The sequence below is a fragment of the Camelus ferus genome, chromosome 33 (assembly GCF_009834535.1).
Source record: "Camelus ferus isolate YT-003-E chromosome 33, BCGSAC_Cfer_1.0, whole genome shotgun sequence".
Taxonomy (NCBI): domain Eukaryota; kingdom Metazoa; phylum Chordata; class Mammalia; order Artiodactyla; family Camelidae; genus Camelus; species Camelus ferus.
This window is the reverse complement of record NC_045728.1, coordinates 18,047,213-18,191,391: the sequence shown is the minus strand read 5'-3', so window position 1 is coordinate 18,191,391 and position 144,179 is coordinate 18,047,213. Positions and strand designations below refer to the sequence as shown.

Sequence of the window (144,179 nt, the reverse complement as noted above, 5' to 3'; positions counted from 1 at the left end):
ATTCACATTCCAGGGAGACAAGAGCAGACTGGCCTCGCTGGCATCGGTACCCAGTCCCCAGGGAGGAGAAAACGGGAGCTCAGATTAAAATCTTAATAGACAGACTCCATTGGGGAAGAGAAAATCAGGTGGGAAAGAAAGGACGGAAGGAAGAAAGGAAGGAGGGACGGTAGGGAAGGAGGAAGGGAATGCTGAACAACTAGATAACTTTAACTGTCTAATACCTTATGTCACGCTTCCCAGTTATTATTTGTGAACAAATTCAGTAAGATGGAGCTGACCTCTCTCTGCCCCTCTTAAAGCTGATCAGCCTTCAGTGGAGAAATCTTTTAGTACAGTTGGATCGGTTCTTTCAGAGAGGTACAGATAAATCAGAGTTTCTTTTAAGAGGGGACCAGGCTGATTAGAGAACCATTTTGATAAAACCATGTGACAAAACTCATATGAAGAAATGTTCAAGGAACTAGGAATATTAATCAAAAGAAAAAGGTCTCAGGAGAGAGAGGTCAGCTGCCATCACATGTTTGTCATGTGTTGATGATCTTAGAGTCACTATCTTCCCAAGGATTAGATTTGGAACCTCTGGGGTTCAGAACCAAGGAATGGATTCAGAATAAGTGAGAGGAGGCTGGGTCTGCCTTCACTAGGCGTCAAATGCTGAAGTAATTCTCCTTTGTATAGAAATGAAACAATAAGGGAAAAGTTACAGCTGGGATTAAGAAATATGTAAAAATTGAGCTTGAAATTGAGCTTAATAGAATGATATTAACAAAAATGGCTATTTTTTTTGACATTACTATATATGAGGCACTATGTTATACTCTTAACTGTCACTGTACCTCAAACTTTTGAACCCCAGAATCTTTAATGACAGAAAAAAGACAATGCTTACCTCCAGATCATGGGGGGCAAGGCAAAAAAATCCATGCCAGTGATAAGATTGTTGGGGCTTCTCAGCTTTTACGTTAAGAAATCATGAGACTCAGTGTTTAAGTTCAAAAAAATTGTTTTGACTATCAACAGCTTAATGTGAAACACTGTCCTGTATTTATCTTATGGCTTGTTTGGGGACCTCTTGAAACATTGTTGCATAACTCCGTGGGTATGCATACCCCAGGACCTGAAAGACGAATACTTGTACAATGGAATACTACTCAACAATAACAAAGAATAAAATAATGCCATTTGCAGCAACATGGATGGCCCTGGAGAATGTCATTCTAAGTGAAATAAGCCAGAAAGAGAAAGGAAAATACCATATGAGATCACTCATATGTGGAATCTAAAAAAAAAAAAGACAAATAAGCTTATTTATAAAACAGAAACAGATTCACAGACATAGAAAACAAATATGGTTACCAGGGGAATGGGGGTGGGAAGGGATAAATTGGGAGTTCGAGATTTGCAGATACTGACTGGTATATATAAGACAGATAAACAAGATTATACTGTACAGCACAGGGAACTATATTCTATATCTTGTAGTAGTTCACAGTGAAAAAGAATATGAAAACGATTATATGTGTATATTCATGTATGACTGAGGCATTGTGCTGTATACCAGAAATTGACACAACATTGTAAACTGATTATACTTCCATTTTTAAAGAGTAAAATATATATATATATGTATTTGGAACTGTCTGAGGATGGAATGCACTATCCAAGGAAGTTTGTACCGAGACAGGATGACCTCTAAGCCACCAAGGGTGAATTCAAAACCAACCTGATGAAGAAAAGCAGAGTCCTTCAATCCACTCCTTCAGTCCGTTCATCGGAAGCGCTCTCAACACTTATCCTTCAGAGTTATTCCAACACTGGAAACTCCAAGCACAGTGACCAGCAGAGAGGGAAGAGCAGCCAAAGGTCAAGGACCCGCAGATCATTATTCACAGATTAAATAAATCTGCATATTTAAAGAGGCTCAGTAATAGACAACTCAATGTATGGGGGGAATCACTGTTTCCTCCAGGTCCTATCTGTCCTATTCTTATGGTGAGTAATAGACTGAATGTTCTTTTGTCAGCGAGGCAGCCAAAATATTATTCTTATTAAATAATTCCAAGAGTTTAGAGCTGGAAAACCTCTTGAGATTAGTTTAGTCTAGACTTCCTACAATTAGAAAGCTGAATTTCTGTGAATTGAAGTGACTTGTCCAAGACCACACAGCTTTAGTGGCAGAATTGGGCCTTTTTATTCCCAATTGAATGCTCTTTTTACAATGGCAGGGTGTGATCTGATGGATGGAGAAGCTTTAAGATGGCACCCCCAGGCTCAGCCAGTTCCGAACCTGCGGCAACTTGGGCAAGTTGCTGATCTTTTCTGAGCAGCAGTTTTCTCTCTGAGAGGTGGGAATCACACCCATTTCGAAGGTTCTACCCAGGAGCTAAAGAGGGGATGCTCCCAAAGCAGTCAGCACAGTCCTCAGCGTAGGGAGGTTGCCTCCAGAAATACTTCTGTTCTCCAGTCTCTAGCCTCTCTTGTTTGGTTGTTTCCCAAGTCTTCTTGCTGATACTACTCCCATTAATTTCATAAGAAAAATGGACTTTCCTCTCCTTTGTCCAAGTCACATGACTGAGAGACACACACCCAGAGACAGAGCTGGGGCCAATGCTGTGAAATATTAACAGTTAAGGAATCTGGGTGAGGGAGATCTCGGAGTTCTCTGTACTGGACTTGCAAGTTTTCTGTTCAAGTTTGAAATCATTTCCAAATAAATTGTTTCAGTGGAAAGATAAGACCCATACCATCACATGTTGTGTTTCTTCCACTTCAAAGCTCTATTGCAGAGCAACAGGATGAAGGTTTTTAATTCTAGGTGCATCTTAAACTACATGTTAGTAGATGCGCCTTCCCATCCCCTCTTGAGAAAGGTGTTTGTGGTTCCTTTTTCATCTGTTGAGCACACAACACAAAGAGGAACTGTGCCCAGGCCCAGGACACAGGCTGGAACTCAAAAGTACCTTGGTTTGAATGATAAATATATGGTTCCCCCCATGTTAACCACCTGATTAAAAAGAGGTCATGTGCTAAACTGGGAAAGTCCTAACATAGAGGAAAGTAATTGAAAGTCTTTTGTATCCAAAATAGCGCAAATAGATTCCAGCTGAGAGAAAAAAAAAAAAAAAAACCCACTCTGTTTTCATTTCACAGTGATTTAATGCTGTGGTTTATATTTATTCGGAAGACATCTCCACCACCAGCTGAAGAGACATGCGTTCTTCTTCATCTAATAAAACACCAAGATCCTGGTCAACTATAGGTTTGACAAGCAGAGATGACCCCTACCTGTATTATTTTGTAACCTTATGAAAAGCCTTCCAATGTTTTGACATTTAAATAATCAGTGGACAATTTCTACAAGGGGAAGAGGAACAATCAAGACATTATCTCAGCAAGGACCTTTCAGGTTAGAATTAACATATGAGCTAGGAAGGAATGCTCGGATTAAGTCAAAGCAACTTCCTCTCCCTCAGACTGCAGCGGGGAATTCATTCTTTCACTCACTTATTTGATAAGTGTGTACTGAGTTCCTCTTAAATACCAGTTGTCATGATAGAAGCTCGGGGTACACGGGACCAAGCCCCTGCCCTGACTGAATTCACAGCCTGGAGGGGAAGACAAGCATGATCAAATGGTTATGGTAAATGTCATAACTTCTCTGGCAGGGTGCTGTGGGCACTCAGCTCAGGCGAGTTGAGGGGGTGGTCCCCGGGGGAGTTCCCGCTAAGCTGAGACCTGACATTCAAACCAGATGTTAGCAAAGGCAGTTGAATGGGATGTTTTCCAGGCAGAAGAAACAACCAAATACCTGGAGTGCAGAGTTTCAGGAAGGTTGGGAGAAGAAGGAAAAATGAGACTGAAAGGTATACTGGAAACACCAGATGTCCCGCAAACAGGAGCAACACACACGCACCACCCTCCAAGGGCTCACGCGAAGGGGAGAGGACCTTTGCCATATGGTCCACAGGGCTGCTTTCCTTGGGTTTTTTCTGATGCATGACCTTCCCTCTTGAGATAAGACTGCCTGGGTAAAGCTGGCTTTAGGCAAACCTCATTTGTAGGCATGCCTTTTCTTTGGGGTCTTCTCTGTTCGCTATTCAAACCAAACCATTTCTTTGATTCTGATATAACAGCAGAAATAAGAAACATTCATGAAATACCTCGTATGTGCCCAGCATTCTCACAAGTGCCTTACAGATCTGTTTAATCAATTCTCAAAAAAAAAAAAAAAAAACCAAAAAACAAAAAAACCCTAATAGGGATAATTATTATTATTCCTCTCAGAAATAAGGAAATTTGGGCTTACATATATTAGCTATCTAACTTTCCCAAGGTCACAATCACGTAAATGGCAAGAGTTGACATTAGAACCTGGTTCTACCTGAGTCCCACCTGATCGTCCTGGTAAGTTCTCAACCTCAAAGTGCCTGGTTTGACATACCATCCCCTGGAGAGCCTTTCTTTCCTGTATCTCTTACAAGATAACATTACCGGCCTGGCAGTGGGAGATATTCAAAATGCTAATGGTTAACTGAAAAGTTAACGGATAGAGATAGATCCATTAACTGTGATTTTATATAGCGAACTCTTTAAGATGATTGCAAATGCCCCCAATGAAACTGTTCTTGTAGAATGATTATTGGCATTGATATATGGAATGGTAACCATGGTACCCCCTTCAGTCACACCTTGGAAACCATTAACTCCCTTCCTGCTTGTTGCTCAACTGCTTCTCCCGGGTGATGCTTCTGAGGTCTTAACAGAAACCCACACCACCACCACTGCTTTCTTCCCCTACGTCTCATGTGTCAGGGTGGCTGACAGAGGGGCAGAGTCAGTCCCTTGGCCAAACGCAGCTCCAACAGTAGCTAAAGAGGTAGGAATTTCCAACCCGAGTCAGAAGGGAAATTTAGAATATTCTCATGCCTTAAGTGTTCTGCCTGCTCTGTAATCCATGGAGTTTGACTATTTTTTTTTTTGAAAAAACAAACATGACGGGTGGTGTGATCTTGGAAAAAAAATGCTTCACCTGTTGGAGCCTAACTTTCTTCTATTAGAAAAAAAAAGGCTCAACAAAAATGATCTCTAAAGATCCCTCCCTGTCAGCAACTCTAAGAAACACACTGCACCTGAGGCGTTTCTTAGAGGTCTCAGTACACGTGTCTAGGTACAGTTTCAGTTGAAAGGAACCTGGCGAAATCTCATCTGAGCCTGCTGGTCAGCCTCACTTGGGCTTTCTTTGTTCTGAGCGTGAAAAACACTCGAATGTTGGCCCCGATTGTGGTGCCTGTATTGTCTGTAATGAATCTCTGGCCCACAGCCTTTACCAAGGCACAGGCTTCATACCTCAAAGCCAGGAACCTCATTACTCCTGGGAGAACCTAATCTTATTTTCCAGGGGCCTGTGACTGCTATTGGCTTGCCTTTACACTGAGCCAAAATCCACTTCCTGCAATTGTACACACCAGAGAAACCACTCTGGGCCACAGGAGAGGTGGTCGGCAAAAGACAAAGCAACAGGGTGACAAGGGCACTTAAAAGTCTTCTTTGAGCCTCCTTTTTATCAGATACATAAAAATAACCTATGTGAGGAGACAAAAATACTGACCTTGTGAACAAAAGGAAATAGGGTTAACGTGAACCACGCCCTCCCTATAGGAGCCGGGAGAGTGTTCATGCCTCTTTGTAAATAAAGGCTGAGACGGGCCAAGGCCCAAACTGTAAATGATCCAAGGCTTCTTTGAGTAATGAGAGAATGTGAAAAAACTCAAATGAATCACTGCCTTGATTCAAGCTACAAGGCAGACATGACAGTGAAAAATGTGTCCCAGGAGGAAGGGTCGTGCCTATTAAGACAAGTGTGGAGTCATTCCAAACACAGTGTCCCTGCGAAAAGCCTTGCTGGTCATTCTTTCCAGGGAGCATCCCGTTCCCCGCCTACTGCCCTGGGAGAAGGCGAGGAGGCCACGTCTGAAAAGATGGGTTGTAATTTAAAGCGCAGTATAGCGTAGCCACCTGCCAAGGGTCGAGGCGTGGGCTTAGGGGCTTTATCTCATTGGCCCCTTTTTGTCCAGTGGGGACATAAAACATTTCTGATTATCCATAAGGGATGCAGTTTTGTGGAAGGAAGAGAGAGCTGCCTCATCTCTGACTGGCTGCAAACTTGAGCAAATCTCTTCACCTCCGTAGTTTAGTGTGCCTGTCTCCAACCCAAAACTGGGGCGATGGAACGCAGGCCTTCCAGGGGGGCTTGCATTCACTTGTATTGTTTTCTCTATCATGGATGCTGTGCTCTTAAACTTCTGAGAAGGGGATATGTAACCTTCCTTTCCCAAATCCTTTTCCCTAGCAAATGGCCTCGGTAATGGGCAACACTGTTGAGGAACACCTGGGAACCCCAATTTCTGTGGTTCTCCCTTAACTAAGGGTCTTCTATTTCTGAGCTAAAACCTGGTCCCAGAGCTACTGAGTCACCCAGGAGACCTCTTGCCATCGGTCTCTTCCAGGATCCTTGGGACTTCTTAAACTAGTCCAAAGCCACAGCCAATTTTCTCCATATTTTAGGGTGAACTTACCCAGAGTCTACACTGGACCTGACATGACTGCATAAAAAAAGTTCTCAGGGCCCTTGAAACCAGAGAGTAGCTCAGTGGCTCATGGGGTATAGAAGTGCCCACTGAACAAGCCACTTGGCTTCTTGGTGCCAGAGGATGGACAGATATTTTGCAGCTAACCATTGCTCAGGTCTAGTGTATTGTTAGCACTCCTTAAATAAATTTTTGTCATTATTTCTAAAATGTATTTGGACTTCTTGATATTAAAAACAGAGCATCAGTTAAAACATTTGTAGCAATACACTGCTCTTTGCTTTTTTTGTTTGTTTCGTTTGATTTGATTTATTGTGGTAAGAACACTTAACATAAGATGCATCTCCTTAACAACTCTTTGTGTACAATACAGCACCATTGACACAGGTACAATGCTACACATCAGATCTCTGGAACTTACTCGTCTTGCTTAACTGAAACCTTATGTCCATTCATTAGCAACCCCCTTCCCCTTCCCCTCCGCCCTTGGCAACCAGCATTCCACTCTTCGCGTCTAAGAATTTGACTGTTTTAGGTGCCTCGGGTAAGTGGAATCTTGCAGTATTTGTCTTTGTGTGATTGGTCTATTTCACTCAGTATAACATCTTCAAGGTTGATTCATTTTGTCATGTATTACAAAAATTTCCTTCTTTTTTAAGGCTGTATAGTTTCTCGTTGTTTATGTATACCACATTTTCTTTATCCATTCATCTGTCAATGGGCATTTAGGTTTTTTCCACATCTTGGCTACTGTGATAGTGCTGCAATGAATAAGACAGTGCTAATATCCCCTCAAGATCCTGATTTCAATGTTTTTGGATAAATACCTAGAAGTGGGAGTGCTCGGTCATATGGTAGTTCTTTTTTTTTTTTTTTGAGGAACTTCTATGTCATTTTCCATAGCCACTGCACAATTCTGCATTCCTATCACTAGCATACAAGAGTTCTAATTTCTCCTCATCCTCACCATCAATTGTCTTTTGTTTTTGTTTTTGTTTTGGTTTTTGTTTTTGTTTTTGTTTTGATGATAACCATCCAGACAAGTGTGAGTTGATATTTCACTGTGGTTTTGATTTCCCTGATCATTAGTGATGTTGAGCACTTTTTCACATACCTCTTGGCTATTTGTATGTCTTCTTTGGAGAAACATCTGTACAAGTCCTTAGCGCATTTTTTTCAATCGAGTTATTTCAGATCTCATATTTTTTGATACCGTTCTTAATTTCAATTGTGCCAGCAAGAGCCAAAATTAATATTTGAAAGAAACAAAACAACTAATTGGCTTGTGCTCAGTAATCCTGTCTCTTCCCCACCCTTCTTGGTGTGAATTACCCAGGAAACATCAAAAAGATTGGCCACTCCCACTAGTCCAGATGGGCCATGGATGGACCATGGGTGGACAGTCCATGGGACCTCGATCTTTCTGGATTGATGACTTTAGGGAGAATGGATACATGGGTGTTCAGCTGTCGCTAAAAACTGGCTGAGCTCCTAGTAATCATAGTAAAGATTACAGCGTCTATAGATCCATGTTGAACATTGTCAAATTTTCCCAACTATTTTAGGTCTTAGGATTTGCATTTGGAGCCAGAGGGAATGGGCAAACGTGCTCATAGGATAATTTCCAACATTATATCCTATCATTTTGTGAATGTGACTATGGTAAGTAAACATAATAGTCTTGCTGTAAAGCAGACGCCGTAGGGAGAAAAAACATCCTTTGCTTTCTGCGTTTTGTTATTCACGTTAGTTTTGGTCTCATTCCTAGTAGAAATATCTGTGATTACCCTATGTTAGTAAGTTGGTATTGTAGTAACTAAAGAAAACAGTTTCTTCCTTTTAACCTTCAATTTATGCATTATATAATTTTTCAGATTCTCCACATGAATTCAACCATGTGCTATAGCACTAAAGTTAATTAATAATGTATTATGTTAATTCCATTAAAGGCATTGTTGCACATCATTCTGGGCCAAGTATTCCAAAGGCCTTAAAGTGCTCCTAAGTATACCCTAAAAGGAGGTACTGTTTTTTCCAGTTTAGTACATAATTTTCCCATTAACCCACATTTCATCTATTTTTTCTAACTACTTTTACATTCATTCTCTCTTCTCCAATCCATGTTCCATATTGTGCTTTTCTGTTCTTTTTCCAATAATCTTATCCTCTCTTTGTTTCTGACAGTTTCATCTCCCTTCCATCCCTCAGCGTCTCCTTATTCTTTCTTACCCATCTCTGCTGCCACGGTTTCCTTTGGGTTCCCCAGCTTCCCTGCACCACTTCCTTTCCATTTTCCTCCCTTCCTCCCAGCGCCCCCCTTCCTGCAAGCCTCTTTGTCTTCTGTGCTGCTGATCAGATGCTCCACAGGCTGTGAGCAGACAGCATCCTGGCCACAGCTAAGGATCCAACAGCTCTTTAAGCTGCAGGCAACTTGTAACATGCAATCAAGAAAGAGAAACACAGAGAAAAACACCCTGCCACAAGCCTTTCAGTAATGTCAGCTTTCTAGAAACGTAAAAGGGGCTAACCCTACTTAGTGTTCAAACTGGGTCAACTCATTCAACAACGAGATCTTGTGTTCAGGCTCCCAGAGTGGACGCTGAAGGCCTTTTCCCTTCTAACGGAGTTTGGGGTGAATTTCTGTTGTGTTGCTTTGTTTCTGTTTGTTTGTTTGTTTTTTTGTTTACCAAGAACGCAATTGCACATTTTTGTGCTTTTCTTTGCCTGCCTGCCTTGCTAGGAGATTTTCTGATGCTTATTTAATCTTCCATAGTGGAGACGATGGTTTATCCCTGCCTGGAGGCACCATTCTGGAGGGAGGGTGCCAGGGGATATGGGGTCACAAACACAGCCGTGCCAAAGACCCGACACGGCACTTCTCATGCAAACTTGTCTCGTCGATCAGCGTGAACTTCTGAGCGCTTAATAGTTTTCTGCTGGATTTTGAAGATGCTGCAGGGATTTGCTAGACATGTGCACTGCCCAGCAGGAGGCAGCAGTGTAGATGGGGCAACAAGACTAAAGCAACACAAAGAGATAAAGTAACCAAGCAAGGCCCCACGTGACTGAAGGGCGACAGCCTGTAAGAGCAGCTGGGGTTGAGATAAAGGCCAAACCAGGATTGACTGCAAAAAACAGAGCCTCTGGCTTTGAACTGAGCCACAAAGAGGGTAGCATTAGATAAGGTGAGCCCAGGGGCTCAGGAGGATTCTAATCTCACTACATGTTCAGGCGTCCCAGGTACCCATCCTTGGATCTTTATTCTTTTTGATCTGTGTTCTTCCCCACACATTTAATGCCATCTAATCTAATAAGCTAATGACTCTCAAATTTATGGCTTAAGCCAGGGTCTTCCTCCTCTAGATTTGTTTTTGTCTTGTTTACTTGCTGTTTCCAGCTGGTTGTCTAATTGTTACCAAAGGCTAGTTTGTGTGCCCAATGCACCATGAGGCCAAACAAACTGACACATGCATTTGGAGCAGAGAAAGGTTTACTGCAGGGCTGAGCAAAAAGAACGGGGTGCCTCATGCCCAAGAAAACCCCGAACTCCCCAAAGGGTTTCAGCAAAACTTATTTAAAAGCCAGGTAAGGGAGGTGGGGGGTCACAGGGTAGGTGATCAGCTTGTGCACAGTTCTCTGATTGGTTGATGTCAAGGGAACAGGGTGGTCAACATTATCAACCCCGAGGCGCCAGAAGTTCTGGGGCCACATGCTCTCAATCACCAAGCAGTTCATTTCTTTCCTTTGGTGGTGGTTGTAAGCATCTGAAAAACTCAGGAAATGTACATGGGATACTGTTATCTGGGTGCTTCCGAGAGGAGCTAGCAGAGGATATGGGGGAGGGATCTGGCCCTGGAAGGCCCCCCAGGGTCCTGCTCGGTTACATAATAAACATTTCCAACTTAATATGACTACAGCATAATTCATTTTTCTTTTCCAAAATCCACTTACCCCCAAAATCTTTCCTATCTAATAAAATGTCATCACCAGTTACCAGATGCTTAAATGGAGAATCGGGGGTCATTCTTGATTCTTCTCCTTCCTTTACACCCATATCCCATTACTAAGTTCTGATGTTCAGCTCCAAAGCATACCAACCCTACCATCTTTGCTGCTGTAACCCTAATCCAAGCCGCCATCCTCTCTCCTAGACTATATCATAACCTCTCCCTGGTCAGCCTATCTCCACCATTGTTCCTATATGGACCATTACCCACACAGCAGTCAGAGTGATCTTTCTAAGGTGGCAATTGGGGCATGTGCTCTCTGCTGAAAGTCCTCCAATGGCTTTCCAACTCCTTATCCCAGCTCTGAGTGATCTGACCCCTGCCTCCTTCTCTGACCCCATCTCTCACCACTCAGCTCCTTTCACATTCAAAGCTCCCAAGCTGATTCTAGCCTCGGCCTTTGCACCAGCTGTTGCCCTCATCTGGAAAGCTCTTTCCTCCCATCTTTGTGGGACTCCCTTTGGTTGATTATATATATATATATTTTTTTTTTTTTTTAAATGGAGGGACTGGGGATTGAACCCAGGACCTCATGCATGCTAAGCACACGCTCTACCACTGAGCTACACCTCCACCCCCTTCAGTTGAAATGTCTCCTCAACAGCAACAAAAAAAGTCCCTGACCATCGTAGTTAAAGAAAACCCTTCCTGCCCTCTTCACTCTCCATCCAATTGCTGTGTTTTATTTTCTTTGCAGGACTTCTAAGAATTATACTGTTTATTTGCTTTTGAGTTGATCGCCTGCCAGCTCGACTAGGTGCAAGGTCCAGTGAGCACAAGCACTGAATGGGGGTTCACAAGTGTGGCCTGGGGACAGAACTCAGAGGCGAGGCGGAGGTCACAGGATGCGTCCTGCGCAGAGACCCTGAGATTGGATGTTGGACTTCAGAGAAGCCTCATAAGGGAAGAATCAGGTGAAAATGCACACACTGATGGCACAAGGCAGACTCCCACATGGCCAGTCTTTCTTTCCTCCAGTTCAAAAGGCAAGCAGAGCCCAAAGCAAAAGGACTGCCATTCATGGAGCCCCTACGATGCACAAGGTCTTTTCCTAAGCTCCTCGCACTCAGTTTGTCCTCACAATTATATTGTAATGTTGGTATTATGGTTCCCATTTGATAGTTGAGAAAAATCGGTGCTCAGAGAGCTTAAATGATGCCTAAGGTCACAGAGTTGCTAAGTGGCAGAGAAAGAATTCAAACACAGGACTGCCTGATGCGAAAGCCAGTCTGCCACACTTCCGTGGGAAGACACAGCCACGACAATGACTCAAGAGCTGGCTCCTGAGTGTCAGTGGAAGGCGATCTGGTTGCCGGGCCGTCAGAGTGGGGGGCACTCGGGCAGGAGTTGGCAGCTCTCCTCTCGGGCTCTGTTACCCTGGTGGGTGTGAAGGAGGAGGAGGAGGCCACGGGGCACTTGCCTGAGTCTATAAAACAAGCTTCCCACTCCTCTGTGAAGCCACCTTGAACTTGCCAAAGGACGTGGCAAAAATGAGGTCTGAGAGACACAGCCAGCAGGAAGAGTCAAGGAGCTAGGAGTTTCACCGTTACGTGTGTCACCCAGGACTGCAGGGTCCTGCCTCTTCATCTAGGTCTGGTCCCATTAGTCTCTCTCCTGTCACTGTGTTTATCTTTCCTTCATAGCACTTAGCACAGTTACAATTTCTGATTTTACAAGAAATTTTTCACAATTAAGGACATTATTTTATACTCATCATTATACAATCACGTAGTGCATCACATCAAAGGTACAGGCTGCCTGGTAGTTCTAAGGACAGTGATGCTAAATTTGATCACTGGGTTGAGGCTCTGACAGTCAGATCTCTCCATTGTAAGGCAGGCTTCTCCTTGTGTGATTAGCATAAATAGGGAGGGAGGGAGGTAGATAGGCAGGTAGGTAGACAGACAGACAGACAGACAGACAGAAAAAAATTAAATAAAAATCTGTGGAGTGATTTTTGGCGACAATGATCTGGCCTGCTCATCAGAAATCACCTGGGAGATTTTAAATATCTTGATGCCTAGAACCCATTCCAGACCAATTCCATCAGCATTTCTAGTGGCATCAACAGTGCTTAGAGCTCCTCAGTGATTCCAGTGAGCAGCAGACTTTGAGAACCACATCAAGCAGTTTTAGCTTGATGACCTTTCCCTGACTTTTGCCTCCATTTTTTCACTGGAGGTTAAAAATTGGTGACTTTCCAATTCTATCATCCCCTTTTTCTGTGTTTAAAAAAAAAAAAAGGTTCCCTCAGGAATACGGTTGTTGTCTATTCTAAAATACAGTTCTGCCGGGGGGAGGGGGAGGGTATAGCTCAGTGGTAGAGTGCATGCCTAGCATGCACAACGTCCCGAGTTCAATCCTTGGTACCTCCGTCAAAAGTAATAAATAAATAGATAAAGCTAATTACCTACCCCCCCAAAAATAAAATAAAATTCAACAGAAAAAGCAGAATACATGTTTGATTCTTTCCTATACTTTCTCATTCTTACTTTGGGAAACTCACATGGAAACTCACATTGCTTAGATGTCCAGGAGACGAATGTGAGGGGCACCTATTAACCCTCAGACCCTCATTCAAAGACTCATCATGTGCGGAATCATTGGCATCTCTGCTGTGTGAGGCTCTGCTGCCAATGGTTACCTTGGTCTCTGTATTAGTTTTCTATGGACAGTGCAACAAATTAACACAAACTGGGTGTCTTAAAAAAAAAAGAAAGAAATTTACTGGCTCATACTTCTGGAGGCCAGACGTCTGAAATTAGTTTCAATGGGTGGAAATCAAGGTGTCAGCAGGGCCGTGCTTCCTCCAGGCTCCAGATGACTCCATTCCTGGCCTTTCCAGTTTTTGGTGGCTGCTGGCACTCCTTGGCTCGCGGCCCCGTCATTCCAATCTCTGCCTCTGTGGTCACAGGGCCTGTTCTTCTTCTGTGTGTGTATGAAATCTCCCTCTGCCTCCTTCTCCTAAGGATACATGTGTTTTCATTTAGGGCAAATTCAGGGTAATCTAGGATAATTTCCTCATCTCAAGGTAATTATATCCATAGTCATATATATATATCTATTTATATAGATTATAGATATGGACTCAAAGGTGCACACTGGTCCTCAGTTCTGTTCTGTCCATCCAGAAATTGCCTATTAGAATAATGCCAGGGGGCCCATCTCACCACGGGTAATAGTAACTCAGTTTCCTCAGTCTCTCTCTTTCTGTCTCTCTGTCACTTTCTCTTTGTGTTCCAAATGAACTAAAAATGATCTTTGTTCCCACTGATTCTTCTTGTTGGCAAACTTCTATCTCTCTGACTATATATATATATATATGCTATCTTCAATTTCTCACCTTTATGATAGTTAAGACTTTTCCTATTCCTTTCTGCCCAGGAAATATTTGCTCCGGAGTTCATCTCAGAATGTGTCTCCTTCACAGTTGGCAGCCCTCCTTGACAAAGACAGACCATGCTAGACTTCAACAGAAAGAGGAATGTGATGCCCAGATAATGTCCCACTTTATTTTAGACCTGTGCTGTTTTCTGCAGGACAGCTTAACCTTGCCTTCCTGAAACTTGGCGCGGTTCATCAGATCTTAATGGCTTCCACACGCTTTTTCCTCTACGTGAGTTTTCAAATGGCTCTATTTAACATCAATATTTCTTTCTGTGATCATGGCGGGTGGCAATTCATCTGATAACGTTCTTTTGGCCTTGAAGGTCTTTCTCGGTATTCTTGCTGCTCTCAAAGGAAAGCACAGTGCAGTGCTGAGGCACCTAGCAGCATGCCAAAAGGCAATTACATTCTTATGCTGGGCATTCTTTCCAAGAAACTTCACACCGGGTGATTTAAAAAATCCTTTGCTTTCCAATTTCCTAGGGAAGTACTCGAGTGTCCTCACATTTTACAGAGGAACAAGATGGGATTTGATAATAACTGTAGCAATCAAGGCACTAAATTACAGGAAATTTTTTTTTTTTTTGCATTCTAGTCATTTGTAACAGCCAAAACCCTTCCTGTCATCTCAAATGAACCCTATTTTTTATTAACTCCTTATCAAACTAATACCAGTACTGTGTGATTCTCTGCTGTGGACCTCAATTATTTAGAAAAATGGGGTATGTAGATAATTCAATGTTCTGGCCAATTGAAATAAAATCATTTTTATTTCCAACATTTATTATTAAATATCTGTCTAAAATATAGTCCACTCTCCAGTCTCAGTAAGCATGGAACAGTGGTCATGACTTACTTTCTTTCTACATGACCAGGGACATTACAATATGGTGCGGTGTATATTCTGAGGAGTAATTCTAACTAATGCAAAGATTGTTAATCTGGGTTTCATAATTGAGCATCACAGGTAATGAACTCCCATAAATTATATACAAAATACTGCACAATTTCCCTGTGGGAAAATTGGCCGTAACTTTCATCAAATTTTCAAAGGAGCTGTGATGAAAATAGACCACGTCTTCAGAATATGCAGTGTGTGTGGAGCATGGTACTATTTATATAAAGTTTCTTAAACTGAAACAAAAAACCACACAGTTCTTGTTCACAGGTCCACACAGATGTAGTAAAAGTCTTGCTTTGGGTTGATAAACACCAAATTCAGAATAGGGCTCACCTCTATGTCTTAGTCTGCTCAGCTGCTATAACAAAATGCCATAAACGAGGGGACTTAAACAACAGAAATTCCTTCTCTCACAGTTCTGGATGCTGGGAAGTCCAAGATCAAGGCTCTGGTTGGTAAGGACCCTCTTCCTGGTTTTTAGATGGCCACCTCCTCATTGTGTCCTTACATGGCAGGAGAAGAGTTGCCTCCTTATGGCCCTTTCCTCAAATACAGTCACACTTGGAGTTAGGGCTTTAATGCAGGAATTTTGAGGGGACACGATTCAGTCCATAGTCATCTGAGGAGGGGAGGCTATCAGAGAGTTTTAAATCTATATGGAATGTTTTCCTGTAAAAATAAATAAATAAAACAAAACAAACAAACAAAAAAACTAACCCAGTGTGGCAAAATGTTGAGATCTAACAGAGTAAGGGAAATACGAGTTTTTGTTAATAATTCTTTATGCTTGAAGATTTTTTGAAAAGAAGAAGCAAGCAGACAAAAACTTGTTTAGATTTCTCTGGAATGTGAGCTCCCTGTGGGTAGGGATTTTGTTTACTTTGTTCCCTACTGTATCATCTCCATTACTTAGAACAGGGTCTGGTCCATCACTGGCATTCAATAAAAATCTGTTGCATTGAATGTAAGGGAATTACCTCACATCTTTACTGAGCCTAAAATAGTCAACAACCTTAAAAACCGTTGGTAATGTTGTGTTTATTTTCTAGAATTCCTTTACATAGATGAATATTATAAATCACATTAACATATAGTAAAAAAAAGATCGTAAGTGTCAAAATGATCACAATAATAAACGTGGATGTGAGACATATGATGTCTTACTTATAGAACTGATGAGGGTCAAAAGAGGTTTGGGGTTAAATGACTTTTTTAAATGATTCCTGCCAATTACACTCAGTTCTAAGGGACAATGACTTTCTATAGTCCTGCTAAGGGACAGCCGCCATGTTTTCCAACAAACCCTTATCACTCACAGACTGTAACTTACCATGTCAGGATGGGAGTTGATCTCAATGACCTCATCTATTAGCTGGCCAACAATCTGTACCTGGGTGAACTTTTTTCAAAAAGTTGAGCTGGGCCAATCAGATTCCTTTCAGGTAGAAGGAATTAAGTGGAAACTGACAGACTAAACAATTGACAGGAGAGGCAGAAATGGAAAATTAAGAACCATCAGAAAGTAGAGAGAGGTGAGATCTTCACAACGGACCAGATAAAGGTCAAAGTTCTAAGAAAATAGAGGCTCAGAGGACACAGAAGAAGACAAATGATAGAGAGGTGAGACTAGAACAGGTCTACAGGAAAAGAAAGGCTGAACAAGAAGGACAGAGAGAGGAACCCTGAGGACGTTTCTAAAGCCAAAAGGAGCCCAACTAAAACACATCTAATCAATCTCTATATTTTATTTTATTTTATTTTATTTTGTAAGTGAGTAAACTAACGAGTTTGGTAATTTGCCCAAAGTCAACAGTGATGAGGAAAGGGCACTTCCGTGCTTGCACCATCTTACAATGTAACGATCTAGTGGTAGAGGGGAATAAGCTACTCTCAGGTCTGAAGGCACAATCTAAAGCAGCTTATCCTTGGTGTGAAACTTCACTGGCTTAGGTTCACTCGAAGACTGCAGCCAATGTTGGAGTTGATCCCACAATGTCTCTGTATTAATACACATTGATATTTAAATTCATAATGTATGAAAGTGTGTCATATTCGATCCCCCACTGCCTGTCCGCCCAATTTGAGAAGAACACTCCACCTCAACACAGGACTCTCTTCATCCCCAGAGCACATCTGGCCATTTCAGATGGTGTTCTTTGAATGGTGAGCTTCCTGCCTCTGAGCGTGAATAAATAGCCATTCAGACGAGATCAGGGAGAGGGACTTTGGGAGGATCGCACTGGTATGTATCACCTGCACCGAGGAGTCTCTGAAGCCTCCAGATTGCTGGGATCAATCTTCCGAATAAACTCATTATTCCTTGCCCCAACCCCTCGTCTCCCAATTTATTGGCCTGTCCTGCAGCAAGCAGAAAATGTTCACACTCGGTAACACTTTTAGGGTTTTGAGCCAGGTAAGTGATATGATCTGATTTGGGTTTTTCAAAGGACTCTGCCTGAACAGGCTAGAAGAGTGTCCATGTTGGGAGAGCACAGGATGTCAGAGTCCAAGCAGGGAGACAGGTGTATCCCAGGCAGGGGTGGCCTGTGAGGGGAGTCAGAGCCATGAGCAGGAGAGCAGGGGGACTGTGGAGGAAGGGGTTTCCACAAAAAACCCAAAACAAAACAGGATTCCTTGGGAAAATGCCTGATTCCAAGGCTTGGACAAGGGAAATATAAGGTAAGCCTGGAATGTCTTATGCCAAAAAATAAGAAAATGTTCAAAGAATGATAGGAACATGGCAAAAGGATACAGAAGCCAGCTTGAAAGAGCTCCTAGTAACCTAATTAGGGACAATTTGAGCATCAAATTAGGTAATGATAGTAAAATGACAAAATAGGAATAAAATAGTAAAATGAATAAAATTGCATAAATTTAAGATAAGAATTAAACAAAATAGAAAACTGTGAATCCATGAAGGTTAAACATTTCAGAGATCAACTGTAGGATGAGAAAAGGGATATTTTCAAGTACCTCCATGCCAAACACTTATTAATTACAGAGGAGGAAATAGTAATTTGATGGTGGAGAAGACTGGTAGACACTAAGTGTGACCAAATTGAATAGAGCAAATTGATGTTGCGCACCTCCTGAAAGGTTACGAGAAAAACTCAACAAACTTCTGTCATCTTCCTGCCAAAGCAGCATGCTTTCAACCTATTTATGAGGAACCATGAGAGAGACCCCTATTGGGAAACATTTTACAAAAGGACTGGTCTGTTATCTTCAGAAATATCAACACCATGAAAGTCAAGGAAAGACTGAGGAATTGTTTTAAACTGAAACTATCTAATGAGACATGACAACTAAGTGTAACACAGGATACAGAACTGGATCCCTTTGCTATAAAAGGCATTAAATATTGGGACCACATTGGTGAAACTTGAATGTCATATGGGGACTGAGTAGTAGAGACGTATCATTGTTAATTTCCTGACTTTCGTGGTTGAGTTATTACATAGAACCATGTCCTCGTTCTAGGAAATACCTATTCAGGGGGAGGGGAGTGATAAGACATCAATCAGGTCAGCAATTTATGCTCATCTGGTTTAGGAAAAATAAGTTCTTTGTACTGAACCTGCAACTTTTCTGTAACTTTGTGGAGCACAGATGATTTTTTTCAGCAGTGAACCACTCTGTATGATACAATAATGGTGGATGCATTATTGTTGCCCAAACACAATCTCCTGCTTCCTGAATTGAGATTCGAGGACAGAGTTTTAGATGCAGTAGAAAAGTCTTTGAGGGAGGTGGGGTGTTTGCTTTCAAAAAGAAATCTTGTTGACTCTTCCTGCCTTCAGCCTGTCCTCTCCCGCTTTATTTCCTCAGCATCTCCACTCTGGCCAGTTTGTCTGGCGCTTGCCTGCCTGCCTGCCTTCTGCTCCTTTTTAGCTACCACAGTTTCCACACCATCCTTTGCCCACTCAGCCTTTCTGCATTGGTATGGAAGCAGACAAAGTAGAATTCAAGGTAAAATGCACTAATTCAGCATAACAAGACATTTCACACTGATGAAAGGAATAATCCAAACTATAAATTCCTCAGAAGGAAACATAGGGGGGAAGCTTAATGACATTAGATTTGACAGTTATTTCATGGATGTGACAAAAAGCATAGGCAACAAGAGAAAAAATAAATTGGATAAATTGGACTTTATCAAAATTAATAATTTTTGTGCATTAAAGGACACTGTCAGCAGAGTGAGAAGACAATTCATGGGATAGGAAAAAAATATTTGCAAGTCATATCTAATAAATGATTAATGTCCAGAATATATAAAGAACTCCTACAACTCAACAACAACAACAAAACGAACCTGATGCTAAAAACGGCAAAGGTCTGGAATAAACAATTCTCCAAAAGTTATACAAATAACAATAACCACCTGAAAAGATGTTTGGCTTTTCTAATCATTAGGGAACTAACTGCAGTCAAAGCCACAATGAAATACCACTTCATATCCACTAGGTGGCCAGTGTTAAAAACAAACAAACAAAAAAGTTTAACAAGTGTTGGCAAAGATGTGGAGAAATTGGAACCCTTGCATTTCTGGTGGGAATGTAAAATGTTATAGCTGCTGTGGAAAAACAGTATGGTAGTTCCTCAAAAAATTAAACATAAAATTATCATGTGATCCAGCAATCCCACTTCTGAGTGTATACCCAGAAGAACTGAAAACAGGGATTTTATGGAATAAATTTGTACACCATGTTCATAGCAGGATTATTTACAACAGTTAAAGGGTGGAAGCACCCCAAATGTCCATAGACAAGTGAATAAACAAAATATGGCATATACATTCAGTGGAATATTATTCAGCCTTAAAAAGGAATAACAGTCTGACACACACTACAACATGGATGAACCTTGAGGACATTAAGCTAAGTGCAATAAGCTGGTGGCAAAAAGACAAATACTGTAGGATTTCACTTATATGAGACACCTAGAGTAGTCAAGTTCATATTCATAGAGACAGAAAGTAGACTGGTGGTTGCCAAGAGTTTGGTAAGGGGTAGACTGAAGAGTTAGCATATAATGGATGCAGAGGTTCTGTCTGGGATGATGAAAGGGTTCTGGAGATGGATAGTGGTGATGGTTGCACAACAATGCAAACATACTTAATGCCAAAAAACTATACACTTAAAAATGAGTAACGTGATAAATCTTGTTGCGTACAATTAATCACAATTTTTAAAATGTATACTATAACTTGTAGACACAAAGGAAGACATAACAGTCATGCATTTTTATTAATCTCACAACATAAATTAAAATATCTAAAACAGAGTTACTAAAAATAGAAGGAGGAAACGTATTAAACAATGTAATAAAGTAAAACAGTAAAAGTCATTAGTATTGAAAATGAAGAGAGAAGCTGTTGTTATTTACAAACAGCATGATTGTAGTTAGAAAACCCCACTGAATCTACAGAAAACAAAGACCACTAGAATTCATAAGTGAAGTTAGCAGGATTAGACCATATAAAAAGTTAAGTTGTTGTCATAACTGCCCCCACCAAACAATTAGAAAATAAAAATTTTTTAAATAACATTTAAAACAGCATCAAAAAACATAAAATCCCTAGAAATATATCTCACAGCAAATAAGTGAGATCTCTCACTGAAAAACTACAAAACATTGCTAAAGAAAATTAACAGAGTTCTAAGTAAATGTTTATGGATTCATAGACAATGTTATTAACATGTTCATTATTTCAAAATTAACTCATAAATTTAATACCCCCTATTAAAATGCCCACCAGATTTTTATAGAAATTGACAAGGTTTATATGAAATTGAAAGGAATTGAATGGCCAAATTGAGAAATTACTTCCTGATTTAAAGATATACTACAAAGCTACAATAATCAAAACAGTGTGGTATGGGTATAAGAATAGACAAATAAATCAGAAGAACAGAATAGAAAGTTCAGAAATAAATCTTTATATATGCTCAACTGATTTTTGATCAAGGCACCAAGTGAATTCTGTGGGTTAAATATTTTATGGGAAAAAATAAATCAATCTCATCTCACTCTGCATGCAAAAATTAATACAATGTTTTTTGAAGAAAACAAGAAATTATACTGGTGACTTTAAGAATAAGTCAACATTTCTTGAAAGGGATAGTAAAAGCATTAATAGAATATAAATAAATCAGATTTCATCAACATGTAAACTTCCTGCTCTTCAGAAGTCAACATTAAAAAAAGATAGGTAAGCCACAGATGAGAGGAAAATATATTTACGGTATCAATATATGATAGAATATATTTGTATCCAAAATATAAAAATAGCCCCTAAAATCAATAAAAGACAACCAATTTTAAAATGGGCAAAAGATTTAAACAGTAACTTGATGAAAGAAGATGAGTGGGGGGAAAACCCATGAAAAGGTGTCCAGTGTCATCAAGGAAATGCTCATTGAACTAGAACGAGACAGCATTTCATTCACACTGGAACGGCTTAATCAGAGACCGACTACACCAAATATTGGACAGGACAAGGAGTAACTGGGCCCTCACACATGGCTGGTGGGTGTGTAAAATGGTGCGACCACTTTCGAGAACACTCTGGAAGATACTTATAAAGGCAAACAGATATTTACCTATGAACCAGTAATTCCACTCCTAGGTATTTACCAAAGAGAAGTAAAACGTATTTTCACACACACGAAAAAACTTTCATAAGAATACTTACAGAAACTTTATTTATAGTAGCCAAATACTGGAAACAATCTCAAATGCCCATGAGCAAAAAAATGGATAAACAAATTGTGGTATAGTCACACAATGGAATATTACTCAGAAAGAAAAATGAGCAATTACCATCACGAGCAACAACGTATGTCAATCTGAGGCAATATGCTGAGGGAAAGAAATCAGACACAACAGAATACATACTGAGTGTTTCCATTTAAATGAAGTCCAAGAACAGGCAAAACTAATCAATGGTGACAAAATCAGAAAGCAGCTACCTCTGGAAAGGAAAGAAATTGACTGACAAGGGGTATGAGGGAATTTCCGGAGGTCACAGTCATGTCTTATTTTGGGTGGTGGTTAAATGGGTAAATGCAATTGGCAAAACTCAATGAACTAAAAACTTAATATTTGTACATATTAGTATGTGTACATCATACAGCAGTTTTTAAATGTGATTTTCTTTTTAAAAAAGTTAGAAAACTAGGGTGAAACTGGAAGGAAACTTCCTCGACTTGATAAGAGTATCTTCCTGAAACACCCAGCAAATGTAAGTAATAGGGAAACATTAGAAGCATTACCATTAAATTCAGAGGTGAAACAAGATTCTTAACACCACTGCTATTCAACATGATCCTGGAAGTGCTTGTCAAATAATATTACAAGAAGAGAAATAAGAGGTACAAATATTGGAAAAGAAAAGACAAATTTCCCATTTACCAATGATTGTCTATCCAAAAAATTAAAGAGTCAACTGAAAACATCTTAGAACTCACAGGAATTTTAGTTAGATAATCAGACATAAGATCAATACATAAAAATCAATTTCATTTCTATTTCCTTAATTATTTCAAAGCACAATGGAAATCTATTCCATTCACAATAGAATCAAAACTATAAAATAATGAGCAAATATGTCAAAAAGAGTAAAAGAAAACAATGAAGAAAGCAATAATAGAAAATAAGGATTTTTTTTTAAAGACCAAACTAAATATAAAAATTGTAAAGTTTCTGGATGGAAAAACTCAAAATTGTAAAAATATCTTTTTTTCCCAATTAATTCATAAATACAATGTAATACTAGATAAACTTCAGCAAGAGTATAACGAACCCTTTGCTGATGCTGTTTCATATGATAATGAAAATATAAGTTAATAGTCAAGATTTTTCTAAAACAAGAATTATAAGAGGAAAGAGCTCTCCCAGATATTTTTAAAAAATACTCTAAAGCTATGGTACTTAAATTAAAGTGATATGAATATAGAAATATATAGATAAATAAAACAGAATAAAGTCCAGAGACACTCATATATTAAGTGGGACTTCAGTATATTCCATAAAAGTGGCATTATAATCAGTTAGGAAAGGACATCCTCACTGAACAAATAGTATTAAAATAAATATCTATTTGGAAAAAATAAAATGAAACCAGACCTTTACTTCAACTTACGTATATACACACAAAAAAAATGACAAATGTAATAGGGAACTAATGGTGAAAAACAGAATTGAAACCAGAATAAAAAAAAAATCAGTTTTGAAATCTTTTTTTTAACTTTTTTTTTTATTGAGTTATAGTCATTTTACAATGTTGTGTCAAATTCCAGTGTAGAGCACAATTTTTCAGTTATACATGAACATGCATACATTAATTGTCACATTCTCTTTTGCTGTGAGCCACCACAAGATCCTGTATATATTTCCCTGTGCTACACAGTACAATCTTGTTTATCTATTCTACATTTTGAAATCCCAGTCTGTCCCTTCCCACCCCTCATCCCCCTGGCAATCACAAGTTTGTGTTCTAAGTCTATGAGCCTGTTTCTGTTTTGTATTTATGGGTTTTTTTTTTTAGATTCTGCATGTGAGCGATCTCATATTGTATATTTCTTTCTCTTTCTGGCTTACTTCACTTAGAATGACATTCTCCAGGAACACCCATGTTGCTGCAAATGGCGTTATGTTGTCAGTTTTTAATGGTTGAATAGTATTCCATTGTATAAACATACCACATCTTCTTTATCCAGTCCTCTGTCGATGGACATTTAGGCTGTAATTTTGAAATCTGAAAGCTGAAAAGCTTTCTTAAATTATACAACTCCAGAATTAAAAATGGGAAAGATTGATTGATTCAATTAAATAAAACTAAAAACTTCTTAATGATGAGATTTACCACAAATAAAGTTAAAAGACAATACTAGTAAAACATGATAGAACACAAAAAATATAGAATTAATATTCAATCTACATACAAATCAAAGGTTGCAAAAACATAATTGACAGAAGAAATATAAATGACTCATAAAAACACATCAAAAGTTGTCTGGCCTCACTAGTAATCAAGGAAATGTATTTTAACATAATATTATATTTCTTCCATCAGATTAATAAGAATTTAAAAGATTTATAATGTCTAGTATAAGCAAGGATGTGGGAACACAGTCACTGCTGGTGGATAAATTGGTAAACTCTTTTTGGGAGGGAATTTGGCAGTACTTACTGTACTTACCATGTAATTTTAAATGCATATACCTCTTCTCCAGCCATTCTATTTCTAGGAATTTAATTTACAGGAATTATGTTCATGTGTACGAATGAATATGCATTAGGATCTTCCTTTAGTACTGTCCAAAACATTTAAAAAATATAGCTACATATTAAAAAGGGAATTAGTAAGCAAATAGTCAAATAAACTGTGAAACAATCTTATGAAATGTATTACTATTACTAGAATGAGGCAGACCAAATTTTATGACATGCAAAAATCTCATATGCATAGTGTAATTTGTAAAGCAATGCATATAGAATAAGCCCACTTACACATTTTTTTCTTTTTTTCTTTACCCTCATTCTTTTTTTTAACTTTTTTTTATTGAGTTATAGTCATTTTAAATATATATGTGTCAATATCATGTCAGTGTTCAGAAAGGCTGGAAGGATACACTTCAAAAAGTGATATGGACATAGAAATATACAGATAAAAAGGTTACTTCTGGGAAGGGAAGTGTGATAAGTCAGGACAAACAACTTCTAACATCTTGTTCTGTATATTTTCTATTGTTTGAATCTTTCATTAGGTTACACCTCTTTTATTAGATTGGACTATTTGAAATTGCTATTTGACCAGTATGACGTACAAAAATAGATAAACTTTATAAGAGTCAGCTTATTAGAGTAAGAATTTTTTGTGAATTGCTTTTGTAATTTAAATAAATGGATAGGGGCTGACTAGGAGTTGGGGCACCCTAAGTGACTGGCTAGGGGTGCACATTTGGCTTTCTCTGGTTGGTCCTCAGTTGGAAGCAGGGACAGAAACCAGGGAAACTGTTAGTTATTAATCAAGTTCTGGTCATTTTGGAGTGATTGTTACAAAAGTTATTGTTTAGCTTCCTGGATTGTCATGAGAGATAGCAAGCTGGCCTCCTGCAAGGCTGATTTATAGCAGGCTGGCTTTCTAGGCTGATTATTGGAGACAAGGGGGTTGGTTTCCTGGGCGGGTTGCTACAGGTTGTGGGCCAGAGTTCTACTTGTATATATGGTCTGGCCACTGTCTGTTTGTATATTGTCTCCCATATTGTACTATATTTACAGATAAGTATATGCATATGTACTGACAAATATATTTTATATTATATAATTTAATTTTACGTAAAATGGCCAATTTACAATTTATATAAAAATAAAGCTATTTAACTGTGAAATTTTTAACAAAAATAAAAAAAATTTTTAAGTAAAGTAAGCCAATGAATGGTGTAAAGGAAAAAGGCCTCCTCTTCTTAGCCTTCATATAGTGGTGGTTCCCAAACCCATTTGTACATATTATTGCACTATGAAAAACAGGACTTTATTAAACTGAAATGGGAAGGATGTTTCTATTTCTATAGGAATCTTTTTGAGCTAGAAGAGTTTCTAAATTCCATCTCGAGTCGCCTTCCTTGCTTCCTACTAAGATTGATAACCGCATCACCCTTGCTACAGGTGTTTGGTGAAGGCGGTTAGGCAGCAGGAATGAACCTGGCTTGGTTAGCAAGGTAAAAGGACAAGAGATGTTCTAAGCTGACCTCGAAGCCCCATGATCAACCATCCCAGTCACTTGCCCCAAGCCCTCTCACTGAAGAAATTCAACGTGAAAAACACTCAAGCTGAGGGAGATTGAGGCGAAGGAGTTAACAAATGATTGAGGCAAACACTACAGCTGAGCAGCTGATGGCTCTTTAATCCTAGAGTCACTGGAACATGTCTTTTCTTTGCAACCCAAAAGAGACAAGCAAACATGTAACCACACATGAAATAAATTAAATTTTAACTTTTGGAAATTATTTCATAAAATAACTGTAAAATATCAAGGTAGGACGCCCTATGCTTGGTTTGATTGATCAGTTATAAACTTTGTATGTCTCAGCTTCTTTGCTCTCAAACCGAACCTGATCCCTGGTCTTGCAATTCATCTGAGTACACCTCTTAAATTCTACTTTAGGTGACCACGTTTTGTCACAGAGCCATTTAGTTCCTTCACTGATTAGGTACCACTCTCATCTCATAAAGAAGTCAGAAAAGAAAGATATAAGACTGTGGAGTGATTGCCTGTTTGAGAGTAAGTTTGCATTGTTTCCCTTCTTGTTCTCCCTGAAAAAGGGACAGAGAGAGATTTAGTGCAGCCACCTTTGGGCCAGGGCATGCCTGTAGGGATTAACATCACAGCCTGGAAAGAAGGATGTTAGGATTTAGGGCGGCTATCTTTCCATAGGGTACATGGGTAGTTAGGATGGCCACCTTTAGAAAGGAGGGCAGAGCCCCACTGTCTGGGAAAGAGGGTGAGAGGGCCCAGAGGGGAGGTCAACGGGGAGGAGTAGAGGACAGGAGGGAAGAGTTGTGTCATAGAGAAGAAGAGGCACCTCGTTACTGCTCCTTACAATTGTCAGTGCCCTGTCAAGGCCCTTTCCTTGTGGAGGCAGGAAGCGCCTCTGGGCCAAGTTGCATGAGTTCAGTACATGCTCTGATTATTCACATTCACACAAAACAAGGGTAGCACAAGTCAGATGATAGCCTCCAATGGTAAGCGTTCTGGTCCCATCTCTCTTTTTTTGTTTGTTTTAATTGAAGTCTAGTCAGTGTACAACGTTGTGTCAATTTCTGCTGTACAGCGTCATGTTTCAGTCAGACATATACATACATACATTCATTTTCATTTTCTCTTTCATTATAGGTTACTACAAGGTATTGAATAGAGTTCCCTGTGCTACTTCTTTTTAATTTATATATTCAAAGCTTGAAACTACTTTAGATGGCCTGGAGGATGTCCCCTTCCATATATAATAAGAATACAAGTATCTTCCTACATGCAATCAATGAGATTTTATCATGAGCCAAGGATGGATTCATAAACAATTGGCCCTTGAGTCTATGGCCAGAGAGGTTCAGTATTAATTATGTGAAAGCTAAAAGCATTGTCTTTGATAGTCTCCAAAATTAAGCTCCAAAGCTTAACCGACAATAACCACTTACCATAAATTAATCTGATTCATTATCTAGAGATACATTTTGTTCTTCATTTATCTTGGAAAATATCCCAAGACAAAGCAACTGAAAAGCTCTAAAATCCATCTCTTCCTTATCAACCGTGCTCCTCTCTTGTTCTTATGTGTTTCTTGACTGGACAACTACGATCAAGTTCTAATGAGTGTCCTTGCTTTTGGTCTGTCTCATCCTGGCTATTTTCAAAGAACCATTCTGCCCATACAGAGGTGTGAAAATATGTAGCTGTGCTACACACGTGTGTGAAAACCGTCCTCACTGTCCCCATGCAGGTACTGGCTTCCATCCTTGGGGTTTACTCCGTCCACCACCTGTTCCATGAACTTCAGTCTGGTGCTCTTTGCTCTTGTCTTTTCTGTGTCTCTGGCCCAGCCTTGATGGTTCCCCTTGAGTTGGGTAGTTAGGTAAGTGGGGGCGCCGGGCAGATAGATGGAGAAGAGGGAGGATGGTCCAGAAGATGACATTATGCCCACCTCCAGCATAAAGGGGCTTCACTTCCCCTAAATGAGTGCCAGCAAGAAACCAGTTAGGACCCAACAGCCGCAGTAGCACAGTAGCGAAAAGGACCTAATGGAACATGACCCAGGTGCTCATTATAATATAATTAGCATTGTGGTTTAGGCCACCCGCCATGGGTTTTTCCGTGTGCATCATGGGTAAGGACATGGGGACAAATATGACTAAGCATTCCAGGGGCAAGGGCCATCAATCAAAAAACTACCTCTAAGCGAGGGCACATAAGAGAAGGGGCAAACAGAGACTGCTGCTTCTTCCTCCCTTAGATCAGCCCACCTCCCATTCTTGGAGATGTACTTACCCTTTGCTAATAAAGCTTTTAAAATCTTTCACTGCACAACACTGCATCTCCCATCTGAATTCTCATCTTTCGGGTATGAAAGAACTGGTGTCTATTTTTCTTCCCTATTGGGGTAATAATTAGACAATTCTACTTCAACTCACCCCCAGTATCTGTCTCAGACATAATTCTCATATTTACCTTCTAGCACTCTCCACCCAGCACTTAGGTAAGAGATACCTCTAAGTCTTTCACACCAGTATTTCAACACTTATGTCAAGGGAAATTGGGAAGTTTCTAGCCTTAATCGCTTTATAACCTAGCCTCTAAACTGAAGCCAGATTCATCTCTCCAAAATTAAACATTATAATATTTCTTCCCTGCTTAAAATTCTTCAACAGCTCCCTGTGGCCTGTCTTAAAGAGAAAGTTGAAACTCTCCATGATGAACACGGCAGACAAAGTCCTTTGCGATGTTGCTCCAACCACCCTTTCCAGCTTCCTTACTCCCAACTCCTCCATATCCACTTTTCATCTTAACTGTTATGATATATTTGCATTTCCCCCAATGTACCATCATTTCCTACCTCTGATATCCCATCTTTCTAGAATGCTCTTTCCTGCGCTGTTTACCAAGTTAATTCTAACTCAGTCTTTAAACATATAGTAAGAAAACTTTCCTTGATATCTCTAAGTAGAGTTTACTGTATCATTATTATAGGTCCTACAATGCTTTTTACTAACCTTATTTTATATCATTGTGAACATTTGCTTTTAATGCTTGTCTTCTCACTAAACTATCTTTGAACCCCTAGCTCCTTGCATAGTATCTGATCCATAACGATTGTTGAGTGAAGGAACTAATAAATGAATTAATGAATCTTCAAGCAGATCCAAAACACATAAGTAGAAAAAATTTAATGTTACTTTTGGATAGACAATTCTACCAGAGTTGGGTGATATCACTGATTTTTTTATAGTAAAAGAGAAGAAAAAAGCATGGATTCTCTAGTTTGAACCCAGTACTATGAGGGTTTTTCTGGGACCCTGGTGATTCCTGCCCATACTCCAGGAATTCTGAAATAAAAGAACTTGTGATGAGAAAGAAGGGAAAGAAATGAAGGAAATTTGAAAAGATAGCAGCTGATGGTTTTGTTAGGTTAAAAAAAAATAAAACTTTTTCTTTGATAACATCTTCAAATATATGAGTAACCAGGAAAAAAAAAAAACTCAACCAACCAATATTGTATACGTTAGGAAAAGGGAAATTTGCATCCAGTGATGTAAGTCTGTAAGTGACGCTATGAGGAAATGTCATGCTGGCAGGCAGGCAAGACATCCATCAGGAAGAGATGTCAGCACAGAGCTGTTATTACGAATCTAGTTATATCAAGGTTCATAACTTTGCTGTTGTTATTGTCTACCTTAATGAAGGAAAAATAAGATATTTTTGTGTGTCATCAGAAAATAGAGGATCTGCTTTACAACGTACAGAGCTGACTATATAGGCTTTTGATGGTTCTATTGAATTTTTAATTTATGTTTAATTCTGAAAAGTTGAGTGAGGAAAAAGAGGCTTCCCCTCCGTGTCTCAGACACTTATGATTCACTGGTCCGTTTCTGTGTGGAGGTAGAAATGGTCATCCAAGTGTATACTGAAGGAGCTTATGTATTAATCATAGGATGACAGTACGACCGCTACCGTTTTTATTTTCAAAGCACGAATCGATCTCAGCCAGCCGCAGAGACCACTGACATATCAGGCCCTGGACAGAGAAGGCAACTTCAGCATTATCTGTCTCCTACCCAGCTCCGATCAGGGGCCTCTCTGAGAGTGGTATTACTTAGACATTATCTTTTATGATATGCAATCCGTCTGTTCTTCTAGGTACTATGCTATGGCACTGAATCAAATCGAACTGTCAAATGAGATGTTTATCAACAAAACCAGCAAGAAATAGCCATATTAAGTCCTCTATTTGGTTTCCTATTAAAAAAAAAGTCATTGGGATCATTAATGTCCATCCCCAACAGAGTGTTTCATATGTAATATTCTTAAAATAAAAGAAAAAAAAACAGGGCTAGAAAAGTCTTAGCTACTCTGAGAGAAGTGCATGCTTTCTCCTTTCTAAGAAGGGAAGTCAACATTTCAGCCCAGTGGCTGACACCTCTGGGTCCTCCGAGCCCAATTCGCAGTAAAAGCTCTGTCTAGCCACTGTCAGGTGATATGGCCCATGTCAGCCCTCACTTGCTATCTTTTGAGTTTACAAGCCACCTCCTCCATTTCTTCCTGCTTGTCCTCTATTTTCTTTAGGCTTAAGCCTTCTGTAGTGGTAAATTCTCCGTCTTTTACTCATTCATTCAACAAATTGTATTGTGGTGTATTGAGAGGCCCCTATGTGCCAAATATTGGAGATTGTGGTTAACACGGAGGTTACCATCTAAGTTAGGAATCAACGCATGTTAAGCTGTCTTTGGCTCTTTTACAAACTCATGGTTTCTCTATCAAAAAGTACAGGCTCTTTGTGGTTCTTTCAGCCCCCAAACTGGCCTCTCTGAACCGGAGGTCGCTGCAAACACCACAAGACACACGCCCATCAAGAACCTGAGCCACAGGGCAATGCAATTCAAATGAAGGACTTTTACATTACTCATAACTGTTCTAACTGCAATTGGAGAGTATCTTCGTCCCATGTCCTCTTTACAATTTCCTGCTCCTTTATGCCTTAACGTCATTTGCTTGACAATTATCGACAAAGTGCCTGCTATGTGCCAACCAATGTGCTAGGCACATGGTGAACATAAGGCATTCCCAAGTCTCTAGAAAAGAGACAGACATGTAGAGCAGTTTACACAATCAAGTCCTGTGAGAGTCACATGGGGGTACCATATAAAAATGCCATGGGAAAACTTAAGGAGAGGCAACTGTGCACATTTTGGAGTCAGAGAAATAAAATCTGGCTGAAATTCAACTATTTACAATAGCCAAGACATGGAAACAATCTAAAGATCCATCAACAGATGGCTGGATTAAGAAGTTGTGGTTTATTTAGACAATGGAATACCACTCAGCCATAAAAAATGACAACATAATGCCGTTTGCAGCAACACGGAGGTCCCTGGAAAATGTCATTCTAAGTGAAGTAAGCCAGAAAGAGAAAGAAAAATACCATATGATATCGCTCATATGTGGAATCTAAACTTTAGAAAAAGAAGACAAATGAACGTATGTATAAAACAGAAACAGACTCACAGACATAGAATACAGACTTGTGGTTGCCAGGGGGAGGTGGGTGGGAAGGGCTAAACTGGTAGTTAGAGATTTGCAGATACTGACAGGTATATATAGAATAGATAAACAAGTTATACTGTACAGCACAGGGAAATATATTCAAGATCTTGTAGTAGCTCTTGGTGAAAAAGAATATGAAAATGAATATGTGCATGACTGAAGCATTGTGCTGTACACCAGAAATTGACACAACCTTGTAAACTGACTATAACTCAATAAAAAAGAAAATCTGGCTGAAATTCAGAAAGCTGGGTCTTTGGGAGGTGTACTTTTTACCCACTCAGTTAATAGTTGACCAGCCAGTTGTCCAGAGGCACCCCTGGCCCAGAGGCACCCTTCTCTTACTCTTAATGATAGGGTCTAGGGTATTCTGGAGAGCAGTACCCTGGGGTCTTGGGCAACCCTGGCTGCCTTGCAACATTACTCCCAAAAGGATATTCATCCCTTAGAAGGTGATACAGTTCAATGCAAATATGTTGTGAAAAACATGAGATGCCTGGACTGTATCATCTGGAGCCTCCCAGACTTCCTAGAATTCACTGCAGTAAATCTTCCTGTTTTAAACAACCACGTGTCTTTTCTTGGAAGGATCCAGGTTTTATCAAAACACTTGTTAAAATTATATATAAATTATTTTACTATGATCAGAAAGATCTTAATTCTTCTGTCATATAACCTTGCTCTACATACAAAACATTTTGGGACAATCTCTAAGTTCTTTTATTAATAAAGCATGCATTGGGGTACTATGATTATCATCACTACCCCAAGGGTATCTTGACTTCTTAAATTGTTCGTTTCCTGTCTCAATTACCACACACTCCATTTTCCCACACCTGTGGGTTTATTTACATAGTGAAGTCATTTGGGAGAAGGGCAAATACACTGAAGAATATACAAGTCAACAAAATCTCTCATCAGCAATTTAAATGGCTTCTGGCCATAGCTTGAGGGACTCCATTCTAGAACTTCCAATCTGTTTAGCAAGGGACCCTTCATTGTCTGAGCATTACCCAGGGAAGTTCTCTTTAACTCACACTTTTTCCTTTCCATGTGAAATGGCACTTTCCCCCTCCTATTACCAACAGAATATAATTCTAAATGTTGAATCTGAGTTCATTGGTAAAGGTTAAGAGCTGTAGATGCCAGGGAGAACTAGATTTGGATTCTGGCTCCAAATCATGAACTAGCTGTGTGACTTTGGATTAGTCACTCAACATCTCTGGACCTAGTTTTCTCATCTGAATAGAGTTGTTGTAAAGATTAAATGAAATAACATATTAAAAAGTTTAACTACACATAGTTCTCAGTTCTTTATATGTATTAACTCATTTCCCCCTTACAATGTGCCCATCCCATAGGGAGCTTGGGGATAAATGTCATGTCACCACTTCACAGCAAGTTCCACAAGCCCACATCTCTCCTACGTGCCATATTCTGAACCTCCTAGTCACAAAATAAAGGCAGATGTCTTGCCACGGCCAGCCTTGAGGTGTTACTAGCCCTAGGCGTCCAGCCCCTCAGCCCCTCTGAACAGAGCCTTCAACACGATCAGCGTGTCTGCTTGGCTCAGACAGACAGCCCTCAGCACTTTGCACTAGCTGCAAATGCATCTCTGCGTTTTTATCCAGCAGAGCTGGCTTTGCTGACATTGAGGACGTGGGGCACAGCACAGCTCTTTCGTTTCCAAATGAATGAAGCTGACACACTGAAAGAGAGACTGGCCACAGCATCAAGCTAGAAAACAATAATGAGTCACAGGAAAGACAAAGACTGAGTAAGCACCAACGACCAGCCACACAACCCTTCATCACAGCGCTTGGGAAAAGATGGTCTCACTGTGGACCAAGAACACATGGACAAAAATCTCTCAGGCTTCTGAGGATACTCTAATTCCCATCTAGCTGATAAATTGTGTAACTTCAAAATTAGCTACAATAGGGGTTGAAGGAAGATGTACAGGGACCATGGATATTAGAAATGTTTACATGTGGGATGCTTCTGCGTGATGACTGGCATTGCTAACCAACTGGGAAATGACTATTAGATTGCTCTGATAAGGGAGCTTGTTATTTACAAGTCTAGGTGTTGGACCACAAAAATATTCCACTGAAGACAAAAAGAGATTGAGGCTTCTTTATGTATGTATACTGTCAGAGGTCTGGGCTGAAATAAAAAAAAAAAATCTAAGAATATGTAAAATATTTAGCATTTTCCTCCTTCCCTAAGGATGATGGTGATAATGCAATGCTACCTAATCATGGCATATCTTAAGCAGGAAATTATCTTATTAATACATAAGTTTTTCTTTTAATCCATCTATTATTTTTATGGATGACTGTTTACTCAATATATTAACAGTTATCTTTGTGCAACAAAAAAACACATCTTCATTTTTTTATGCTAGTAAATGTTCAAGGTTTTGATATATATAATATCCCACAGGGGAAAAAAATTACTTTGGTAAAAGGGTCAAATGAATCAGTATTGCCTTCACTTCCTTTGGGATTTCTCAGGAGTTGCCAACAAGAACTGGGAGCTAAAAGGAAATATCTAGAAGATTGGGAGTGGTAGGCTAAAATAACTTGTTTAAATTAAATCAACGGTTTATTGACCAAAAGCAAGCATTCTTAGAAGACAAACCTTGTGTACATTTTTAATGTTTTTGGCTCCCCAGCCTCTAAACCTCTTTGCTAAGCATGAGAAACCTTATGAGGCAGAACCCACCTCCCACTACAGAAGCTCAAACTCCAGGTACTGGCTTGTCCAGCCTCCCTTGCAGCTAGACGGCTGGCACATGGTCTAGACCCCTCTGACTGGATGCACCCACCTCAGATTTTGAACCAGGAGCCAGTGATGAAAGTAGTAGAAAGCTCATAGAGGTCATTTTGACAAGAATAATAGCAGCAGGAGCAGAAGCTACATTCATTTCCCAAAGCACCACTGAGGCCAGCATCAGGCTGGAGGTAACACCACTTGTGGTGTCTGCACCTGTCAAGAGAAACATTGATAGCTTCCTGGGATATTTCTGTGGTGTGATGTTGAACACGGCTCCTGGGTCTATCACCTACAAGCCTGGTTTTCAAGTCCTTCTAGAGATGATGCCAAACACCACACATTTTCAAAATAAATCCCATTGTGTACGACCAGAATCCTATTTCATTGTATTTATTTAAAAATATTTTAAAATATTGGGCACAGTACTTCAGCTATATGTTGGTAGCTGGAGGGCAAGGGAAGGGCAGTTTTCTTCTAGGTTAAGAAGAGAAGAAAACATAGAAAACCACAAGGTGGTTGGCAGTCATTGCCAAAGCATTTGCCGTTAGTTTGGGGCATTTTCATTTTGAATTCCAGAATGTAGTTTCCAGTTAGCAATGACTGCGTGTTGACATGTGAGATGAGTCAGCATTTAAGTGTTCTCTCTTACCTGTCCCAGAGCCCTCACACAATACGTAGGCACCCAGACTGCTTGACTGGGAGTAATTTTCATTCCCAATCACCGAGAACAGCTTTGAAATCTTAAGTCAACCCTTTATTCCACTGGATTTCCCTCATTTTATTCATTGTCTTTCCACTTTCTTGTCAGAGTTCCTCAGTACAATGTTCTGCTTCTTCGAAGAGGATCTTGACTAGTTCTTCTATCCCATTTCATCTTAGGAGGAAAATTCATAGCAGTAAGTCACGCATGTGTAGACTGCCCTTGCTGGCGTTAAGCACATTATCTCTCATGAGCATCAAGGAACGTCTTCTTCCTGTATCTCTGAAAGATGAGGAAATCTTTTGTGGAAATTATATCTTGTCATATTCCCAGAGAGTAGTGCCACTTTAAGTAGAATCTTTACAAAATCTTCAGCAAATAACCATTCAATGAAAACCAGCTTTCCTTCTAAACAAAAAAGTTATTTAGGACCTGTATGGTTTAAGGTGGTTACAGTTCACAAAGCAAACACCTATGAAATTATGAGCATATTCACTTTGTTAAGGGAGAAGTCAGGCATTAGAGAAGTTTGCTAGCTTGCTCAAACACAGAGCCAATTCAATGTGGAATCGGAATGCTGGGACTCAAAATCCAGTCTTCCAACCCCCTACTTTTCCTCTACATAATTGTACCTCTCAATTGTAAGTGCCACTCTGGTGCCTGCCACTTCCAAGGGAAACTGCTCCATCTTGAGTCCCTGTTGACAGGGCAGCCCCAGCCTGCCATGGTGGCTTGGTCACACTCCTCTCTGGCCTCCACTGATTGAACAGGGTGGGGAGCTACCCCCAACGGAAGCCAATTCACAGACTGGTCAGCAGTCTATAAGGTGGCCTGACACAAAATTTGTGACTCATCAAAGGTGACCTGAGTCAACCAGATTCTAGTTGAGTCTTATTTCTTCTAACCAAGAGATCTAACTGACTGAGGCTTACTGTAGATAATTGTTGTATACCTTATTCTGATTAACGCATTGTGTGGAACAATCTTGCTCAACTGTCCATGTCACCACTCGTATGTCCTCACAGAACAGGACAGAACAAGTTGAACGTTCCCAATCTTCTAACCTCTGATAACTACCGTTCTTCCAGAAATTTTTGCTCTGTGAATTCCTTAGCCCCACATTATCTTACCCTCTCTCCACTTTTTGGCCTGTCCTTCGTCTACATGCTAGGCAGTATCCCAAGTGCTTTACATAAATTATCTTATTTAAGGCTCAATACAATCCCGTAAGGTGAACACTGTTAGTACTTGCATTTTAGAGATGAAGAAAGCGAGGTGCAGAGAGATGGTGGTGGTTTGCATCAGGGTGGTGGCAGAGGAGAAAAGAGGGCAGATTAACAGATATATTTTGAAAGTAGAACCAACAAGTTCTGGTGGCTAGACTGGATGTGGGAGTGAAAGTAATGGGGGGGGGAATCAAGGGTGATACTTTAGTGACAAGCCCCACATATCTTGGTCCTTGGTCCAAATTATGCAGCCATTTGTTCAGCCTATTTGTCATCTCTAATTGGATGCTCCAGAAGCCCTTCCAGAAGACAAAGTCAACATGCCTAAGACTGAATTTTATCAATAATTTTTTCCATAAAACCTGCTCCTCCTTTTAATACCTTTTTTCCCTAAGAGTGTCACCATCACTGTTATTAAGTGGCAAGTACTATAGAAAGGGATGCAAATGAGAGAAGCAGTTAAAACTGTAAAGATCCTTCTAGGTTTTCAAATTGTTTCTCCAACTTATTAACATATTTACTAGACTTTTATCTCCCGCATTGGACCATAAGCTTCTCAAGGGCAGAGATTGTGTCTGTAATTAGAGCTAACATTTACTGAGTATTTTCCAAAGGTCAGGGCTGTGTTAAGCATTTTCCATGTGTCAGCCCATGTAATTCTCCCATCAGCCTTATGAGGCAGGGACCAGAGCACAGTGGTTGAGTGTGGGCTAGACCGCCTGGGTTCAAATCCTGACTCTGTCACATTATTCGGGGAAAGCTACTCAACTTTTCCGTGCTTTGGTTATCACACGGGACTCTGGGACATCTAACCTGGAAAGACGAAATCAAAGAAGCCTTTCTAGAATGAGATGAGCTGCTGCGCTGAATCTTTGTTCATAAGGGGGACGGTGTTGCAGGCAGAAAGAGGAAACTATGTGGAGGCCCAGAGGTCAACAAAAGCATGGAAGTTTGCTTTTAAACTGCCAGTGCAGTTTCCCAAGAGCAAGAAGGGTCACAAACTCAAAACCTACAAGATCCAGGCAAGTAAGGCAAGTAAGAGAGGCTGGCCAGGGGTAAGATAATGGTAAGATATGAGATCCGGGCAAACAGGAGGACACAGGAAGCATTTAGAGGCTCTGGCCTCTACTCCCACCAAGCTCCTCCCACCTCGCCAAGCTCCACTACACTGCCGGTCATTCTTTTCCTTGAACCCCCTGAGCTAACACCGCCTCGAGGCTCCTTCACTCTCTGCTTCCTCTACCTGAATGTCCTCTGCACGGCTGGTTCCTTTTGCATCATTTCAGTTCAAATGCCATTTAAAACAGGTCTTCCCCGATCACCACCCCAGACCTTCCAGGAATCCACTCTAATTTATTTCTTCAGAGCACTTGCTAGTACATGACATTATTGTATTCATTTGTTGATTTATGGATTTCATGTATTTGTTTAATTGTATACTAGGTATGTAATATAAGCTTTATTAATGCAGGAGAACTTCCCAGCTCCTAGAACAATAGCTAACACACAGTAGGAGCCAAACAAAGGCCATTCATTTATTTTGAATAAATGAAAAGTGCTTTTATTGTGCACCTACTCAGTGTCAGTTATTAGAGGCGGCAGAGATTGAACAAACATCAGAATATAGGTCAAGGAGTCAGTGCCAGAGGAATGTGTGTGAAAACGCAGGGCGTGGGTCAGAGAGGAATTCTTTGTAGGAGTCAACAGCAGAAGAAATACTCTGAAAAAACTGGTCAGGGGAGGTAAGCGGGGAGCAGGAGAGACATTGTATCTCAGAAGCTAAAGGAAAACAGTCCAGGATGTAAATCACAACCTGATTAGATAGTGTGCTTCTGGCTGATTGTGATCTCGAGCAGATACCTCCGTATCTGAGAATTTCCTCATTACATTGTCTCATCATTGTGCCCATTTGGGGACTTCTGAAGCCTCACCTTCATAGCTACTGTCTGTCTAGATTTCCTGTGATATATCTCCATAGTGGTGACATGTCTGTTCCCCTTTTATCTTATTCAAAAAAAAACAAAAACCTTTCCTCCATTCTTATCTTCAGATAAATAAATTTCCACAGAGATATGCATCCTATCTGAAGATACATAAATACATACGTATATAAGTAATATACATATTATAAGTGCTAAAAAGTAGGCAAGGTTAGAGGATGGATGGTAACCAGTGGTATATGAAGGGAGGATATGTGTGATATTCTAGGCAGGGTGTTAAGGGATGGCTTCTCTAATAAGATGACTTTTGAGCAGAAATCTGAAGGACATTAGTGAGCGAGCCTTGTAGATATTTGGAGACAAGCGTTCTGGAGATGGGAAACAGCAAGGAGGCGAGTGTGGCTGGTGGAGAGTGAGGTGGTGGTAGAAGCTAAGAGGTTGGCAGTGAACAGGACAGACTGAAGGAAGCAGTGACTGCCTTCAGCCTCAGGAAGTGAGGTACCTCCCAACAGGGTCCAGCACACAGTGCCCAGTAAACATCTGTGGAATGAGTGAACCCCTAAGGTGGACAGAGAAGTATTCTGAGACCTGCATCCTGGTGATCACAGCTAACCAAATGAGCCCCTGACTCATGCACGCTTGGCACTTGATTATGCTTAAGGTAGTATTTTCTCTAGATTTTTTTTTTGATTTTTTTTCTCTTCCCTTTCTGAGAAACATATATACATATATATATATTTTAAGTTATGGACCATGTCTTTTCTGATTTCATCTTCAGTGCTGGAACTCAAAAACCAAGTTAGGAAAGAGAGTGGAATGTACAGATATAATGGAAGAAAAAGGAAAAAAAAATTGCCAAGGGTGGTCAGCTATCTCTGGGTAATGGGATGAGAGATGATTTATATTTTTGAAACCTTGTTTTTATGTGTCTTTAAAACTTTCTACCATAAGTATCTATTCTTGTCATAATTTTAAATAACATACTAGAATACTACAAGGTACTAGATGTTAAAGCCAGTGAAATTTATCTCCACTCAAGATTCTACAGCTGAAGTATTTCAGTCTTCATTTCACTCTTGGTCATCTACATACATAAAAGAGCCTTGGGGAATGCCAGTGCAGTATTTGTACATAAAGAATTGACTACCATTGACACAACATTGTAAACTGACTATAATTCAATTAAAAAAAATGTTAAAAAAAAAAAAAGAACTGACTACCAAGACAATATAAGTAATTGTCTAGACCCAAACCTACCAACGCTCAAAAATGTTCTCACAAACACGTATTTTAGCCAACACAGAAAGCAGTGATAATATATTTCATTGGGATAGTGTCTTCTAGTAAACAAGCTGTCCTTGCCAAAGCTTACTGAACACTGAGCTGCCTCTTGTAGTTACCCAAAATAAAGTGACCATTTCCTGAATTTCTCTAGCAAGATCGCCACTAAAAAGTAGGGACTGCCAAAGACAGATAACGCTCACTTTTTAAAATAGATACTTGTAAAAATGACCCAAAAGCCCTAGCCCTTCTCAAAAAACCAGGGTTCTGTGTATAAAACTAAAAAGAACTAGAGGAAGTCACATGATAACTGAAGAGGCAGAGAAACATTTCAGGGGAATACTGACATTGTTTCAAATTAAGTAAGTGTTTTGACCAAAATGAAGGGCCATGGACATAGGAATAGATAAATGGCTGCACTGTATCCAAAACCGTTAAAAACCACCATTGGATAGCTCAAGTCTATTTACCTGTTTAGCCTCGATCATCTCTTGCCTGGGCCTGTGGCACTTGCTTATGGGACCCATGGCTGCCTAGCTGGACTTCTGACTTCTGACTCCTGGATGCTCTTTGGCTGACTATCCCCTGGAATGTCCACATTCAAAGAAAAGTAACCGGCAGAGTAAATTTCCCATTGATTTCTACTCTAAGGTTGGAAGTGAGTACCTGGAACCACCTAGGCTGGCCGTTTCCCCTGTATCTCTCAGAGCTTGGCGTCTAATTTCACTTACCAGTCCCCTGTCCTAGACTAGCCAGTGTAGACCCTAAATCAAGGTGATGTTCCCACTCCAGCCACCCAACTCTCCAGCAGTAATGTGACTCAGCAGATAAAGAGATACCTAGACAGGAGCCATCTGATGGTTTTTAACGGTTTTGGATACAGTGCAGCCATTTATCTATGCCTATGTCTCACGGCTGCTCATTTGGGTCAAAACACTTACCTAATTTGAAACAATGTCAGACCTGTTCTGTTTATAACGCTGCTCTTCCTGTAAACTGCAGCCCTAATTATGGGCCATCTCTTCTCTTTCATTGTTGTGCTGTTTGCTGTTTGTTTGTGGGAACTGCTTTGCTTTCATTTGTTTGCTGGTTGGCTGGTTTTTATTTTTTCCTTCTTTTTTTTTTTTTTAAACCAAGCCCTGCCTTGCTCTGCTGTTCCAGCAGTTGTTTCCTTGCCTTGTCCCTCCACACTTCAGTATCTTTCTAATTCCCCAGTTACGTTGAGATTTGAAATTCTGCTTTGTCCACAGTTTCAGAGTCTTAAAACCTGGTTCCCTTGGCCATGTCTTTACTGTCTTCTAACAGATCAACAACTAAATCATTAGTCACAGGCTGGAGAGTCTTTGAGTGTTATGGTCCCCAGTTCCGGTGGTCTGGAACCAACCCAAGTGCCTTCTACACGGCAGCCACAGGAGAACTGAGGACAGCGCAGGGAACAAGACAGACAGAGCTCCCGCCTTTGTGGAGCTTACACTCTGATGGGTGGATACACAATAAAATAAATAAGCAAATATAATTGTAGGTGATGAGTATTATGGGGAAAACAAAACAGCATGCTGCACAAGCCCCAGGCCTACGGCCGACTTGTGATGTCTGCGACTTACATGAACTTCTGCATCTGCTGCTGAGAATTCCCCTGGATGTTTCCCTTCGTTAAAGCAGTTCCCATCAAAAAATCTTCATAGAATCTGAGTTTTGGTGCTTTTGACCATGACATTGTTTATGAAAAAAAAAAAGTGACCCATCCCACTAATGCTGGCTGGGAATTCTTTAGCAATTACGGGATCTCCCCTTCCACATGGTCACAGGAATCTTCCCCTTGACTGGGAAGCCCCAGACTCCACACGTGTAACTCACAGGACTCCCTCAACTTCCTCATCCCTTTCTGTTCCTTTTCAACAATTTAAAAATAATAATATCTGCCTATTTATAGAATCAAATAGAAAGGTGTGGGCAATAGAACACATCACCAAAAAATGCAGACTTAAAAAAATTTTTTTTTGAATAGCTAATTCAAGTACCCAATTTAAAATTTGAAAGCCATTATTACATGTAGAGTAAAAAATGAATCTGTCTTCTACCCTTGCTTCCAAATCATCCAGTTTCCCTGTCTGAGACAACACTGATACTGATTTCTTGTGTGTCCTCCCAGAGATGTTATATGCATTATAATACCAAACACAGAGACATTCTTCATCTTTCACACAAATGGTAGCATACTATATACATTGGGTTTTACCTTAGTTTTTCAAAAAACAGTGAGTCTTGAAGTTTATTTCATATACAAGGAGCCACTTCACTCTGTGGAGTGAGTGGCATGCCAATATACGGCAATACTACAATTTATTTAAATAGTTTCCTATTAATGGGCATTTAAGTTGATTCTAATTTTTTGACTTTGCAAATAATGCTGCCATTAATAGTCCTGTGACGTAGCCTTTTAACATAAGACATACTCTAGTCTGAAAAATTCCATAATTCTGTCCAACGAGGTCAATTTTGTGCATTTGTAGTCATACATACTAACTTTCTTTTAAAATGACAGATGTTTGCAGAGGTGACGAGGATGTTTTTGGTGCACTTGAAATTTCACGTTAAAACAAAAGCTTTCAAACTTCTGGCCAGGATGAACTGCAATGACAGATGTGGACCTTGTCAAAAAGGCAAAATGCCACCTTAGGAGCTTTTCTTATTTTATATTAAGTGTAATATTTCAAAATTCCTATGTTGGCCAAATATGGTGACATTTGGGCAGCTAGACTGTCTGATTCAGGTAGAAGCAGCAGCATGTGACTGTGTGATACAAGCATATTGGAAACCTTGCTGTCTGGCTTCCCACAATGCTGAAAACAAGAGTCATGCTGCTGGTGCAAGATCCTGTGGTCACTCATCAGAAGAAAGAAACCCTGGGATTGGCCAGCAGCACAGATCTCGTGCCTTCTAGTTTCTTTTCCCTAAGACGTCAGGGTTAAAAAGCAACTCTCACCCATCACTGCAGTACATAGGTAAGAACGAGTTTTGTCCCTCCGTGGCCGTCTTGCGTAAACCATGTGTAGGAAATGGTCATTTAGGGTAATAATATTAAGGAAGCTTTATATTTCATGGGTTGTTGGAATTGACCAGAACTTCTCTGAAAGACACAAAAGAAACTGTGAATGAAAAATCACACTAGTCACCCGGATCCATGTGTGAGAAGCTCTTCAACAGGGGAAAAAATCAAGTGCCGGCCAAAGACCTGGAGATGAAGGTTCATCAAAGGGACGACTGACACTGTTTCAACCAAGGTAAGCGCTTTGGCAGAAATGGTAAAGGTAGGAGAGATGAGAACAGGGGAGGTAATTCTCTTGCATCCTCAAGTGTGGCCAGTGGGTCCACACATTTTCAATGAGAAAACTCCTAAGGACACCACTAGTAAAGCTCTAGGCAGAACTAGGCAGAACTAGAAGCTGTTGCCAGGGTGTGTGCCAGCTTTGAAACTGAGGGTGACCTATGGGCCATCTCTTCTGAAGCCCCTAGAGGTCTTAGATAAGGTGACTGGGAGACTGGAAGGTCCAAGCTGAGGTGGCCAAGTAAGAGGGGATGGGCATCGAAAGCTGTCTTTTCAGGTTTCAGTGTGAATCCAGGTGTGTGAACTGTCTACCTGGGTGCTTATTTTAGAAAGAAAAGCGGCCACCCATTCTCCTCCCTCCCACCCCCTGCCCCCAACCTGTTCTTTCCAAAGCATTTGCTTTTAACTAGTGAGGGGACGGCTGTCCCAAGGCTTTGCCATCATCACTCAAATTCTTTAATTATGTGCATTTCAAAGTCACAATTCGAGGTCCACCAAAATTCTGATTGATTTTACCACCAAAATATGAATTGGCTGTCCAGAATTGGTAATAGCAAGTGTGCTATATCTGCCTAATGCCTGTTTTGAAGTTTTAATCTCAGACACTCAAAATTTGATCCTCAACCACAAGGACCTACTATATAACATGGCAAACTATAGTCAATGTCTTGTAATAACCTATCATGGGGAAGAATCTGAAGATTAATACATATCTGTGTGTGTGTGTGTGTGTGTGTATACACATAAAACTGAATTGCTTTGCTGTACACCTGAAACCTTGTAAATCAACTATACTTCAATCAAAAATAAGAATTAAAAAATAAAGCAAAATTTGATCCTCAATTTCACCATTTGCAAACAGCAAAGTGGGGTCAGATTCAATGATCTCTTAAGTTTTCTCTTATCAGTCTAACATTCTCTGAACCTATGAAGTTTATTCCCTATGTATTCTCTTTTCCTTTTAAGTAAAAATAACTTGGAGTAAAGAAAAGAGGAATTCCCTAATGCTCATTTATCGCAGAGCCACAGAAGGATTTTACTTTTGGTAGGAATTTTCTTTCAGCTCTGGTTTACTGAAAATGAACAGCCATGCTTGGTTATTGTTATAATAGTGACCATTGAAAATGTCCATATTTCCTCTCGCAATAGCAGATAAAAGTCTCATTTACCCAACTCTTTGCCTTTTCTAGATAATACTATAAAACATTTCCACATGTGTATCCCCACTATTACCACAAATGCATGCCTAAAACCAAACTATTCTAAACATTTGCTCAAAAGAGTAGTTCCTCCACCCCTAGACGTCACATTTTTTTTTCTAGTCGGTGATGCTGCAGGTTTCACTTTCACACCCCCACATCATCTTGGACTTCTCCCTTTTCTTAAGTTCATCTCTAGCAAGTAGATCCAATTATTTTACAAAGCCTCAGTGATTTTTAAGTCACACTGTCTCCCTCACTGGTCCTCCCTCACTATTTCTTCATTATTCCATGTCAGTTCTCCCACCTTGGCCTTCAAACTTGTTTCCCTGCTTCAACCCTTCCCCTTTCCAAATAATCATCACAATATTGGTTTCACCAAATTAGGGATATTCTCCATGTCACCTTCTGCTCAAAATTCCTCTCAGATTCCCCACTGTATATAGGCTACATTGAGCTCAAACTCTGTCTCTCTCTCTGTCTCTCCCTCTCTTTTTTGCAAATCTGTGTGTAATTTGCTCCCCCTTTCCCCCTCCAGCTTTTTTTAATCCCTATTTTCCAAATTTTCCTGGCTTTCTATCCTTGTTTATGCTGTTCCACTCTAATGCACTTTCTTATCCTCTCTGCTTTTCAAAATATTATTCATCTTCATTACCCAGCTTAAGTTGCCCCTTTTTGAAACCCAGAATCATTTTCTATGGGAGTCTGAGTCCTCCCAACCACTCCAGCCTAAAGTGATTTCTCTGTCCTCTGAACCTTCATTGCATTTGCTACCCATGACGCGTATTTAACACATAAATTCTCTCGTCGTCTTAGTTTTCTTTTAACATTCATGTTTCTTTTATCTCCCAACTACAGAGTAAGGTAATTAAGGGCAGTAACTGGATCATTCACACAGTGAGTCCTGATTCTAGAATTAGACTGCCTATATTTTAATCCTTGCACTGTTATTTACTGACCTTAAACTTGGTCTCAGTTTTCTCATCTGTGAAATGGAAATAGTGATAGCTATTCCCTCAGAGGAGTTTTGTGGGCGGGAAGTGAGAGAACATATGCAAAGTGCTTAGAATAGTGCCTGGAACATGGTAAGCATTCACTAAATGTTAGCAATTAAAATAATTATTCATGTCTCTTACCTCCAAAGTGTCTAATATATGCCTTGGTCCATAACCACACTTAATCAATATCTAATGGAATTCAGTTGAGTCAATTGAGGGAAATAAGGTAGACTGTGTGGGCAGCATATTGTAGAGTAGGGGAACTTCCTGGCATCACTAAAATCATGCCACAGATGCCATCACTTACTGCTGTCAGCCAGCCAGCCTCTTTCTAAGTCCCTGCCACTCCCTAATACTGCACAAGAGACTTCTGAGGGTTTGGCTCAGTGAACATGGAATGCTTTCCTGAGCATCCCTCCCTTCCTGCCAATTTAAACTGACCTGGCTGCAGAGAGCAGGTTGCCAAGCTTCTGAAGGGCTTTAAAGGTGGTACTAGAAATGTGGACCAGAATGCTCTCAGATGCCCCCAAAAGAAGCCTACAAGTCTACTATTTCATTTACGAGATCCCAAGACTGGCCTGCTGAAGTGGAAAGCAGGCTCAGTGAGATGCTCTCTTTTCGTCTTGCAGTGTCAACGCGCCAAGGGGACCAGCCAGCAGGATGCTCTCAGCTGGGATCCCATCATCCATAGCTAAAGAGCAACAGATGCTGGCCAAAGAGGTGGGGACATCTGTGCTGCTCAACTGAGCCATAAAAGCAGTTTTTGTTTTGTTTTGTTTTAATAGAGGAACTATAAAGTTTGAGCCCCAGTAAGCATCATGGATAGATACCACAACCATTAAGCAGCCTGATCAGATTCAACAGATCCAGGCTCAAACCAAGGATGCCCCCACTGAAAACAGTTCAGAAAGGGAAGAAACAATTTTATTAAAGGTGAAAAGTGTGATCAAAGACACAAACTCTAGTCCAGTGAAATAAATATGTGCTTTGAATGCAGACAGACCTGGATCCTTCTACGCAAACTGCGATTTCGGGAAATTTTTCTAATCTCAATTTCTTGTGGGATAAAGGGGATTATAACACCTAGATCACCTGGCTGTGGTGACACTTAAATGAGATAATGCACTTAAAGCAGCTACCAGGTCTGTGGCACATGGTCGGAGCCCATTCCAGGAAAATTCCTTTTCCTCTCACTCTGAAAGCTGACGCTTCCTGCCCAAGGCTAGGAGTGAGGCGCCTGCTGACCATTCTACCGGCAGGTGAGTGAGATTATTTGAGTATTTCTGAAACGCTGACCTAGATTGTGCTGGGTGTCGTTGGGCAATTCACAGACGTAGAAGGGCCCTCTGCTCCCAGCGCTTTTCACTCTTGCGACTCAGGAGCCCACCTCGGTGGAGCGGTGTGTCCCCTCCCAACCTCTCGAAAGAGATCCGGATTCATTTTAGCCTCGATTTTGACACGTTGCCACTTCCAACAAGGCCAGTTTCCTGGCTGAAAGAAGTCTTCCCCCGAATGAAATCCCAACAGCTTCATCTGTGTAAATTCCCTTATTGGTCTTGCTAATACCGGGTGTGGTTTTTTTCCTCATTACGGAATATTGGTAATAAACAACCACGGGAAAGGAAGGCAGCCGCTGATTCCCTCGGCCGCCCGAGGAATGATCCGTGTTAGCGCCGGCTGGAGAAGGCGCAGCCAGCCGAGCGGAGAGGCGCTCGCCCGGGCCGGGCTGGGCGAGCGGGGCGGGGAGGTCGGGACCCCCGGGCCGGGCGCGAGGGGAGGCGGCCCCAGCGGCCGCGTCGAGCCCGGCAGGTTCCAGCGGCTCCCCTCACCCCTCTCCACGCCTCCCGGGTTTTCCCCTGGGCTCGGGGTTTCCTGTTTCAGTTCTCGGTGATCTCCAGCAGCAGGTGCTGGTTTGCCAGCCTCGACTCCAGACGAGGCGAAGGAGGAGAAGGGGAAGAGGGAAGGGGAGGAGGAAGCGGCGCAGCGGCTGCGGCTGCGGCTGCGGCTGCGGGCGGGCGGGCGAGGGGCGAGGCGGCGGCGGGAGAGCCGGGCTCGCTCTCCCCGCGGAGCAGCGGCGCGGGCGGCGGGCCGAGCCGGGGCCCCGGCGTGTGGCCGGCGGCTGGGCGGGCGGCATGGGGGAGCCTCCCGCTCGGCCCGCGCCCTAGCGGCGGCCGCGGCGGCCCGGCGCTGAGGGAGAGGCGGCCGCCGGCCGGAGGGTCCCGGGGCGGCCCGGCTGCCGGGGCATGTGGTGATGGCTGCGGAGAAGAGGCTGCAAGTAGGTTGAGCAACAGATCGGTGCGCGCGCGCGTGGAGGTGGGGGGGCGCGAGTGGTGCCAGCCGGGGGAGGGGGCTCCGGGGCCGCGGCCGGCCGGGAGGGCGCGAGGGCGGGCGGGCGCGGCGCCGCGCGGGGAGGGCCGAGGTGGCCGCTGTCGCTGCTGGCCCCGCCGCGGGCTCGCCGCTTCCTCGCCGGGTCGGCCATGCCGGGGAGCGGCCCCCAGGTTTGTCCCTCGGGAAGGGGGTGGAGGGGCGGGCAGCGGCGACAGTGGCCCTGAGGGAGCCGGGCGAGGGGAGGGCCGCGGGCCGGGAGGCCGCGCCCGAGCGCCGGGGTGAGGGGCCGGGGCTGGGGCCGGGGCGGCCGCGCCGGGCGGTCTCCAGGCCCAGACGGGAGGGACCCCTGAGGTCGAGTCGCTGAGACCCCTCCCCCCCACAGCTCCCGGGCCTCGGGTGGGGCCGAGCGGAAAGCCCAGCGCATCCTCCCCGGGGGCAGGGCCGGCCCCACCGGGATCTCGGGCGCGATGAGGCCGGTCTCCCAGGCCCCGCGGCCTAGGGCTCCGGCCGCCCCGGGGCACGGCCGCCGAAACATGGAGGCGGGCCGGCGCCCCAGATGGAAACGGACCCGCAGCCCCGCTCCTGCGGCTCAGACCTGGCGCGCTTGTGGGGTGAGGCAGCATCCGACATCTCGGGTCCAGCCCCAGCCATCAGCTCTTCTTACCCACCCCTCCGGCCGAGCCGAGCCGCCGCCCCCGGGCCGGCCGTGGCGCAGACCCCTCTGCCCTCCCCGGCCCTCCTGCACCCTGCACCCCGCACCCCGCGGACTCCAGCCGAATCCGCATTTTCACCCCCGCGTTCATTTTAGCTGGGCTGGCTTCCATGTTTTATCTCTCTACAAAGAGGTGTTACAAATATAACTTGGAGAAATGAATCCCGCTTTTCTTCCCTCAACTGTCCTTCACTCCTTCAAGTCCTTAAAAAAACAAAAACAAAAACAAAACGGCCTAAACGTCCAAGTACGGATTACCCAGCTGGGTTTCTTGCCATTCGGGTAACCGTTAACAACCCCGGTTTGTGCTCTGTGTTTTGTGATAAAAAGATGAAATACTCACCCAGATTTAGGGAAAGTTTTCCTATTGGTTGCAAGATTGTGTTGGAATATCCCCAGGCCCGTGAGGTGCTTACTGATTCAGGGTTTTTTTTTCTTTTTGGGTTTTTTTTTTTGTTTTTTGTTTTTTTTTTTACTATCTTGGAATAGTTTCCGTGATACTTGAGGCTCAGTATATTTAGAAACTTGGGAAAGTTCAGCAGTTCTTCACTAATTTCCTCATTTAGTTTTTTGAAGGCATATTGTAAGTGGAAAACAGTGGATATGTCTCATACACAGTTTTTGGACTTTCCATGAACCACAAGAAGCCACAATAGAGTGTGTTATATTTTTTAAAAGTCTTCATATGTTTAGGGTATGAGGGTATGGCTTCCGTTTATTTAATCACTTACACATATACAATTAATTTTAGTAGCAGCTTCTTAATTTTGGTGTTATCTGATGTTTGAGTATAAGGATACCTTCACCAAATATTTGTAAAAATGTCTTACTGTGATAACCCCAGGAGGACGCCTGTTTCAGACTTGCCTCTCTATTCACCTCTTTTCTTCCAACTTGGCATTCTGATTTTAAGTTACCTTCACCTGTCTATTTGAAGGTTCCCTAGAAAATCAGAATGGTCTAGTAATTGACTATATCTATAATTCAAAATGTTTGAGTATTTTTACTTAGTTTAAGGATGAATTTTACTTCTTTAAAAGTAAGTTACCGTCCTATCTATAGTATCTGGTCATTACATGAGTACTTACACTATAAAGTAAAATGAACTTTTAAATAAATCAACAAAAACGGATGCCATTGTTTTTTGTTTCTATTTTTAACCTGCTTTTCATAATGAAAGTCTAATGAAACTAGTTTATTATAATGGAAAATATTAAAGGATAAGAAACAGAAACTTGGAATGTTTGCTGATGGAAGCTTTTATTAGTCACTTCCTTTTACTACATTTTTGTTTTAATTACTAGACTAATAAGAGTATCCTATTTTATATTACTGGCTTCTCTGGAGCTATGTTTTCAGGGATTACTTCTGCAAATTTGGGCCCCAAGTGTACAATGGAAATAGTGTTTTTTTAAATATTTTTCTCATTCTACAGCTGGGTTAGCTTGTCTTCATTCTGGCAGACCACAACGGTCTGTATAGTAATTAATTTTAATTATTATAACAGATATAAAAGTGTTGCTGTATCATTTTATACCTTTTTAATACCATTTTTATATCATTTTTTACCCTTTTAGTACCTTCCATTGTTTTTGTACATTCAAAATAATTCCACTCTCAATCTTATTTGATGGCAATTTTAAAAACACAAACATAAGATATTAAGTAGGAGGGTTTTTTTTTTATCCTTTTAATGTTAGTATGTAGGATTGTAAACTAATCTGCAGTTATTGCTCGTGTGAGACTTGTAAATTTCTACTCCCTCAGCAGATAATTATAAGTAATTATAATGTAGGTGCTGTGTAAGGACCCTGAGCTCTGAAAGATGAGAGGTTATAAACAGAGAATGTAAAACCTAAGTGCCATAAATGAAGAAGAAGGAAGTGCAGGTGCTGGGGAAGGGGGCATGCCAGGCCTGAAAGGTGGGTGTCATTTCCAAATGAATACCTTGAGTCCAGGGAAGCTGGGAGTGGATGGTCCAGTGTGTCTGGAGCATCCCTGTTCCATGGATGGTAGGAGTAGTGGCTGATAAAAGTGGCAAAGATAGTTTTTATTGGAAAGAGAAATGTTAAGAAGGTCAGTGAATAACAAAAACATGTTAAATCAGGATTCCAAATTTACACCTAAAATAGCAAGATTCTGGGGCTCAAATATAGAGAATGTTCCCCCAAATTTTGTACTTTAAGTGCTAATATGCCTCCTAGACCTAATAACGTAGGAAACCTCTTGCCTTTACAAAGCTAAAACTTTAAGGTTCACCCAAAACATGATCACTGCTGCTGTTCTGTTACTTACAGTTCAGGGAAATGATGACAAGTTAGACTGTGGTTTTTTTTTTTTTTTTTTAATCTATTTCATCCCAAGATGTATTTCCAATATTGTATATTCCAATATCTTGGAAAAGTGATTTTATAGGATTGTTGAGCTATTTAAATGAGATGGCCTATGAAAGCTGCACCCTGGCTAGCCCAGTATAATTTTTAGATCTGATGGCATAAAGATAACTTACAGATCTGTGATGTGGAGATAGCAGTACCTTATCTTTGCTTTGATTTTTATGGCTGACATAATTATAGCTATTGTATGTGCCCTGATGTGCCAATATCGCACTTAGGCATCGCTTTTATTATCTTCATTCTGTAGGTAAGGAAACTGAGACACAGAAAGTTTCAATAACTTGCCCAAAGTCACACTCACACCTCTAGTAAGTTGCAGAAGGGAGTCTGATCCCCTGAGTCTGACTTTAAAACCCACGCCCTTAACCACTGGGCGCTTTTCCCTCTGTGATACTATTTTTAGTTTGTTCTCTAAAAAGTGTCATTGTGTGTGTGTTTGTATGTTGACACACATCGTTTGAAAATTAAGAGAGGCCTGATCATTAGAATTATGGGTACGGAAGATAAGAGAAGTATATTAGCCATTTCTGTAGAAAGTAGTTCAGGGACAGGACAAAACAGAAAGCCTGTCTGGCCAGATAGGTTGCAGGTAAGGGCCACATCTTTTCAGCAGGTTGCTTAGGTCCATAAGAAAACAAATCCAAAGACAGTGTTTCAATCCGGCATGGTGAATGTTTAAATAGCAGTGTAGTCCACAAAAAGGAGGCTTTTTTGGCAGAAAGAGACCTCAAAGTTTTTTTATGAGTAGTGATTTTTTACTGATTTTTACAACTCTTATCTCTGACTGTAGAAATGTAATGTTCTCATTGTGGAAAACTTTGAAAACGTAGAGAAGTATAAAGAGTTTTCAAAATACTTAGAACCCAGAGATGATGAACTCAGCACAATGATGGACTTCTCTCTTTAATTTTTTTCTATACAATGACCGAAGATTTTTTACTTTCTTTAAATGGAAATAGGGAATAGTCACCCGTAAAGTGTAGTGTACGAGGTTTCCCATCACAACACTGACAGTGATTCTGATGCCCAGTGAACTAGCTTAAATTAGAGCCCAGAAGCAGATGTCTGAGCATTCAAAGCGTTCTGCCTTTAAGATGAATTACTCCGTCTCTAAAGGTGGATCGGGAATAAGAAAATTCCTAAGTCTTCCTGCCTGCCTGGAACATTTCCCCCATCACCCCCACCTTTTGCCTGGCTCGCTCTCCTTTATTCAGGCCTCAGCTTAGTCTCACTTGGTTTACTGCATTGTAATGTAAGGTTGATAGTAGTAGGTGATGCCGTACCAAGAACTGTCCTAAGTGTTCTACATGTATTAATGCATCTAATACTTACTGTTCTCCTAGGAAGAAGTATTTTAATACTTTTTTTCCTGATAAGGAAACCAAACCACAGGTGTTTTAAATAATTTGCTGAAGGTCTCAGTTAACAATGCCAGAACAAGTGTCCCAATTTCAGCTAAGTACCAAATCTTTAGGTCTCTGTAACCTAATACCTGTTCATAAATATATCTGTTATTGTAGGACTTAAACAATATAATGGAATCATCTTTCTTGGGAGTTTGGTTCTGAAAAAAGGTGTACCTTTTTCTTGTATAATTGGAATTCTGCTGTTTGTAGAGCTTCGTGTACCCCACTTTGCAATCCCTGTTTAACGTATACACTGGGGATTTTTCTCATGACATTAAAAATATTTCAAACATTTTCTTCCTAAGAACATATGATTTTCTTAATCAGTCTCCTACTTCAGTTAGGCATTTGTTTTTCTCCAGTATTTTAATATCATAATGCTTTAGTTGCACATCCTAGCAAAGTTTTTTTTTTTTTCCTGCATCTCTGTTCTTAGGATGGATTCCTAGAAGTAATGATCAAAGCCTTAAGGTTTTTGATGGCCCAAAAGCGTTCCAGAAAAGTTGTATTGATACATACACTCATTAGCAAAGAGTGAGAGAGTGGATTTCATTCTATGTTTGAGTGCACTCTTCAAAAAATTTTGACAGTTTGTTGGAGGAGCAGCAATATCTAATTTTAGTAATTAGATAATCAATGCAGAGCAAATAGTACAGTTGATACACCTTTTTTTTTACGTATTTGTGAAGTACTTTTTCATTTTATTTATTTTTAAAATTTATTTTTATTTATTTTATTTCATTTTATTTTTTATTGAAGTGTAGTTGATTTTACAATGTTAGTTTTAAGTGTACAGCAAAGCAATCCTATACTCAATTTCTTGTAACAAACTATAATGGAAAAGAATCACAAATATATGTATACATAAGTGCACCCAAACATTTCAAAATTAATTTAGAATGTATGATGTGATTTCTTGAACAGCCATATACATTTGCCCTTTAAGAGTATAATTAACCTTATCTACCCCATTTAGCAAGGAAGGATATTATAAAAGTGATTAAGACTAAAAGTCTTAAAATTATTTTAAACTTAAACTTAAAACTATAGTCTTAACTATTTTAAATGGACAAATTTGTACACATGCATTATATTTTTTTACCTTCAACTAATACGTAGCCTATAATTTTACTTATTGTGAAATATAGTAGCTAGCATTTGTTGGGTACCAACTCTATGCCCGTTATAGTATTAAGCACTTATTTCTCTAACTTCATTTTTCAGCAGTTCTGTGAAGTTTATACTGTTGTTTTGCCTTTCTTCTAGGTGATGGAACAGAGGGTATCAAGATTTCTGATTTATCCTAAACTAAATAACAATGCTTGTTAACTTTTTTTTTAAGGTGGTGATGGCAGTAGGACTCAATGATTCATAGTGATTCATATCAGTGATTTTTGGTCTTTTCTCCTTGATGTTAGCTGTTGACATTGTCACATCCTCTAATTTGCAGCAGATAACTGCTGTGGACTGTGAAACTGAATGACAACAGCTAATATTATGGCTAAAGTACAAGTATTTAGGCAGCTATTAAAGGCCTGTGGGATTCTCAGATTGTCTAGGTTGGAGAACTAGAAGGCCGCACTTTCAGAGAGAGCTGTTAGGGTCTCTGAAGTCAGCTAGACCTGGATTTGAATCTCAGCTCTGCCCTTTCCTGGCTGTGACTAGACCATACTCAATTTCTCTGATTCCTCATTCATCAAACGCCATACTTTGCAAAGTTGTTTCTATTGATTCAAGGTGATGAGTGTAAAATGCCTGGCACGTAGAAGGCACCTAATATCATTATAAAATGATATAGCATTATTCATTGAATTGATTAGACAGCGATTTTGTTTGTTTTGTTTTGTTGTCTTATCTACTCACTGGCTTTTAATTGTGTCTTGAGTATTCAGGATTACCAGATTAAAAATTTCTATAAAAAGTCAAGTTTTCTGTTACTGCTTTTAAGTATGTCGGTTTATATTTTAGATTTTTCAAAGGACTTTCAAAACTATTACTTCATGTCTTTCAGGGTGAAGCTAAAATTAGTTTCTGTTCTTTGTTCTTAGTCATCTGTACTCATTTCCTATTCAGAATTATGTGGGCTTAATTTTATCCTTACTCTGGGACTTAGTCTGTTTTCAAATCTTGGCTTTCACATTATAATTTATTTTTATTATTTTGTATGCTTATAGGGAGCAGGTCTCCCATATAATTGAGGCTGCCTCCTAACTGTTGGCTTAGACATTTTTTGTTTTATCTTTTTTGTTTGTTTGTTTTATCTTTTGTTTTTGTTTTATCTTTAAGTCATTGTTTTCTTTGAATTGCCCTACTGATTTGGTGATCTTATGTTTTAGGTACTTCCTGGAATTTTGCGGTAATTTTGAATGATTAGTACAGATCTAAAAGGCTGAAAATGTACAATAAATTATCTATTTTGATAGAGTAGGTATTATTTCTATTTTTGCTGAGATAGAAAAGTACCTTAAATAACAAAACTTATGGTCATAAAGTATGTTAAAATTAACAATATCATGCATAGAAAAATTAGTTTTCAATAGGAGAGATGTTCTCTAAGCTGCCTTTCTATTATTTTGACTACTTCATTTTATCTGTTAAAATTAAATTTTGAGTTAAGTATTTTAACATTTATTTTATCACATTTTTCAAACACAGAAAAAGTAAAAGTAGTAGTGAAAAATCATCTATAATTCTCTCCTAGAGACTGGGATCACTGTTTTCATTTTTTTAAGTCTCCTACTCAGTGTAAACACATCCTTTTAAAAAATTGTATGCATATGTAATTTTGTTTCTTGCTGTTCATTCAAGTATATCGTGTTTTCCTGTGTCATTAAATATCCTTTTAAAAGATGATTTTTATTGGCTGATTGGCATTCAGCATATTCAAGTACTGCAATTTAATCAAGTACATTTTATTGAGTATTTAGTGTATCCCCAGTTTTTTATTGTTGTAATGAACAATGTGATAAATGTCCATGTATATAAATCTTTGTACACATTGATGAATATATTTTAAACAGATTCCTAGGTGTGATCATGCAAATTTTGCCCTCTGGAAAAGTTGCACCAATTTATTTGCTTATTAGAAATGCATGTGTGTTGCACTCTGCACCCATCACCAATTCCCTGCACGGTTTGTGTTAATTTGAGAGACAAGAATGACATTATAGTGGTAGGAAGCTCCTTCAGTAGAGTCAGAGAGACTGAGTTTGAGTTCCTGTTCTGACACCTACTGGCCATGTGTTGGGCAGATTTCCTATATTTTCCTAAGCCTCAGTTTCTTTGTAAAACTGTGATGATAGTACCTATTGTCATGATGATATCATGGTTGTAGAGATTAATTGACGATGTGTATTGAAGTGTAAGTCCTTGAGAGATGTTCGCTATCATTATTTCTTATGAATGAGATTTCCCCTCATTACGTTTTATACTTGATATAACCTGTATTTTATACCTGGTAGTGGGTGGTATAAAGAACAGTTATTCAATTTTAAATAACCATCTAGTTACCCTTCTGAACTCTCTTATGTACTGTTAGTTACATTATAGGACTTAGTTCCAGTACTTTTTGAGTTGAGTCTCTTGATTTTCAGGATATATTACAGTGACCCAATAATAATGTTAATTTTTTTTAATTTCAGCTTTTTTTTTTCTTGTCTTATTGCATTGGTTAAAATCATAGAACAGTGTTGATTAATAGTAGGCATTTGGGCTTATTTCTGATTTTAATGGGTCTTTCTCTCTGGTGTTTAACTTTTTAAATGCCAGTGGCTATTTTTTCCTAACACAAGTGTCCTGTACTTACATACACATGTTCCTGCAAATAAAAGTTAAATGTGAGAAACTTGAAAATAGATTTATATATTATGGGAAGAATCCTTTAAATTATTAAATACCTAAGTATCTTTCAGGCACATCTTCAAAAATATTTTTTCCGTGTTTGACTCGTGTTCTCTTCCTTTTAAATTGAACATGTGGTCAGTCAGTTTAAGGTTTAAATGTCAGTAAGGCTGAAATGTTACTGCTTTCAACCCACACTTAATGATTCCATCCTTGTATCAGTGATACAGATTTTGAGACCCTCTCTGCTTTTCACCATTGTCCACTATTATATGATATTTATAAAATATTAAATGAAACAAACTTGCCACTTGGAATAAAAACCTTTGTTCAAACGAAGGCTTAGGATCAGGTTCCCATTGCCCTCCTTAGCCTCTTTGGCATCTTTTAGAACACTGTTTGAAAATGACAGCCCCCCCCAAAAAAAAAAAAAAGATTCAAATAATTTACAAATCATGAAAATGTCAGTGCTACTGAAACTGAAGTTTTCAGAGGCTAGAAGGAAAACCACCTTGTGATATTATGAGATTTTCATTAAATAGTTTTTGTACCGAAGTCCTAATTTAGCATGTTTTTAAAAGTGATTAAGTATAACAACATATACCTCATGAAAATATGGTATTCACAAATCCAGGTAGTGTCTTTCTATTGTTAGGTTACTGAAATTTGGATCCTGGAGTCTCTTCTTTTTTCTACAGTTTTCCATCCATCCAGTACTATATTTTTAAATACCATACATGCTGATGACTACCAAACTTATCTCCAATCCTGACTTCTCTCTTTGACCCAGCTGCCTTGGGACAGCACATCTTGGATAGCTATTAGTACCTGAAACGAAATTGTCTAATAAAATTTTGTCCTTCTAAATCTGTTACTGTCTGAGTCTTCTCCACTCCTGTAAGTGTTGCTACCATCTTCTCAGTTGCTGAAACCAAAAAATCTAGAAGTTCTTGATTCTTCATGTCTCTCTCATCTTTCATACCCATCCAATGCAAGAGCCTTTAATCAGTACTTGCAATAAATTGAATTAACAATGTTGTCCAATATTAGAGAAATTTACTATCATAGAATACAATCTGCTGGTTAATATGTATTCTTATAACTTGAATGTACTATACAACTTACCTTTCTTATAATTAGGACTTTTGTATATAGTGTAAGTAAGATTATACATATATTTGGTTAGTGTTGGTGCCATCTTTGTTGGGTTTTGTCAACCTAAGTATGTTAGCCTCATAAAGCAGTTTGAATGCTTTCCGCATTCTTAGGTGCCCTAGAATAATCTCAGTAATGTGGAAGTTGCTGGGGTTTTGCTAGAACACACTCATAAAACCTATAGGTATAGCATTCTTTGTCAGGAATGGAAAAGAGGGTATAAATCTTTAACAGAGTTTTTATTTGTTCCATGGTTATTCACCTTTACAACCTTTTCTTAAGTCAGCTTTGGCAATGGTTTGTTATTTATTGGCATAAAGATTTATGCAAAAAATCCCTTTCATTTCATCAAACATTCCATCTGTAATGTTATATGTTTATAGAGTTCCCCGACAGTCTTGGTCACATTTCTAGAAAGTTTTTCATTCATTCATTCATCATTTAGAACCGGCTCTCCATTGTATTAATCAATTCTACACTTTTTTGCTTCCTAATTTACTTATTTATGTTTTTAATTTTATTCCTTTGTCCATCTTTATTTTGGTTTGTTTGCTTATTTTAACAATTCTAATTTATTTATTTATTTAAACTTTTTTTAAATTGAAGTATAGTTAATTTACAACTTTGTGTTAGTTTCAGGTATATTGCAAAGTGATTCAGTTTTTATACACATATATATATATTTCAGCTTCTTTTCCATTATGTTATTACAAGATATTGAATATAGTTCCCTGTGCTATACAGTAGAACCTTGTTGGTTATCTGTCTTATATGTAGTAATGTATATATGTTAATCCCAAACTCCCAATTTATCCCTCCTCCCTCCTACCCCTACTTTCCCCCTTTGGTAACCGTAAGTTTGTTTTCTATGTCTGTGAGTCTATTTCTGTTTTGTAAATTTCATTTGTATCTTTTTTAGATTCCACATAGAAGTGATATCATGTGGTCTTTGTCTTTCTCTGTGTGACTTACTTCACTTAATATGATAGTCTCTAAGTCCATCTGTGTTGCAGCAAATGACATTATTTGATTCTTTTTTATGGCTGGATAATATTCCAGTGCACATATATACCACATCTTTATCCATACATCTGTCAATGGACATTTAGTTTGCTTCCATATCTTGGCTATTGTAAATAGCACTGCTGTGAACATTGGGGTGCATGTATAGTTTCAAATTAGAGTTTTCTCCAGGTAATATGCCCAGGACTATAATGCTGAATTATATGGTAACTAGTTTTAGTTTTTTAAGGAATCTTTGTACTGTTTTCTATAGTAGCTGCACCAATTTTATGTTCCCACCAACAGGAGGATTCCCTTTTCTCCACACCCTTTCCAGCATTTACTGTTTGTGGACTTTTTAATGGTGGCCATTCTGACCAGTGTGAGGTGATACCTCATTGTAGTTTTAATTCACATTTCTCTAATAATTAGTGATATTGAGCATCTTTTCATGTGCCTGTTGGCCATCTGTATGTCTTCTTTGGAGAAAGTGTCTGTTTAGGTTTCCTGCCCATTTTTTGATTGAGTTGTTTGGTTTTTTGATATTAAGTTGTATGAACTGTTTGTATATTTTTGAAATTAATCCCTGGTTGGTAGCATGGCTTGCAAATATTTTCTCCCAGTCCATGGGTTGTTCTTTCATTTTGTTTATGGTTTCCTTTGCTGTGCAAAAGCTTTTAAGTTTAATTAGGTCCAATTTGTATATTTTTTGGTTTTTTTATTTCCATTACTCTAGGAGACAGATCCAAAAAAATACTACTGTGATTTATGTCAAAGAGTGTTCTGCCTATGTTTTCCTCTAGGAGTTTTATAGTATCTAGTCTTACATTTAGTTAACCTTTCTAATTTAAGTGTTTAATTCCTTTATTTCTTGTTTTCTATTAAATATACTCACACCACTAATTTTTTCATGGAGTATAAGTTTGGCCACATCTCATAGGTTATAATTTTATTGTCATCCATTTTTAATGTTCATAATTTTATTTTTTATTTTCCTTTAGCTGCAGAGCTATTTGGAATTGGAAGAGAGTTTTAACTTATAGATATTGAGGCTTTAAGGGTTTTTGAAATTTGTTTCTGGCTATCTGCTCTTGATTTCTCATTTTTGTGTGTCTATTCTGAGTATACCTCCATTCTGTCTGTTTGATTTTGTCCTAAGTGCTTTGAAGAAGTTGGTCTAGTGCTAATGTCTGTATTTCATCTTTGAAGTCAAGAAGCCCCTAGCGAGTTATTATGTAAGTACTTGAGATACGGGTCATTCATTTTTATTGTTATTGTTGTTTAAACACCTATATACGCTGGAATTTAATGCCATCATCATCATTTAAGGCGTGTGCATAAAAAAAGTAAATCTAATGGTTTGGCTTATGAGGGCTTTTTGTCATCTTTGTGTAAGGATAGGATGGTGTAATGTTCAAAATAAGCTGATTTCCCAGTTTGTTTTAAAAGTATTTGAGTTCCTTAAATGGGGCTTCTCTGCTTGCCGATCGCCACACCTCTTGGCCCTCGTGGGCTCCCTTCCGAGTGTGTCCTGGGGTCTCCTGGGGTTGGAAGTTGAGCCAGCAGCCACGTTTTTCCATGGGCCCCACTATGTCCTTCACCATTTTATAGCATTTCAGGGAGCATCTTCCAAATACTCCCTACTCTCGTCCCCAAAAGTGTAAAGCTTTGGAAATAACACTCAGCTTTTCTTTCCTAACCCATTCGTGGATGGAGTGAATAAATTGGCCAAGAGAAATAGCAGAATTATAGAAATAACTCAACATTCTTTAAAATGGACAGTGGTGGCAATGCTAGTGAGCCCTGTGAGAACATTAATTTTTTTCTGGAAAAAAACCCAAAATGCTTCAAATTTCTGCCCTTTTACTTCCCGTTAAGTTCTCTACTTTTCAGTATTTTTCCAGGTCTTTTGATTTCATTAAAGAGAATGCCTCTGGTTGATCTTAAGGTCGTTAAGCCCTCCCTTTGGGATAGGAACACCACTAGGGAACAAGAGGCAGCTAATGTTTAAAGTCAAATCCTGACCCACAAATTAGAAAGATTTGCTGTAACTAAGAGAGTCGACTAGGTTCAGAGTATAGGTAGTATAAGTTTAAAATGTGATTTTGAAAAAAAAAAAAAATCAGGAATTGGCTTATAATAAAAAAAAATTTCACGACATTAATTTTATGAGTCTGATTGACATGGAAAATTTCACTACTGGCCTGGGTGGCTGGGAATCACATGCCAGGTTGGCATCTGCAGCTTAGCTTCTAGACCATCCCATGCTGGGAGAGCACCTGAGTGAAGATGTGGCAGGTGGAGAAAGCACTTTGGAGCTCCTGAGTGACAGCCAGAAGCCAGGATGCCAGTTTGGCAGGAGAGCCGCCGGGTGCTGCGTCTTGGGCCTGAGCATTCCTCCCAAGAACAGGGAGATCATAAATGTTTATTTCCCACTTTGATAGCAAATGAGCACTTAAGTGTTACGTGCATTTAATCAGTTGAGTACTTATCTGATGATAGGCACCTAATATAAGCAGGGCGGTTCAGCATGGATTTACGTTTGATCAAAATCCTGAAATAATTTTCTTCTCATGTGCTGGCCTCTTCCTCAACTTTTTGTATTATCTCTTAAAAAGGTAATCAGAATTAGAAGATAAAATAAACCAGTTAACTTTTTTTAGAAATACTGAATCGAAAGACTGATTAATTTGTTTAATGGCCAGACCTTTGTTTCCACCCAAAAGCAGCTTTTTGCTTTACCAAACCTAATGAGTTAAGAATCTCTTCCGAGAGAAATGGGGTGAGCTGGTTTTGTCCTCACACCCCCTTCTCTCCATGCACATGTGTGCAAGTACACACACACACACACACACACACACACACACACACACAAGCACAGAGGACGAAAGGCACAGGGACAAGGAAGGAGGTCCAGAGACCAGGAGTACCCTAAAGTTCTTACATGTAACAGTCTTTCATCAGTTGTTTTACCTAAATAATTATTTGGTTTAACAAGCTCTCCTTAGACTGTCGATTGTACTTAACGTCCCTTACTCAAGACTCTTCTCCCTCACATGTTTAACAATTACTTTCATCATTAAGCCTCTCAGTGCCCTCACTGAGCTTCCTTTGGGCATTTTGATTCTTAGTGGGCGGGTAAGCGGGCGGAGCAACCAGGGTGGGAGTATTTAGACTGCGAAGTGGCAGCGTTAAGCCTTCTAGGTGTCTTGAGATCTGGGAAGGACAACTGAAGATGTGTTAGAAGAGGAGGCAGATGAGCAACAAACATGCTCCTCCTGCTCCTGCACACTGGCCGTTCCCTCCCAGGGGTGCTTGTCCTCACCTTTCGCCCTTCGCTCCCGGTCAGCCCTGGCCCTGCTGGGCCTTGTGGAGGCTGGGAAGGACCGTGGAGTTGAGGGAGGTAGGGCTGGTTCACCTGGACAGAGAATTACAGGATGTAAAGGAGGGCCACCAGTCGCCTCATTGAACCCAGTCTGTTTTCCCAGCTCACCGCTATTCCTTTTTCCCTCTGAGTTACTGCCCTTTCATTTATTCCCACTGTTTCATTCATACATAGATGGGCATAGTTTTTTGTCTCCTGCCTCATTGAATCCATCTCCTGGTTTAAAGTGCTTAAAAGAAAGAAAAAAAATGTACCCCTCCCTACCACCCCCCAAAATATCCTGTATCTTATTCCTTTCCTGCCAAACTTATTAAAAGAATACATAAGCTGTATCATCTCTTCTTCAGCACATACTTACTCCTGAAGTGGGAGTTTTTAGTCTCTGTTCTGTGGTTCCCTGCAGGGTCCATGGATAGAATTTGGGCACTTCGTGATGTTGGATAGGAAAAAAATTATATCTTTACATTAATATCCTCTAATTGAAATTTAGCTTTTCTCTCAATTATGAATTAAGCAACAAGTCCAATTTTAATAACAGCCTATATGCCTTTGTCACCCATAGCAATCATAAAAGTTTCCCTATCACGTTCCAGTTGAGGGAAATACCCTGAAATAGCATTTTTACTTTTAATTACTTCCAAATCGTGGTAGTTGTTAGATCTGCTGCTACATTTTGTTATTTTAATGTGTTAATAAAAGGCATATATTTCACTATCACATTTTTACATATTTTGATGACTGTATTTTAATATAATTGGCTTCTTTGCAATGCAACCTATGTTTTCATTTTATCCACTTAAAAGCATTACTTTGAAAAGAGGCCTCTAGCCTTCATTAGACTGAGGAAGGGTCTCTGACACAAAAACTTGGTCCAGAGCAGCTGCCTGTTCGTTCTACCTGCCTTCATCTCACTGAAATAGCTCCCCCCGTGGCCACCAATAACCTCTATCCTGTGTCCCCGTCTCAGCCAGTCTGCAGTACAAATTCAAATGTGTCTGTATCATTTGATGCCATCAATTATCTTTTTATTACTCCTTCCTCTTCTGTCTTTAGTATCAAATCCTTACTGGACCCACTGGCTCATCTTAGAAAATATCTTGTATATGTTTCTTTTTTCCTGCGTAACTTTAGATCCCAGCCACCTTTTGCTCAGACTGTTACATCATTGCTTCCTAACAAGTCTTTGAGTTTCTTGCCCCCTCAAAACTAATGCAGCTGGAATTACCATCTAAAATGTAGTTAGAAACACGTCATTGACATTCTCAGGTACCTTCAGTGGTTCCCCATCACCCTCTAAAGTGTGGGCAGAAACACGCCATTCCCTTTTCCAAAATCCCTCTGGTGCTTACCCAGTACCGAAGTTGGAACTCTGGTATGGCATTCAAGACTCTCCATGACCCAGCCACCACCTGACTTTCTAGCCTCCTCTACAGCAGTATTAACCACACAGTGTTCTGCATGTTTTATCATCTCTCATGTCTCTGGGCGGAAATCCTTTCTTTCCTTACCGTGCCCCAGGCCCCGTCTTCCCCTACCGTGGACATGTACACCACAGTATATATAGGATTATGTCATTGTCATCACTGTGTACTCAGCTTATTTGTCACCTCTCAGAACCTTCTCAAAGCTGAGCCAGTGTCTGTCTTTTCGATTCTATGATATATCTGTATTAATAGCGTTAATTTTGACAGACCCTATATCATATAGATGTTCATTCATCTTGTTTCCTTTGTAAATTTATATTCTGTAGGGTAGCAACTATATTCATGTTTGTACCCTCTCTCATCATCTTCACTTAGAATTACCCCTTTCTCATTGTAGACATTCAGATACTTCTTGAGCAAATACATGAATTCACGGAATGCTGGCTTAACCCCTCATCCAGCTTGACTGCATCATCACGGACCACTCTGCAGTTGTCCTGTCTTGCATCAGACTGTTTCTTTTAAAATGTGTTAGTTGTACCACTAACTGAAAGTTGATCAACTAGCTGAAATTAAAAAATGCCATAAAAACTAAGTTACTCTGTATTTAATGATACTATCAAGAAAATAAATTCCTAAGTCATAGGAATTTTTTTTTACATAAAAGATTTGATAAGTAACAGTTAGAGAAAACTTTTATGGCTTTAATTTTTCACTAGTTAAAAACTTACAGATCTTAGAAGAAATCTAACTCTGAAAAGTGTAGCAATTTATTACTTTAGGAAAATTCTGTGACTAGAAGTTAAAATGTTAAAGAAATTATGAGAGAGGTAGGAGACGATGGCTGATCTTTGTCTATAGCCATTTATTTTTAAATAATTTTTCACAACCTACCACCTTTATTGTTAAACTGAAAGAAATGTTTTCTCATTTTCTACAAGAATATCTTTGTTTCCTTTCAGATGCCTGTTATAATTTATTCTAATTATACCTCCCGCATCCCTTCACTCCTACCCACTATCAAATCAATATATTTCTTCTAAATTACTGGTTCCTGACCATTTTTATACTCATGTTTCTTACTGAGCTTTCTACCATTATCTTCTTTTTTTAATACTTTCTTCCAGTTTTATTGAGACCTACAGCACTGAATAAGATTGAGATGTACAGCATAAAGATTTGACTTAAACGCATCATGAAATGATTATCACAGTGTTTAGTGAACACCCTCATCTTACACAGATACAAAATTAAAGAACTAGAACAAATATTTTTCCTTGTGATGAGAACTCAGAATTTACTCTCCATAACCTTCATATATAACATACAGCAGCGTTAATTATCTTTACCATGTTGTACATTACATCCCTAGTACCTATTTATCTTATAATTGGAAGTTTGTGCCTTTTGACTGCCTTCATCCAGTCCCTCCTCCCCCTACCCCCTGCCTCTAGTAACCACAAATCTGATCTCTTTTTCTGTTTTTTTGTTTATTTTTTGAAGTATATTGACCTACAACACTGTGTTAGTTCCTGTTACACGACATTGTGATTTGTTACTTCTATACATTTCAGAGTGATTGCCACAGTAAGTCTAGTTACAGTGTGTCACCAAACAAAGGTACTACATAGTTATTGATACCACTGCCTTCTAATTATCCTTATTAGCTAGAGTATTCCATGACACTTAAATCTTCAGTAGTTTTTCTTACAAAAAAAATGAGAGGGATGTTTGGCTTTTCCAAACTAAATCTTATTCCCTTTCCCTCTGAGAAACATTGTTCCAAATTATTTTATGAATTTAACAAAATTAATATTGTAAGATCATGAACAAAAGCATAGCACAGGGCGTTTGAACTCCGTGTCGTCTGAGTTCTTGGTTCTACAAACACGTGATGAGACGAGCTGGTGAGACACAGTTGTAAGCTTCGCCTGCATAATATTCTTTCTTGTTTGTTAGTACAGGGGGAACCTTAGAATTGTACTCATGAGAAAAGAAAACAATGAAAATCAGGTTTTCTTTTTTTTGTACTGCAATTTCACTTTTAGTATAAACTTTTAAGGTAATACTTAACATCGACTATATGCCAAGCACTGTTCTAAGTTATTGTGTATATTAACTCTTTTCATCTTTATAGCAGCCTGTGCTATTGGTGGTGGTGTTGTCTCCATTTTACGGTTGAAGAAACTGAGACACAGAGCCCTGATGTAATTTGTCCAGGATATTTGGGTGCTTTTTGGAAGAGGGCATAATATAGGGTTGATTTTTATGTCTGTAAGTTATAAGGTCTCCCTCTTGCCCGTCCCCTTTTCTTTGGACCCCATGCTAGAGTAAACTCTACCCTGGAATTTACAGTAAGGGGTCAGGGACACATTTCAGAATACAAGTAAATCAGATCTCTAGGAATAGTGGTGCTTATATAGGAACAGAACACATGGCCCAGTCTAGTCTAGCTCCCTGTGGTACATGGGACAATTGGTTTGTCACTGAGAAAAAGTTTAGAAGGAATACCATATCCTTTTTCTAACATCAGCAGAACAGTGGTGCCCAAATGTGGCAAAGCAAATAAGGTAAAGAAAATGACCAGCCAATCTTATGGTTGTTGATATAAAAATTCATGGAGAAATATCAGCATATACAATCCTCCCAAAATGTAATTATGTTTCTACATTAGGAAATCTATTAATATTGTTCACAATATCAGTACCTGAAAGAAACAATTACATAATCATCTCAATATATCATTTTAATGCAATCCACATTCCTGATTTTTTTCCCTAAATCGTTTATGTAGGAGGAAAGTATTTCTGTAAATGACTTTTTAAAGGCTATATATAGTGTGATGTGTGTATGTATAGCTGTATATAAACACTTAATTACATATAGCTAACACTTACTGAGTGCTTACTGTGTGCTGTTCCAGGTGTTGAGTATTTTATATTTATTCATTAAATTTCAAAACAACCATTTATATACGTGCACATATAATAATGTAAAAGTTGAGGAAACTGAAGCATGGGGAGGTAGATTTGCACAACGTGATGTTTCTGTATTTTGTACCTGTATGTGTGTGTACAGCCTAACCAGCGGTCAGTGTAATGCGTAATGAGACACTGGAGACATTCCCATTAATATCAAGAACAACATAAAATAACCATTGTTATGCAATATTCCAATGTGATTAGACAACAGTATGGAGCAAGAGATACAAAAATTGGTAAGGAAGAGGCAATCTGATGATTTTACATTATTATATATGCCTCAGAGCCTCAATGAAACATGAATAGAAACATTAAGAGTTTACAGAGATCCTAGTTCACTAAAGTTTTACGTGCAAGAATAAATATAAGAATAATTTTTTTAGACACCAACAATAGTTGGAAAATGTAATGGAGGAAGGAAAATAAAACCTCCATTCACAGCAGCGGGAACAAAAGCCAAATATTTTAAGACAAGTTTAAAAAAATTTATAAGCCTTCTACAAAGAAATCTAGGGAACAGTATTGAAAAAGGAAATTCAATAAATTGTTCTTTATTAAGCCATGTAACAAATCAGCAGTGCTTCTTAAGCAAGTTTTACTACAACACGGTCTCCATCAGACTCCCAACAAGTTTTGGTTAAAACTTGCCAAAACAATTCTTAAGTGTCTGGAAGCACATACATGCAAAAGTAGCCAGGATGAAAATATGAAAATGAGGAGGGAAAAATGTAATGATGGAAGAAATCCACATTTCTTAATGTATGAAACAGGCACAGAAATAGAAGAAGATTGATGGAACACAACTGGAAATGTGGACGTAAGCCCAAGTTTATAAGACATTAGTATAAAATACAGTCATGTTACTCCGTCAACTCAGAATCCTCCAGAAATTTCCCATCTCACAATAAAAGCCATGTCCTCACTGTGACCTACCACCTTGCTACTCAGAGTAGGGTCTGTGGACCAACAGCAACAGCTATGCTGTGTGCTGGTTAGAATGCAGAATCTCAGACCGCCCCCCCCCCCCCAGGTTTCCTGAATCAGAATCTTCAAGATTCTCGTATGACTCAAATGCTGTGTGCAGTACTGAGCAGCACTCCCCTTCAAAGCTCTACAAGACATGGCTTCTCTTGACCTTACCTTTCTGACCTTGTCTGCTGATTTCTCCCCTTAGACACTTGCCACCGGTCGTCCTGGCCACCTTGTTGTCATCTCAAGACTTTGTACTTAACCATCTTCCTGTTACATATTTACTTGCACTTCATTTAGGTATCTGCACAAATCCCACCTTATCAGAAGGCTTCCCTGGCTAAAAGTTTCTTCACAGCAGGTACCACCACCTGACATGTGTTTATCATTTAAGTTCTCTCTCTTCCCCGCCCCACACTACACCGTGAGCTTGGTGAGAGACAGGACTAGCTTTGTTCTTGCTGTATCATCAGTGCCTGGCACTTAGGAGGTGTCCATTTGTTGAATGAAATTGGCATTGAAAATTATAGGTAAAATCTCTAAGAGTTTGAAGAAAGGATGAAGTTACAGTCAATCTTGTTTCTCCCTGAACAGTTTGCCCTTGGATACCGCAGGCGTTTAGGGGCACTGACCCTCTGTGCAGTCAAAACATCTGACTATAACTTCACAATCACCCCTCCGGATCCAGGGTTCCACATCCTCAGATTCAACCAACCTGAGAATCATGTGGTACCGTGTGCATCTACTGAAAAACTCCACACACAAGTGGACCTATGCAGTTCAAACCCAGTGCTGTTCAAGGCTCAACTGTAGTTATGTTCTGTAAAGATGCTACAAATACTGAATCATTGCTCCTGGAGGAAATACAGGATTCGGTTCCTCTGAGCCTTCGGTCAAAACATTTCCATGGACCGATCCATACATAACCTTGTACGTGTGTAGCTGTTTAGAGATGCTTTATTAAATATATACTGTTGATTCATTAATATTGAGCTCACAGCCAACAGCACTATAACTCATGTCTGAACAAAGCTTACCTAACACACACATTTTCTCCATAAGGCACACCACAGCCTTCTTGCACTCAGGAGGAGTAGATGGCACTTCAGCACTAGGCTTGGGGGCCATTTAAACATTGAATTCACCAGTGAAAAGCACAAAAATGCAAAAAACAGAGCGCTAACTAGTCCTTTTTAGGACACTTGTTTACATTATGAGAGCTTTGTGCGGCCTCGGCAGGAATGTGTGCCTCGGGCACCTAGCTCTTTCCCCTGTCTGCACACGCACGTGTCCGTGGGAACCACTGGAAAGCGCCAGGAGTATTAATTTGGAGCTACAGATAAATCTTAGTGAGTAGGCAGATTTTAAGTACAGTGTCCACAGATGAGGACCAACTGTACATCATTCTTCCAATAAATATTCACTGTGATTCTACTATGTGCCCTGCTCCCAGAATTACTTACCCCTCAGACACTTATCAAGACCTATCCACGTGCCAGGCCCTGTGCAAGACCCACGTAATCCAAAGATAAGTTTTAACAGTGTTCCAGGAAAGGTTTCATGGCAGAGTTGGGGTTTTAGCTGTATCTTCAATAGTAATAGGTAAGATTTTACCATGTGAAGCTGTGGAGAAAGGTATTTTAGAAGAAGGGAACTTTAAATCAGCGTTCTTAAACTTGGCTACACGTTAGAATCATTTGGCCTATGGCCAGGCTTCACACAGACCAAAAAAAATTAATAAATAAAATAAAATAAACATCTCTAGGGATAGGACTCTGACACCAATTTGGAATCTCCCCGGCTGATTACAGTGTGCAACCAAATTGAGAGAACCCTTGCTTTAAATCCTCGTGTTGGGCTGGAGCATAGGTTATGTGAAGGGAAGTAAAGAACAAATCTGAAAAAGAGATTTTGGCCCCAGACACTGAAATGCTATTCTGTATTTAGCACGCATTTATTAAGCCCCTGTTGTTTACCAGGCACTCTGCTCGATGCTGGAGATGCAGCAGAAAACAAAACACATGAGTCCCTGGCCTGTTAGGAGTTTACAGTCAAATTGTGTTGGCAGCTGGTTAGTGTGATTCACCGTCTCGATTTAACTTATAGTATATGATGATTTGCATTTTGAAAGAGTCTTGTCCTGAATGCTCAGAATTCTAAATTTAATATCTAAGTTACTGTACCACTCTCTGACATAAATAGAACTCTCTAAAGAAAAATTGTGTGGTGAACTTCTGTGCTGATTTCACTGAGCTTGTTCTAACACAGCCATTCATTTTGTTAGCCTCCCAAAGCTTTCCAGTTTCTTGCACACCGGGACAGCTGTCTAAAATCAATAGTATGCCATAATTAAAAACCAGTAGTATGAGGACTGTTGGAAGTCCTAACTCAAGCATTTTATTTTCCCATCTTGTAGGAGTTGATATATAAGGAACTATTTTCTGTCTTGTCTAAGTATTAATAACTTATATCAAAGTTATAATTAACAAAGAACTTTTTGTTGGCTCATAGTTGGTGTGCAGTTCCTTTTAAATCATTTGCAGTCTACCGTGTTGTATTTTGTCCGGAGCTCCTTTACATGTAGTATACTGTCACGCTGTCTTGTAGACCAAGAACAGAGGCAATCCAAAGATGGAGCCCTCTTTTCATTCCGATACAATTTATTAGCTTGCATCTGTCCGTTTCGCTTTTAAACAGTGCTTTTGGTCAAGCAGTTTTGAATTCATTTGCTAAGTAGTTATTTAACACCTAAAGAACAAGACATGTGGCATCTTCAGGTGGTACCCGCAGCCCGAGATAAAATGCTGTGCACACGAGCACGCGCAGGTGGAGAGAAGGGGGCCGCTGTAGGGAGTGGGCCGCGCAGTGCAATGGCATCGGGACGGATGGGTTGAATTCTGACTAGGCTTGGAGAATGATGTAAATATCATTATTGTCAGAGATAAAATGCCACTTAACTACCATCCAGTATGCTAGAATTCAGAGACTGTCTCCTATTTTTTTTTATATAAAAGTACACATTTTTGGTCAGCTTTTCCTCGGTTTCAGTTACATTTGATATAACTATGTTTTGTTACTGTGGATGGTATCATGTACTTTCTTCTCTTAAAAACACACATGTCTTTTTTCCCTCAGGAGTTTTCTTTCTCCTGCTCCCCTACACATTAGCTGCTTTAGCAACTTAGTGTGTCAGCGTTTTGGATGTGATTTGTATTCCCTGAGCCTTTCTAAAAGTCCTCATTCCTTGAGTATTTACAGTCTTTATAGGAATTGAAGATCATCTTTTTAAAGACTTGTTTATTTGAATTTTTAAATACTTAATGGGAAGCTGATCCTGGGGAAATATTTGAAGTCTTAGGAATTGGGTTATATTGTCACCTGAAGTGACTGTAGAAAAGTTTCTTTGTTTTTAGACCACTGGGAAGAAACACTATTTTTGTGGATTACTTAGTATTTGTCTCCGAACCCTAAAGATAACTAAGGGTTATCTGCTCTTAATGAGATGGCCCTGAAATGTTTTCATAATCAAATTCCTAAGAATTTTGACTTTGAGAAGCATACTCATCTTTGTTAGAAAATTGTTTCTCTTTTTTAACTTTATCCCTTCATATGTATTTTTAAAGTGGTCTGTTTGGAGTTCATTTATGTATGTAAGTCTTTTTATCACCTTTTTTTCCCCTAATAGTTCCTTATAACTAAACTCATTATTGAATATTGTTTGAGGGGGTCTTTTTCCTGCCTTAGTTTTAAACCAATTGAGAAATAGACAAAGGAGCCAAGGAGATGGACATCAAAATAGCAGCTCTTTTTTTTTTTTTTTTTTTGATAAGCTACTGCAGAACATGACTTAAGAGCACACATAAAGGGCTTAGTAACACTGAACCTCCAAATCAGAAAGACTTAACCAGCCAATCTCAGGCAGTGCTGGAGAGCAAACCAATGAATCGCCAGTCTGTGCCGGGGCAAATCGCAAGAGAGACACGCAGAGGAAGGGGCTGCACTCCTGCTTACGCAGCTCCTCTTCCCAGACTCACCTGTCAGACAAGTCATCCTCAAGTGAGGAGGAAGAGGCCAGAGTGTTCCTCCAAGGGGTGCCACTGTAGTTGGGAAGCTGAAGCCAGAGGAGACTGCGGGAAAATGCCTCTCCTCCCTGAGAGACCCAAGCTCACTCAATTCCACAGCTGTCCTGAACGTTGAAAGCAGCCCTAATGGAAGAACCAGGGCTACAGGAACTTTGCCAATCACTGTGGGCTCTTTGATGAACTCACCCTGTACACAGAGAAATAAAAAGTAGCAGGGAGCGTTCAGGTCATATGAATGCCTGCGTTCAGATTTGCAGGGGCCTGTCATTTCCCTGGTCCTCCTTTTCCCTAAGATGCCTTCTGGAGACCCGCACACTGCCAGCTGCCGTATAGGTTTTCTCTGTGCGGATCATGGAAGATGAAATGGTTCTGCCCTCAAGAAGCTTACAGCTTGGCTCGTATACAGTTGCTGTATTGTGCAGTACAGACTGTTCGTGTTATAGAAATTCAGAGGAGTTGGAAATCAGTAAGAACTGGACTAGTCCAAGAAGATTCTATGGGAAAAACAAGCCTTGAGCTGGGCTTAGAACAACAAATGTGGTCTGGGTAGGTGAGGCCATGCAAGAGGACGCTCAGGCGAACGGACAGTTGTTTGAGCATCTGGGGCTTTCCTTTTGCTGTTTCTTCCCCCTAAGAGAAGTGAGAAAGAAGATTACAGGACCTGAGGGGCCCAGGTTGTAGAAAGAGTCTTGAAACCAAAGCAGAGGACCAGAGACATAACCTACTGCTAAGACTTTTTTTTTTTTAAGCTGAAGAGTGGTGTCCCTGAAAATTACTTTGGCAGGGATGTACTTGAGGGTATTCAATTTACCTCAGGGAAGGAGATAAATTAAGAAATGAAAGTCATCTAAGCCCAAGGAAATGAAATCCATTAAAGCTCTCATGCCCATCTGATTTACTAAGTATAATTACTCTCAGAGGTTAGAGTTAGTGACTGATTGGTTTTGCTCCATTCTTCTACACAATGTGTATAAATTAGGTTTTTGGCTGGTGGGTTAGTTGGTAGGTGGGCTTTTTTTTTTTTCTTTTTAATTCTCAAAAATAATAAGAGTTTTTGGTTAAAATTTTAATCTTTCAACCTTGTGGGAGCAATTGGGGAAATTTGATTTAATAATCTTACTTCTATGGTGCTATTGTTGGGATCGAAAGAGATTGTACATTGAAGGAGAACAAATCCACATTAGGAGAAAGGTACCAGGACGGCAGCTGGGATCGCCACCGACAAAGAGAATTGATTCCAAACACCAGCATTTCAACACCAGCATCGCAACCCAGGTGTTTCGCGTGCATACCTGAGAAAACAGTTGAAGATCCCAGTGTCAGAAACGCCCTTGACAGTGACGGAGCTCAGTATTCTCCCCAGACCACACTGGCTTGTTTTCTTCTGTCATGAGCACCCTGTGCTCGTTCACTGCAGTGACCCTGACAGCCCAGCACAGCTGTTTGCGTCTTCTCTGCAGCGGGAAGTGGACCAGGGCCCTGTGACTAAGAAAGGCAGCCGAGGGCCTCTTTCCACCTACAGATGTTTTAATGTGCTTAACGTTATCCAATACTAGCAACCAAGATGGTCTAAATACCACAGCAGGATCTGATTAGCTTTTTCAGATCACTGCCTTTATTTGCTGTTTGCGAAAAAGCTTAATCCAGTGCTAGGGATCAGGCAACCTGCTGAGCTCTCGGGGAGTTTTCTCTTATACTTTGTGTTCACAGTGGCTGGAATATTTCTCCTCCTGCTGAATTAAAGCTATAAAGTAGTCACTATAGTCGCAAAGGGGTAAAGAGAAGAAAGCAAGCCCCAAGGGGAAGAGAGACTGTCGATTCACACTAAAGAGTGTCCTTTTTATATACAAAGGGAAATGGTTTTAATGTAAATTCATAAATATTGACCTCACGGTCTCCTGTCAGTACGGCTTATGTTTTATTAGGTCTTAGTTGTCACTACTTTGCATGAATATATGTTATATTTTTCATTTTAATCTTATTTAGTCAAATTCAGTTTTACCAGAAGTACCTTTACTATAACCATTCTAGTGGCCGTGGTTTATCTTTTTTTCTCTTTTCAGACTTGATGATACGTTTTCACTCATGAAATTTCAAGAAAAAGAGAAAAAAGTACCACCACACCACCAAAAAAAAAGAAAAAAAAGATCAATTCTAACTTTCTTGTGTGGTGTTCATATGTTTACCCAAGACATAAAATTTGAACTCTGTGTAATTCATATTATAATTTGCAATAAACTATGTTAGAAATGCTTTATTTTGATCTTTAATAGGCTTATGAAATTAGACCATGGGATTAACTGTTGCTAAACATTACTGTAACCCTTGGCAGAAAAATAACAGTTCTTGCTTTAGACATTAATTTGGCATTCAGAATCTAATAGTTACATTTAGTTTTAAAATATTTTCACGGATTTTAAAATTTTCTAACACTTTTGGAATGACATAGTTTCATAGAATATTAATTAAGCTCTTTTGAGGAAAAATATAGACAAATGGTGATCTACAACACCATACTTTATATTTTAGTTTTCTTTCTGGAAACAGCAGTGATTTTTTGGCATTATTAGGCATAAGGAACGTTTTCAGAGAGGTAGTTGAAAATTTTTTAACCATATAGATTTTCCTCTGATTTTGTAAATAGAGATCTCACAGTAAGAAAATGGCCAAGAGTCCCAACCAATATTAACTTTTTTCCAGGTATTCACAAATGGTCCTAATTGTGAGAAGCATCCGTAGTTGTGTGTGACAAAAGAGGTTGATTTAGAATGTTGGGGGCACTTTAACCAAATTTTATACCCTTAAGAGTTCATGATTATATAATGGGAAAGCCTAGGTTCTGCATAAATCAGCCTATGTCAGAAAATTGTATTTTAAGAGCAGCTCTTTGCCATCACTCTTTTAATTTGCACTGGAATGGGAAGGGATGCCCGTGTGTGTGTGTGTGTGTGTGTGTGTGTGTGTGTGTGTGTGTGTGTGTGTCTCTACATCACATAAGTAGGTGGTAGAGTAGCTCTGGATTTCCTTTTTCTTTAGTAGGGAAGTAGTCTCACAGCACCTGATGGTTTTTAAATTTTGATTGAATTTTTTCATAATTAGAGGCCACTCAAGATATTAATTTATGCAAGTGTCAAAAGCTAGTAAGTACTCCATTCTAGCATTATAAATACTGCAGTCTGGGACTTTGCAATAAATTAGAGATAACAAGCCTCCTCACTGACGGGGCTGATTTTTGTATGCTTCAAGCCTTCCAAAATATTATAGTGTCTCTTCTTTGTAAAGTTAACTTGTTCCCGAACTGAAATTTGAGTATTACATTTTATAAATTTTATAAAATACAAATAATTTTAACAGGCTTCATATCATGTTGTATATTAAAACATAATGAAAGATTTTGCTTTAATTTGATTACATGATTAACTAGTATCCATAATAAAATAATGTTACACTGCTACTTGTCGTATGTAAGGTGGGTCGTTCCGGTGATGTTATGTTGAAGTTAAATAGTTTTGTCTAAATATAGAGTTTCGATGACTCATTTGGCACAAAGTTGGACCAAACTTTGTTTTCTCTCCCTACGCTTTACTTTTGATGAACTTTTAAAAAATCAGTTCTGTTTGTAAGCTCTTAAACCTTTTTCTCTTGCAATCTTATTTTCATCTTTTTTTTTTCATTTTATTGTCTTGCAACAAATCAACCAATACTTACAAATATCTTAGATTTCCCAGTGTTTCCAGGGAAATAGTTTTACTGTAACCTCTGTCTCATTTCACCAGCAACTCATTTACTAAAGAAATGGGGTTTTGCTGCAGTAGCTAATTGCTACTTTTGACACACCTCGTTTTCTTTATTTCTCAGAAACAAAAAGCTAATAGACCAGAGTGTAGCCTCAACTTTTTGGAAACATGCAACTTTTACTACTTTAAAATATAATTGGTTTCTTTGTTTCCTGCATCAAAAACACAAGGAGGAAAAGCTGAAGTCTGCCCAAGCCAGGTGTTTCTTGTTGGCAGGCTGCTCCCTAATGACTCTGCTCTCAAAGAGCAGCTGCCTACTAGTCCGCTTTGTATGGCCCATTGTTGCCTCACACCCCTCGTTAATACACATGCCGCCCCGGGCGGACCCGACAATGACATCAACTTGCTTATCTTAGAAACCTGCGAACCTGACGCAGGGTGCTGAGGTTGCCTTGCATCTGCCTGGCCCACTAATTGTGAGCTCACTGGCCTGGGATTGGCTGTGATTCCACTCGGTAATAGGTTAAGCAAAGACACTGCCATTCCATCTGTTCAACCATTCATTGTGCTTCTTGCCCGCCTGCAAGTCTGCAGCTGAAATTGTGTTAAGGAGTTACTGCTGAAGCTGCTACAGAAACCAATGTCTTTATATTTTCCTGCTAACGTGAGTATATGTGCTACTTAATGCCTTGGAAGTTAAACTTTGCTAAATACTCAGCGTATTAATTTAAGCTCTGTAAAGGATAGACCGCACCTCAAGTGAAAGCCTGCAGATCATTACATACTGCCAAAATCCCAGAAAATGTAATTCTTTCTGTAAAAATATGTCTGTGAAGCAGATTTTTTTTAACATTTCTATATTCTGGAGTTATATAAATATTACAGCTTCATGAACATTTGCATGGCATGTAATCATTTGGGACTTAAAGATACGTTACAACAGGTTCTGATATTTTGATAAACAGTGAATTTAGATTTTATCTTGTCACATTCTTAGGTTTCTTAAGGTGTCACTGTCAGACCTGGATGCTGTAAAATGAATCAGATTTGATAGATTTTTCCATTGTCTTAAAAATCGAGCTTGTGATGGATTGATGATGTAGATGTTTCAAACAGCTTGTTTTAATTATGATGGTTAAGCATTCAGTTACTTCGTCAGCAGTTTCAGTATTCGTGTACAGTTTCCAATTTCTTCTCCCCCTACATTATTTTTCCCCTTGCATTTGTTTCAGATGTTAGATGGAAGATGTCACTCCGAGAACTATTGCTTTCAAGAGTTCTGTAATGGGGAAGGGAGGAGGAGACAAAGACTTTCATCTATCAGTTGGGAGGGAAAGAAAGTGCATAAAGGGTTAAAAAGAGGTTTTCATTTCTACCACATGCCCTATTGTGTGAACATATGCATAAGTCTATTGAAAGTTTTCAGAAGATGGGCAGGCCACCAGTTGCTGGTCTCCTGCAGTTCCAGGAGACATCTGTTGCCCCAGAGCATTAACCAATCTGTTCAAAGGGACATCCTTCTTTTGTTAGCTGGAGGGATGCAGACAACAGCACCCTGAAATACAATGGTAATTAAATACGCAGAGACTACAGCAGTGGGTATTTATTACATATTCATTATTTTATTTTCATTGTTCTCATACTGTTACCATTTGGGCAACAACCAGAACCCTCTTTATGGCATTGTAACTTGACGTTGCAAACACAAACAAACAAACTGATTTAACAAGTTTATGGTCTAATATTCCTGATTAATATGATGTTCCTTAGAGCATTAAAAAAAAATTTTTTTTTTTTTACTGGATTTGAGATGAAGGATTATCCAAGTCATCTAATGAGAACTTTCAGAAAGTATGCTTATTAAATCAAGGAATGTGTGTATATACAACATATTTCTAGTAAATAGCCATTATATCCTAAACTTGCTGTTAGCTAGTATAAAGCTTCTTTTTGGCAATTAAAATAATTAGTTACGCTTTACCATCTACGATATCAGTGTGAAAATTTAGTTCTTTTCCAACATACAGTATTACTTGATTTTTAATTTATTAGGCCTTCAGTAAGAAAAGTTATTTTAGTTTCCAGTACAATATCTGGAGGAAATCTACAGCTTTATAAGTGTAGAAATCTGTTTTCAGACCATTATATGTGTGCCCAATCTCTATTGTGTTCATGAATATAGTATGTAAAGGCCAGTTAGGTGCCTGATGTAGAGCTTAAAAGTTAAGCCATGTTTCTTGGAGTTTTTTGATAACTGTGGGAGTATAAACACTGACCTACTTTATGCTGCTTCTTTATAAAATGAGGTAAATTTTATAAATACTAAATATAAATAAATTTATAATATAAATTACTCTTATAGCCGATTGATTTAAGGATGATTTATATGTTTGCAGTTGAATAAGTGGCAAAACTTAAGTCTAATAAATGGTTTAGAAATGAAGGAGAAAAGTGTTTTCTCCCTTGCCTGTAAAAGTAAATTTTGTGATGTTATTGGAGTCTTTGTTATCTTTTTCAAAATTATATCGATCATTTTTAAGGCACTGAACAAAAATAAAAATCATATACCATTCTTTGTCATAAGATTTCTTGTAATAATGCATTGTAAGTTTACACATTACGTTACATTAAGTAGTAGCCTATGAAAATATTTTTATCAGCTTTTAAATCTTAAGACTAGCATTTAATTTTTTATTGGTTGATTTCAAAATATTGCCAAATTCTTTTTTAGTGCCATATGAAGTCAGGGCAGTCTTTTACTAATTACAAGTAGATAATGCAGCGTTTTAGAGATTAAAGTTTTAAAAACCAGATCTTTACCACTTGGGTCAATAAAAGTAAGTTATTTCAAATTTGTATTATGTAATGGAGAAAACATACGCAGCTTACAGGCCTGGTAATTGGCCTCATTTGTCTATGCACTATTTCATATTTAATCAAATGATTTACAGGAACTAAAAATTATTTAACTGCTTGTTTAGTACAAGATGACACTGGATAACTTTCTCTGTGGTAACCAACGAAATCTGGAAGATAAAGAGAGGCCTGTCAGTGTGGAAAAAAAAAGTTCAACCAGAATATTTTAAAAGTTATTTTGCCTAACAAAATTAGGTGTTAATTTTTTTAAGTAGTGTAGATCATGCTTACACTTACATTTAATGTTAAAAATCTTGTTAGCCCACCTGGAAACTTTTTATTTAAATAATCTATATAAATTATATGAATCACCACAAGTTAAATGTGTGTGGTAGTTACTAAATATATTTGAATACAAATGCTAGCTTATCTGATTTAATATTATAAAAAGCAAGCAACTGATAACCTCATTTTTTCTGTTTAATCATTTTAGCCGTATAATAAAATTATATAGGAAAGTAGATTTACACAGAGCCACCTGAACTTTTTTGTATCAGACTGGAAGTGATACAGGAAGATTTAAATACTTTTTTAGGGTGGATAATTTTCAGTTTAAAACCTTTATAGTGTCTGGCTTTGCCTCTTTGAAAAATGTGAAAATTAAAAATAATTCACTTATTCTGTAAACACAACATTTCATTCTAATGTTCCCCACTGGCTGTATTTTTCATGAAATATTCATCTTGTTTGAAACAGTCCAAAGGAAAAATACTGCAGCCCAATATTAAAATAATATTTCCTAGTTCAGTTCAGGGAGTTGGTCAGTGAGTCATTCATTATCTTGAAGAATTATCTCACAACAGCACTTATGCAAAACCCAAACTTTTCAGGGGAGATCAAAAATGTTGCCCATTAAATGCACTTCCTGCAGCCAGAGCAGATTGTGGGGTTTACAGAACAATGATGTCGGAGCTTCCAGATTGGTTTGGCAGCTGCATTGTTCTCGGAGGGTAAACCAGACGCACTTAAGTCCCAGTCTCTTTTATAGGCTTTTGTTCATACCAAATTATTCTTTCACTGTGCTAGCATTCATGATGGCACGTTAACAGAGTGCCGCTTAGCAACCAGCTCTGGTTGCCAGGCAGCCCAGCTTCCAATAGGTTTTCCTTGTTTAAGATACTTTTGGTGGGAGCCCTACGAAGACCACAGTGCAGATTTTTCTTTTAACTGTATCACTTTATTAGGATGCTGTTGTGATTTGTTACTTGCTTTACGATGTCAGTATATTACAGTAGTTAATAAATCACTGAGTGTGAAGATTTGCTTTCAAAATCCTTTCCTTTAATTCTAAATAATTGGGCTCATGCATATCCATTTTAATAGAAAAAAAATTGAAACAGATAAAGCTTCATAATGGAGCAGATGGATATAGAGATCTTCTAAGGAATATTTCTTTTTATCAGTTTTGCAGTCAGGAACCAGGAGAGGGTGATGTTTCTTTAAAACTAATGAATGCTATATTAGTAGAACAGTGATATTGTTTAGAGTTATCTGTCTTCTCAAGGGATAAAACCGGAAGAAACTCCTGGAGGAGTGTGTAGGAGTTCTTCACTGAAGGAATTTTAAGTGTATTGTTATCAAGCTAAGGATTCTCAAATACTCTCTTCTCTAGTGTTTACCGTAGTTTATATAATTTATTTCATTATGTAGAAACGCTTCACTCTTTAATAAGTTCACGAAATGCATTCAAATGTGTGGCTTCTTAGAAAATCACTCTGCGTTTTCTCTTAACATTTAAATAATAGCTCCTTCTAGTGTAAGTAAAATGTTGAAGAGCTGCAGAATAAAATGTTTTTCCAATTTTCTTTTTTAGTTTATTTAAATAGGTGTTTTATGACAGTCTCAAATTCAGCCACCACCGGCTTACTAATGCTACTCATGGATGGAGCACTGGCATTGCCTTAACAAGTAAACTACTGATGTGCATGTGGTCCTGACAATGAAGCACGAGAGAAAATCATTTTATTTTGCTAGCCTGTTCCTGATAGAGAAATAACAGTTATTCTCAGCAGACTTTAAGGAAAATGGTAAAACAGCAAAAGCATTTTAAACAGTAAAAGCATTACTGTAAGGGAAAAGTAGAAGAAAAGATGACTTTTTAACCAGGCGCAGGCAATGGTTAGCTAATGAGTTCAGAAATATTTTCTGCCATAAAATTCAAGAAATTAAGATACCATTTATTCAGTGTACTTAATTATTTGCTGCTAATTTTGTGTGAAATCAGCCATTTCTATGCTTTTTATAAATACGCACAGAATAAAAAGACCTTTTCCCCTGAAATGAAAAAGACGGTTGTATTCCTGGCACTTAATAAGGGTAGCACGATGCTGAGAATTGTGTTCAGTTACTGTATTCAGTGTTCACAAAATAAAGATCATTGGGGCAAAACTATTCATCTCTTAAGTGGAATATAATTCACCCTGTAATTATTTTAATTCTTTGCTGGCTGTTGTAGAATATGTATTCTTTCATCACAGTACCTAAATTAATTTTGAAAGTCTTCAGATTGTTGTGAAGCTTGATCCAAATTAACAATAACTTTTAAATTATAAAAACTTAAGGTTTTCCTTGCCACATGACTTCCTCTTTAAAAGAATTTTTGCAACTTTTTATGAAGTCTTTTAGAGGAAATGTACATAACCTGTCATAGCATGTCTAAAACGTGCTTTTTTAAAATAATATTCTGTGTGTCACTCTAGAAACATGGGCCTTTCTAACTGTGGGAAAATCTTTCCCATCAAGATTGAGAAGCCACAGGAGCAGCAGAAAGGGCATGGGTTTTGGAGTCGGGCAAAACGGGGTGAAAAACCCCATTCCTCTGCTTGTTCACTCTGTTGCCTTGGAGGGATATTTGGCCTTTCTGGTTCCTAACTTCGTCATCTAAAAAACTGGGCATGATACTGTTCAGAAGGGTGTTAACGAAGGATGAGAGGATGCAGATGAAACACAAAGTTGATACTCGGTGGTTTGGCAGTTCTCTCCCAACTTCTTTATTGACACAGAAACGAACCAGTAAATATGGGATTCTAAGTATTCCACTTTTTTTTCCTCTAGGAATACGGGGTGCTTTGCATTCAAGAATATAGAAAAAACAGCAAAGTGGAGTCAAGTACACAGAACAGCTTCATGGGCTTGAAGGATCACCCGGGGCATGACCTCGACCACCTTCATGTGGAGAGCACTGACCCCCGTGTAAATGCATCTGTACCTTTGTCAATGGTAGAAAAACCAACAATGGATAAAGTTAATTCCGGGAAGGAAGAAAAAGAGGTGTCTGAAGAGAATGTGAGCTCTGGTGACTCTGAAGAAAGCACCAACTCCGATAATGAGTCAGAACCGGTGAGCAGCGGTTCAGCGGAGCCATGCTTGCTAACCAAGACCCACAGACAGCTGTGTCGGTCTCCCTGCCTAGAGCCTCACATCCTCAAACGCAGTGACATTTTGCAAGACTTTAAACCCGAGGAGTCCCAGGCGACATCCAAGGAGGCGAGGAAGCCCCCTGATGTGGTGCGAGAATACCAAACGAAACTGGAGTTTGCACTGAAGTTAGGTTACTCTGAAGAACAGGTTCAGCTCGTGCTGAACAAACTCGGTACCGACGCTTTAATCAATGACATTTTGGGGGAACTTGTCAAACTCGGAAACAAAAGTGAGGCTGAACAAACGGTTAGTACAGTTACCAGTGTGATGCGGGAAACATCTTCCCTGGAATCCCAGCGGTCAGAATCTCCAATGCAAGAGGTGGCAGCAGATGATGGGGAGAACCTGAGACCGATAGTCATCGACGGCAGCAACGTGGCGATGAGGTAAGTGGAGAAACCTTCCCTGATCACCGCCCAACGGTCTTTAAAACCTACCTTCTTATTTTGTGACTCTGCTCACAGTCATTAAAGCCAGGGTGGTTCTGCATCCCAGTGTTGGCTTCCACGTTTCTGATTGTGTCTTAGTTCTCTGTCTCTCTATTCCAGGGCGGTTGGCCATTCTCTCCCCATTTGTCCCTAAATGAAGACCCCCCCTTTTCCCTAGATAGGTCTCTTTTTCTCACTCATCTAACTAGGTTGCTGGGGTATAAAAATTAGCACGTGTCCTGGCTTAGTGGCAAACGCTAGTTTTAACTGAAGAACTTGAGCATCATCATACTCAACAATTTTGGAATCTGGTGAGATCAACAACCTATTTCTACACAAAGTCACATAACCGTCGAGGAGGAATCCCAGTTCTCTTAGAAAATTATTTTTATTGATTTGGGAACAAATCAAAGCTATAATTTCAGAGAACTTCAGCTATAATTTCCATTTAAGAAATGTAATTCAAAATTAGTTTTTTTAGGAACTAGGAGAAAAAAAAACAAAAATGAAACTCCCAATGAGCTTTTTTTTTTTTTTAATGAATTTTGATGGCTTAAGATGTAAAGTACATCTACATTCAATTAGTGTATAGCTAACTGCCCACAGTCTTTAGACTCCTGTGGGGATATAAAGGTATATAGGCATCAATTCTTTCAGAAAGCTTAGAATTTCTTAATATATTGTTTCTCAAGGTGATCTGAGGATAATTACCAAAGAATCATCTGGGGAACTTGTTCTAACAAGTGTGCATTCTAGAACAGTGCTGTTCAATGGAATTATAATGTGAGGCACATACGTCATTTAAAATTTTCTGGTACCCACATTAAAAATTAAAAGAAACAGGTGAAATTTAATGTGAATTGTGTACTTTATTTAGGCTAATAGAGCAAAACTATTATTTCAATGTATGTTCAATAAAAGACATTATTAATGAGAGATTTTTGCATTATTTCTGTCATATTAAGTCTTAAAATCAGGTATCTTACCTTTAGAGCACATCTCAGTTCAGAAGAGCCACACTACAGGTGCCCAATAGCCACCTGTAGTGATTGGCTATATACTGGAGAGTGTAGTTCTAGACACCTACCAAGCCCACACATAGACCTACCACTGCCCAGATCAAGGTGTAGCCCAGACATCTCCTTTTGTAACAGATACACCTGCTGATAGTGATGCATTACTGAAATGTAATTTTTTAATTGAAATGTAGTCAGTTTACAATGTTGCATCAATTTCTGGTGTACAGCATAATGTTTCAGTCACACATATATGTACATATATTCCTTTTCATATTCTTTTTCATTATAGGTTACTATAAGATATTGAAAATAGTTCCCCATGTTATACAGTAGAAACTTATTGTTTATCTGTTTTATCTAAAGTAGTTAATATCTGCAAACCTGGAACTCCAATTTATCTCTTCCCATCCCCTTAACCGCCTGGTAACTGTAAGTTTGTTCTCTATGCCTGCAAGTCTGTTTCTGTTTTGTAAATAAGTTCAGTGATATCATATGGTATTTTTCTTTCTCTTTCTGGCTTACTTCACTTAGTATGATGATCTCCAGGTCCATCCATGTTGCTGCAAATGGCATTATTTTATTCTTTTTTATGGCTGAATAGTATTCCTCTGTGTGTGTGTGCATGCGTGTGTGTGTGTGTGTCTGTCTTCTTTATCCAGTCATCTGTTGATGGACATCCAGGTTGCATCCTTGTCTTGGCTATTGTAAATAGTGCTGCTATGAACACTGGGGTTTGTACATCTTTTTGAATTAGAGTTCCCTCCAGATATAGGTGCATACTGAAATTTAAGAACTAGTGTTTTTTAGTAGGTGATACCAAGTATTTCTGCACAGGGTATGAGAAGGGCCAACTTGTCAAAATAATACTGCTTCCACCTAAAAAGTTTATCCTTTCGTTTATAAGCAAATGAGACTTGCAGTATTTAAATTACTTACCCAAGGTAAAACATAATTCAAACCCAAATATGTCTGACTTCACTTTTCATCATATAATGAAAGGTGAAATCAAGTTGAAAAGGTTGAAGGCAGATATTCCAAGGCCTTGAATGCCAAGTTAGAGAATTTAAACTTGGCTCTAATCCAAAGGCAACTGAAGATTTTTGAGGGGGGAAATGTCAAGAGTAGAGTTGTGCCTTAAACTAATAATCTAGCCATGATTAGGAGGTCGGAGATCAATTTGAACGCAAACAACCCTTTTTAACAGAGTAAAAAGAGCCTTGAGTGTTGTAGAGGTATGCAGTATACATACTGCCTTGAGAAGTCCTTCCGTAAAATAACCTCTCCCTTGTCTAATCTTTCCCAAACTTGGTCATGAAATGATTATTTCCTTATAATAATCTACAACCAGTGAGCAGTTACCTTAGCAGAGGGACAATACATCAAGCCAAAACACCATGGAATTGCCAAGCGAGAGAGTAATGAAGGAAGGTAACAGGTCCTGGCGGAACACTGAAGACCAGAGCCACGTACCAGAGATACCAGACGGGTTCTCAGAAATGCATCTTCCAAGGCCCAGCTCTTGGAAATATGGCACAACCCAAGTTACTATACAATATTTTTCAAGTGCAAAGGTATTTCTGATGCATAGCCAGTGTTGAGGACCATTCAACATGAAAAGTGTGGATTAGAAGAAAGTGGTGATCCAGGAAAAGAGACGTGTGAAAAATACCAGTCTTAGAAAAAAAGTTCAGCGCTAGAAAAACTGAGAGGCATACAGATGCCATCGACTCAAGGAAGAGGAGGCTCTCAGGAGAGTAGCACTGAAAAGCCCCAAGGGCGTGACGGCTGGGAAGCTGCGTGGTGTTAGAGACAGAAGCCCAGCTACTAGATGTCAAGCAATGAAGGAACAGAGCTAGACTGTTATCCTAGGAAGCTGACAGGAGGAAGGGCAGAAGGAGGAGGCAGAAGAGTTAGGGAGGGGTTTTTTAGTTTTGTGTTTAAGAACAGAACTGTATTCGCTGAGGGGGGATGGGAGCGTGTCTCCACAACCACAATGTGGGAGTTTAATTTTTGAAGGAGGAGACATGAAAGATACAAGTGGAGAATTGGGCATTGGAGATAAATAGACTTTTGGGTGGGCAGAAGCAGACCTTGGAGGGGAAAAAACAGCATGAGATTTATAAAACTTAGGGCCCATAGAAATGAATTGTTTTAAATGGTTATCATTTAGATAATGGATGGCACAGTTGGATCAACTCACATGACTGCAGCCTCGTTCCCAGGGGCAATGAAAAGTACCTGGATAACTGAAAATTTGCATAAAACTCCCAACTTACTCCTCATAGTGAGGTACAAAAATAAATGGCATGATTAAGGCATTTCAAACAACCTATTATATGTAATTATTAAAAACAAGTTTCTACCCCTGCACTGTTTTGTCCCCATCCTGTTTCTTTTGCTGTAAAGATGGGACAGTACAGATTCGGTTCCTCCCTCCAGCACGTATTTTAATCTGACTCATGAACCGAGAGGCTTCAGACATGTCAGGAGAGAAGCTGACAGGAGATTTTTTATTATAGCAGCATCATACTGTCAGTCACCATGAAATGTGCCACGTCCATAACTTTGAAAGTGTCAGAACTCATGAAAATTCATAGTAAACTTTTACATTCTGCCATTTATGAGAGCTACAGAAAGTTAAAAAGTCATTTAGAAATACATAACTACTTCAAATTCAGAATCTTAACTAAACAAAAATGCAGAGAGATTGTACCCGTTTCCTGTTGCATAAAATATAACTAGCATGCTTTTACTTTTTTAAATTAATGCCCTACTCATGGTACTTCAGCAAACCTGTTATATAATAAATGTGTACACATTATAATGAGAAATGTGAGTGAGTTAAGAATAGAATACTGTTTTATTGCCTTTCTGATTTCTCAGGCAGCTGTATTCCACATATAAGATGAATATATTTCAGTTGCATTGAAATGCTAGCCCGTGGAACTGAAACAAATGATTCTTTAGGTGTAAACTAAAAGTAAAAAAGAAAGGCATTTTTATTAAAATTACCAAACTAGACTTAAAAAAATTAGCTCTCTACACACTGCCTTTGTGATTCTGAGTAAGTTGTTTAAACTCTCCAATCTCTGTTTTCAGAATTGCAAGGAACTCTTGTCTCGCAGGCTTGTTACTAGAGTTAAAGATAATTAATACCAAATGCCTGGCATGTAATAGGTGCTCAGGAACTTAGTTATTACGTTAAAGAGCTAGCACCTGTATTTTAATCTAGAGCATAATGACTAATGTAATGAAAACTTAGTTGTTCCAGTTTTTTTTTATTCAACACTTAGCAATTTAGCAGTCTATCTTATTCTTTTGACCTATTTCATATTTTATATTTTAATTCTTTAGGTTTATTTCATTAGTGATTTTCAGTGATGCTTCAAAAAGGAGTTTCATAAAGGAAACGTGTGCTCTTAGATCTAGATGACTCCAAAATTGCCCAGGGACAAGCCATATGACCGTGATATACAGTGTAGTTCCCCAAATTGCAGGGATCCTGTGTTGCCTTGCAGGGGAGCATGCTTCTACTTTCAGCTTATTAAAATCCTCTTAAAAATGTGCCACACTGATAGACGTTCTGGGTTAGTTTGCAGAATAAGCCATTCACCCAAAATTGACAAATACCTAGACTGTAGTCTAGCATAACTTGTGAGAGCTACTTCATTGCTAGTTACAGGAGCAAAGCGGACATAAGGATTCAAAAATAGAAAAGAGGATAAACTAAGTTTAGAGAAAGCCATAAACTTTTGAATATAAAATATTAAGCATTCAAAAAGAACTTGGTTTGTGAATATGAAACAGAATGAGATTTATATTTAGTGGAACTGGACTAACAGATATAAAAAGCTGCAGTTAATTTTGATTCTTAAAGCAAAAACAAAATAAAACAAAAAAACCTCTCAGTAAGTCAGCAAATTCGTCACTCAGCAAATAATCCTGTTTCCTTGATAGGGCAAATATTGCTAATATAGATATACCAGGCAATGTGTACTCCACATATAGACACAGAAATAAAGCATAATTAATATTTATCATGTTTCTGAAATGAAATTCTCATGAAATCATCATTTTTATTTCTTCTAAGTAGCTTTACAATTCTTCAAAATCTGTAATTCCAATAAACCTGAGGTAGTTCAGCAGTGGAGTGTAGAATTAGTCTCTGTCCACATTTATCTGACTGTTTACATTCATTTTTCCTCAAGCGAGTCCAGAGTTTTAATTGACCTGTGGTTTTAGGTTCAGATGACTTGTCCTGCCGTTAACAACGTTCAGTCTTGTGAGCCAGCAGGGTGGGAGCGTTAAGTTGGAGGCCGGTGCTCTTTGATTCCTGAAAGTCCTTTATTTCTTCAGTCAGCTTCCATGATCTAGTCACCTGACTTTGTTAAAATTGTATCTCCATATTCTATTTGAGCTTCTGCCAAACATATGAAAGAAGAGTGGTGAACAAGAAAAAACCCATCACTACCTCTACACCATGCTGTGGCACAAATTCTCCTGTCCCGTGGGATGCAAGCAGGGGCTTCCCTTTCTGATACAAACTATTGAAACTCGTCCCCGCCCCCACTCCCTCATTGTAGGTCCTCCGTCTTGGTCAGTAAACCCAGGTTTCTGGTTTTAGATCAGATCTCCTGACTGGTGGGTAGGCCTTATTTGTGCATATTTGTCCAGAGTATTAGGACAAATATTTCCTTTGCTAAACATCTCCGGTGGGGCACTTTTGGCCAAAAGGATCCATGCGTGTATCGCCTCTATGTTAGTGACAGGGAACCACCAAAAGTATTTAAGCAAGGGAAAAATGACATATCAGATTTGCCCTCAAGAAAGCTCCCTCTGCAGAGGAATTTAGGGAAGGATTTGAGCACTAAGACTGCAGACTCCTACTCATATTTGAAAATATATGCAAACGTTAAATTGTGGACAACTCCTGGAAAAAAAAACTAAAAATGTCATTGCTTCTGTATACCAGTCTAATGGCAGAGAATACAGAATGACTTGATCCCTACCCCCACCAGAAAGGCTAGTGTTAGGAACTAGCTGGTGTTCGTATAAATCTGAATCTTAACTGCGATGTAGAAAGGCCTTCCAGGTAAATCATTGCAGTCATTCTCTTAAAGCTTGAACGGAAATCAGATACAGATTCTTCAAGTCGGAATGTGAATAGAAAAATGCCCAAGTTCTGATAACTGTTCTTTATATCAAGAAGAGTGGGCTAAGCCCATATATTTATAAAATACAAGCAGAATTTAGCAGTCTGTGTAAATGGGGTTTATGCTTCTGATTGACCTTTTTAAAGGCACAAAGGCTTTCATGTTTCTAATCTGGTTTGTGAAGGTACATGGACTTGAGACTCTTTCCAGTGTGAATCTGAGTATTGAAGGCATCTTGCCTGGACTGCAAAACCTGCTGTCAGTTGTCTGGTGGGTTTGCTGTCCTGTTGCCTGTTCACCATTTTAGTACAGCCGTGTCTTACAGGGAATAAAATCTTCCTGCATACTTGGTCCAAGTGTTAGGTTTGGACTGCAGATGTGAGACGACAGCTTGCCAGAGTTCGTTCAAATTTGGTTTTGGCTTTTAACAAAAATGTATCAAAATTATGTGCTGTGGACCTGCATGGTGACCACTGGCCACATGTCCCTGCTGAGCTCTTGAAATGTGTCTAATCCAAATTGAGATATTCTGTGAATGTAAAATACATACCGTATTTTGAAAACTTAGTACAAAAAATACGTGAAATATATCAGTAACTTTTATGCTGATTATGTGTTTATAATGATCGTTTTTGGTACATTGAGTTAAATGAGATACTACTAAAATTAGTTTCACCTGCTGTTTACTTTTTAAAATGTGCTCTTCTAGGTCATTTAAAATTACGTGCATAATTCACATTATACTTCTATTGGATAGCCTCTCAGTGAAAGGTTTTTTAAGTCCCAACTTAATTAAAGGACAGTGTAATTTCCCCCAGACGAGTGTTGTAGATACTACTTACAGGTTAGTTGGCAGTGTCCCATTTCTCTTATTGTTTTAAAGAAAACCCTTAGATACTATGAAAAGAATCAGAGAATGAGAACTCATTTCTTCCTGTTGTTTAATTGTATCAGCTTGGAGTCTGACAAAGACAGATACTAGCTGTGTTCCACTGTGTCTCTTTATGACCCAGGTGTGTGCTTCTGCTTGTCACCAGGTGTGAATTTTAATAGACCAGTGGTCAGTAAACTTTTCTGTTATCTCAAGTGTGCTTATTTAAACCCTAACCTAGGAAACATGTACTCCAATTACATATGAATAAAGTTAATTATAGATCACTTAACTAGTGTTACCAGTTCTAAGAAGTGGGAAAGTGACCCAATTATAAGAAATAGGGAAAAAGTGATCCGAGTCTGTATTTTCTACTTTTGTTAACACAAAAGGTATTTTTACACCTACTTAACAGATATGTTCTTTTCAATATCTTTAGACTAAAGACCCATTTAGAAATAAACTAGATAAATGTGCTTCCTGTTATTAATTTTGGCTTCAAATTATGGACCTTTATTATAAGGTCAGGAAACCTTTCTCCTTTCCTTTTCCCTCACCCTTTCCCATTCTCAGAACTCTCTTGGCCACACTGCTGTTGTGTCCATACCAACTGGAGAATAACAGTAAACCTATATCATGTTAAGACTTCCATTATGACTTTGGTATTGAAATTTGCATTGTCCTGAGTCAGTGATTTTTCGCTTTTATTTTCCTTTAAAGCAGTACAATCATGCAAATCGTGCAAGGAAATTTAAAACAGTATTTAAAACCAACGAGAGCATAGTGTTGTTTGAATTGGAGGGTACAGATCGGGGCTGTTGTGTCCCACTTAAAAATTCCCTTCCTTGCTCCCTGGAAAGGCCTCTGAGGCTCTGAGAGTGGAATTTCTCTTTGGAACAGAACTTGATAAACGTTGATTCAGTTATCTGTGACAAGGGGGCATAGACTTAGTTTTCGGGGTCTATTGCATGCTGACCACTAGCTTTGGGTTCAAAGTGATCTTGTGTAGTGGGAAAGAGATCTGGGGTTAAAAGTTGAGTAGCTATAACAGTGACAGAATAGGCATAAATTAATCATTATGAGCCTTCAGTTTAAAAGAAAAAGTTCTAGATGCCCATGAGTCAGCAAGTGGAATTATAGGTTCTCAAATACAATATGAAGTTTTTTTTTATTGAAATATAGTCAGTTTCCAATGTGTCCATTTCTGGTGTACAGCACGATACTTCAGTCATAAAGGACATACATATATTTGTTTTCATGTTCTTTTTCACCATAAGTTACTATAAGATATTGAAGTTTAATTAGACTGCACTGATGGGAAGTGAAATATTGTTACTTCTATATTGAAGACAATACCCAGCCACACTTCTCTCTCCCTGCTTAAGAAACATGGGATGGATGTAAGAGAATTTCTTCTTAACAGTCATTAAGCACTGGAAATGCATTAGTATTTAAAAGCATTCTTTAAAAGTAAAAATCTATGTTTATGTATCCAACATGGTTTATGTACAATCAGGCCTAACAAATGAAAAAAAAAATAAGTCATCAGGTATCTGAAGGGCACTTGGGTATATTAATCATTTCATGTTCAATAAATATTTATTATTATGTAAATATAATTAACTATATCTGAACTTGAAGGACTTTGGTACTAAATATTCACATACGATGTTCTAGTTTAAAAGGGTACTTTTTACTCATATTTTTCATTGTAGTCACTTCACTGACAAACTTGTGTCATCATACATAGCTTGATACAATGACCCATTAAAGTCACAGAAATTCTGTAATCATACTTGAATCTCCCAGTGGAGGGTGTGTTCTTGATTTAAATAGAAGGTGACATATGGGAGGTTATAAAAAAGCCATGGATTATTTTGTTGAGTCCCCTGATGACCTTGGTCTCTTTCTGGTTTCTTTTAAAAACTAAAACTGTTTAGTGATCTCCACACATCAAACACATTGATCTAAAAATCACAGTTTACTATCAACGGTGAGATTAAAGCTATCAAAGACATTGGTTTCATTTTCATTGCAAAACAAGCTTTTTTCCATTTTCTAAAAATTAGGACCAAAGGGACACGAGAAAGTAGAGGAACTAGTATTTGCTGACACTTCTATGTGCCAGGCCTTGTGCTCGGTGCCCTGTGGCTGGTACCTTGTTCAGTTCTCACAGCCCTGAAGCGTAGGTGGGACTGTCTCCCTTTTAATTGTGAGAAAATTGGAGGTTCAGAGTAAGTAACTTGCCAAGGTCACACAGAGAGGGACCAAAGAAAATACGTCAACTCACGTCTAATTCCAGCTGCTGCGCTGTTCCCGCTGTGCGGGCGTACTCAGGAGGAGCCTGCTGAGGAGTGTGGTGCTGGTGCTGCCGCTGCTGGTGGTGGCAGCACCAGTGCTCATAACACTCACTGCTGCGAACAGTGCTAAACGTGCCGTTCATTCCAGGTCTGGTTTTTACAGTTAGATTTTAGATGACTTACGGAAAAACATTTTAAGAATAGCTTTCCTGAGGGGGAGGGGACAGCTCAAGTGGTGGAGCGCATGCTTAGCACGCACAGGGACCTGGGTGCGATCCCCAGTACCTCTGCTGAAAAACCAGATAAATAAATAAGCCTGATTACTTGCCCCCTGCAAAAAAAAAAAAAAAAAAAAAGATGCTAAAAAGAAAAAAAGAATAGCTTTCCTTTGATTGTAGAAGGGATATTCTTACTACATAAATTTTAGACAATAAGAAAATAAAAATTACCTATGATTTCCAAGGTTCTTGACAAGCATTATAAGTAATATGTTAATTCAAAGCAAGTACTCAACCTGGAACAAAATCATATTTGAGGAAATGAGATCACTGGAAGAAGACTCCTTATTTCTCCCCTTTTTTTTATTTAATGCCATGAAAAGAATCAAAAAGCAGCAGTCTCCGCTAGCAGATGCCTGTATTCCCTTCTCGGGTTTCTCCATGTGTTTTGGCTGCTGCTCATGTCTACCATGGGAAGATAACAGTTATCATTCTAAAGTAACCTTTCCTGTCCTGTGGTTACCCTGGTCAATGATGTGTGTATATTTATAATTTAACACAGTATCGTACATGAAATTGTACTTCATAGATGTGGCAGGTGGAATGGTTCGCCCATTGTTCTCTTCTGGGTCCTGTATTGAGTCAAACTACATTAAAATATGTGGTTCCCTGAATTTTTCTGTCCATTACAAACCACACATTTGTAATCTATTGACCATCACAGTGACTAAATAAATTAATGGCACATAATAAACAACTGTAGCTCAGTTCTCCAGTGGGACGTGGATATGGTGGTGTTAAAAGATACAGCAAACATCCTATTAGTTTGAGTGCTTATGGAATTGCCCTCTGTCAAAGGATGGTAGAATCATTGGGCTTTTCAAATTTGTGACAGTGGTATATATGAATAAATTAAAGATAATCCCATTAGATACGAGACAGTGAATTTACAGAGTAATGAAAAGTTATAATGGTGAAAGTCTTACGAAGAATATGTTGGTCAAGATAATTTGTGTTCGTCGTAGCTCTCCTTGGCTTCCAATTCCTAGTTCACTAGAAGTTGCATGTGTGTGAAACTCTGAGTGGGAGTCCCTGGATAGAAGTAATATGGCTACAGCTACCCTAGTCCGGACCCTAGTAGCCCTTTCCACAGCTTGGTCTGCAAATTAATTTCATCTCATTGTCTTGGGAAAGCACAACAATGAACACGGAAACCTGTTGGGGAAGTTGCAGTGACATAAGTCAGCAGTTTCCCATGTGGCATGTCGGTTGCCATTGAGATTAGAAAACCTCTCATTCAAAATCTGACCCAAAGCCTGGCAGACCCAGTGCATATTTACTCTCAGTGTAGGTAAAGATTGGCCCAGGTGCCTTCTCTCCCAGGAGCTCCAAACATCCTCTACCTGGGGTGCAGATGATCGTAGCCCTTAGTTTATACAGAAGGTCTCTTCCCAGCAGATTGACAGCATTAAGAGATGAGAGTGGCATGTTCCTCCCACTTGAGGACCTGTTTGCGCAGGAACATCAGAGGAGAAAGATGAGAAAGGTTGTCCAGAGATGCTCACAACTTGTGTGTTTTTCTGGATGCAGGTGAAGCAAGAAAGCTCCGAAGAAATCGCAGAGCACAGGGTTTCGTATCTACAAGAAAGGATAGGAGAAGACTATGGCAGGAAAAAGAAACATAAAAGGCTTTTCTTGTCCCAGCCCTGAGGCCCCCCTTGTAGGTCAGTTTTGCTCATCAGTCTGCACCATTTGCCGGTTGTTTCCTGTCTGAGTTCCGGGGGCGGGGGCGGGGCGGGAGGCCTCCTGATGGGGGTGGCGGAGCCTCACAGTTTGGCTGCATCCTCGGCATCTTCCTCAGTCTCTTGCAGCATCGCTCTTCCCAGCGTCCTGTTTTTTCACAGCAGCAACGCACTGACTCTGCACCAGCGCGCCCTGCCTTGTTTGTTGGCAGCCCCTGAAAAGCGCTCCCTTTGTGAATAACCCTAGGCAGATAGCGCTACAATCTTGAGTTTCTTTTTGTCTTCGCCCTTCTCCATGTTTTCCCCCAAACTGGATTACTGTGGCCAGTACCTGAGAAACTGCCTATCCTTTGTCATACAGATGCCTTTTCTCCTGCTGGTGCTTGAATTCCAGCAACAAGGCTACCACGAAAGTGGAGAGGGTTAGGGGTCTGCTCTGATCCACCCCTAAGTCCATCCATCCCCATTAATTTAGAAGAGGGCTCCATGAACCGCTGGTGGAAGTCACCGGGGGACGCAGGCAGCAGCGTCTCCCAGGCCACCTTTTGGAGAAAGACTTCAGTCTGCCGTCAGGACACGCATCCGAGGATGGAGGGGCAGCCTGAGTTGCTGCAGGAGGTGCCTGGGGCCACGGTGCTCCCTCGTGAGGGGGTGACCATTTGCCCCATCACGCCTTTTCCGTTAGTCAGGCAGTCATCCAAGGCACCACTCCAGGCAGCAGGCAGTGCCCATCCACACACACAGGGCTGTAAACTGAAAAATGCTGTAGAAAACCTTGGCACATTTTTGCAGATCTTTTCAGGGCACTGGAAATAACTCTTAAGACAGGTATCAGCCAGGGGAAAGGGCTGTGGTAGTCGTGACCACATCTGATCCAGCCAGCAGCGCTGGATAACTTCTGAAAGGCATCTGAGTCCCTGGAACTCCAGAGGGAGGGCTGACTTTCCTCAGTAAGTTGGTTGGACAGCACTGTAGTTTTAGGCTCAGTTTTGCTGGTTAGTAGCCTGACTCCTTTGGGTTCCCCTTCCTTCCGAGTTATCAGGGCAGCCACTTGCCAACCTGATGCCTTAATCCCAGAACAGCCTCTCATCCAAATTTTCAGACTCCCAGTTCCTTCCCCTGAGTCATTTCTGCTTCCCTCACTGTGTTTTGCACGTTGAGTGTTACGGGGATTCTCGGAGGTGGAATCCACATCAGATCATTCAGAGAACGTGGCAATTCGCCCTCTTCCAAAGGGAAGTTATCCCCAGGTCCTAAAGCCATTGGGACCCATCTATCCAGAAGTCGTCGCCTCCCTCGAGGTCCCACTTTGAGGCAAAGGAGGGTGAAGGGGAATCAGAGGGGCCACAGCAGAGAAGGGTTGAGAACCTGGAGAAAGAAGAAAGGCACGTTCAGTTTCTTAAACTCTTCCTTCCGTGTTTTAATTCATTCTATATGGCTGTCAGTTCATTCCTTCATCTGTCTTCTGAGATCCAGAGATACCAGTAGTCCTTTTCTAAAAATCTGTAGTAAGTATACCAGTTTGTCTACTTCAAATGAGCCTTCCTCTGGCCACCGCAAAGCAGAATTTTTATAAACATGCCTATTCCAAACATGACAGTAAAATCAGCCTTTTAAAAAAGAGACCTGCTGGCAGGCTCCTTGTATTTTTCTTCATTAAAGCCAGCGTTGAATCACATGCAACCTCCAAGTCTGCGTTACCCATTTTGCTCAATAGTAACTCCGAATTTGCAGTGACAATTTGGCATTTTCCCTGGGAACCCAAACCCACTCAGCCAAAGGACACTTTCAGCAAGCACTCAAGGTCTCCTGCGTAATCAGCAGTGGCCACAAATCTGCTAACAAATTCACCAGCAGCAGGACTCACTTGAGGTATAACGTCCTTATTGCCAAATTGTTGAAATAAAAAAGAAATTAAGGCCCAGAGGAACATGCCAGTTCATAAATATAGAATTAGCTATTTTTACTACTGAGGGGAAAAAGCCCTAAATGCATGCAGATACAGCCCGTAAGTGGCCACAGAACTATAATGAGTTTTCTTCTCTATTTATGTCGAATTAAGGCTTCAGTTTATAAATATCATCCTACGTTTTTAGAAGACACTCAGCAGACAGTTAATTCACACCAGTAGCGACAGCGACATTGTGCTCACTCTGATATCCTGTTTTTCGTAATTTTTTTTTTAAATCAGGCTGACTCTGTTCTTGTAATTCTGTATCAGAGCCTCCTGCAGTTATGTAGGACCTTATGTCCGACCCAGCACACACGATTAGTCACGTCCTTCCACACGCCCCAGTAAGGTCAGGTCAGGTGCAGGCTCCCGCAGCCCTCTCCCAGTCTGGGGCTGCCCCACCTGCAGTCTGGAGCCACCCGGTAGTTGTCTGCTCAGGCTGTTGCTGTTCCTAGGGGTGATTCTGGGCCTTGGCAGCTGGCAGGGACTTCCAAGACTTACAGCGGCCATGCCAGGGATTTCCTTGTCGTCAGTTCATTTCTTTGGCCTGATCAGGAGAGAACTGGCTGGGAAAGTATCGGAGACGCAGGGACCAACCCCGCACATCCCCAGTTGCCTGTCTGCCTTCCCGCACACCCCACAGAAGAGAAGACATTCCCCTTCTCCTTTGCGAGATCTAAGGCTGGGCCAACTGCTAATCGCTTTAAATCTGACTTCAGGTAACTATGGGGTTTGACGATACCTGGATGTGGAATTACTATGTTTTAGAGAAAGCACGCCTTCAACTTTAGTATTGCCTAACTGCCCTCCTGGCAACTCATACCAGCTTACACTCCCACCTGTGATGGATGAGTTCCTGCTCTCTCACTTCCTTGGCAACATCTGGTGTTTGCAGTCTTTGTTTTTTTCCAGTCTGATGGGTGTGAAGTGGTGGCTTTAATTTGCATTTCTTCTGTTGAGCATCTTTTCATATGTTTGTTGGTCATTTGGGTTTCCTCTTTTGTGAATTCACTGTTTGTATCTATTGCCTTAAAAAAGAAAAAACTGGTTACCCTTCTCAAGATACAGGAATGCTTTATGTATCCTGAGTCCCACTCTTTTCATCCGTCCTGTATGGTGCAAATGGCTTCTTCCAGTCTGCGGCATTTTCATTTTGTTTATGGAGTCTTTACGTGCTCAAAGGCGTCCTTCTTTTCCTTGATTGTATGCGGTTGTGTTTTCTTTCAGAGTTACTTCCCTCTCCTGCTGTGAACGTCTCCTGTAACGTCTTCTGAATGTTTTACGATATTTTCAAAGTTAAATCTTTGCTCTGTACACAATTGGTTTTGTGTAGGTTATGAGATTTTAAAAATTCAATTTTATTTTTTTTCCGCATAAATAACCAATTGCCCTAGTACCATTTCTTAAATGGCCCATCTTTTCTTCATCGATTTATGGTATCACTTATCATTTATACACAAGTGTGTGTGTCATCTTAGGCTCATCACATTTCTGTTTTTTAATCTTTGCCTGTACCTGACTGGATTTCTGTCGTTCCATACTAAAGTACTGGGAGCTAATGGGGAGGTTCCTCCTTCCTTGTTCTTCAGAATTGCTTCACTATCCACGGCTTTTTGCTTTTCCATATTAATTTCAGGATCAGCTTCTCAAGTTCCATAGAAAACCCTCTGAGGATTTTTATTGGGACTTCAGTGCACGTACAGATTAGAGAATTGCCACCTTCATAAACTGAGTCTTAACCACCCTGCAAAGATGGCGTGTTTTTCCTTTCGTTTAGGCCTCCTCTTGTGCCCTTTAATACAGGTTTTCAGTTTTCATTTTCTCTATACAACTTCTGCAATATCTGTTCTTCTTTAGATTTGTTGGGGTTTTGTTACTATAACAAATGGGATCTTTTTTTAAACACCTTTACTGTGGTGTGGTTCCTGTACAGCAAACTACATGGGATCATTTTCAAAACTAAAAGTTTTAATTGGCTTGCTGGTATATATCAACACGACTTTTTTAATAGCATGTTGTCTGTATGACACAGGCTTCTGATGTCAGTGGGAATCTGTTCTGTGGCCTAGTACACAGCTCGTTTTCTAACTGTTCCATGTATTCTTGGAAAGATTTTCTCCTTCCTAATTTGGTGTGGAGCTTTGTGTATGTCCACTAGATCAAGCTTGTAATTGATTATTCAGTTATATATATTCTTACTAAATGTTTTCTGCTCCCCCTGCCAACTAGTAGGATTGTGGACTTGTTCATTTCTTCTGTTGATTCTGTGATCTTTTGCACCACTCACGTGGACATTGGGTTCACCGTTACTACAGCTTCCTTGTGAATTGTTCCCTTTTTACTATTATGTAATATCTTTTTATCCCTAGTAATGTTTTTCCTTATAATATCTTTTTTTCTGATAGTAATAGAGCTTTGCCAGTTTTCTTTTGGTTTATGGTATGACTAAGGTAGCCATTAAGGATGCGTTTAGTTGCAAGTAACAGAAAACTTGACTACAGTTTCTTAAATGTTGGAGGCAGGGTTTTTTCCCCTCAAATAACAAGGTGAGAGATTGATGTGGGTCCATGAAAGTTCATATGTTTCTGTTTGCCACTCGCAGCGTGGCCCTTCTCCCCAGGAGGTTATGTGGGATGGCACTAGGGCTGTGGGTGGAGGGGAAGGAGCAGATTCTGAGAACAACCTTTCTTGTCAGTGTTGCATATGGTACAATTCCTGTGTTAGCATCTGTGGGATCCGTGTCCCGGGATTGTAAGTGGTTTGCTGTTTACACAGCTTACATTTCATGAAAGTTCTTTAATTAGAAGATAAAATCTTCTATTTCTACAGTAAAATATGATGGTTACTTTTACCAAATGAAGTCACCTGGAAGAAAATGCTAATGCAGTCCTCTCTTTAAAGCCAGAAGCAATTAAATGCTCAAGTGTCAGTTAACGAAATGCCATTGCTGACTAGCAGAGCATAATACCCTTAGATTTTCAAAGCATTAATGCAAAATAAAAATAGTTAGGTCTTAGCAAGCTGGGTTTTGCATTTAGGAATAGTTAGCCTACTTATCCTGGCAAGAGATGATAACTATCATTTTCTGTAGTTTTTCCGAAGACTGATGAAATTTCACTATTTTCCGTGAAACCTAACATCACTCTGTATCATTTGCTGGGATATTATCAAGGATATGAGGTAACTCTTCTTACCTAGAAAATGTACCTCAGACTCCCCTTTCCCTTACCCTTTTCTCTGAAACTTCCATTGCATCTAATTTTACCTCTAACCTTGTCCCGGACCACTATGACAGCTCTGTGGAGCATGAACAGTTTGCATTTATAGCCTTCAGCATCGACAATGCAAGTTGGTCTATTTCTGTTCTGTCCTTCAAATGTGATTAGCCATGTTTAGATGGTTCTGGTGCTTCCCATGGGACCCCTCGAACAATATATTAATATACCTAATGCTTGATTTGTGCTAAAAGTTAACAGAGCATTTACTTACCTTATTCCATTCAGCCCTCCTTAGTCCCAAGAAATAAAGATGTTTCCTTTCTATATAAGAATGGGGCCTTCAGAGCTCAAACTGTTAAATAATGTATCACATTCAAAGCAAGAGACTGTTTCTTTAAAAACATTAGAATTAGAGTAAGTATTACTTTGAATTATTAGGTTAAAGTGCTCAAGTCCAGAGGCTGGTGCTAGATAAAAACTGAGTGGCTACACCGTTAGTTGGGCATTGTCTTTTAGGTACTAAACTGCTGATCCAATTTTGAATACCCTTTTGTCATCATTAATCCTTGTCCAACACAATATTGCTAAACCAGGTGTCTTTTCATGGAAGGACATGGAAAGTATTCCTTGTATGAGATTAAGCATTGAGTTTCCCCTTTGAGAGCGCGTGTATACATTGTTTCACGTTGGCCACCTGACAGCTGTTGTGCTTTACCTAAGCGTTGGATTGAACTATATGCATAAGAACTCTTGAGAATGAAAAGTTTTGAGAAACTCGTACTCCAGTGTTTTTAGAGATTTTTTTTTCTATATAACTTTTATATATAAATATATATTTTTTTTTAATTGAAGTGTAGTCAGTTTACAATATTGTGTCAACTTCTGGTGTACAGCACAGTGCTTCAGCCTTACATGAACATACATATATTCGTTTTCATATTCTTTTTCACCATGGGTTACTACGAGATACTGAATATAGTATATGATTTTTTTACCTTTAGCTGGAATTGTTCCTGCTGGGGCTGAAGTTTCTTTCCCCTATCCTCTTGAAAAGAGCGTGTATCTAACTAGTTAACCTGTATTTACAGCTTCACATTTGAAAGCTCACTTTTCTTTATTCTCCCCACAATAATCATGCCAATTTTCTTTTTCTTTTTTCTCACAGATTTGTCCCCTGCTCAGTTATCTTAATACTTCCCTGAGCCATGAAACCCCATCTTCAATTTGAATTTCTTATCACTGTTTTAATTATCTTAATGTTTCTCTTTACAGATTTGAATTAATTGAGTTCAATTTGGGTTTTGTTGTGTTTTAAGTGCTCTAAAATTATCTTTCAGCCATGGAAACAAAGAAGTATTTTCCTGCCGAGGAATAAAATTGGCGGTGGATTGGTTTTTGGAAAGAGGCCACAAAGATGTTACAGTCTTCGTTCCTGCTTGGAGAAAGGAGCAGTCCCGGCCCGACGCTCTCATTACAGGTGAGCCTGTTAGCTCCCGTGGGGACCCCTGCAGGTGTCTCCTTGAATAATATGTTTACCTGTTTTTGTTTACTCAGCCTGTGTGACTGCCACATTCTCTTGGGTGGGAAGTAAAAGTTTTCGAGTTTAAAAACTGTTTATGTTAACTAATAAGCAAGTAATCCTTTCTATGTATGCCAGTTTTTCGTTTGTTTGTTTTTTACTTGGAGACTTCAAGTTTTATTAAAATTCTGACCTTTAGAGACATGCTGGGCGTCAGGAGACCTAGATTCAAATCCTGGCTGTGCCAGGTACTAGCCGTGGCACTTTGAGCAACACACTTGACCCTTTTTGGACTCCCATTTTCTCACTTCCTGTAGGAAGTTCGACTAGGTGACAATCAGATGCTGGCCACTGCAGATCAGAAAAGACCTGTGAGACCCCGGGGGTATGCTGTCTGGTGTCAAGTAGAAGGAAACGACTCGATTCCAGTAAAGTCCCTGTATTTCGCATTATCTTGTCATCTTGAAATGTATGAGCGTCAGACAAAGATGTTCCCTGTCGCTGTTCATTATTGTTGCTGAACACTTTGCACAAGTTTCTCAGTCAGTATCTAGCCCATCCCCCAACTCTCTCCACCTCCAGCATTAACGAAAGCTGAGGAACGTGTGTGACGAAAACGCTTTTCAAATCAGAAACACATGGAGAGACCACCCAGCGTGTACTTAAAGGGAAGATTATTTTAAGACTTTATTTGTATCTATAATTGTTAAATTAGCATAAGAATCCATAGACAAGTTATGGTGCGGCTCAGAGCCCTGGAATCAGACTCTAGCCTATATAAACTGTGAAGTGGGAGACGTGGGCTTAAGTCTGTCAGTAGTTCCAAGACATTGGATAACTTTGGAAAAAATATACGTATTTAGATCCTTATTTCACACCATATAGCAATAAATTCCAGATGATTGAAGAATTAATTATCAAATCTCTATTAGAGATTATTTTTAGTCTTTGGCTAAGGAAGATCTTTCTAAATTTAAAAATTTTAGAAGAAATTACAAAGAGATTGATTTAATTGGATCAAACGTCTGTATTTTGGGAAACTTTCTTCAATAAGACTTTTTTTATTTGCCTAAGAAAAAATACAGTAAATTAAAAAAATCCATGTCCTTAACATATAAAGATCTCTCACACACTGATAAAACAATAACATGGTAATAAGAACAGACAGCTCACAGAAGAGTGTAAGTACCAAATAACAGAAAACAAAAAAATGTTCAGCCTCATTAGTAATTATATAAATGCAAATTTAAACAATTTGTTTTTCAGCCGTGAAATTAGCAGAGATTTAAAAAACCTGGTAATACTCAGTGCCCCGAGGGAATTACTCCCACACTTCCGTGCAAACATAAATCATGACAGCCTTTCTGGAAAACGGTTTGGTCTTGAAATGTTAATACTTGAGTCTACTAGTTCCCCTTCTGGGAATACTTCCCCAGAAAATAGACGGAAGTACAGGCAAAGATTTTTGACCACAATGACATTCAGTGTAATGTAACTCACAATAGAGAAAAAAATGGGAACAAACCATGCATCCATTAGAAGAGTGGCTCCATAAATTAGTATGTCTCTATATGATAGGATATGCAGTATTAGAATATTTAGGTGGAGTTTTTAATGGTCTCAGGATGTGCTCTTTTACACAAAAGGCAGGCTTTACTATTGTGTGGGTGTGTGCACAAATATACATACATACCTACGTGGACATCGAACGTCTCAGCAACAGAAGGAAGTAAGTGCTCAATAAAAGATTAGAAGAAAATATGCCAGAATATCGTCAGCAGTTGCCTCTGGGTCGTGGCTTTACAACGTCTTGTTTTCTCCTCACTTCTTAGTACTTTTTCTTACTTGGCAAGTTTTTTACAGGAAACTTGGAATACAGCAATAATCGGGAGATAGATAAACTGAAAAAGAAGAAAACAGTATTGAAACATGTAAATGATTAGAAAGCTTCTGGAGCATGAAAGGAATGCGGAATCAAGAAAAAGGGAAGCGGGGCACTCCGTGCGAGGCGTGGCTGAGCTTCAGCCCTAAAGGCCGGCCTGCCTGCTGGTCTCTGGGTCGGCTCTCAGCAGGCAGTGTGCTTTGTAAAACGTGTGCAACTGTTGTCAGAGGCTGTGAGGCGTCTTCTCCTCCAGGAATAATTCTCTTGACTGAAGCCCTCACGCAGCCGATCCCTGGTACAAGGAAGAGTCCAGTGTTTCTTCACTGTGCCAAAAAAGAGACTTGATAAGAAACATCTTAAAGTTCTCGGATTTAGGTACAGACTCGCGCTTTGCACAGTCTTCCATTGATTTAGCAAATATTTAACAAGCAAGCACTAAGCTGTGTATCAGGCACTGTGCTAGGAACGAGGGACTCAGTTAACTTACAGCAGTACTGAACCCATCTTTATTTAAGTCAGGATTATTGGTCCTAATTAATTATTGCTAATTATCTTCCTAATTAGTCCTTTTAACCTCCTCAGCTGTTAAAGAAATGCAGATTAAGCAGGATGGTGGTGACTGCTGGGCCACCATCCACATCACCCCTCCAGTCACTCCCAGGATGCAGGCACATCCCATTCGAGTAGACACTCCCACAAGGAAAGTGCCGTGGATTAAGCCTGAACTCAGACAGGGCATCAACTGGAAGGCATCAGACTGTCCATCTTTAAGTAGCTTATTTGTCCGTTTCAGGGACACTCATAGGGTATCTGCTAACAGATGCGCTTTCTGTGCTGAGCGCTGGTGGGTACACAGGTAAACGGGGCACCTGCCCTCAAAGTGTTTGTCAGGGGACACACACAGTAGTTATCATGTGGCGAATCCTGTAGTTGAGACTGGGCTTTTGGTTTTGTACTGGTTTCCTGTGATTTTTAAAAAGAGGTCAACAATTTCATGCGTCTGTTAAACAAACTCCAGTTGAAGGCCGCGGTGTGTGCTGAGAGCTTGCGAGGCTCCGTGCCATGTGCTCTCCCGGGTGGGAACTCACCCCCTCCTCACAGCCTGCAGGGCACATCTGAGGACATGGAGAAACGGGCTCAGTAGGACTGCAACTGCCAGGAAGAGAGAGTAGCCGGAGCTGGGACCGATCCTCGCGTTGCTGATTCTCACACCCGTATTTCTTCCACTTCTGCTCTGCTGCTTTTCTAAGCCTTTTTCTGGTCTTAATGAACTCATTTGTCTGGAACGGCATGGAATCTGTATCCATGTCACTTTTCCGTTCCCCTCTGCTCACACCATCTCATCCTTCTGCTGTGGCTGTCACAACCCCTGCCCACCTAGTTTACAGGCTCGTCCAGCCCAGTAACTGAGGCCTCCTTGAGGAGAGAGCATCCTTCATCTTGGGAGCCATTGACCCTTAGCACCGTACCCAGCAGAGAGGAGGCACATAGTAATTATCCACTGAAGAGAGAGACTGAAAAAAAGTAACTCCAGTTAATAAGCATTGGGAAGTGAACCTTTTTTTTTAAATCATGACATCTGTCTGCTTATTCCTGGCACTCTGCACCAGAATTTACAGTGGTGGGAAGTCAGGGAGGGGGGAGCCACAGGAGGAAGAAGCATGGTGAGGAGCGAATTTTCATCATTAACCTAAACATGAACTCTAGCATCTTTATTTAAAATCACTAAACAAGGCTGTAGAGTTACCGAGTGCCGTTAAGAGTGTGCCAGCCAAAGAGAAAATGGGTATTCCCCTACCTGTCCACTTTAAAAAAAAAAAAAAAGGCTGTTTTCCCCACATAATCACTTCTCATCTCTTATCCGCTCAGTCCAGCCCCCACAAGACTGCTGGCCTCTATTAGCACCTGCTCCACAGGACGGGGCCCAGCACAGTCAGTGGCCACGCCCGTGACAGTGGTTCGTCGCTGCCCCCTCTCTCTGATATGTCTGCATCTTAAGACTCTTCCCTTTAACACCGCGACCTCTTCTACTTTTCAGACTCTCCCACCATCACATCCAGCAGGCAGAAAAACAGAACTACAAAATCACCAGATGTGGGGGAGAGGACCTGTTGCTCACTCCTTAACCCAGCACAGCTGCTTTGTGAGGGTGGCGTTGCTTTGTTAGGAACCTGTAAGAGGCCCCATTCACCCGGCAGTGCTGGTGACTCCAGCTGTCATGCGAAGGCTTCATGTCATGACAATCAGATTGGCTCGGTCATGTTTAAGTTTCACGCTTTTAAAGTTTCTAAAGCTTTTAAAAGTTTTAAACTTTCTGCATTTTTCAAGTTCACTTTTTGGGCTATTTTTAACACCTGTTTTTATTGAGAATCCTGAAGGAAAAAATGTCACTGGGAGTTACAAATGTTGCAGCGTCTACAAACTGGAACCACAGTCCCTGGTTAAATGGTCACATGCATCCAGCTCGTGTGACAAACACTCACATTGTAAGAAAGTTGCTGGACACACTTCGTATGTGTTTATTCCTGAAATTCTACCCTGATTATTCTTGCAGATCAAGAAATTCTGCGTAAACTAGAGAAGGAGAAGGTCCTGGTGTTCACGCCGTCCCGGCGCGTGCAGGGCAGACGAGTGGTGTGCTATGACGACAGGTTCATCGTGAAGCTGGCGTTCGAGTCGGACGGGATAATCGTGTCCAATGACAACTACAGGGATTTGGCAAATGAAAAACCAGAATGGAAAAAGTTCATAGATGAGCGATTATTAATGTACTCATTCGTCAATGACAAGTAAGTAAAACCCCTTACCTATGGTAATACTGCTTCCCTGCAAGTTTAACCACCCCAGGCGGCTGCTACAGAAGCCCTTTCCCTGCCACTGACCAGCCCTAAGACAGGTTTCCTCCAACCACTGACCCCCCTCACCCTCAGTGGGAGTCAGGAAAACTGCATTCAGGCCTCCGGAGGCCCCGTGTGAGGCACAGGCCGCCCTCCACTCCCTGTCTCCTGTGGCTGTGTGAGTGACCCACAGCAGCTGACGTAGGGACACCGGCCACCCTCAGAGGATGCAGACGGAGAACGTTCTGACCGCCAGAACGCCGCCTTTCAGTGTCTGCCTAGAGCAGTGACAGCGTACTTAAATATACGATTTCTTTTTATTGGGGTACAGTCAGTTTACAACGCTGTGTCAGTTTCTGGTGTACAGTACAATGCTTCAGTCATACATGAACACACATATATTCATTTTCATATTCCTTTTCACCGTGAGCTACTATAAGATATCGAGTATAGTTCCCTGTGCTCTACAGCATAAACGTGTTTATTTATTTTATATATACCAGTCAGTATCTGCAGATCTCAAACTCCCAGGTTATCTCTTCCCACCCCCTTCCCCCCGGGAACCATAAATTGTTTCCTACGTCTGTGAGTCTGTTTCTGTTTTATATATAAGTTCATTTATCTTTTGATTTTTTTTTAATATTATAGCAATGTAAGACTCTAGTCATGATTAAGTCAATAAAATGGACAAATGACATGTGCAAGCGGGTCTCCTGAGAAATAAGTATACAGTTGACCCTTGAATATCATGGGGCGTAGGGGTGCCAACTCCCCAACCCCTGCACAGTCAAAGATCTGCATGTAGCCTGGTAGCTGGCCCTCCACACACGCGGCGCCAGCCCTGTGGTCTATGTTTACTGGGGAAAAAACCCAAGTATCTGTTGTGCACCTGCACCGTGCAGAACCATGTTGTCCAGGGGTCACTGTATTTACCAGTACGTGGGAAAAGCTCACCTCCTGATAATCAAAAATGCAAACTAAATCTACAAAGAGTATATTTTTTCACCCACTTAATTGACAGAATTAAAAAACATTTGTGCATATGCCTCAGGCTGTTAAAGATATAAACTGATAGTTTGGCCTGGATCAGCAGAAGTCTTAAAAACAGCCTCTCAAGCCAGTAATCTCATTTCTTGGAATATATAATGAGGAAAAGAGGAGGGCCAGATATGTTCATTTCTGTATATTTATAACTTCAAGGTGCAAGGATTCAAAGGCAAGTAAAGTTACAACAAAGAAAGCTATTAAATTGCGATACATCTCCTGGTGGAATATTATTCAGCTATTTAGAATTGTGATTATGAAAGCTATTGAGAAACATGGGAAAATATTCATGTTAAAAAGACAAAGCATAAAATTAAAATTGTGTTTGTGTGCGAACAGAAAAATGACCATGCAACACACAAGTGGAAAATAATTGTATTAAGATTGTGGGATTGAGTGATTTTGTTTTCTGTTGTTAAACGTTTAATGTTACCACATTGTTTTCATAATATTAAGCATCATAGTTGCTAAGTGTTATTTCAGGCACGTTGACACTCCCTTAAGAGTTCATGCATTATTCCCATTTTGTGGGTAAGCACTTCGTTCATTTCATGTTCACACAGTGACATAGCTTAGTAGTAAAACTCTTCAATCATAAGTTCTTGACAATATTCATGCCATGAATTCTTGCTTCTGTTGGACACTCCAGACAAAATAATAAGTTTATTTCCTTCAGATTTTTTTTATGTCAACTGAGAAGTACCTGATTACGGTGAGGAAAGCATGGAAGAGGAGTTAGAATTGAATCTTGACGATGCCATAGATAAAAAAAAAATATCTCATTCATCTAAGCCTCGATTAGAAAAGTGTGTTCATCTGTAAAGGGGAGCTAACACGTCCAGGGGTTACCATTACGGTGCGATGAAGTGGTGTGTGTGCGGCGTCTGACACGTAGCAGGTGTTCAGGTAGTTCCGCCTTCCCTTCAGCCCTCCCGCCGCTCCCTTCTCTCCCTCAGCCCCTCCTGCTGCCGCCCCACCTGCTGCTTCCCAGGCTTAGTGTTTATCAGGCTCTCCTAAGTCGTCACCGTGGTCATTCTCTACAGTCCTTACAAAATCCCAAGACTGAGAGGAAGGAAGAACTAAGTCTAGAACATGCTAGACTCAACACTTATTTGAATTAAGACAAATACAAATTCAGCTTGAAACATTTGAATTTTGTTTTCATGAAGAAAACCTGTACTACTTTTTTTTTTTAATATACCATAAATGTTGAATTAAAATACATGGATTAAAATTTCAAAAAAATACCTTAGGGTGAATAATCTTCACATTCCATCTTCGGAATTAAATTACCCACCTGCTCCTTAGAGATAATGTTGTGTATGTCCCCGACAGGTTCATGCCCCCCGATGACCCCCTTGGGAGACACGGCCCAAGCCTGGACAATTTTCTGAGGAAGAAACCTATTGTTCCTGAGCACAAAAAGCAGCCTTGTCCATATGGTAACCTTCTTTATGAGTATTTAATACAGTATGTTGTTAAACTTTTATTATTAAAAATAAACACTTAAAATTTTGGATGGCATAGTATGTGGTTCTTTTGATTGTGATGAAATCTAAGAAAACATCTTAGGCATGAAAAACTGTTTTTACCGAGTTGGGTTCCATGCAAATGCATTTCCCTGAATTAAAACATGGTTCCAAAGAGTCAGTTAATTTGGCACGAAGTTAGTTTTCAGGTAGATAAAAATGTGGCCTTCTCACATCCGGATGCACATCAGAGTAGCATGGTTTTGTCACATTACGGCGGTACGTTGTGCTCTTCAGAACAGAACGTCCTGCCTGATTACAAAGTCATACAGGAAGGGAAGGGGCAGGTAGGAGCTGGGGATACGCGTGTGAAGGGGTATTAAGCAGACGCTCTGGAGGCGGTCGTGGCTCATCCAGCCGACTTTCCAGCTGCTCTTGGGAGCACTGGCGTGGGGGACTGCAGCGTGGCGTTTCTCCAAAGCAAGGCTCAGAGTAGCTCATAGCCCGGCCACCTTTGTTTCTTCCCCAGTTTAAGAGAGTAGTGCCAAACTGATGCTTGGGCTCCAGCAGGACATCCTTTGCCTAACTGGTCTTCCTCTTCCTAGGGAAGAAGTGTACCTATGGACACAAGTGCAAGTATTATCACCCCGAAAGGGGCAGCCAGCCCCAGCGGTCAGTGGCTGATGAACTTCGTGCCATGTCCAGAAACACAGCAGCCAAGACGGCCAGTGAAGGAGGGCTGGTGAAAAGCAACAGCGTCCCCTGCAGCACCAAGGCCGACAGCACTTCCGATGCCAAGCGAGGTGCTCCAAAGAGGCAGTCGGACCCAAGCATCAGGACTCAGGGCTACCAAGACCTAGAGGAGAAGCTTCCCACCAAAAACAAACTGGAGACCAGGTCTGTCCCCTCCCTGGTGAGCATCCCGGCCGCTTCGCCTGCAAAACCCCAAAGCACTACGTCTCTAAGCAATGGCCTTCCATCTGGAGTTCACTTCCCACCTCAGGATCAAAGACCACAGGGACAATATCCTCCAATGATGATGGCAACCAAAACTCATGGAACGCCAATGCCTTATGAACAGTATCCAAAATGTGACTCGCCTGTTGACGTTGGGTATTACTCGATGTTGAATGCATATTCAGCTCTGAGCATCTCAGGCCCGCGAAGTCCCGAGAGGCGCTTCTCCTTAGACACAGAGCACAGGGTGAGCTCGGTGGCCTCTGACTGCAGCAGTGAAGGGAGCATGAGCTGCGGGAGCAGCGACTCGTACGCGGGGTACAACGACAGGTCCTACGTCAGCTCTCCGGACCCCCAGCTGGAGGAGAACTTGAAGTGTCAACACATGCACCCTCACAGCCGCCTTAACGCCCAGCCATTCCTGCAGAACTTCCACGACCCCTTAACCAGAGTGCAGAGTTACAGTCTCGAAGAGCCAAAGTACCATCACAAGCCGCCTCTCCCGCATCTGGCGGTGCACCTCCAGCACCCGGCCGTGGGGGCGCGGTCCAGCTGCCCCGGCGACTACCCGTCTCCCCCCGGCGCGTCTCACGCCAAGGCCCCGCACCTCGGGCGCTCCTTGGTGGCCACGAGAATAGACAGCATCTCTGACTCTCGGCTGTATGACAGCTCTCCCTCCAGGCAGAGGAAGCCTTACTCCCGGCAGGAAGGGCTGGGGGGCTGGGACCGTCCGGGTTACGGGCTGGACGCCTACGGCTACCGGCAGACCTACTCGCTGCCGGATAACCCCACGCAGCCGTGTTACGAGCAGTGCGCCTTCCAGAGCCTCCCCGAGCCGCAGGAGCCGGCCTGGCGGCTCCCGTACTGCGGGGTGCCGCCGGACCCGCCGAGGTACCAGGACAACCGGGAGAAGGTATACATCAACCTGTGCAACATCTTCCCGCCCGACCTGGTGAGAATTGTCATGAAAAGGAACCCTCACGTGACCGACGCCCAGCAGCTGGCTGCAGCCATTTTGGTGGAGAAATCGCAGCTGGGTTATTGAGAGTTGATGCATCTTCGTGGTGTTTTAGTAGTTTTTTGTTCAGCTCAAATGCTGAGGGAGGTTTGCTACAATAGCACATGTGATCTCCTTCTCGGCAAGGAGGTTATATAGTATCCATTTATGTGAAATACTGTATCATGGAATCTGTATGTACAGCCCCACATAGTGGAAGTATCACGGGATTGCTTTACATTCAAACTTTTTTTTAACCTTTCCTTTTTAAAGCTATATATCCTTGGCTGGAAGTTTTTCCAGTTTGATTTATTAGATGTGTCTGTGATCTTTGATATTAATCTTTGGTGCATCAGGGGTTTATATGCAGCACTTTTTAATCCTTGTTTCATGGTTTATTAACTTGGTGTTTGTCTATCAATTGCAAGCAATTCCAATACCTTCAGAATGTTGAACATTTGACTAGACCTAGCAGACTATTTTTTCAAGCCGAGCTTAATTGGAATCTTTTACAGCTTTTTAAGTTATTTTTATTTGGGGAAAGTGGGCTTCTTTGTGCTATAATCATTATTTATAGAAACAAAGATATACTACAGCACTGACTTTATATTTTTAACAAAATGTAAGTTACCAGTTTATGTTGAAATGGGTAACAGTATATATTAGAATGATTTACAAATGTGGCACTTTTCACTGTTTTATTTTTGTTTGGATATTTTGTGTTAAGTAATTAGTTAATTTAATATGGTTGACTTACAGGAAGGCAGATGCAATCAATGGAAAAAATTGTTTCCATTTTTTTTTTTTTATAAAAAAAGGCAAAAGCCGTAACTGTTACAGTTTAGAGCTTGTTATCCAGCTGTGATGTGCTTCTAGACAGTAGACCTGGAATTGAATTCCTAGATTTCCATTAACCTGTATTTTTAATGTGTTTGTCTTTTTGTTTGGGGGCACAACAATACTGGATAAAATAACCCTTTCACAGTACTTGCCTGTTTTTAATGAATCTAATTATTCTCAATGCAACTTTTATATTTAATATACTCTTTAGCTTTCCTGCTATTTATCAAGGCTGGCCTGAGGTGGTTTTACGTGTTGAGGATATGCAACATTTATTGATACTGCACTATAGAAATGGTGATGGAGGAGTTGTAAATGGTAACTTAAAATTTTTGTAAGATACTGTATATTTTCCATTTTCCTGAAGGTAGTTTTTTGGGGGGTCAGTTATATTATTAAGGCCAGATTCTTGCCACAAATAGTGTAGTTTTTAGATACAGACTAGAGTCTGTTCTAGTATTAGTAAAGGATATTTCTGGTTTCACAGTCATGGGTTTTGCTGGATGTGGGTTCCTTTCTGTCGGTTAGGAGGTAGACGATGTGGTGAGTGGCAGACGGCAGTGTCACTGGCACGACTTCACGCTGCCTCCAGTTTGTGAATGTTGCTGAGTGTAACACACTCTGCAGGCTGCCTGTTTGTCCGGTTATCCTGGTCTTTACCTGCCAGAGCTGGAAGTAAAGCCCTGAAAAACCAGAAGATACCTTTTACTGTTGATACAAATTGTATCTTTTTAACTATAAGAACTATTTTGATTTGTAGATCTAGTTAAAACACAAACGTGTAACTACGATTAGACTTTTGGGCAACATTTTATCCCTTATTTAAATGCAAAATTTTAAGGTAAAATTGAAGTCTAGAGTAGGGTAGAAAATAAAAGTAACAATTTAGGTAAATAAAGTGTCTGTCTTAGTTTTATATATTAAAATAGAGTCAATGAATTTATTGGCATTTTCTTTCTCCTAAAACTTATCTAGCGTGAACTTAAAATAAAGGTAAAATGCTGCCTGAAAATTACGTCCAAGCACCTTTGACTAGGACAACATTTTCACTACTCATGTGACACCGTGTGTCGCATGCAGTAGGATTTGGGTTTCAGTAAATGCTTCTAAAAGGCATTGTGCATATTGACATATCCAATAATCTGAACCGTGTTCAGCAAACCTAATTCAGGAAGGTGGGGTTCTCTGCAGTGGCTGCTGCCGTCTGTGCGGTGGGGTGCCCCTCGCTGCCGGGAGGGGACACGGGCGCTGCCACCCACGCCAGACCCAGGCGCGGCCCCTGGAGCGCCCCGCTCACTTGAGAAATCGTTCACCTGATTTTGTCGGTCACTCTCTGTAACAAGTTTAATGTAGAGGCCAACCCATTGCCAAAAATAGGGTTACAAACGTGAGGTACCTTTCATTTCAGTTATATTTATTCTAAGCTTTTTTTTTTAATTTAAGTATGAAATCATTTTAAAATGATACATGTAGGTTTTGCTTCCGTTTTCTTAATTTCTGCATTTTAATTATTTGGAGATTCTGCCAAACTTGATTAAATTCATTTAAATGAGATCTTAGGTGAAATGGCTATCATGGCCTTTAATTTGACTTCCTAACGCCTTTAGCTAACTCTGGGTCACCGCTTCCTGGAGTGCAGACCGTGGACAGCAGTGGAGCTTGTCACCACCTGTCCCAAAGTGAGTAGCTCTGAACAGCCACACTGAAATTCCTCAGTGTAAGTGACCCAGTTAAGAAACTGCAGTTTTCTTATGTCAAGAGGCAGTCTGTCCCCTGACCCCCTTTTTGTTTTGTTTTGGGTTTTTTTTTTTTTTTTTTTTTTTTTGGTTTTTCTGAAGCACCAGTTTTGCTTTCAGAGCTGACGAATGAGATGTTTGGCTGACTTTAGATACATGCAATTTCTTAATGATCTAAAGCAATAAATGAAAGGGTCCATCGTTAAAGTTAAATCCATAGCGGATCCCAAACCTTCATTTTAGCCAAAACTTTCACCTTAATCGTATCTTTTACCAGACTTGCTAACAGATAACCCAAAGAGGTGTGTTAGTAAGTGGAGAAACTGCCCAAAGTGGTCCACTGAGAGAAGAGGAAGGATTCAGACTGGCACAGTCTGTCCCGGAGTAATGGAGAGCGACTGTCCTTTACACAGTGACTCCCCCGAGTGTTGTCTCTGTGTCTTTGTACAGAGGGAGCGGTACCCAACTGGCCAAATTCTGGCCCTTAGTATTTCCTCCTTTCTTGCACGTGATACATAAGTTTTCACTCTCCTTTTTACAATCTGTGTATCCTGATAGAGTTTGCCATAGACCTAAACGTTTGAAAGAAATGCACACCGGTATAAAATATTTGATACTGGTAGAAACTTGAACTTTGTGTTTTTATGAAAACTCATTTATGAGAATATGTAATATAACCAAAAAGAGTGTTTTTATATATATATACTTATATATATATATATATACACACACACACACACACATTCATACATGCATACATATCTGTTATAAAGTATTAAAAATGGGAGAGTGATACGCTTTTGATAGCTAACTTTTCCTTAATTGAACTATGTTTCTTTGAGTTATGGACGACCAAGTCTGGTGTCTGGATGACCAATGATAAGATTTAGAACCACTTGAATGGAAAGCAACTCTTTGCTGGTTTTATTCCTGGTATTTTTGAAGAATTATTTTGATAATTTTAATAGAACATGTAAATTTTAAAACACACACACAAAAAAAAAAACGTTTAAAGTAGTTTTGATTCTACAGATAATTTAACATGTCTTTTATGGATGTATCTATATGTATAAGACAGTAATATATTTATAAAACAAATATACTTTATGTCGTAGTTGTTAGTCTGTGACAGGTGGGAGGGTGGCTCTGGATATGTCTGTGTGTGTTTTGAAAACTCTCAAGCTATTTTTCCTCTGACTTCATGGCATTTACCCTGAGGTATATTTGGTTTTTGTTATTCTTTTCTGCTATCCAACTTCCTTATTCAAGATCAAATAAGACGTCCAGTCGCCCAGCCATTCTGTTAGGTGTGGCGCATCCATTTTATTGCCATCCAACTCCTGGAGACTTCCTGGGTGACCTGAAGTCAAAACAGGTTATGGCCAGAGAGAATGGTTATGTTCCAGATATATTCAACATGGGAACCCAGCTAGGATGCTCAGACTCCTTGGTACGCACCCACAAATAAAACAAAGTGTAAAATGCATGTACTGCACACGTGCATTAGCATAAGAGAAAGCAGAGTGCTAATCAAAGTAGAGAAACAGATGCATTACTTTAGATCAGTCTGGGAAGCCCCTTAGGGCCAGAGTTGACAATTTCTGTAAAGGATCAGACAGTAAGTAATTCAGGCTTTGAGAATCACATGGTCTCTGTGAACTACTCACCTCTGCCCTTCCAGCGGAAAAGCAGCCACGGGAAATATGTAAATGAATGGGTGTGGCTGTGTGCCAATAAACCTTTATTTTACCCGTGGGCCATAGTTTGCTGATTCCTGCCCTAGAATGAGAGAAATAGGCATATTAAGCAGAAAATCCTGATATGTGTTAATATAAGAAATAATAATTATTGTTCAGTTGGCCTTCAAAGAGAATGTTATTGGTGTCCTTCAAAAGAAGATTGTAAGACAGTCATATTAAAGCATCTTAATTCACTGATGTTTTTGGCCTGGCCACAAACATTTATTAGAGAGATTTCGTGTGTTTAATCACCAAAAGCATTCTGTAAAAAGATGTTTTAATAAATATCGAAATCTTTTCATGAACTTTCTATTGATAAATGGGAATCCTTTACCTACCTTTTGTTTTTTTTAAGGGCCTCATGGACCAAAAATTCCGTTGTAATTTTTGAGAATTAACATATAATTAGCCATAAAATACTTTAAAGACTGCATCTATCAGTTACATTTCTCTGCTGGTTTTTGACTTCTGAAAAATGACAGACCTGCCCTTCTTTAAAAATGGTTTTAAAGAAGACAAATATATTGTAAGTTCACATACTGTAACTTTATTCTGTAAGATTAAAACTTGTGACTAGTGGAATCGTAGCTATACTGTGAATGCACTTGCTGTATTGTGATTCTCTTTATAAATAACAGTGTCTCCTGGCTCTCTGCAAACCTTTAGTGTAGATTATGTTAAACACCTTAGGACTGTCCTTGGTGAATGATGTTCTGAACGTGATCGTGTGTGATTTTAAATTCCTTGGAGTACATGCTGTGTACCACGTTCATTCACAGGGCTTTGTAAATTGTGATAACATCACATCATTTCCATAGGAACAGAAAATAGTTTTGAATGTTACCATCCACTTACGCTTTCTTTTAAGATTGGACTATAACTCTAGGTTCTAACAGTGTTCACAGTTTTAGATGGTGACTTAATTTTTTTTTTATGCTGTCAACCTGCTGTTTGCTTTTTACAGTAATACTTTGTGATATGTTAGCCATGACTTTCTCCCTAAGGTCCTTTGTCTTTCAGATTTAAAAACAATTTAAACTGACCACTTGACAATTTGGAAGTAAAAAAAAAAAAAATCTGTGCATGTTCCACTTTATAAAATTTGTAGAGTTTCATATTTTAAACCATGTACCAAATTTGCCTATTTTCTGTCCAGATGTCTCAGCAGAGACAAACTGTTGTTCATTGAAGCTTTTGACCCCTTTCTTAAAGCAGCTTCTGCCTCAAGGGAAAAAGACACTGAAGAGCAATGGTTTGTTTTTAAGAATACGCTTTAGATTTCCTTTGGGTTGGGGAAGTTAGCAGTGTCCCAGCCAACACAGAGCACCCACCAACACGCGCGCTTCCGCAGAGACGTGGACGCAGCACTATAACCTTTCCTTCTAGGTTTTCTCCCCCCAAGCCATAGGTGTATGCTGAGAGTAGAATTTCCAATCTGATCCTTCAAACTTTTCTTATAGGAAAATAAGGCAAAGAGTATGTTTAGAACAACCATCTGATAAAGTGATGTGATGCCTTTACCCCATGTCTGTTCTCTGTGTTTCTGTAATGGAATTTTTTTTTTCAACTCCGAAAAGCAGTATTTTAGACCTACTGGAAATCCGTATCAAAACAGCTATGTGATTCTGCCACTGAGAGAAAAAAAAAAATTAAAAAAAATTCATTTTCCTTATGGTGGTTTGTTTTTGTTTCGTGAAGATATTGACCTCACACAGCAGCACAGATGCCACGTAAGGCAAGCATCCCTCTCTGGTCCACGGCCTGCCTCGTCCGGTGGCTAGTGATCCATCCTCTGCAGGATGAGCACACATTCAGCGCCCGTGCGTTGGAGCCGTAATTAATTCATACGAAAATCGCAATTAAATGCCAAAGACAACTAGTCTTGAGGGAGTGGGTGTGCACAGCTCTGTGGTAGAGGGGTTCAACCCCCGGTACCTCCATAAACCTCCCCTGCCCATCGCCCCCCCAGAAAAGGCGGCTAGTCCTACCTTATGGTTCTAATTAAGTTTCCATTCATGATTAACCTCAGCTACTTCTGCTTCACATTGAGGCTTCTAGATCCCCTCTTGTGAGCCTCTGTGGTACAGATCTTTCTAGTTTTCTGCACCTCTCCTTGCATGAATCAAATGTAGCGTCTTACTGACTGACGCTGCCCCAGGTAGGTTCACTTCCCTTCTTTTATGACCAACTAAGAATTAAAAATACTCTATTTCAGATGCGGTCACAATTCTGAAATTAGCTCATGATCTTTATGATTTAACACACTCGTGTGTCAGTGTGTAAGAAACTTTTATTTCAGAGAGCAGATGTTTTTCCCCTCTTCGTTGCTTTTCAGACTCTTGCTTTTCTTGTTATTTTTTTCCCCTAAAGTTTCTATTTGTCATTGTCAGGTATTCCGTACTTTCCCACTTAAGCTATTAAACTGGGGTTTTATGCATTTAGGTAACTTGGGCCTTGTCAGCAAATGATTATTGTAATGTTCAGCTGTGGTTGGCGGAGAACTCGGTATACCCAAAATGAGCGTTAGGTGGGAGAGGGTGAGCTGAGAGTGTCTTACAGCAGGCAGACCACTAGAGATGAGCAGAGAAAGGGAGACACAGGCCCAATGGCAGGAATTGGGCAAAAAGGAGGGACACGGGGCCAAATGCAGGAAACCCTACATCATGAAAACAGCAGGGATCCCTGGGCAGAGAAGGAAAAGCAGGAACCTCTGGGCTGAAAAGCGGTCACACATTTTGTGGTGACCAGTGGCCCAGAGGCCAAAAAAGAAAGGTGGGAAAAGGCAGGAAGCTCCAGTATCTGAATATAACTTTTGCTTATTATGCCCTTGTTTCAATAAAATTACCTTGCAGATTGGAAGTACCCATCATGCACTGATGCCATGACACTTCTGACCCAGACTAAATAAGGACTAAAATCCCTCCTCCCTTTGGGAAGGTGGAGCTGGGATGGAGATCCGAGAACACGACCCCAAACCCCAAACCCTTCCCTCCCCAGTGAAGATTCTGCTCGTTCATTTTTACACCCTATGTAACCAACTCGCCAAAAAAACTCAGGGCAGCCGCTCACCTGAGCCTGCTCTCTCTCCCCTTGAGAGTGTCCTAGCCATCCCTTAACAAATCTCCACTTTACTTTCCTAACCTCCAAGTCCTGTCTCTGAATTCTTTCTGCGATGGAAAGAACCTAGTCACCACCGGCAGCAAACCTAGAACATGAGGTCAGACCACAGTGTTGACCAGAGCTAGCGGTTTGCTTCTACCCCTCCCCCCCCAGTACCTTTGTCTAAAGGGAAAGAATTAACACCCTGGGGGAGACTGTAAAAAGTGACCACAATGGTGAATCTATTGGAAACAAGACACCTGCAGTGGGGCCTCTTGTTAGATAAAGGCATGTACTTGAGGGCATTTGTGCCTCAGCCTCGATGCTTTGAGTTAATGATACTCAATTGGTGTCTAAAGTCTTTTATAAGGAATTTTTTTTAGTCTTTCAACATTTTAAAGGTTTTCTTTTAAGATTTTTAAAGTAACCTTTTTAAAAGTGTATTTCTCTGTACATGCAACCATCAGCCCAGGTGGGCACTGAGCTGGGGCTCAGTCCCCCTGTACCCATCCTACAGGTAGAGATGGGCAAGTTACCAGAGGGCGTTGCGGCAGACTAAATGCATTACAGCCTTTGAACAGGTAGATCCACAGTGTGCATTCAATAATTGTTAGGTAAATGTGAGGGGCTTAAATACATAGTCGTTTTCAGACGCTTTCATTAGAGCCTTCTTATCATGTGGTCATGTTGCAGAAGAGATGGATTCTAGCCGTCATTGCAATGTGGTACAGTCAGTGCTGCTGTGTCTTTCAGGAGCGACACTTTAAAGAGTGTTTCCTGGCCCCCCATTTCCCTGCTACCCTTGTTAGGCCCTTCTTGGCTTAAGGGCTTTCTACATATCATAATCGGGAAATAAATGGAATAACCAAAACAGCAGGACTAAAATGGAAGGCAAACCTTCCAGAAGCTCACCGTTCAGTGGGTGGTGGGCTGCACTACTGCACCTCTCACCAGTGACGTGAGTGGAGGGAATATTGGCCCCTCACTATCAGAACCCATGAAGCCAGTCCTGACAGAAAAACGCATGCTTTGTGGTCTCAGGTGGGTGATGCAACACGTCTGGGGAGACATCAGGTGAGTCTGGGTGAATGTTTTAAGCATCTCCTCTGAGTTTGTAACTAACTGCTGCTGTTAAAGCTGGGGCGGTAGGGCTGGTGGGGAGACAACTCGCATTTGAAGGTCCAGTACCACAGATAAGGCAAACAAAAATCCTGTGAAATAGGCATGGTCCCTATTTTAGAAATGAGAAGCTCAAAGGCAAATCCCTCTCTACATGCCTCCAAAATTCTTCTTTCCTTTTCCTCTGCTGCAAGACAGTGCCAGGGATGGGTCCATGAGCATCCTCGGTGTGTGTTATTTTATTAAAATTTGGGTCTGAGGAATGACCAGCCCCCCACCCCATGGCACGGTAGCCACACATTCTTCAACAAGCTGACTTTCCCTGGGGACAGACTCAGACTAGGACAACTCTGAACTAGACCTTGCATTACTCTCCTTCCCTAGATCCCCACACCTTCCACCTGTAGTCATGACCAAGATGTCGTTTGTGTCGTAGGGAAGATGCCCCCAGAGATTGGCCTGTCCTGAGGCTGGTGATGACAGCCCTGCCCAGGACCGAGCCAGCTGCCCAGGCTCAGTGCACAGGCCCGCAGCTTTACTGATGAGCAAGACCGATCGGTTCTGCAATGGAAGGAGGTTATGTTAGAGCCTGGACTCTTGTCTCCACCCCTTGGTGCTGTTTGTAGTCCTTGAGGGTAAAAGACGGTACTTTCATTTTATTTATTTATTTATTTGTTTGTTTGTTTTTATTGGGGGGGGGAGTAATTAGGTTTATTTATGTTTAGAGGAGGTGCTGGGGATTGAACCCAGAACCTCGTGCATGGTAAGGAAGCGCTCTACCCCTGAGCTGTGCCCTCCCCTAGTACGTTCATTTCTGTTTCCAGTCCTGCGCAGAGCCCTTTTTTTTGGTGGGGGGCTGTCTTTTGAGAAGCCCCATTTAGCTTTCAGACTCTCGCCAATGCCCTCTGCAAACACACCACCTTTTATGGGAGGCAGCTGCCATTTGCAGTGCCCCTGCTTTCTATTTGCACAAATTCAGCCTGAGATTAGAAACAGAAAAATTTCATTAGGTGGTAGAAGAAATTCCCTTCCCAGTTCCCCAGGAGAGCTGGGTGAGGGACAGAACTCCCCCGAAAGAAGGGGAAATAAAATGTTGCAATGTGCCTCCCATCCACCAAATCCCTGGCCTTCCTTGCTCTTGTCAGGGGGCCCCAGCGGGTGGCCCTCGGGCCCCGCACCAGACACAGGCTTTTTCACCATCTCAGCCTTCAAAGCTCTTTCTTCTCTCCCCCTCCACTTTCCAAAGATGTAATTATCACTCATTTGAATAATTATTTCAAATATGCATGTGAAAAGGTTCAGGCTGATGGCAGATAGCATTTTGTAACTACATGAAAAGCCATTCAATAAACTCTGGAGGAGACTGATCAGTTTGCTTTGTATGTTACCAAATTACAAGACGAAGGACAAAGTCCACTGCGCAGTTGTGAATGCAGCACACGTTAAAATGCTGCAAATTGCAGAGCAAGGATCACAGCAAAATGCACGTTCTAGCCTGAGCTCAACTTCAGGGACTATGTTGAGCTGGGGAGGTGGAAAGCAGTGGGAGGGTGTGAGTGGGCCAGGGTCGGGGGAGGCCACTGGCCCAAGGAGCAGCGCAGGAGAGGGTCCTCAGGCCCCAGGTTCTTAGCAGCCTCAGAGCAGAGCCCACAGCAGGCAGCAGCACTGGGCTCCTGCCTTCAATCGCCGCACATGCTCTTCCTGGTTCTGAGTCACCCTGAAAGGTGAGGACCCTCAACTCACCCCCTCACACTCCCCAGCCAGAGTTTCCTGGGGTGCAGTGATGGGGCTGAGGTCTCCAGGCAGCCGTGAGTGCAGGGAAAGAAGAAAGAAGATGGCAACTGGCTTTGAAAGCTCCCCTCCATCTCTCTAACAATTTAACATGCAGACTTCCGATGCTACTTCCCAGACTGGGAGCCGGAAATGCCAGGTGGTTAAAGGGGAGGTGCAGGGAAGTTTGCATCCAGCCCCAAACGCTAGGTATTCCATTAAAATAGACACAGAAATAGTGCATTCAAGGATCCAGCAACCCAGCTGTACCTGCCCGAGCAGAAGCTAGGGGACAGTCGCTATGGGGAGCCCGGGGGTGTGCTTCTTCACTTGCCGCCCATCCTGCAGGTCTGTTTGTTCATCTCAACAGGGGGCAGCACCATCAGACTTGCCTTTCTGAGCCTCCTCTGCCGAACTGGAGGCACAAGCACAATTTCCCCTGCTCTGCCTGGGGTCACAGTACACCTCCTCCCCCGCAACCGCCAGCAATTCCTGCCGCCACGACCCTCCCCTCTGGGAGACCCCACATTTCGGAGGCAAACTGTACCCTCCCAGAGGAAAAGAAATGGAATTTGAGAGACATTAACTCTTTCAGGTTGTGAAGTGAAAAACTGTAGTTCACAGTAATGCTGAGCCCAGGGCCTGGGGCACAGCAGACAGCAAGGAGGGCTGGGCACCGGGACCCAGTGACTAAGGGAGTGGTGAGAGCCCCAGGGACTCTTTGGCCTGTGTCCTTTTGGGAGGAGGTACGGGAGTCAGGGTGGCAGGATGAGCAGGAGATCTGGAGACACAGGGACCTTGGTGCCCATCTGGTGTCCCCACTGCCATGCTTACGGCCCTGAGCAGGTCCTTAATCTTGAAGCATAGCTACTTCCTCTATTAAGAAGGGGGTTCTTGGGTGGGAAGGGATAGACTGGGATTTCAAAACGTAGAATAAACAAGATTATACTTTGACACAACATTGTAAAATGATTATAAATCAATAAAAATTTAAAAAAAATATACTGTATAGCACAGGGAAATAGATACAAGATCTTATTGTAGCTCACAGAGAAAAAAAGTGACAATGAATATATATATGTTCATGTATAACTGAAAAATTGTGCTCTACACTGGAATTTGACACAACACTGTAAAATTATAAATCAATAAAAAATGTTATAAAAAAAAAAAAAAGAAGAGGGTTCTTTTGGTGGGGAGGGCATAGCACAGTGGTAGAGTGCATGCCTAGCACGCATGAGGTCCTGGGTTCAATCCTGAGTACCTCCATTAATAAACAAATAAATAAATACCTAATTACTTCCTCCCCCCAAAGGAAAATAATTTTTTAAAAGGTGAGGGATCTTTTTATTCACCTTCCAGCGGGGCTGGTACACTTAAATAAGATACCTGCATAGAATGTCCAGCATCAGAGCCTGGGACATAACAGGCTAAAAGATGTGAATGCCCGGCTCCAGCAGCCACTCCCTCACCCAGCACACACAGGGCCTCCACTCAGCCTTTTGGAGATCTCACTTCCTCACCTCCTGTCCACCCTCCCCCACCGCCCAGCTCAGACCTGGGGGAACCACAGCTTCCCTGGTCAGGGTCTCCTTACCCCGTCTCCCTCAGATCCACCTTCTCCCTCTACCCTGCAGCCAGACCAGGGTTAGCCTTCTAACGATGCATTTCCTAGAAGCCCTTGAACCCCCACCCCCTGAGACACACACACTTGCTCTGTGATGCAGCCAGATTTCCCTATAATATCCCAAGCCCACGCATCACAGGGATGTCCCGGTGCACATTCTGTGTCCCCACACTCGCCATAGACTCTGGACCACTGACTCTCCCAAAGTCTGTGTGGCAAATGTCCTCCTTGCCCCGGGGCTGTGTCCTGCAGGCCCCTCACCTGGATCAGCTCTATGTTTTCACGCCAAAGCAAAATCCTTGGCTCCACTTAAAGGTCACCCTCCACGTTTTTTCCCGCTGGAGGTCGGACTCCCCTTGCCCATAGTGCAGACCTCTGCTGCCTCCCGCGACCCCATTGTAAAACTGGAGGCCAGATGTGTAGCAGTGGCCTCGGATTCCCGTCGTTCAACGCGGCGGCCAGGCTGGACGGCTCCTGGTTCCCTCCAAGATTCTTATCCACCATCTTTCTCCTCCGTTTGCTCAAACCAGGAGTATCTCAGAGCAGTGGCTGTGCTGGGTTCAGTTCTCCTCTCTGATTGATTGATTGATTGATTGATTGAATGATTCACGAATTCATTCAGCGATTGCTGCGTGGGGGGGAGGGGCTGAGGAAGAAGAATCTGGGGAGAGAAGTCATGGTCACAAACATCTACTTTAAGTGCAGGCTTCCGCCCTTGAGGGGACGTAGTGTGAGGGGGAACCTGGGAGGCGTCCGGGATGCAGCGCCCAGTGATAAGCCTGGCAGCAGACAGGAAACCGGTGCCTGGAAAGCAGCCTCGCACCCCAGGACAGAGGTTGACTGCTCTGGGGGCGCAGAGGATATAAAAGTCAAGATGCTGAACACTGGAATTTGACACAACATTGTAAAATGATTATAAATCAATAAAAAATGTTAAAAAAAAAAAAAAAAGCACGCCTGAATGGTAAAATATACACATTTGAAAATATAGAAGTGTGTCTGTGAAATATCCTTTTTATCATTTTACAAAACTGGGATTAGAGATATGCATAATATTTAAAGGAAATGATGTTATGTAGAAATTAAATTACATTAGCATAAAAAAAAAAAAGTCAAGATACCACGCGCAGGGGCAGGGAGACGTGACGCAGAGCGCCCTCCCAGGACAGAGAGCCCTAGAGTGGGCGACCAATCGCGTTCTTGGAGAGGAAGCTGGAGGGTAACGCAGACCAGCCTGTCCACACCCGCTAAGGAGTCAGATAGAAATGAACACCAGGCAAGCGGAGAGGGAGGGGGAGGGAGCCATCCAGAAGGTAGCAGTACACCTGCGCTCAGGTCAGGATAAGGGGCTTCAAAGACTTTTACTTTCTCTACTTGAGTGCGGACAAAGCTGGTTAGAACCGGATGCTGCAACTTCATAGTGGAGAGAAGGATCGGACTTAACATACCCCACAGTGTAATTAGCATTGCAGTTTGGGCCCCTCCCGGGGCTTTTCTGTGTGCGCCCTGGGTAAGAGCATGCGCAAATGAGATGGCAGGCCTGAGCACTCCAGGCACGTGAGCTGTCAATCAATCTCAAGAACGCCCTACGGCAGGATATGAGACGAGAGAAACAGGGGAAGGGTGCCATTTTCCTCTCGGGTTCGCCCGCCTTCGGTTCTCAAAGGCGTAGTCGGCTACCTTTTGCTCCACTGATAAAAGCCTCTGTTTACACAGTGCTCTCTGTCTTCGTTTGAATTTCTTTTCTCTCTGGTAAAGACAAACAACCGAGGCCTTTTTCCCCTCCTGGCGGTAACACGCCCAGGACTGGGGCCTCCACCCTGAGGGTTACCAGTGGGGCTCCAGCCCAGCCGGATCCCGCACTTTGGCCGCACAACTTAGCTGCTGCGCTTTGCGCCTCCCTCCGGGGCTGCCCCCTCTAATCTGCCTGGATCCCGAAACCACTGGGGTTTGGGGGCCCTACAAATAGGCAGTATTTGGGGGGCGGTAAAAACACTGAAGATTTTAAACAGGGATGAAATGGTGGCTCACGATTTTGAGGAGGCCGGTGAAGCCGGCGGAGATGGGCGATGGGAAGATTGCAGCCAATGTCCATCCAAACAAGGGTGCGAAGGAGGCGCGCCCAGCGGGTGGGACGCAGCTCTGAAGCCAAGTCAAACCCAGCCCTTTCTGGAGTGATGCTTGAGCAGGGTTTTGCCACAGGGTCCCCCACGCCGTAAAGTCCTGCGCCAGAGACCAAGTGGCCACAACACCACACCCTGAAGTCCGGGCCGCCCCAGAGCAGCAGCCCAGCAAATGTCAACTCACTGGCCTGTAAATCCTCTCTAGGACATTAGGACTTCATCTTCCCAGTTCCACTCTTGCCCACCTCCCCAAGCCCACTCTCCGCAAGCAACCAGAAGATTCTCTTAAAACTGTAAGTAGGGCCAGTCACTCCCCTACTGAACACCCCCCAGGGGGGCTGCCGGTGCCTCTAGGGCACCGTCTGTCCTTAGGCCTCCCCACCCAGCTCTTGAGAAAGCAACCCCGTTGTAAAATTGGAGGCCAGATGTGCGGCTGGCCTTGGCCTCGGATTCCCTAGTTCAACACGGCAGCCAGGCTGGACCGCGCCCGGCTCCCTCCAAACGGCGGAGGGTTCCCTCGCCGGCTCGGGCTCCAGCTCTGGGCCTGGACTCGCCCCTCCCCGGCTTGCCTTTTGGAACCTGGAGGCCAGAACTGAGGCTTCTCCGCGAAGCTAAAGTCCCCTGCCGCCTCGCTGTCCCCTCATCCTCTGATGGAGGGTCCCCTCCTACCTTGTCACCCGCCCCCTCAGTTCCCTTCATGGGCAACAAATAGCGCCATGATCACCCTGGCTCTGCTCTGCAGGGCTGCAGCCCCTCCCTGGACTTCTAGCAGCTTCTGCACTTCTCGACTCTGCACCTTCCCCTCTCAGGGCCCTTCTGCTTGTCATTCCCTCAGCCTGGTTTGTTCTCCGGGTGCCCGCGTGGATCCCTCCCTCTCTGCTCAGGTGCCGCCTCCCCAGGGAAGCCTCCCTGACCGCCAGTAACGGACCGCAGCTCCGCGTCCCCTGTGTGCTGAGCCCAGTGTTCTATTTCTGCCCAGCCCTTCTTACCCTGTCCTGTGTTTACTGCTCGACTGAAAACTGAAACCCCATGAAGGCAAGGGCTTGACGTGTCTGGTTTTTCAGTGCATGTGTGATGGATGGGTTGACCAGGTTGCAGATCCCCTGGGAGGGAGCCTGGATCCACCTGAGCGAGCACAGCTCCAGCGCAGGCTGGGACCCAGGCTGTGCACACCTGCACACAATCTGTGGTGTGGGGCTGTGGGTCCTAGCTCTCCTCTAAGGCCGTGAGCTACTTGAGGTTGGCCCCTTCCCAGTACGGCCACTGCCCGGGTCCCAGGTGGGCAGGAGGTCAGGGGCCTGGAGGAGATGGGGCAGTGAAGCCTCCGGGCTTGGCCAGGAATGGGGCCAGGGCACCTGTGCCCTGATGATATGACGTGTGGACTTAAAGGGTTTCCCCCAGGTGACAATGGACAAAGTCAAGACCCAGCTGTGCAGTCCAGAGCTGAGCTGTCATCGCCCAATACAGAGTGAGGAAAGGGAGGTGCCCAAAGCCTGGCCAGCACACAGACCAGGGTGACACTTACTAGGGCAAAGCCATTTTTCATCAGCTCCAGCATCCCCTGTGGCGGTCTGGAGGAAAGGGCAGCTTTTACTTCCAGGCGTTGTTAGTCACCTGGGACTGGTGGGCACTCCTGGGCATGAACTTGAGCTTTGGATACAAGCGCTCCCCACGTGGCCAGCCATTGGCCCCAACTCCCCCCTCCCCCGCCCCCTCCTTCCTCCCAAAGCTTCAGGATGAGGCCAGAGCACAGGGAAGGTGGCCAGTGCTATGAGACACACAGCCACTGGGCTTGCTGCCTGAGCAGCTTTGCTGGAGGACAGAGTAGAACCTCCAAGCCTACTGTGAATTATCAGCAGGTGCCGCACCACCGGGCCTGGCACTGCACTGGTGGAAGCCGCAGCCCAGCTTCCAACCATTCATTCTGAGACAGTGCCTGGGGCCCGGCGGATGGTCCTGAGCACTTGGCAGATGAATGAGTGAGTGAAAAAGCGATAACCGTGTTCCTCGTGGCCAGGCGCAGGTGGTCCTCGGCATTCCTACCAGGTTCTTCATTTTCTCCTTTTGGTCACCTTCTGGCATGAATCCCTCGGGGCCAAGTGAACAGGCTGCCTGCCCCAGTGTTACAGGACACTGACTAGCACCAATGCATTAAATTAAGCCAAAAGAAACCAAAAATGGGTTTTGAGCACCTATAGACTTTATCTGGGGAGGAAAAGAGTATTTGCAGTAGAAATCAACTTATTCTTTTACAAGGTAGAAATTAAAGGCCAGAGAGGTTGAATGATTTGCCCAAAGTCACACAGCAGAGCTGGATTTAGATGCAAGACGTCTGTGTGGTCACACTCCAGGGCCCCGGCTCCTCTGGGGGGCACACTGAGGTCAGTTTTGGCCTGTGCGCAGTGAGGGTCTGGGGGTAAGACACTCCACCTGGGGCCTGCTGTCTTTGGGGAGGAGGCTGGATAAACTGCTCTGGTCCCATTCTTTTTCTGCCACCTCTTCATACTCTGGTCGCCTCTGCACTTCTCCTCTTTTAGTGTCATCAGGCCCCCTTGGAAGGGAGAGGCCACAGGCCACAGTCCAGCCTGGCCCCATGACTGTTTTCCCATGTAGTTGCAATCTGATGGGAGTAATGCAAGACCTGTGCACAAGGGAAGTGGCACCGAGGACAGCGGGGCTCTTGCCGTGGAGCCAGGGACCTCTGGGGCTTTGAGGAGGCCATCCCAGGCACTGCAAAATGTTTATTAGCATCCCCGTTCTCTCTTCACTGGATGCCAGTACAAACCCCCGCCCCAGGTCTTAACAGTCAAAAGTGTCTCCTATTACATCATCAAATGTCCCCTGCAAAGCAAAATCACCCTGGTTGAGAGCTGGTGGAACACAGAATATAAACACTACAGGGTAACGAAGGAGGAGAGGGAGCACGGAGAGTGCCCAAGGGCAAGAGGGGACATGACCTGGCCTGGAAGAGTTGCAACGAACAGCGAATTGCAGTGATACTGCAAATGGTCCACGGGCTCCGTGACCTCTCCCAGCCCTGCTGGCAAAAAGAGGGGTCATCTGACTAGTTCCGAGCAACGGAAGATGAGCAGGAGACACAAGTTTCATACGAGATGGAGGTGGTGGGAAGCCCATGTGGGGTTCTCCAGTCTCCATCCCTCTGTGACTTGCCGAGGAGACCACGTGTTCTGCACAGTGCAAGGAAAACCAAGTGCCTGCAGACCTGTGAGGAGCGATTTGCCCTCAGACACACACAGAGCCAGGGATGAGCCTCGGAGGTGTGGGCATTGTGGGGGACCAGGCTAGAGCCTCGCCCATCCTGACTAATAGAAATGGGGCACATTTCTCAAGGGGGCGGGGAGCCTGGGGAAGGCCTGGAGAAGGGACACCCAGATGCCGACAGGCGAGGCAGGACTGGCTCTGCTGGAACCACACACAGGGTGGGGCGGTGGGGTGGGGAGTGGGGCCCAGCCCTACAGCGGCGGCCAGAGAGGCCAGAGTAGAGAGCCAGGAGGCCAGCGACAAGGCAGATGAGACGCAAGTGAGTTTTAAGAATCCTTGAGTTTGCTGAGTAAGAGGAACCATTCACTCGAGCACATTCTGAATGGCTGCATTTGTATTAAGTCCGCACTTGTAAAACATAGCTCCCCTTTAGAATTCAAGAGCGCACTTACCCTTGGAGGAGAATCTGGGGACTCAGAAAAGCATGCGGAACTTTGTGGGGAATAAGTGCTCTTTCTGGTCTCGTGCTGATTCCACGGGTGCATTCAGTGTGTGAAGATTCTTCACGCTGTCCACCAATCTGCCAATGTTTGTATTTTAAATTTCAATGAAAAGTGTTTTAAATGCACTCGCTTATGCATTTTCCAGAAGCCCCTATTAAGTGTTGATTTGTGCCCTGTGCTCTGCAAGACTTTATCAAAGGAGAACCGCACTTGTGTGTTGAACTCTGTTTTTAAATTGGCATCTCAGGGCTGATTTACAGCCAGCATTGATTCATCTTGTGTTCTACTTAAACAGAAATGAGTATAATCCATCACCACTTGTTCCTGCCCAAGGCCGTGGGCTAGAAGAGGACATTGATTTGTGAGAATGACTCATAAGGACCAAAGAATGTTCGCCTGCCCCCGCTGAGTGAAGGGCGCTCGGCTGACTCATCCTTGAGAACATTCAGTTCTGGAGACTGAGGGGACCAGTGAACAGAGCGCCTCTCGGTCTGGCGCCCCCAGGGTCTGTAAGTGGGCTCCCCAGTCCAGCAGCCTCACCTGTGCACCTGGCAGGGCTGCACGGTCCTGGGCCCCACCCTGAGCCTTAGATCAGACGCTCTGGGGGGTGGGGCCCGCATCTGTGGTTTCACCAGCCCTCCGGGTAACACTGATGCTTATTTAAAACGAGAACCACTGGGCTCAGTCAATTGAGAATTAAAAGAAGATGCGGGCGAAGGCCACAAGAGCACCTCTTTCACGGGCTGAGCTAGTGCTGGGGCATCTGGGCTTATGCCTGTGGCCACCAGGCTTCCTAAGATCAGACCCCAAATGAGACAGACACCCCTCTCCTGTGGGGAGCTGACCATAGTGTGTGCCTCCTCCTACCAGCCAGCACACCCCCCCCCCCCCGCAGGAGCAGAGCGCAGGGCTGGGCCCACAGCGCCTCTCCACACTCCCTGCTCCAGCAGCTCGTCCTCCCGCCTGGAAAGAAAGCACGGGGGGGCCGGGAGGGCAGGAGGGTGGCGTCGTGCTGCAGGAGGGCCGCACTCCCCGCCAGTGCGCTCCTTAGGTGTGGACGGCGGTCGTTTGGGGTTGGAAGGGATCAGTTTTCTCCGTCCAGGTGGCTGCACCCCCGTCAGCTTTGCTCGAGCAGGACTGGAGTCCAGCAGGTCAGCAGGACCAGGGTGCTCCTAGGGCACTGCCCCTCTGCGGGGCGGGGGCGTCTGGAAGAGAGGTGGCTTCTTGTCCTGAGGCTTCAGCTCCCCCTCCCTTCCCTCCCCCCTCCCATCCTCAACTGCCCCAGGGCCCAGTGCAGCCCTGCAGAGGGCACCCTTCTGCGCTGCCCAGGAAGAGGGCGCCTAGGAGGAAATCCAGCCAGCTTCTTCCCCAAGGGGAATGTGCGCTGAGTGGTTTCCTTGGAAGGGGTCTGACCAGGTGGTGCCTCCTCTTTACGCATTTCCCGCTACCTGAAACCACCTTCCTAACTCTCTCCTGCCTCTCAGTCGCCCACTGTGGCTGCTCCCCGACCTTCCCAGGGGAGCGCTGACAGTGGGCTACCCCACTTCCCTTTCCCAGAGAAGGCTCCAAGAACAGAAAGGACCTCAGAAATCATTTGGTCCAAACACCTCATTTTCCAGCAGACGCATCCGAGGCCCAGGGCATTGGAGCGACCCGTCCAGAGTCAGCCACTAAATTAGCCACAGAGCTGCGGGTCCATCCCCAGGCTTGGCTCCCACAGGCTGAGGCTCCCCGACCCTGCACAGTCCCGTGAACGAGCATCATCTATAATTGTGCTCACCTTGTATCGCACTGTAACCAGAGGCGGCTGATCCTGTGTCATGTCTCTTTTTTAGTTTCCCCCTGTGTCACCAGTCCTGGCAGACAAATCTGTGTGTAGAGAAGGCCTGTCGCTGTGCCTTGACCTGGTGGCCTTGAGCCTCAGGCCCCCCTCCCCTCCATATTGTTTTAATAAACAACAAGTTGTCTTTCAAGCGCTGCCTGTGTGTGAATCCTGCCCCCTGGACCCCCAGCTTCTGGCTCTGCCGCGTCTCCAGGTCTCAGGGCTGGACAGTTCTACACCAGCCTTTGCTTAGAATCGAGGAGAGGCCTGAGAAACAGCAATTTGATGAGAAACCACACCAAGCATGTGGTTATCTTTTAAGTGATAAAAATGCCTGATAAAGATTTCAAATGAAATGTGAGACCAGCTTGACAACAAATATTTCTTGAGAGAAGACAGACAGCTCATTCCTGCCAAATAAAGACGTTATGTGGTTACATGCGCCCTGACCCAGGGCAGTTTCTAAAACAGCTGGACTGACTTTGTGCCCTGATAAAACGTCAGGGACAGATGGAAAATCCAGTATCATATTGGCATATTTTATATGGTTTTCTGAAAAATCTTTAAGGGGAAGCTTTGTGCCTGGCAGGTGAGGACCTGCCGTCTAATCGAAGCACAATACATTCTTGGAGGATGTAAGAGTGACTCTGAAAATAGCTGACTCTTGTTGCAAACCGTCACCCAATCCTCTAAGCTTCAGTGCTTGGACAGTCAAGCCACCTGGGAGGACCAGGAATAGCGCCACCTCGTGAATTAATAATGCGGCTTCACAACCCAGCTCTGCCTTCTTTCTCCGAACCCTGGCCAACTCCAAGCTAACACCTTGTGAAATCAGAGAAGATGAGAAACTGAGAGGGGGCAGGCCAGCCTGCTGGTCAGTCATCCTTTTGCTGTCTACCAAAAGGATCCAGAATCAAGTGGAAAGTCACGCCCCAGATGGATGTTAGAATGTATTTATTGCTACATTTATATACAATTATACAAACAGCCAGGACAGGAGGGGGATGGTGCCGCAGTTTCTCCAGGTTCCACGGATGTGGGCCAGTAAACAGAGCCACAGACCACTGAGTGTGCTCTCAGCTTGAAGCCAAAAAGAATCACACACATTTTATTAAAAAGTGGAAAGTTCTTGGAAATTCTCTCCATATATCCTTCCTGACAAGCTAGTCATGCAGAAAAACAGTGAGTTCTCGGAAGCTTATGCCTTCAGGCATCTGTTGAGGGGATGCTGCCTCGAAGACAGGATGCAGTTAGGGTGCTGGCTGGGGACCGCCGGGGGCAGTGCGCGATTCCACGTCCTGGCCCATCTCTCAGGACTGTCCTGGGAATGGCAACCAAGAGGGGTGTGGAGAGAGACAGAACAGCAAGAAAGGGAAAACCAGCGGTAAACTGAGACGTGGAAAGATCCACCACCAAGAGCCGTGGTTCACTGAACACTCGTCCATCGGGCTCCAGCTGAGGTTCAGGACTTTGGGGGATACAGACATTCAGGACATCCGAAAGCTCGCCATGGGTCCACTGCCAGGGACCTGCGTGAAGACACAAAGTGAACAGGAAAAGTTAGGCGTGAAAGAAGAAAAGTGAGTTTTAAATATTATCATTGCCGGGTTGACAAGGGCATGACCCCGAACACCTTTCCGGTAACACGCAGCCGAGACTGAGTTGACTGTAGGGCTGTGAAGGGGGTGGAGGGCCTTCCAGGGGCACCAGAACAAAGATGGGTCCACAGACCGCGTGCTCTGACCTCAGCCCGGCCAGAATCAAGGGCGGCTCACACAGTGGCTCTCGCGACGTTCAGACCCAGAATTCGGATGCGGACGTAGGACCATGGTATAAACATTGTTTCATGTCACAATTGTATAAACCTTAGTGATGTGACTCACAAGAGGAGTAGCTGAGGCCCCTCCATGGGGGGCAGGTGTGCCCGAGGGATTAATCGCCTGATTTACCCCGGCTCTGTCTTCCCCCTCAGGCCGCCTCCCCACCACGGTCCGGGAGAGAAGGTCTTGGGATCACGAACATGGCCTCCTAAGTGACAATCAGCCTCGCACCTGGGAGAAGTGACAAGGCCTGAAGGTTGAGACCAAGAAGCCTGTGGTTCTGAGGACACAGATGACCAAGGGCCTTTGGGGTTGATCAGTAATTTGGATGCAGCCTGGCGCTGAGGCTGAAGGGCGCTCTGCCCCTGAAGACACCAGCCAGCTGCGGTTCCTCCACGACTATCCAGCACCTCCAGTTCCTCGCCGCCACGATCCCATAGACCCGCCCGGCCACAAGGAAGGCAGGATGAGAGGTCTGATGGAGAAACCCTCAGTTCAGTGGGAGGATGACCAGAAAACCTGTCAGAAGTCCCTGTCTTCTTTCTTGGGTCAGTAACGCTATAATCAACTAAGGAGGGGCCCCGCCGTGCTTCTGAGGCTGCCAACTATGTGACATTTCAAGCTGAAGGATGTGGCAATTACTGACTCCCTTGATCCTTTAATAAACTCATTTCTTGACAATTCACAATCATTGTCATTTGATCCTGACTTTCCTGGCAAGCCATGCAGAAACCTTCTGCTCATGCTTCTGACAACAACAGCACAGAGTCAAACACACACAAAGGATTTGCTCGAAAAAGCAAAACCATTAATGGGTGAAAATCAGTGAGGAAAAGTTGCGAAACATCAGGCACATTTCAACTGGAGGGATTTTACCAATCGGCAAACAAAATGGAAAGAGTTACCTAAATGCCTGTGTTGGAAGAAATGATTTAAGCATGAAGCGCTGAGAAGACACTGTTCGTGGCAATCCATCGTTAAGGACATGTTTTAACCACGGGTTTTAGCTCAGATCTCAGGAATAAGACTAGCTGGATCCTATAGATTTGCAAACAGCTCCACCCCTTTCAAAACGAGTGAAACAAATGGTGATGGAAGTGTCACAACCCCTTCAAGTGGATTTTGAAACAATGAAAATATTTCGATGACATCATGGAATGTCAGAGATTCTTGCTTGACCTTCAGCTCATTTCAGAGCAATCCAAACGTCAGGGCCAAAGGAGCAAATCGTTTCTAAGACTTCCCCAGCTGAAGTGAACATACATCGCTCTTTTTTATGTCACATGAAAAAAAAGCTAAAAAAAATTATACTGTTATAAGAGACATTTATTCCGCATCTTAAACTGTTATCTTGAATATACTCACATACAGCTAGGGTTTGGCTTACAGAACTTTGAGAGGCTTAATCAGCAAGTAGGGGCAGCACAAATGTGTCACTCACAGTCTGCAAGATAAACTGCATGGCTGTGGTTTTACTTAGAAACAGGATGGGTCAAAAATAAATCAAATTATTTTATTTTATTTTATTTTTTACTGTTTTTTCCCTTTTTCAGTTTTATTATGTAGAATTATTACAGTTCGACTGCACATACACATTATATTGCATGTAAATACATACATACAGTATACTGTGCATTTAAAAATAAATTAAATAATTTTAAAACAAACTCTTGTCATGGTAAACATGTTGATCAGTGGTTTTGACAGGTTTCCAAACTGAGATCAATGCATAATACTCACCTGGCTTACAAGCCTGTCCTGCAAATCTTCTACTCAATATAGATGCATGGCACTTCATTCTTGAGCATATCTGAACTTTTTTTTTTTAATAAGAAAAACCCTTCCAGCAGCACACAAGCGGCATGTGTGTGAGTGTGCGCTCTAATGCTCACTCCACATCAAGAGTGGAGTTTCACAAAGTAGCATGTCCGATCAGCTCACCAAGATTATGGGTAAAAATCTCATTTTAATAAACTCTATCTGATCTCAAAATTATTACACTGGAGGAAGATGTTCTTGATTAGCAAAGAGCCAAAGGGATGCCACAAGTGAGAAGGGACACTGCGAGGGTGGATGTAGGTGCTGTAATGGGGTGGGTGCCCTGGGCCAGCTCTTTTGACTGGTGGTTCACTAGATTAAAGGCTCTGGACTGTGGATAACAGAGTCAGGTTCTTACTGGGTCCTGCCAGCATCCTGGATGTGGAGACAGTGAGGCAGGTCTAAAGAGAAGGCGGGCTGGCCCCGGCCACCCGACTGCCAGCGGTACTTACCCCGTGAGGGAGGGAGCCTTCTTGCTAACTGTTACATTTGCTTTATACTGCTTTGGCAAGAACGCATCTGGAACAATGCATACAGTTTGGGTCCCCACCTTTCAAAAGAGACAGCAAAAGGTTAGAAAGCACTTAGCCAGTGACCACAGAAGGAAGTAAACAGTACAGAATTCCAGAAACACCCTCATCACCCTGGATTACACAGAGCCTTCTGGGGAACCAAACTGCCAGAGTGATCACCAACCTGATCTTCAACCTCTTAACTTTTCTTTTTCAATCACTTTTGAATCTCCACTCTTACAATGTGGAAATAAGAATAACTTTGTATAGCACAGGGAAACATATTCAAGATCTTGTAGTAGCTCATGGTGAAAAAGAAGATGAAAATGAATATATGTATGTTCACGTATGACCGAAAAATTGTGCTGTACACCAGAAATCAACACAACACTGTAAACTGACTATAACTCAATAAAAATAAAAAATAAATTAAAAAAAAGAGTAACTTTAAATCTCCCCTTCAAGGAGATGCTCGCATTCCAATTGTTGTGGCAAATGCACAAACTAACCAGTTTCACAAGAAGACTAATGGATCTCTAAGCTGTACCCATCAAAGCCTTTTCAGTATTAGAGTAACGCTGAAGATCAGATTCTATAGTTTATCTGAGGTTCTCTCTTGATTCAGCTAGGCTCTGTTAAGATATCATTCAGGCACCTACCAGACTTAGGTACCCAGTATGCTTCGTGGTGCCTACTTTGAAATTAACACTTGTTATCTTGGAATAAGCGAAGGCTCAACACACTATACCTGCCTCGTGAAAGACGAGGCAGGGGGCGGTGTGAGGCGAACAAATAAGCAATAAAAACTACCTTCCTTGCAGCCACGTTCGCACTGTAGTGGCGAAAGGGAGAGACTTCAGCCCTGCTTTCTCTGCTCTGTCTTCTTCAGCTGACTCCCTGCTAATTCTCAGAATCAGCCCTTAGAAGACACCCAAGACCAAGGTGCAGTGAACTCTAAACAGAAACTGCTAACCCAGCAAAGCTTATCCACGTGTCAGCTCTCTGACCCGGGGCAACGTTGTTTACTATGCTCGATGGTGAAGCAATTGGAAATGCAGTTACTGGTCACCTCTATCTTATAAATGGGTTATAAATCACAAGGGCATGTGTGGTGGGCTGTTCTCCATGGAAACTGTGTTTAGATGGTTAGTTCAGTTTCCAAGCAGTTTAACCCACCATGAAAAACGGAGGCTTTGCAGTAAAATACAGTAGAACCCTCAAATTTGGATAAAGGAACACAGAAACAATAAAACAAAAGTTTAATACTTTTCCCTTAATACTTAAGTTTGATGTCAAGTGGGCGGAATTGAGTAGGAGGTGAGTAAGTGCTACTTGAAATTTAAGAACATTTTAATGAGAATTTTAAGTATTTTCAAGGACTTTGAAGGTTAGCAGAGCTGGCCCTTCATCGTACCATATGTCATTTAAAAACACGTTGCTGTATTTTTCCCCCACTGACCAACACTACTCTCATCATTCTTAACCGTAATTGAGGTGGAGTTGCAATACTCATAAAGGAACAAAAGGAGAGAGAGAACAAAGGAGAGAAAAGAGGTTGGTTGGCATGAGTGTACTGAGAAATGTTGGAAGAGCAGGAGAAAGAAGGATGGGGGAGTAAAGTGGGTAAATATAAGGTACAAGAAAGAAAACAGAATTAATTTAACGAGGAATTACAGTGATGACAAAGAAAACTACACATATACATTTCCTTAAGAGAAGACGAAAGGTGAAGAGATACCAAGTCAGAAATGCTGAAAGTTCGCCACCAAGTGGCGCCATGAAATTAAAATACCTCTGCAGAAAAGAGCAACCCTTAACAGGGGGTGAGCGGGAGAGAGTTACAAATCAGAGGGGCAGGACGGTCACAATGGCTCAGTGTTCGTGGAGTGCCAAGCCATAGTTCAGGACATATATCAGGTTATCCCAGGAACGCAAACTTGGTGTAATATTTAAAAAATCTATTCATTCAGTATGTTAACAAACAAAACAATGCGCACACATATGTTATCTCAGTATACACAGAAATTGCATTTGATGAATTTTAAACATCTTTTTTATTAAAAAAAAAAAAACTTAGCAAAATAAACATGTGTATATTTATATATGGAAGTTGCAATAACTAGATAAATTTTAAACATCTTTTTTATTTAAAAAACTCAGCAAAATATTTATATATATGTGTGTGTGGATGTGTGTGTGTGTGTATATATATTTTTTATATTTATATATTTATATATATATATATTTATATATGGACGTTTCATTAACTGGATGAAGGTCATCTACCAGAACCTACAGCAAACATGTGGCAAATGTTAGGAACATTCTTCTGAAATCAGAAATGAGATGCACTGATTTTCAACATTGTACTCAAAGTTTCCGTCAAATCAATTCTGTAAGATAAGAAAAAGAAGTGAAAGTCTTAAGGATTGAGAAAACCGACTGAGAGCCATCATTATTTGCAGAAGATGCCGATTTAGGCAGAAAGCCCAAAAGTCTTCACAAATTATGAGAAACTAAGATATAAGCCAGGTTCCTGAATATAAGGTCAGGAAACAAAAATCAACTTCATTTCTATACACAAATAGTTTTTAAAACATAACTATTAAAAAGAGTGAAATTAAGATGCTTAATAATAAATCTAACCAAAGAAAGATATGAGATCAATGTAAAAATTTAAACTTTACTGAAAATCATTAAGGAATTCATAAATAAATGGAGAGATATCACATTTTCATGACGAATAATTATGTATTTTTGTAATCATAATTTTTGTAATTTTGTCCCAAGCTAATCTATTAGTACGTTTCTAACCAAAACGTTCCCCCCCCCCATATAATTTAAACTAATTCTAAAATTTATGTGGAAGAACAACAAAGGGTCAAAACTAGTCAGGAGTTTAATATCAAAACAAGGTGGAGAAACTCTGAAAGAAAACAGACAAAAAAACAAAAACAAAAGTCATTTAAACGAAGAGGAGACAAGAAAGGTCCATAAATTTAAGAAAACTTCTGAATGACATTGGTAACTAAGAAAATACAAGTTAAAAAATACATTTTAAACCTATCAAACTGGCAGAAATTTAAAAACCTAGTGACACCATGTATGGCGACATCCTCCCCGGGAAGATGATTGATGTGCACCTAGGAAAGGCGAAGATGCCCCCGTAACCGAACGGCTCCTCCCTGGGTCTCAGAGTAGAGCTACCGCGGCTCACGTTCGCTTGGAGGCACGTCCGAGAAGATTTACGGGTATGTTGTTTATGAAACAAAAAACACTGGAAACAAGCCACGTGTCCATAATGGATAAACTGTAGTGCATTCATGGAACAAATTCCCTCGCAGCAGTGAAAACGAATGAACCACAGCTATGTTCAGCAAAATGGGTGTGTGTGTGCGCGCGTGTCTGATCAAAATAGATGAAGTTCATACACGTGCAGATGAAGGCATTCTATTGCTTATGGACACAAAGAGTAAAAGTCAAAGAAAAAGATGATGTAATAGAGGAAGCATACCGGTGCCAAAGTTACTGTTTCAGAAGCTGATGCCGGAGTATTTATTATATGTATATAATGACATGTATCATGCTATATAATATAATAATATATACTATTTATAATAATATATTTCTTTGTATTTCTCCTAAGCATGTTTCTTTCCCTAATCCTGTTTTTAAAACAATCTTTAGGTTTTAAATGTTTAAAACAGCAATTGATGGAGGAAAAATACTGCAATAGACAAGGAAGTTACAATTCTTTTTTCCAATTATCTTTGGACTTTGAACCATTAGAATGTTGAAGGGTCTCAGAGAAATCATCTAGGTAGAAAAGTCAATCGCTCTAAGGAAACTGAGTAAAAGGAGTAACTGTGTTACTCCCGGTGTCGGACACCCTCAGCTCTAAATAAGTGGTTCTCAAAGTGCGGTCCCAGGACAGCAGTCCCAGCCTCAGCTCTTAAAAATCCAAGTTCTGGGGCCCCACGTGGACTTAACTCAGTCGGAAACTTAGGGAGGAGCCCTGCAACCGACAGTTTAACAAAGTCTGCAGGTGATTCTGATGTAGGCTGGTTTAAGAACCACCACTGGAAGGTTTTCAAACGTGTAAGGGAATCCCTTATTACGACAAAATAAGACCCCTCTACCATGAAATTAAAAATCTAGACAGATGAGAAAGCCACACCACTGGCCCTCGTCTTTTAAATCCTTTAATTCCGAGGTCGGCAAACTATGGCTTGTGGACCAAATCCAGCTCCCCACCTGTTTTGGCGGAGATCCTGATAGAAAAATCAAGATGATTTTATGACACATAAAAATTACATGAAATTCAGATTTCAGAATCCATGAACGAAGCTGCTTTGGAAGGCAGCGGCCACGTGCCCCTGGCTGCGTCTGTGGCACAACCTCAGAGCCCTGTAACTGTGACAGAAACTGGCCCGCAAAGTTTAAAATATTTAATATCTGGTCCTTCACAGAAAAAGTCTGCCAACTCCTACTTTAAAACAATAACTACAATCTACTAATCTCCAAGTAGAACACAGATAATTCTAGCAATTTTCTTTTCTCTTTAAAGATACAATTTTCATTTTAATTCCACAGGCAAGAATCTAATAGTTTCAAGAATCACAAGGGAACTTAAATCGGACCCATTTTTACCTACAAAGTAAATCAAATAACCCACAAAGAGCATCTGAAGAATGTTGTTAATTATGCTTTGTCTCTCTTCAGATATTCTAATCAGTGACCGAAAAACCTGGTGAATTGTCATGAAATACTTTGTATCATTTAGTTCAGAAAACTGGTTTAGCAATCTCCTCCCACAAACATTTCATCAGGTTGTTCACTTAAACTGTGAGCCTGTCTCGATGCTGCAGGGTGACATCTCAGGCCCCACGCTGCGGCCACCTCTCTCCTGGGCTCTCCCTGAGGCTGACACTCGCCAGGTGATCTAATCCTCAAACTCTTAAATTTTTTTCTAGACCGAGTTCAGTTCATATCACTGAAGTCCTGCTCACCAAGCTCTTGAAATATTTCATTTAACATGGACTAGACGAAAAAGGCTATTTCTATCTATATCCATCTTTACTTCTCGAATTTCATTTTCCTCTAGATGTCTAAGATCCCTTGGGCGCAGACCCTTCTTTTGATGTTGAGGGCTTTATCAAAAGAAAAGGATGCTTTCTTAACCCCCACAGGAGTAAGTGCTATATTTCAACTTTAAATCTTTGAGCCATAAAATCCCCTTCTCCTAAAAATGAAAGCACTGAACTCTTCCCAGGTGGGTGTTCCGAGCCCACACAAAACCGTTGAGTAAGTCTGGTCTCCAGTTTGATGGGGTTTGATCCCCAGGTCGCTGTTACTCTGTATTCAGTGTAATATTTAGAGCAATCTTTGGCTTCTAAACTAACGGATACAGTTACTTTGAGTTATGCTGACAAGAAAACCCTTCAGAGGGCAGTCATGAAAACAAGGCTCAGTTGGAAAGCTAATCAGCCTTCTGTAGTCCAACAAAAAGGGGCTGGGGAGCTTCCAATTCAAAGAAGCCCAAATCCAAACGCAGACCCTGCCGCTAGGGAGATCTTTGGGCCGGTTACTGAACTACAAGATGAGATAATACGCCTACTTTTGAGGACACCTGCAGCATTTATGATCTCTTCGTGCAGACTGAGAAAAGGGGTCCTTTCTCCAGGAGGCACACGCTGAGCCTGCCCCTCCACGGCTGCCCTGTGCGTCTGTGAGCTCCTTGTGATCGGGCGCCCTCCAGCTTCACCTCACAGACACCTGTCCCCTGGGCTCACTCAGCTCTGGACATACTGCCCTCCTTTCTGTTCCTTGAACTAGTCAAGCCCTTTCTTGCTTCAAGGCTGTCCTCTCTACCTGGAATGCTTTAAAGCAAAGATTGTAAATTTGTGTCCAATGGGCGACTTCTGGACAGCAGTTACATTGTTTGGCATTTGAAAGATTTGAAAAATCTTTGAAATTTTGAAAAATTTGAAAAATTTGAAAGATTTCACATAAACATTACATTTTAATGTAAACATGTAAAGCATTATTCCTTGGATACTTTTTCTTTTTAAAGCTGTTTTCTGGCTTATCCTGGAAAACCGGAAGGTACAGCAGCACTGGGTGTACTGCCACGAGGAGTTTCTGCCTCTCCAGACATGGGCATGAGGCGTGAGGTTGCCACTTATCCACAGTCCCCACCAGGCCCAGCTGCCCCCTCTGGGCGTTTGCACTTGCCATCTTGACTTACACTGAAAAAGTGAGCCCTCTCTTTCTCCAGGTGGCAACTTAGACACCACAGAGACCTTTTCTCCCTCTTCCTATCCCCAGTCATCACCCCCGAATTTCCTCAACTCGGTCCCTTGTTTCTTTCATAGTATTAAGTTGATGTAAGTTTGCTGCTGTTATAGGTCAAAGATGGTTGAATACTGGCAATTTTACATGATTCAAGCGAATACAATTTGCCAACTTTTAAATTATTCTACATGTTCCACGTCTTTCCATAAAAGTCCATTAGGATAAGGGTCTAGTTTTCCTCACTTACATCCTCAATGACTAGTGTGTACGCAGCGCCTGGAAGGTACTGGGCGCTAAAATATCGGGAAGAATAAATGCAAAGGCTCCTCCCACCAGACGTTTCTCAGCAGCTCCAGAGCATACACCAAGTGCCCGGAACCCACCCCAAGGTCTCCAGAAGCAGCCCAAGTTACAAGCGGGCTTTCCCAACCTGGAGCCCAGGGCGGGGCTCCTACCCCCTGCTCATCTCTAGCGCTGACTGCAGTCCCAGACATCACCAGCCTCTGCTCACACAGCTGACGCCCCTGGTTCTAGCATTGGAAATGACCCCTAAGGTATAATTTCCCCCCGGCACTCCTGTGCAAACTGGCATTGAGACCACCCCTGGACAGCCACTGAGATGTTCCCTCAGCCCTAAAGGGAAGCTGGAGGAGAATGGCACTTGTTCCTGGGGCAACTGCTGACAATTGCAATAACCTCCATGTCCCTGAAGACGTTTGCAAGAGGTTCTGCTGCTCCCGGATCTTAGCACGTATCCCTTGCTTACTTGTATCACCATCACACTATTTCCTAATTCTTCTGTTTCCTCCTCTAGACTATGAATATTTTTAAAAATGGTCTATGAATCCTCAGGACCTAAGTTCAGGCACTGAAGTGTTTAATGAATGAAATGATTTGACTGGATTAAATCATTCAAATGCCATAAAGTGCCACAGGTGAACGTGGATATAGACGTCCATTGACTAGGAATGACCTCCCTCGTGGGCTTGAGCAGGAACGTGGGGTGGGGTTCACACCGGAGTCAGCTGCAGACCCCTGGACTTGACAGAGGACACTGCTGGAGCAGTGCCTGGTCTATGCACAGGTCTGCGGGAACCACTTCCCAGAAGACACTGTGCAGTTAAGCTAAGTGAAAAACTATTCTAACGCCAAAGAATTAGTTCTTTTCAATGATTTCCTTGCTGCCCAAGCCGGTGTATGTTTAAACATTGTCACACGCAACACCCAGCTCTCCTGAATGCAGTCCTCTTGCTTTGGCCTGAAACGCCCGTGCCCATGAGGCTCTGCACTAACTGTTCTTTCCTGACTCTTCCTCCTCGGGAACTTTCATGACAGGCCACCGGCATTCCAAACCTAAAGCTGTCCAACAAGAACCATCACAGGCACATCCACGCCCGCCTCCCCTCCTGATTCTCCAGCGTCTCATGGCTCCGCCTTCTGAATCTCAAACTTCATGCTGTTTTCAGTACAAACGGGCAGTTCCAGCACACTGCAAGTCCTTCTGTGCCTGCTGTACTTGCATACACAGTTCCTGCTACCTGCACAGCCTTCCTATCTCTTCTCCCCCGCCCCACCCCCTCAATTAGGAGTAACTCCTTCTTAAAGACGTGGCTGAGGGGTTGTCCCCTCCGGAAGCCCTTCAGCAGGGTTAGGTGCCTTCCTTCTGAGCTCCCAGAATTCACCCACCCCTTTCACTTAACAATATTGAGCTCTAGCATGTGCCAGGCACTGCTCTAGGTGCTGAGCACATTTCATTGCACAAAACAGCAAAACCCCTGCCCTCATGGAGCTTACATTCCAGTAGGAGAGTACAGACAGCAAACCGTACAACAGGTAAACATTTTAAAAAATAAATTTAAAAATGTAAAATACATAAAATATATATATAAAAATATGAAACATACGTGCATACAGAGGATGTTGGATACTAAGCGCTATAGGGAAAAATAATGTAGAGACATGGGCCGGGATACTGGGGAAGGGCAGTTTTTAATAGGGTGGTAAGGGATGGCCACATTGAGGTGGTATTTAAGCAAAATCCTGGAGGTGGCAAGGAAGTGAATCATAAAAATAACTGGGATAAAACGTCATTCCAGCTGCAGTAACAGGAGCACTGGCTAAGAGGCCAGGTGACCTCAACGGAGTGAGAAGAGGGGGGAACAGCAGATAAGGTCCAAGAATGAAAAGGGACCAGATCAGGTTGGGCTCTGATTGGCCACTGAGAAGGATTCAGCTTTTATTAAGACGGAAAAGCCTGGGAGGATTCAGAGCGTAAGCGACAGGATCTGACTTACCTTTTTAAGGCTACTGTCTTCATAGAATGTAGGAGCAAGGGAGGAATCAGGAAAACCCCTCCGAAGGCTCTGTACAGAATCTGAGTGATGCTGGTGTGTGGGGCAGTTGCGGCTGCGGGGGACTAACACAATGGTCACATTTGGGATGTATTATACACTTTGAACATTGGGCTGACAGCTCTGTGGTTGGATTAGATGCAGGTTAGGAGAGAAAAAGAAGAGGCACGTGTGCGGTCAAGGTTTGGGGCAGATGCAACGGAAGGATGGCTGAGAGGAGGGAGAGCAGCGGAGGGAGAGGACCTGGAGCTGGGCTTGATGGAGTCAGCCTGGGGTGCTTATTGGCTATCCAAGGGGGAAGTGTCAAGGGGGCGGCTGGACACACACATCCAGATTTCAAGGGAGAGGGTCTGGCCGGATGTTTGAGTTTCAGCATACGGAGGGTATTTAAAGCAGTATCACTGGGTGAGGTCACTACGTGCAGACCGGATGGCCTGGCCCCTGGCACACGCAGTATTACGAGGTTAAGGAGGGAGCCTCACTTACTCAGACACACATATTAGTCATAAAAATCAAAGAGAACCTGCAGAATCAAACTTCTTTGAAATAGTGTTGCTCTTGCCTGGTGTCATGGCCACGCACTCAGTGTTACTCAGTAACACGACCGGAGCTTGCCATTTTCCATCTTAACAAACGTGGGCAAGTGAAAACCCCACACTGAGGAAATGGTGGCAACCAAAAGGAACTAAAAACCAAGAAGCAAAGCACTTTTGGAAAATCCTACCATACTGATTTCCTTCTTTTTTAAAAAATAATATTTTCTGGTTATGAAATTTGAAGAAGTCAGAGAAGTTTTAATCACTGGCAGATCTTTTTTCACTTGGGCTCTCGAAAGTGAAACATTGAGACCATTTTTATAGCTACGTCACCTTTTAAGTAAACCTGAAATACAGAAATCCAATGTATAAAAGAGGGAAAGGGTCTATTTTTCTTACAAAGGAGCTTCAATAAGCACGTATTACTATTTAAACGCTTTAAACATGTAAAAATTACACCTACATCATGTAAATCAAAAATAACTTCCTGAATTTTAGGAATACCTAAATCTTATGTAACCTTACCTCATCCACTGGACTATATGACACACTACCTTCAACAGGATAGAACACAAGCAATGTTTGTACAAGAATACACAGAAGTGTTGTGGAGGAAGGGAACCCTCCTACACTGCTGGTGGGAATGCAGTTTGGTGCAGCCACTGTGGAAAACAGTATGGAGATTCCTCAATAGACTAGGAATAGACTTACCATATGACCCAGGAATCCCGCTCCTGGGCATATATCCAGAATGAACCCTACTTCAGAAAGACACCTGCACCCCAATGTTCATAGCAGCACTATTACAATAGCCAAGACATGGAAACAGCCTAAATGTCCATCAACAGATGACTGGATAAAAAAGAAGTGGTATATTTATACAATGGAATACTACTCAGCTATAAAAACCAACAACATAATGTCATTTGCAGCAACATTGATGTTCCTGGAGAATGTCATTCTAAGTGAAGTAAGCCAGAAAGAGAAAAAACTACCATATGAGATCATTCATATGTGGAATCTAAAAAAAAAAAAGCAAAAACAAAAACAAAAGAAAACATAAATACAAAACAGAAACAGACTCATAGACATAGAATACAAACTTGCGGTTGCCAAGGGGACGGGGGGTGGGAAGGGACAGACTGGGAGTTCAAAATGTACAATAGATAAGCAAGATTATACTGTATAGAACAGGGAAATATATACAAGATCTTGTGGTAGCTCACAGTGGAAAAAAAAAGTGACAATGAATGTATGTATATTCATGTATAACTGAAAAATTGTGCTCTACACTGGAATTTGACACAACACTGTAACATGACTGTAACTCAATAAAAAAATGTTTTAAAAAAAAGAATACATAGCAGTATTGTTTATAACAGCAAAAGACTGGTAAAAATATAAATGTTCAGAAGTTAAGGGGTATCCATGCAATTAAATACTGTGGTATTTTTGTACTTATGTGTAATGACTTCCAAAATCCACCATTCAGTGAAAGTACAAAACCATGTATACAGAATGCTGCACCTTATGCAAACAACAAGTATATATAACACATGCCTGTTTCTAAGAAATCTCCAGAGGCACAAGCTGAAAAAAAGTTACCTCTGAAGAGAGCTGGAAGACTAGCAGACAGAGAAAGTAAGCTTACTTTTCTGCTTCATGTTCATGTATCACTTTTTTTTTTTTAATTTAATGATTTAATCAAGTTTTTGTTTTTTGGGTTTTTTTAAAGTGAGGCTTTAGCCATAAAGCAGCAAAGAATGACCTAAAGCACTTTTAGTATTTGGCAACTTTCAACATATAACATGATACACAAGAAACCAATTAAAAAAATATACTTTTCTTAAAAATTTTTTTAATCTCTACTTTTCTACTTTTTTAAAAACAATTTTCTTTATGCATAGCTGAAAGTTTTTTTTTTAAGAAACAAGGAAGGAATTTGGCAATAACAATTATTTTAATACTTAAAATCATTTTCAAAAAAAAAAAACAAAGGGAAAAAAATCCTTAAATATCTCAGTTTTCTGATGCTTTGCTATGGTACAAACTACTGCTATGGAAATTTATAAAAAACCAACATAGACATTAACCAGTGTATGAGGATGAGATTTCTACCTGTACTGTTTGAGGTGATGGTTATCCTGGTTTCTAACTTACAGTAGAAAAATAATTTATAGTAAAAAAAAGGTAAATTGAATGGTAAGTTAAATCACTAATTAACAAAAAAGGCTGTAAGAAAACATTAATATCAAACTTTCAATACGGGTGATTCTAATATAAACCACTATTACTAAGGTTGCTTACAATAGAGTCTTCTATTATAAGAAAACCAGACACATTTATATTTGATATTAAAGAACATGCAAGTCCTTAGTGGCAGAGAACCAGGTTAACCTTGGCTAGCCTACCTAGTGATGAACTTTTAACTCTGATGCTCGCCAGCAGCTGTAATTTAAAGATGAAGAAACCATTCCCCAGCCTCATCAGTCAAGTCAGTATCATGCTTCTTTGAATGCTAATTAGCACCTTCTAAGTAACCTCATTTCTCTAACTCCTGAACATTTTAACCTCACTTTTTCTTTTGTTTTTACTACTTTACTTTCCATAGTTGATTTTGAGTCCCTGTCTCAAGTCCCTAACTACAATTTCCTTGACATAGCCTCAGGGTCACACTGGGTCACATCTATCGCCCCAAACTCTACCAGTGCTTGGCACAAATACCAACTGCCCTGTCAGTCACTGGAAGAATGAATGCCTCTGCGAATGCATATGGATATATGTACTAATCTTATCTTATGGAAAAAAAGCCATTTCTCCTTGTTTCTCATTCAGCTTCCCTTTCAGGGCACCACTGAACTGAAAACCTCTTAGATTTCTAATGCCCAAGAACTAGAGCATAATGGCTCAAAAATAAGGTGGTAGAGAACATTTTCTTACCTGTATACATCACATCAGTAATCTAGGAAACATTTTCTTCCAGTCTTCCTAACGCTTGAGAACATTCCAAAAATATTAATGCCAATAATATCCTCTAAAGATGAAAGTACTTTCCCACTGGATACATTTCTATACATTTTGGTGCAAAGACTTTGATACATCCCATGTTCCACAAACGCATTATAAACATCCTTAAAACATCAGCCTACACTGAGATGCAATGCGGCCCAGCGCATGAACTATATATACTATATACAATACAGATGGTGAGGTTCTGGGTTCTAATTCTAGGTTTTA

The 144,179-nt window shown here is 41.3% G+C and overlaps 1 protein-coding gene and 1 long non-coding RNA gene across 4 annotated transcripts; one reads left to right on the top strand and one right to left on the bottom strand.

The window, feature by feature from the left end:
- Window positions 1–45,588: 45,588 nt before the first annotated feature.
- On the top strand, window positions 45,589–114,000 carry ZC3H12C (zinc finger CCCH-type containing 12C). Of its 3 annotated transcripts, none has more exons than XM_032472752.1 (6): window positions 45,589–46,928; window positions 80,041–80,792; window positions 98,644–98,783; window positions 103,262–103,496; window positions 105,924–106,030; window positions 106,663–114,000. In XM_032472752.1, exons 1-6 carry the CDS (start codon window positions 46,905–46,907, stop codon window positions 108,057–108,059), a joined length of 2,655 nt encoding a protein of 884 aa, XP_032328643.1. In that variant the 5' UTR covers window positions 45,589–46,904; the 3' UTR covers window positions 108,060–114,000. The 3 variants fall into 3 exon arrangements, with proteins under 3 accessions (XP_032328643.1, XP_032328645.1, XP_032328644.1); XM_032472754.1 differs by lacking the exon at window positions 45,589–46,928 and adding an exon at window positions 46,976–47,151; XM_032472753.1 differs by lacking the exon at window positions 45,589–46,928 and adding an exon at window positions 72,948–74,734.
- A 14,548-nt stretch (window positions 114,001–128,548) lies between these two features.
- LOC116661185 lies at window positions 128,549–132,861 on the bottom strand. The gene is made up of 3 exons (XR_004316981.1): window positions 132,572–132,861; window positions 131,702–131,799; window positions 128,549–129,140 (listed from the first exon to the last, which is right to left on the bottom strand). It is a non-coding gene; the product is annotated as an uncharacterized LOC116661185 (long non-coding RNA).
- Between the last annotated feature and the right edge of the window lie 11,318 nt (window positions 132,862–144,179).

Coding starts and splice junctions, on each gene's coding strand:
- ZC3H12C (XM_032472752.1), top strand. CDS start 46,905: ATGGCTGCGGAGAAGAGGCTGCAA. Junction 98,784..103,261: donor GCCCGACGCTCTCATTACAG/GTGAGCCTGTTA, acceptor TTATTCTTGCAG/ATCAAGAAATTCTGCGTAAA. Junction 103,497..105,923: donor TACTCATTCGTCAATGACAA/GTAAGTAAAACC, acceptor TGTCCCCGACAG/GTTCATGCCCCCCGATGACC.